This window comes from Lygodium microphyllum, chromosome 27 (assembly GCF_053477565.2).
Source record: "Lygodium microphyllum isolate KBCC chromosome 27, Lygodium_microphyllum_v1.1.10, whole genome shotgun sequence".
In the NCBI taxonomy this organism is placed as follows: domain Eukaryota; kingdom Viridiplantae; phylum Streptophyta; class Polypodiopsida; order Schizaeales; family Lygodiaceae; genus Lygodium; species Lygodium microphyllum.
Genome location: NC_141161.1, coordinates 70,226,172 through 70,370,350, shown reverse-complemented (window position 1 = coordinate 70,370,350; position 144,179 = coordinate 70,226,172). Strand labels below are relative to the sequence as shown.

General features: G+C 40.1%; 1 protein-coding gene and 1 pseudogene across 1 annotated transcript; both read right to left on the bottom strand.

Moving 5' to 3' along the window:
* Positions 1–47,019: 47,019 nt before the first annotated feature.
* On the bottom strand, positions 47,020–113,562 carry LOC148012441 (MOB kinase activator-like 1A). Its single transcript, XM_087669283.1, has 7 exons — positions 113,253–113,562; positions 85,002–85,050; positions 52,971–53,079; positions 48,090–48,183; positions 47,801–47,934; positions 47,453–47,616; positions 47,020–47,353 (listed from the first exon to the last, which is right to left on the bottom strand). The coding sequence occupies exons 1-7, from the start codon at positions 113,273–113,275 to the stop codon at positions 47,273–47,275; spliced, it is 654 nt and encodes a 217-aa protein (XP_087525409.1). The 5' UTR covers positions 113,276–113,562; the 3' UTR covers positions 47,020–47,272.
* LOC148012442 (uncharacterized) lies at positions 93,237–93,908 on the bottom strand (annotated as a pseudogene).
* Positions 113,563–144,179: the final 30,617 nt, after the last annotated feature.

Here is a 144,179-nt window from a genome sequence, read left to right as displayed (position 1 = left end):
AGTAGAAATATATTGTTGAAAATAAACTCCGTGCGCAATCATTCATGACATTGAGAAGAAATGCAAATATGAATCCGTGCGATGCAATCAAACAAGTGACGTTTCACAAAAAAAAAAGTATGCATTGGAAAATGGTGCCTAGCCTATCTACATGTGCCCATGCGTCATGCAACATGCAAACATAATTCCTTGATTAATTAAGATCCTTAACCTCACCTCTCATCACTTAGCAAGGAAATGTTGTACTCCACTTCTCCCACCCAAAAAAATCTCACAATTACTCTCAACAAAAATATAGTCAAGATGATTTCAACCAATAAAACAACCCATCTCACAATGGGAGGCATCCTTTACGACCCTCAATCTCACCCAACCACCTTTCCCACTCAACCAAAAATTCCTATTTTGAGTGATGAAAATGCCAACTCTCGTGCATGCATAATGAAAGGTGCTCTCTCAAATGTGAGTGCATCTAAAATTTACTGTATATAGTTGCAGTGGGCCTCATGCCCGTGCTAGTGCTCAACAATGGTGCAAATCGTGCATCAACCCAGCCCATGGCATGGAAGTAATTGAAAGAATCAGGAGAGACAGCCCTGAAGTGCGACAGTGTATCAAACGTGCAAGGTGATGTGCAAGAGTCTCACCAAGAAATCATACATGCTCCAAGATATTTGGCAACTATTAGCAAACTCTAGCTCCAACCTCTCCAGAAAACTCCAATCTCAACCAAGGCTATTAAGTTTCCACATTCAAAAATCCAAACATAATGGCAAAAACAATTCCTAAGCTAAACAAACATAAAAAGTTCAACTACAAAACAACAAATCAAACAACCACACATCTAGGCTACCAAAAAAACCTTCCTACCTAAACTTGTTCTAGGGTGTTTTTAGTTTGTGTGATAATGCTTGACACTAGTACCGGTAACTGCTTTCAAGACTGGTGGATTTTTCACGCAAGCACACTTTTTGGTTCCAACTACAACAAAACATTTGGCTTTGCAAAATTGATGCACAGGACGTCCTCTTCCAAAGGAATTTTAGAATGTCGTACGCATCATTCTAGCATCTTCTTTGCTTCCTCTCGTTTTGGTCTTCAGAGAAGAATGAGATGACAACAATGTGCAGTAACCAATTGAGCTAGAGATAGTATTAAGTTGTGCCTTGCTCCAGCTTGCACATTATGACTCCACCTTTCATATTTCTAACACTTTTGGAATTGGTGAGTCCACTGTAAGGAAATACTGCCATATTGTTGTGGGAATACTTGCTACTACAAAGCTTAGAACAAGCTTCATCTTCATTCTGACAAGGGAGCATCTTAGAAACATCATCACCGACTTCCAAGCTCACTTTACTTCCCAATGTGTGTGGTGCTATTTATTGTAGCCATATCAAGCTAGCAAGGAAACTAAATGTTGAGGACATACTAGCTTAATACTTGTGCATGCACCATTTTCACTCTATTCTTTTTCATGCAATATGTGATGCACATCAATGCATTTGGGACGTGTGCATGGTTGCACCTAGGGAGCAAATGACCCCAACCATTGGAAATAGTCTTCCATTTACCAAGTGTTAACCCTCAAATGAACAAAGTGGAAAATTCAAAAATTTGAAGTAGAAGACAAGGCCAAGGCAAAGGTGAAACGGAAGATGAAGGCATGCCAAAGAAGAATCTGGAAACACAAGAAGTGCAGAAAAATCTTAAATCAAGGGAAAATGTGCACATGAAAAAGTGCATGTCAATACTTTTGTAAAAGAGCACAAGGCGCACCATGATTTATTTTAAGAGCGTCGGGTGCAAATTGTAAAGGTAGATGAGCGGTAGGAAGGAAGCTAGGAAGATAGGAGGACAATGGGAAAAAGGGCCTAGGCTATGGCCGGCCATGTAAAAAAGGGGATAAGGGGATGACCGCCCAAAAGGGATTTAAGTTTTTGTATATAAAGTTAAAAAGTGAATGAGAAGCTCATTCTTGTGTATGGCCAAAAGTGGCTCTCCTCTTCTTATTCTTGCTTGCTTGAGCTTGTGCTTGAGAGAGGGAGTGTGAGGGTGTGAGGGAGTGAGTGTGTGAGGGTGAGGGACCATGGTGGAGAAGCTCTCCATCTTCTCCTCTCTTCTTCTCTTCTCTTCTCTTGCTTGTGTCAATGGAGCTTGGAGCTGGAGCTTTAGGATGAAGCTTGCACTTGGATTGTGGATCTACCGAAGTACTCCGGAGAGGAGGTAAGCTCACTACACCAGTAAGGATGGATGGCGCGTCGGCTATGTGAGAGGTAGCCATTAGTGCTCGGCTTGGAACACTTGAAGCAATAAGCAATCCGTCGGTCTTGGCGGTTGATCACCTCCGCATTTTGGTTCCGTTGCCGGGACAATGGATTCAAGCCTTGAGCCCTTGCACGCTTCAAATCGAGCGTCGAAGTAAGGGTTTCAACCTCGAACTGATGCTTAAGGTAGATAGGTAGGAAGTGAGGGAGTTTGAAGAGGTATTCAATCTCCTTAGCAAGTAGGTTTTTGGTTTTTTGGATTTGGAAAAGCATGTTGGAGTAGTATAGGTAATTGTTTTGAGATTTGGATGCATTAGGGTAGGAAAAAACAAAGAAAAAGAAGAAAAACAAGCATTGGAGTTTCTGCTATCATAACAAGACAAGAGGGTTTGATTTGTTTGCCAATTTGCATTTTGGAGTTTATTTGATATTCTAGGTATATACAACTCTTCCCCTCTATCTATAGCTTTGATTTGAAGGTGTGTGCGATAGGCCATTACCTAAATCATGTGATTCGAGCGGTTTATTGTTGCGTCGACCAAAATTGCACCGCGTTTGGCCCGCGTCCAAGTGACGACGATTTTGGGCCAAGTCCCAAAATCGGCCCTTGGCCCTCCTCTATTCGTCCATTTGGCCCACTTGACTCGGACACCCACTGCTCGACCCGTTTGAATCGGCCATTCGGACCAACTTGGCATTCGGCCCATCTTACTCGGACACTTGAAAATTCGACCCTCAGCCTTGCCGACTTAGCCCAACCCCATTCGGACAAGCTGGCTCGACCGAGTTCACCATTTGGAACAACTTCGCATTTGACCCACCTGCCTCAGCCCTCAGCCTGGGTGACTCGGCCTGCTATCGTTCGGCTATTCGGCCCTCGGACAACCACATTTGGACTGCCCGAATTTGACATTCGGACCAGTTACATTCGGCCCCTCGGCCATTCAGACGCAGGCTAAATCAGGCATTCGTCCCCTGCAATTTGGACTTGCAAGGCCGAATTTTGATTTTTTTTCAAAATTTTAACTTGCACACCTTGAAACTGACCTAGAGACCATATAGAGTCCAAAGCACATCATAGATCTATCATTGGGCTAAAATCTAGAGCAAGTAGTTTACAACTTGGCTACGAACAGTCCTTCAAATTGTGCATGGTGTTGAGTGTAACAGACCTGCGGGCCGAGGGGGACTACCCCCCCCCCCCCCCCTTCGAATCCTCGTAGAGGGGGCTCTGCCCCCACTGCACCTCCCCCAAGTAGGCTAGAGAGAAAATGTGCACTGTGATAGATTCTCCAAATTAGATCCGAGTGTAGTAGTGGCTCTACACAAGCATAGAGTCTCACTTGCAAAATAGCAACCAAAAGCCCATACCTAAACAAAGACAAACAGAGACCCTAGAACCTCAATGGGCCAATCTAGCTAACAATGTTAAGAAGGCCACACCACAAAAACAAGTATTGGATGCATTCGGACTGCATCTAGTCAAAACGAAAAGTAACAACATCAAGCTACAACTGCAAGGGTGACTAGATATGATAGTCCTGATGATAGATGCACCTTGAATGGCACTGCATAGACAACCAAATACATTAGTGGAGAATCCACATTTGGTCATGTAGTTGGGGACAAGGGCATTTGTCATAAGGCTTAAATTTATAAGCTAGGACCCGGAGGATGAAGACATAGTACCACCTGCTTATCTTAGGGTCAAACTCATTGCGAAAAGGGAGCACAGTGTCGATGCTCTCATTGATGAAGGAGTTGATTTTAACATCTTGACCTATGAAACATGGACCCTACTAGGCCAACCAGAGCTCACACCAACTGATGCAACTCTTGATTCTTATGGGGGACACCCACAAGCACTTATAGGGAAGTGCAAAATCCTTGTCACTATTGAAACTGAAAGCTTGCCTATCCTATTCCATGTTCCTTCAAATAGTACTAATTGTGGAAAAGAAACCCTCCTAGGACGATCCTTCAAAAGGGCGACAAAGTGTGAGGCCGATTCTGTAACACAAAGGATAACTTGACACTACCGGGTGTGAGGATAATTACAACGTTTATTAAGGGTGACCTCATCAAACCTTAAGGGAAGGACAATGAATATTCTGATATACCAGGCAAGCCTGGTAATAAGAGCAAAGACTTATTGAAAGAGTTGATACAAGTGCATGTTGAACAAAGAGAACCTATGAGTGAGGCCATGCTAGAAACAAAAAGGTCAAGAGACAATGCCAAGGACAAGCTTGGGACTCACAGATATCGTAGAAGACTACGAAAGAAGCCCAAGCCTTATAGACGAAGGTATCGATGGAAAGCCAGCACTACGCCGCCATGGATATCCAAGGCGTTGCTACGTGCTCAAGGGTATTATGCAGGTAACCAATGGATTTGGGTACCAAAATCCCCTGCTAAAGCGCCTCTATCAGTCGAAGGCCAGGACGTATCAAGAGCAAAGAAGCACATGAGGAAATCTAAATGAGAAACCAAGTCTCAAGTCAAAAACATTGGAGTGATCGAGCCCCTCACGATTGAAACCAAGAAACCAAACATGACTATTCGAAAGGTAGATCCTCAGCCTAGCATTCTTAACAAGCAGATCTCAAATGAATTGTTGAGGGTACACAAAAGCCACTAGCTGCTAAGGAGCCTTTGATTTCCCAAGAGAATAACGAGCATCATAGGCGCAACATTGCTCATGGTAAGGTTGATTGCTCAATAAAGCAAATGGCAGAATCAACTAACGGCCATGAGCAAATCTTCTGACTAGTATCAAAGCCACTTAGAATTCCCAAGTCTCCTACACCCCCTTTTCCTAAACAGACACAGGAAGCACAATAGTAGTCGTCAAGTGCAGCTGCTCGATCCCAATCTCTATCTCCATTTGAGCTTCCAAATGTCCAAGATGCACGACATGACATCACCCCTAATTCTCAACCTAGGGATATGCATGTGCATGGCTAGCTTAACTGATGCTCTATTTGCACAAGTGAATGCTCAAAGGGCAACAAAAGACACGACCACTTTTGATATGCCTAAGGACTTGACATCGCAATCTACCAATAGTAGCCAGTCCAATGAACTAGCCACTACTACTTCCAATCAGGAATCACATCAGTCACAACCTTTAGCCATGACAATGCCCCTTGTGGAATGTATCCTTACCAATTCACCTATGGAAGAGGTGTCGGAACCAACATCCTTGACACCTCCAGCACTTCCAAAGCACCTAAAGCCTAGGCTTGAGGAGAAATCTCTCAAATATGTGGCCAAAGAGATAGCGCATCTGACCAATGAACTAGAGATGAAGTGCCTGATGAAGCTTGGTCACAAGCTAACGGCCATCACACGTGCGTACGCCCATGTGGACATCGGAAGGCCAACACCAGAGCACACAAAACTCATAGCCGAACCCTTGACTTGGGACAGCAACAACATGTTTGCTCCTGCTATGTAGATGTTACTGAGGAAGTCATAAAGGACATCCCGAAGGCCACAGCTAGAGAATTGCGCTTAATACCCTCAATCTATAGTGCTTAATGTGAGACAAACAAGGAAAAGCTTGAAGCAATCAAACAAAAAGGGAAAGGACAATGTAACTTTGTGCAGAAATGGTACTCCAACCAAAGTTTGGCAGCCAAAATTGACCACCGACTAATGACACTTGCTGAGCAAAGGAAAGCCCTTTGGACATCAATACATGATCCCATGTACATTACCCCAACCTCATTACGAGTGTTGGCAGCAGTCCATGAAGTCCAGCTTTCTGCCACCACTGTCCAAAAACATCCCTTATATGATAAATTGCTTCTAGAAGAAGATCTACATGTGGCTACCAGGCTTGGAGTAGGGAGAATGGTTCTTGATGTCAGCACATACGTCTTCTGCTACCTCACTCAAGACCCCACAATCCTAGATCTCTATGCTTCCCATCAATACAACCCTAACTTCTTCAGCTAGTTTCATCCAAGCTTACATGACAGGAATCCTAAACTGTCTCCTGGTTCTACACTAGAGTCACTCAAACCTCTAGAGCAAGAGAAAAACAGCTCTAAACACAACAGCCGCCGTGATAAGAAGTAATGGAGGCATGTTCACAATGGGTAAGGACAATAGTCTAAAGCAAACACCTGACCAGGAGCAACTGCCAATGCAATTGGATGAGGGGCTAAACGTAGGAGAATTAGCTGAAAAGCTAGACTCTCCAAGAAAAGATGCAGTTGTACCCTCACAACCTCACGAGGCTGTTCAACAGGCCATGGCTATGTCCCATGAGGACATACCAGAGGAGGAGAAGGTTGAGGCCCAACCAAGCACATGATCGGTGTGGCTGTCCTAGTTTAGGGTCCTGATTCTTTAAAGGATACACCTCAATTGCCCAAGAAAAAGAGGAGAAAACAATGAAAAAAATGGTAGTTGCAAGTGGTGGTAGACGCCAAGAAGATTGAGACCAAGGGTACTAAAGAACTAAGGAATGAAGCATCGAGTCCACCTAGGAATGAACCCATTGTCATCTCTCCTAACAGCTGTGAAACCTCAGACACATCTGTGTGTTCAGATAAGTCGAAGAAACCATTACCATGAACGGTTGCTCGCAACACTCAATCCACTGACAACAATAGAACTTGCATTGACCAATCAAGAGTGGATGCAACACTGTCACAACAGGTTGACAAAACTATACGAGTCACATCTGAGGAGAACCATGACAAAATAGCAGCAAAGCCTCAGGAGAAACATGAAAACCCTGAGGACATAAGCAATCCTAGCATTGACCAATCTTGCTCATCTAAGCCTGAGCCCCCAGCTATGCTAAAGCCTAGGGAAACTCCCAGAACCTTGCATAAGATAGCTACCGAGCAAGCCTTCATAGAACATAGAAGTGTCATAGAATGATTGACTGAGTGGGAGGCTAAACTCAAATTATTCACACGTGTCTATGTCCTCACGGACATGGGCACATTCCCTAGGGAGCAGCTTGAGGAATACTTGCCATATCTGCTATCCTGGGAAGAGTAAGAATATCTTAACAAGCACTATGACAAGCTCCTATATGAATGCATGCAACTCATCTCTGACGAGGAAGCCGACGAGCTACGCTTAACTGTGACATTCAATGAAGTGCTTTGCCAACCAAATCTCTTAGAGATAGAGCAAATAAAACTACAATCAGAGTGTCAAAGTCAATTTGAAAAATGTTGGTTGGAAAACCACGTTACAATGGCCGAACTAGGAGCCTGGATTATGATGGTCTCAGAGGAGCAATTGGCCAAATGGCAGTCTCAAAGAGACCCAACCTATGTGGCGCCAACTTCCTTTCAAGTACTAACTGTCGTTTGGGGTATAGACTTAACTGGAACTAGCCAATAGAACTCTCTGATTGATAAAGTTCTCATTGAGGAGAAGCTATATGTTGCCAGTAGACTCAGACAAGGTACCATGCTACTCGATGTTGCAAAATATTTGTTGTTATTGAGTAGGCTCCCACGAGTTCTAGATACATGTGCCACACTTCAGTACAATCCTGAGTTCTACAATTGGTTTTTATCCTTGCGAAGTGACATGGATTTATAAACATGTGTATAAATGAACAATGTGTTTTGTGACTATGTATAGATAATACCAAAAAAACAAAGCTAGCACACACACAAGCAATGATAATCAAGTGCAGGCGGTATGCATCAAAGTCAACACCATGGGATTTAGATAAGTGATGTCTCTTTGAGCTGCACCTATTCATTATGGTTGAAGCATAGGACTTGCATGTACTCTCACGAGTTACCAAGTGAATGCAGGACGACATAGGTCTCTGTATGAAAGCATTCAATGTTAGATCACCAATCCCATATAAAGAACCATTATGGAGAAAGCGACAGAAATACCAAGAACAAAGAGCCATGATGGAATCCCCACAGAAAGAGAAAATCACCCTTGGAGAAAGCACACATTGCATTTGAGCATAGCCCAAAGCACAATCATCGGCTATTCTCTCTTTCTTGGCCAAACTCTACATCGAGGTAGGAGCCACGCTCTTAGCAATGACAAACATTTCTTCATCAACCAGGATTCAATTTGCCAGACGCTCTGTTCCTTGTCCATGCACAACTCACTCCAGTTTCTATCTCAATTGTACCAATGTCTCACATGTTACAAAGAGGTTTGCAAAATCTCAAGTGTATCTCTCCATCTCCACAATTGTTCCTCTATCATTAAGGCTAGTAACACAATCATCTTTGTAATATCCATTTTTCACAGCCTTGGGATCTCGACATTTCTCATTCCAAATGAAAGGCTGATAGCCTCAATATATTGCATTGGTTGTATTCATTTTATTTTTAAAAAAACAAAAAACAAAAAGAAAAGAAAATAAAGAAAGACAAAGAAAAAGCACTATCGATCACAACACATCACCTAGGGGTCCTCAAATTAGGTACGTCCAGTGACCTTGGTCGAGTGGATCCGTTCCCAGTCCCCTAGCCCTTTACACATCCCCCACACTTGTTTAGGGCACATCAGGGGGACAAGACATACCTAGGAAGCTTGTCTCACCTATGGTTATACCCATCACCCTGACCCGTTTGCATGATTCTTTTTCGCACTCCATCTCAGTACCATTGCAATCAATAGTGGTAAGCAAGGCACAAAGGACCACAGAAAGTACACCATACTCTTCAAACAATACATGTAGCCACCAACTACCAAAATCTCATGCGTCAATGAGCTCAATTATGCTACATCGTGTTGTCAAAATCTCAAATGAGGTCTTAAGAAGCCTTCGTGTGTACTTATCCTCAACATCGATAATTTTTTCCACCCCATTTAGCCATTGCTTCATCCACACATTGCTATGAGGAACATGACCAGTAGTCTTCCAACTACGTACTATCTAAGTATGCACGTGCACTCATATAATATTTGCACCACAATCTATACACAGTTTGGGTCCTCAAGTACAGGACAACACTCTCAACTTGTTTAGAGTTCGACCTGTCTCCCAAACCAATCAAACTATGTCTTGTGCACGATAAGAAGACTAGCACTACCCCCAGGGAGAGACTACATATAAGAGGTTTTCAATTGCAGGTATTGATGAAGACTCCATTGAAAGTGTCGTCAGCCCTTCATCAACACTCAACTCTAAATTCTTATCCTTTATCATCCTACAAACCGTCACACGTAGAATCCCTAGAACACCAACACCTGTGATAGCCATATGTGCAACTCTTAACAAAGAATAACCCTACCTCCAACTACAATAACCCTATCACCATCCAATCCTATCAACAAAGTACCGCCAACGACCTTCATCCGCACCACCACCACAACTCCTCCAAGGCAAACCACAACAGTCCCTTTCAACCACGTCTTCGGTGCATGCCAAAGCTTGCTACCTATGGCAGTGAGTGCCGTGGGACTGGCACTCGTCTAGGAGGGGGGTAATGTTAACCCTCAAACAAACAAGGTGGAAAATTTGGAAATCTGAAGTAGATAACGCTAAGGCAAAGGTGAAACGAAAGATGAAGGCATGCCAAAGAAGAATCTCGAAACACAAGAAGTGCAAAAAAGTCCTAAATCAAGGAAAAAGGTGCATAAGAGAAAGCGCATGTCAGCACTTTTGTAAAAGAGCACAAGGCACACCATGATTTATTTTAAGAGCGTCGGGTGCAAATTGTAAAGGTAGATGGGCGGTAGGAAGGAAGCTAGGAGGATAGGACAATGGGAAAAAGGGCCTAGCCTATGGCCGGCCATGTAAAGGGGATGACCGCTCAAAAGGGATTTAGGGTTTTGTATATAAAGTTGAAAAGTGAATGAAAAGCTCCTTGTGTGTGGCCAAAAGTGGCTCTCCTCTTCTTCTTCTTCTTCTTGTTCTTTCTTGCTTGAGCTTGTGCTTGAAAGAGGGAGTGTGAGAGTGTCAGGGAGTGAGTGTGTGAGGGTGAGGGACCGTGGTGGAGAAGCTCTCCATCTTCTCCTCTCTTCTTCTCTTCTCTTCTCTTCTCTTGTCTTGCTCGCGGAAATGGAGCCTGGAGTGTGGAGCTTGAGGATGGAGCTTGCTTGAAGCTGGCACTTGGATCATGGAGCTACCGGAGTGCTCGGGAGAGGAAACTCGATCGGGCATGGAGGTAAGCTCACTACACCTGTAGAGATGAATGGCACATCGGCTATGTGAGAGGTAGCCATCAGTGCTTGGCTTGGAACGCTTGAAGCAATAAGCGGTCTGTGGGTCTTGGCGGTTGATCACCTCTACACCGAGACCAGCTTCTACTTCAGGAGCTAGTTCTTCACATTTGAGGGGTGCTGATCACACCTTACTTACTCATTGATTCAAGCAATGGAGCCTACCCCAGCACCTTATCACCCCCTTCAAGGATTCTAATCCTCCAACAAGCAGTGACTAGTGGCAATTCAATCGCCATCTCTCAAGAGGTCGCATGCGCATTGAGAATGCTTTTGGAATGTTGAAGAACCATAGGCATATCCTTAGATACATAGATATCTGTCTGGATCACATGCCCATGTTCATTGTGGCTTGTTGCATTCTCCATAATTTTCTACTAGTTAATGCCCATGATGACTTCAAAGATGATGATTTAGATGCCTAGCCTAACAATAATGACATGGTTCAAAATGTAATAAGGACACACACACACACAGAGGATAGCATTTTTGGATGATGAGAGTAGAGAATTCACCAATTTGCTAATATGGGGAAAGAGATGAGATTGGTGGCGGTAGTGCCATTGGTAACTCATAGTGTCATCTAGTCTAAGGGCCAAGAACAGTAATGATCCATCCAAAAGGTCATTGATGGTTGGAACTTGGTAAAGTGCATTAATATGGTGAGCCAGAGAACACGTGTGTAATCGAGCCAAAGGCCATCGATGATTGGAACCTGCTAGAGTGAATTAACACAGTAGTTTCTATGCAAGGAACAATGGTGGTGGTGAGTAGAGAGCTCCCCCTTCTCTCTCTCTCTCTCTCTCTCTCTCTCTCTCTCTCTCTCTCTCTCTCTCTCTCTCTCTCTCTCTCTCTCATCAATGGGTATGAATATCTCATGAATATGCAATAGATTTTATGTGTGTGTGTGTGTGTGTGTGTGTGTGCGCGCGCGCGCACCCGTGCAATCACACGCATGTGTAGAGATGATGATTGAAGATGATTAACTTGGATAATGGTACTACTAATGTCAATAAAAATTAGGTTCTTAAGCCTACCAATGAAACAAAGTTTGCCATTGAGAAGTTGATGAATTCCACTACTCAAACGAAGGCTCAATTGACAAATTAGTAGAATCCAATGCTCAAACAATAGCTCAATTCTCCCAATGCATGAAAATGAAAATGGGAACCAAGGAAGCTAAGGAGAAACCTCATTCAAATAGTGATCCCTCAATCCCATTTCAGCCACCTAGTCAACATGGCCAAGGTTATGGTATCATTATACGAAGGGCCATTTCTAATAGTCAATATGAAAAGGGTGAGACTTCATAAAGGCATGATAACTATTTGGGTAGTATAAATGGTGTTAATTCCCAAGCTTATGGACTAAATCCCCAACCCCCTAAAGGTCGTCTAACATCGGGAAGGTTTCATACTAGTTCTTAGCCACCTATTGGAAGGAAACCATCTTATTTTGAAGGTTCAATGCCTATTGACCATGAGCAATCCATTCTGGGACAACAACTCTTTCATGAAAGGGAGTTGAAGGATAATATCATTTTGGCAAAGTACAATGGGCAATCATCCTCACCATTCGATCTAGAGAAATGGATTTCAAAATTAGAATCCTATTTTGATGTATTCTCTAGAACTGATGATATGAAGATTCATTTTGCATCTTTACATTTGGAAGGATTTTCCCATACTTGGTAGAAATACATCAAGAAAGACAACATACTTGTAGACAATTGGGATCCATTCAAGTCACTTTACGGCTGAAGTCTTTGTTTCTCCTCTTGAAAAAGAAAAATTGGCATGGAGATGGTATGGATTAGAGAAAAGAGGCCTAAGTGTATGGGATTATACAAACTAATTTTCAACCTTACCATGTATATAGAGAGCATTAGTGATGAAGCTAAATTCCACAAGTATCTATATGGTTTAGAATCTTCTTTATCAGTTGATGTTATGGTGCAAAACACTACCAATCTTTTCAAGTTATTGAGCTTGCAGAATGTTATGGAAGAAGGTATAGAAGGGAATCTTCATTTCAGCCTAATTATGGATATTCAAGGAGTGTTTTAAAATAGGGACAAGTCTCAGGGAAGTTACTATATGTATATCCTCTACATCATGTGCGTTCAAGGCATATTTATAAATGTCCTTATCTATGAAGTTTTCCTCAATAAAACATAACCCTTTTCTATTCAATCTGTAAATAACCCTTTTATATTACACCCTTCTATATGTAAAAAATATATAAAAATTATATTTTAAAAATACCTTATTTTGAACCCACGTAATGCACACATATATTCATGAATAACTTACCCGAGGGACAAGTTGGCAATGTTTATGGTAGCAATCATGCACCAAGTGGGAGCTTAAGAGTACCAACTTATCCATCGTTCAATGCTTATTCTTTCTTTTCCTATGGACCTCTACCAAGTGGCTGAATCCAAAGTCTATTCCTATGGACCTCTATAAAGAAAGAAAAGAAAAAGGCTTATGCTTTAAAATTGGAGAAAAGTATATAGTTAATCATGCAACAAAGTGTGTATATAAAAATGCGAAAGCTAAGGTTCATAGTATATTAGTCCTTGAAGATTTAGAGGATGACACTGATGAGGTCAATGCATTTGTAACTACTGCTAAAAATGAGGATATTGAGGAAGAAGTTGGGCAAGAATACTTTTATGATTCTACTAACACTTTTCCTTTTGATCCAAGTGGTAGTGTTCCTTTTGACTCAGGAGGAACTCATGATGAGCCACTTGCTACCACTAATTGTTGCATTTCCATGGATGCTTGGAGTGGTTCTAAGAGCCCTAATATACTTTGTATGAAGGGTAATATTCATGGGAAGAATGTGTTTATCTTGATAGATAGTGGCAGTACACACAGTTTTGTGAATAAGTCCATTGTGGAGAAATTGAACTGTCTTCCCACTAATTTACAATAGCCTATAAGAGTTTAAAAAGCCAATGATGGTGAAGAAGGAATCAACACTCAAATATGCCTAGAGGTTTCTTTACAACTTGCTAAAAATTATGAAGCAAAAGTAAATTAGATTACTTTGGAAATGGAGCCCATAGATGTTATACTTGGGTATGATTGATTGATGACATTGGAAAAAATTACTATGGATTTATTATAGTTGTATATGGAGTTTATCTTTGACGGACAGCTCATCCATTTACAAGGAATCTCTAGTAAATCAAATTTTCAGCTTATCACCATTCAACAACTCAAGAAGTACAAGTGACACTCATAGATTTTTGTTTTGCACCTGAATAAAGAGGTTGAAGATCAATTCAAAAATTCAGCAATCATCCAGCTTTGAAAGCTCTTCTTGAGGAGTACATGGATTTATTTGAAGTACCTACTTCATTGCCTCCTAAGAGATCAGTAGATCACTCTATTGATTTGGAGCAACTCAAAGCCAATTAATAAGCCACCCTACAGATTGTCTAAGTGTGAGTGTGAAGAAGTAGCCAAGCAAATCAAGAAGCTTCTTGAAGTTTGAAGAACTCAAGATCATGTATATAGCTGAGGCTTACTTTTATTTCTTCATCTTATCCATATGTCTTCAATCGTTCATTCTTTTCCCTGCTTTGCATAACTAAAAAACAAAGTAGTAGTCTGTTTCATTCATCCTTTCCAACTTTTGTAAGTTTGTTTTTGTGGGATAGAACCTTTGGGACAGGATGGAAGCTAGGAAGAAGAGATGTTTAGTGCAATAATAATAATAGTAATAATACATTGTCACACTGACATAGATATAAAAGGGAGAGACATGTAATTTTTCACATCTTTTGAAACATTAATACATTATTGACTCTTATCTTACCTCCTTGCTCACAACTTCTATGGCTTCTCTTCTTTTTTTGTCTTTCTCTCTCCTCGTCACTCTCTTTCTCTTTCTTCTACACTCCTTCTCTCTCTTCTACAGACTTGTCTCTCCTCTTTCTCTCTCTCTAGTCCTCTCCTTGACACAAGGAAAGGAAAAAAGTAAATTTCAAATATGCTTCTCAATGCAATGTGGTTAAAGGGTGGTAGGGCTATAAAGGCCTACTACTAAAAATTTCTTTTCCGAGGAACTTTCGTGGTTAGTATTGCTATTTTACTGCAATCATTGCTATTATTGTGATGCTTTTGTGGCGATGCTAATAGTGATGCTTTTAGCAAGAATAGAGTTTTTTTTTGTAGACTATGAATATCGCTAAATCTATTTTAAAATTTGTCTTAAACTCTTTTCCTAAATTTCTCAAATGAACTATCTTCCTAAATTTTCAAAGTGAACTCTCTTCCTAAATTGACATTTAAAATTTTGAGAAAATATAAATAGAAAATTCAAAGGGATTTGAACTTATTACCTCACAAATATAGTGTGAACTTTGAAACTATAGATTGCTCTAATGGACATGTTAATAAAAACACTTTTAGCTTGTTTTATGGTAGTTGTTTTTGGATAAGCAATTTTTTGGCAACATTTTTCAGTAAACCACTTTTCAACATACTGGTTTACATTGTTGGTTGGGTTTACTTTTTCAAAAAGTAATGGTCACAATTGATTGAGCATATTTTGTGTAAACATGATGATCAATGTGAGGGTTTTTTTCAACCCACATTTGCGTCAGTGCACATATATATATGTGTGTTTTGGTTTTGACGCTTGTGTTTGGTTATGAAATGGCTAATAACATGATGCCATAATGGATTGATACAACATATTTGTGATTACTAGTGGTTATTAAAATTCATATAATTCAGGTTTTAACATATAATTATTTTCATTTATTGCCTAGATCATAATGCCATAGAGAAGAATAAGCATTATGTAAATAGAAGTGCATAATAGGGAAGATAAGAAAAGGATTCTATGGATAGATTATTCTTCTCCATGTCATGTATTAAATATAATTCCTCTTGTTTGACATGGTCTAAATGGAAGATCATAGGATAATGCTTCAAGGATCCTATGGATAGATGGATAAGGATTGTGGGAGAAATTTCAGTAGCCCTTTAGAGCTTTTGCTTGGTGTGCAAAGTGTATAAGGTTTTTTGCAAAGGCTTATCATTAAGATATAAGGTCACCATGCCTTGAATCTTCCTAAACAAGCATTGAAAAAGTTTTTTCTAATTATAACATTATTACCTATTCATTATAAAAAGACACAATGTTTTTAGCAAGCATACTCAACTCTATAAAGCCAATCATTATGTCAATCAATCTATAAAGCCAAGCCTTATGTCAATGAATCTATATCTAATTTTATTTATACGCATTGCATAATATTTACAATTTATTCAAAATTCTTTCAACATGTACATGTGCTTTGTTTTCTGAGATGCAATGTGTATACATCGAAATGCCTACCAAGGGGGTAGTAGGAGGGGGAAAGGGGGACATGTCCCCTTCTCATAACCTAATCTGATGCATGTTACATACATACATACATACATACATACATACATACATCTTATGTATGTGTATGCATGTGCAATGTACATGTGCATTGTATATATCCAAATGTCTACCAAGGGGGTAGGGGGAGGGGGACATGTACCCTCCTCATAACCCAATCTAATGCATGTTACATGTATGTATTTTAATACATGACACTTTGGTTCATTTTAATAAATCTAAATTTGTTTAAGAAATATGTGATACATGTATAGGTAATATTGTGTGGTCATATACATATTATAACATGTGATATATTTACATGTGATAATGTGTTGATACATCTACATAACATAATATAATCCAAACTAATTAGATAAATATAATATAGCATGTACTTTTGATAATGTAATAAAAATCAATTAGACAAATATTCATATTTCTTTATGTGATAACATAATCCAAATCCATATTTATATCCAAATGCGATACTTGTACTTGTGATCATTCGTAATACATGTACATATGGCAATGTGTGGTGATGTTACTTGCTCTATGTATATAGGTCAATTGTGTATCATCAAAGATATTAAGTTAGTATCCTATTTCTACTATCTATAGGGACTTCATAGATTTAATTGTCCATCTCCATGGCATGGGAATATCTACAACTCTCAACCAAAATCTCTCAAGGTGGGTGAGTGGTAGGTTTTGCAAAAGCTCACAACAATAACCTTGATTGAATTTAACTATATGATCTTTAAAAAATAATTTTTTTCATCTTTCAAAAAAATATGTACTTTTCTTTGCTTTTCTTTACTTTCCTTTACAACTTTATATGAGAGATATGATGGAGAGGTTTCATAAAAGAAGAAAGATATGTATGAGGAAGTGATGAAGAAAGAGAATAAGACAAACAAGACTTCCCAATTTTGGTATTTGTTTTCTCTTTCTTTAGTATGGATTAGACTTGTATTTCTTTTACCATTCATTAATACAGATTATAGCCTCTTCATTTTACCTTCTTCTCTCATAGCTTTCATGCCTTCTCATGCGAAGGCTCATGCTTTTAACTTATTTCTTTGCCTTTAACTATGTTGTTACATAAAAACATTATTTTTCGTTGTGGCCCTAATACTACCACTCTCACAGTACAACTCATGCTGTGGGGATTGTGGAGGACTTGTGCCTAGGTAAGGCAAAGCTAATGTGACTAGAGTTACTAGAGGGACTGTGCAATTGTCTATGGTTGACAAGGCTAAGGGGTGGTTGTGTACTTATATAGCTCTTGGTTAGGTTGGGAGGGTACCCAAAGAAAGCCTCTCCCACAACCATCATTCTCTCTTTCTTATCCTTAGAGTTGGGGGTCCTGAGATGATGATTTGGAAGAAGAGCCAAAAGTGGCATCCTCATTAATGGTTATAGTGACCATGAAGGTGATACCATACTTATTTAGAGGAGGTAGCAGCATATACTAAAGGCAATTATTAAGACTAGTATGCCAAGGGAATTTCAGCATCACCAAAGCTTTGACTTATCCAGAGAATGTTCCTTCCTCTGCATTATGGTGGCTTAAGTAGACCGAACGACGCTAAATTTCAAGGCATTGAGGCCTCAATCAAGGAGGTCATTGGCATGCCTAAAGAGAAGCTCAGAGTGCCACGTAATCGTGTGAAGAGTGCAATAGTTTGCTATCATTCCAACATGTATGCAAAAGGATAGCAAATGGCGAAGAAAGGCTAACATGTATGCAAAAGGATGGGGGGAGGCGAATGAAGAACAACATGCTAAGGAGACTGAGGATGCAGCGAAGTTGAAGGAAGAGAGCCAAAGGTGATGCAGAGGCTAGTGAGCTCCGACACAATAGACACTTCCTAGAGCAAGTTCGTGTGCACCCCTAAGGCATGTGTGTTAAGATTTGGTAGAACATATACTTAAATTTCTAAGCCAATTTTTGGTAGCTTGCAGCCCTCGATATTGTATACAAGACAAACTTAGACTTTATGTAAAATCATATTCTAATCATAATACAAATAAGAATATTGTTTAGTTAATTGTCCTTTAACATTTTGTTCTAAGAGAAAGCTTTAGGATGAATAACTAATACCCTTGTTGTATGTGCCTCATCTCCCCTAAGGACACAATGCCTAGTTACTATAATTAGTTTAATCTCATTACTTATTTAAATTAATGTACTTGCCTTAACTAATTTAAATATTCAGACTATTTATTCAGATAAATTTGACTATTTAATGGTTTAAATAAATGTTAGATCATCTTTAACAAAAAAGACCAAAAATCTATTCTAATTTTTTTAAAATTCAATGAGCCTTGCAATGTGCTCGAACCAAGTGCTTGCAAAGTTTGTGAGAACAAAAGAACTTTAGGGTCTATAAAACTACACTTTCACTCGAAAGCCTTTTTCTTCAATCGAAAAGGTTTTTGATTGAAATGTAAGTAATATTTGAAGGTTTTCTCAAATGTTGATATGCCACCAAATAATATAGCCAATTTTTTTGGACCAACATAAAATTCAGCCACTATTTGCGTATAAAGCATTTTAAGATAACATAAAATGCAATCATGTACATCACCTCTTCCCCCTTCGGTGAAAAAGAGATGGACATCTTTTTTATCTTGTGGACTAGATATGACTAAGGACTCAATTGGTCTCTTCCAACAATGACTCATGCTGATGGAAGGACATGAGTTAAATGGCTAAGACAACTTGGACTATTCTCTTCCAACATGTCATGTTAAGGGAAGGACATCACATCATGGCATGACTCAAATGGCTATGAAAACTTGGATTAAAGTGAGATGAATGACAAATCATGTAGAATATGGATGGATGTGAAGAATTTTGTAATTATCTTTGAAATGCTAGCATCACTTCAATGCATCAACAACCTTTGAAAGTGACTTTTGACCAACAAAAACTATTGAGATTGAACCATTTGCAACTTCTATCTTCATATTCCTCTTTTGTAAATGCATATTGTCATACACATAACTTAGGAAAACCACATAATCATGTAATGCATTGAAGAAGGTTGAACTTAGACAAGCAAATAGTGCCAAGGCTACATAACCATGATAAAGCCATAAGGGCATGCATAAAGAGACATGTCATGGTTGATTAAACTCCAAATTGTGATTGTAATATTTAATCATTGCAGAAAGAGAAGACAAGAATCCATAATAGGTATTTTTAGCTTAATACTAAGACAATCCCATTCAAACGAGTAATAAATTGCTAATTCATATGTATAATGACTAGGATGTCTCTTACGTCTTTGATGTTTATCAATATTCATGCAAAAGTTTGTTTGATTTTCCATGACAATGTGTTCCACTAAGTGAGCTCTTGTTAACAACTTTATGACTAAGGCTTTAGTCATGGTAGTGTTGCCTTTGCACATGGTCACATTAAAACCCTCTTTTAATGTCCAGTCTCAAACCAAAGAACATGGTGGTATTAATGGTGTATCAAGCTTGAGAATTGTGCTCTAAATGGAATCACCCCACCAATTGTGGTTTTGTTGACAAAGCAACAAAATAATTATATCTCCTTCAATTTATGATTATGGACTAATGATACATGAGAAAGAGGACCAATCTACCCTAGGTTGAACAATAGTCCCATGGGATGAGTGAAGTAAGAAATAGGAAAAGAGAAAGATGAAGCAAAGAAGATCACTGCCCCATGTCTCATTAATGTGACGTGCATGAGATGAAAGGCAGGATGAACATTCCTTTGGATTACCATGTATTTAGCTCCAGGGGGATCACTATATATAAACCTTACTATCATGCCTTCAAGGCCTAATTTGTAAACCCCTTATTTGTAAGTCTATCATGAATAAAACATAACCCTTTGATACTCAACTTGTGAATAACCCCATTAAAAGATACCCTTATGTATGTAAAACATGTCATAAAAATGGATTTTTAAAATCCTTTAATTTGGATCCATGTCATAGACTTACATACTTTTGACTTATCCCCCCAAGGTATTTAGTAACTTTTATAGCAATTGGTTTTATTTTTTAGCCACCAATAGCACCCTTAGATAGGTACTTTTTATGCTAATGGCACCCCAATTTGGGTTCTAACTAAAACTTTTATGTATGTCTCTTTGTCCTATACTCCTTTGAGGTGTCTAAAAGGATGTTAAACACACACACACACCTGTGTGTGGTTTGGGTAAGCATTACTAATGTGGGCACAAAAGGTCAAGTGGCCTCCACCACCTAAGTAGATCCATGGGTATGAAGTGAGGTGAAGTGATGGTTAAGATGAGGATCAAGTTCAATGGACTAAGGAAGTGGAAGCAATACAAATTAAAAGAGCAAGGAGAGGTGTTGGCTTCTTACCTACCTGTGTGTGTGTGTGTGTGTGCGCGCGCGCACATGCAATGTGTGAATCAGGGTAAAAATTAGGATTGAATTTTGGCCCAAATGCTAATTTTTGAAGGTTTTCTTGGTCACCAAGCTAAAGTTTTGGTCTTGAAAACTTGAAAAATAGTCCATATATCCAAAAAGTTACATATTTTGGCTTGAAATTCAATAAAAAATAGCCCAGAAATCATGTGTTCTCATAAGATTTGCCCAATTTTCTAAAATTTTCACCTTTTATCAACCAAACATTCGCACACCTAAACTAAATATCATGGACGTCTCTTATGTTTAATCCCAGGTGTGAATAATTCACATCTTTGAAGACATGCACACATCTAAAGGATTTGTCTACCCATGTAGATTTGTATTTCTAGAACACTCTTTTAGTACATATGTATAAAAATAAACATATGCTTATGTGTTGAACTTACGTTACTAACAAAATTCAAAACATGAAAGATTAAATGCATTCTACTTTTATAATGCTGAGCAAAGTAGAATGAGTATTTACATGCTTATAAATTTTTACATATTAATCAAACAATTTTAAAAGACCATGGAGTTTATTTAGTAAAGTCAAAGTGTAATATCAATCCAAAGGAGTTCCAAAGTCCTTGAATACTCAAAAATGTCTTCTTTACATGTGGGAGCACAAAAGGGGAGGGAGGGATCAACAAGACAAGATAGAGATAGACACAAACACAACTATGTGTGCACATACACGAGAGAGAGAGAGAGAGAGAGAGAGAGAGAGAGAGAGAGAGAGAGAGAGAGAGAGAATCAATTCAAATACCATTTTCATTTACTTAGTATGCACATCCATACCTAAACCCACTCCCCTCCCCCCCACACACAGATAGAGTGTGTATTGATTCATAGACGATCGTCATTTACTATGTCCATCCATATTGCAATGTAGGGAGACTGCGGCCCCAAAACCTAAATACAATGCTTATGGATGAAAAGTGCATGCCTAAAATGTGCAAATTGCACCCTATTTTTGTAGAGTCATGAGTGTAGATGATGTTGATTTGAGTGCTTGTACAATGTGATTTAGTGAATAGGCCACAAAACCAAATACCATGCTTCTGATATTGCTCACTTTTACTATGTGAAGCATGGCTTAGGCCATAATGTTCCTTAACAATCTACAATGCTAATGTGAAGCACCATCCTAGGCATGCAGTGCCTATTCAATCATTTATCTAAAAGAAAGTAGCTACCCTAGGTGCATATTGCCTAGTAAATTTTTAATTTAAAAGAAAGAAACTCTCTCTATTTTGCATCAAAATAGAGAGAACTTGAAACATTAGACCAATGTTTCTTAATCAATTGTTTATTAATCCAAGAATGTTTAAGCCTTAGCTTAGACAATCGATTCGTAACAAGTTGTTTCTTTACCTTCTCATTCATGACAGAGGTGATATATATTTTTTTCAAAATCATTCGCAAGATAGTCATAAAGTGAGATATCTTAATGGCGATATTATATCTTATTGTTATGCAACTATTTTTATATATAATAGAGAACAAGGCAAAAATTATAGGTTTGTGAAAGTCTTGCCATATATTCCTTGGTTGGACACCCATAATCACATGGTATGCTCTTGTAAGTTGATTGGTTTGCCCATTTCAACTCTCATGTTATGCAATTATTTTCATATGTTATAAAGTAGAAGGGAAAATTTGCACATTTGCGAAAGTCTTGCTAGATATTTGTTGGTTGGACACCCATAATCACATGGTATGTTCTTGTAAGTTGAGGGTATTTCCCATTTCAACTCTAAAGTTTGACTTTCTTCTTTTGGATGAGGGTCCTAGTGTGATCAAGATGATTCACAATTATTCAATTTACAAGTTATCCTATCAATATATAAGAATATTGCCAATGTGGATATTGCTTGTGTTCTTGGCTAATATTTGGATGAGATATACCTCCTTTGTGAGATTTTTAGCACTTGACTATATGCGCTATAGGACCTTAATTGATGTGCTAAAACTCGAATTGCTCAATTTTACATGACAATCCTTTGGAATATATAACTTGAGCTTGATACTTAGGTTTTTGAGGAATTGTGATGTAAGATTATTCATCTAATATCTTTTTGATTAGATAATCACTTAATCGATTTTGGTTTTAAAAAATATTATACAATAAAGATCTTGGCTTATATCTAGATGATATATACCTCCTTGTGAGCTTTTTAGCACTTTACTACATGCGCTATAGAACCTTAATTGATGTGCTAAAACTCAATATATACGAATATTGCCAATGTGGATCTTGCTTGTTTTCTTGGCTAATATTTGGATGAGGCATACCTCCTTTGTGAGCTATTGCTTTACTACATGCACTATAGGATCTTAATTGATGTGCTAAAACTCGAATTGCTTGATTTTACATGACAATCCTTTGGAATATACAAGTGGGCCTTGATACTTAGGTTTTTGAGGAATCTTGATGTAAGGTAATCATCCAATCACTTTTCCGTTTTAGAAAATGTTATATGATAAAGAGCTCATACGCTTCATCATATTGTAAACATTATCTTTTGGGAATCAACTAAATGAATCAATCAAGCATCATATGTTGCTTATCCAATGAATAATGTTATTATGAGATTATCATCACCTTAATTTTTCCTTTGTCTGGTTTGACATAACTTGCATAGCCAGAGTTCCTCTAGATGTAGGTTGATTGACCTATGCAAGGGACATGTTATACTTGATGCAAAACTATTCATTCACAAATTGATAGAGACTAAGGAGCCCACCAAAATTTCTACATTGAGAGAAATAAAGAGGAGTGTGATATAGTCATACATGTAGATACATACATGGGCACATCCACACACACACACACACACACACACATCCTTGAATGTATGCATGCATGTCGTGTGCACTTGTATGCATGTGAACACACGTGCATGTGGATGCGTGCACGCGCACACACGTGCACACACGTGTGCGCGCGCGCACACACACACACACACATAGCCAATTGATATCCACATAGGCAACACTTTGCCCAATGCAAAGTACCCTAAGAATAGTCCTTTCAAAAGCATACTCTGTCAGATGATCAATTCCATTTTGGTCTTATTACAAGAATTTTTCTTAATGCGTAGAAAACAAGTTATAGTAGAAGTGAAAGCTGTAATTATAGCTCTATATCAAGATATAAGCTACCCTTGAGGGTAAAGTCCACAAAACTAGGTTAGCCTGTTTAATTAGCATATATGTAGCATTGAAGCATTACTTCCTCCATAGAAGGGTTCTAAGATATACCAAGGAAAAATTCCAAAAATTATTACATCACGTATGCCCCATAGGCATTGAGAAAAATAGCTCTTAGTAGTTCCCATATTTTCTTTGAATCATCATTTAAGTTACACTTTACTCTTAGTATGGCCTTCCCTTTGAAATTCAACTTGCTACAAAAACCAACTCTATTCATCCTTGCAAAAAACGTTTCTCTAAAGAGGCATAACCTCATTGCAAGTACTAGAACACATCTTGAAGTTCTATTCTTTGCATTAGATGAAAGGACTCCACCAATGAAACTGCTTTGACTTTTTGACCTTGTCCTTAGTAGAGAACTTCTCAAAGTAGTTTGTCCTCTTAAAACTATTGAAGTCAATAGTGTCATCCCAAACACCATAAATAATGCAAGTCATACCAAATTGCATGGGAAATGCCTCATGCCAACTCTATCTTGTATTTTCCTTTACATGCACACATAATGTCACTTCCTTTTGTTCATGAGGCTCTTCGATTTCACCATTCTTATATATAATAGTTCTTACATATCTTGTAATAGATAATGTCTACATTGTATGTGTCTATACAACTTGGTACAAGGTTTATCAAATGTTTTTATTACATCTTCTCGCGCGCGCGCGTGTGTGTGTGTGCATGCGTGCGTGTGTGTGCGTGCGTGCACATGTGCATGTGCGTGCACACGTGCGTGTGTGAGTGTGTGTGCGTGCATGTGTGCACGTGCATGTGCATGTGCATCTGCACACACATGTGTGTGTATATGAGCGTGCGTCCATGAGAGAGAGAGAGAGAGAGAGAGAGAGAGAGAGAGAGAGAGAGAGAGAGAGAGAGAGAGAGAGAGAGAGAGAGAGGAGATTATCACCTACAAGAGGTCAAATGGCCCAATGAAATAAACATAGATGCATATGAGACTCAAGAGCTATTATTTTCCAAGTAGATTAACAAAACATAATTGAAAAGAAACATCTAGCTATGGAAAAACAAATAGCTATGAGATATAGGAGTTATGGACTCAATACAATTTCCCATGTGGCAAACCTAAATAAGTATGGAATTGAAATGACAAGATATAGAGGTAATAAGAGGATCAAATTCACCCCATGATGTCTCTCATGGTTGTATCCAACATGGAGAGACCAATGTATCAAAGCTTAATAATGGATGGTGTACTCATATCATATTTATCATATAGGGATACCTCAAGCAAGGACATGGATCATCAAAGAGCTATGGGTGGCATGATTCTCATCTCTCTTTTGCTCTTTCCATGCTCGATCAAGTTGCCTCCTCCCTCAAGCACTTTGGTAGCTCCATGATCCAAGGTGAAAGCCCAAACAAGCTTGATCCTCAAGCTCCAAGCTCCATTGCCACATGTGAGAAAAGAGAAGAGAAGAGAAGAAGAAGAAGAAAAGAGGAGAAGATGGAGAGATTTTATACCATGACCCCTCACCCTAACACACTCACTCCCTCACTCTCCCTCTCTCAAGCACAAGAACAAGCAAGAACAAGAACAAGAAGAGAAGAAGAGAGCTAGTTTTGGCCACACATAAGAATGAGCTTCTTTATTCACTTTTTTTCTTTTATACAAGCCCTAATCCCCTTTGGACACCCATCCTTTTTTTACATAGCTGGCCATTTAAGCCTAGGTCCTCTTTTCCTATTCCATTCCTATTTACATTGTGCCTTCACCCATGCCCGTCTATATTTGCATTTTACATAGAAGGGAGTCTGGCACTCTCTTAGGAAAATTTAGGGTACACCTTTGCATTTAAAATGTAACTTTCATCTTTTACACTCGCCTTGAACTTTTAAGGTTGTCCTTGCACTTTTGGCCTTTTTTTCTCCTATTTCTTCAGTTGGGCCTCCTTTTTTGCTTTGTCCTATGTCTTTTTAATTTTCTTTTTGCTTTGTTTGTAGTGGTTTCTTTCTTTGCAAGCAGTGGTGTTGACATGACCCCCTCCTTGCCGAGTGCCAGTCCCATGGCACTTGCTGGCACTTGTGTTGATGAGGGTTTGAGTGGTTGAAGGGTTTCCATGTGGGTCGATGATGGGGCTTTGTAGAGATTGGACATGGAGAAGGAGCATCACAAAATAGATATGAGGTTGTGGAGGCCAGGAGTATATTGAGTGGGATGATGGAGACCTCCAAAGTCGATGGTCGATCACAGATTGTGGAATGTACTTGGAAAAGAAAAGGAAGTGCACTACTTGGGGAATATGCCTACCTCACCATGCAGTGCATGGTGTCTGTGCCACTGAATCTGGGAGTTCGGTCGAACCTTAGGGAAGCCTGGGGTATTTTTCCACACTTGAGGACCTAGTTTGTGTACAAGGGGAGGAGCTAAGGGTGTGAATTAGGGAGACAGGTCTAACCATGAGCACAAACTCCCTAGGTGTGTCGTACCTTTGATGTGCCCTAAGTGTGAAGTGGGGGGACAAGGAGGGCTAGGGGGTTAGGCAAAGAGCTTATCGATCACGGCTACCAAACACAACCAACTTAAGAACCCCTAGGTGCAATGTTTGTGGCACTCCGATATTACATGGAAAATATCTTTGTTCCATTCCCTTTGCTTCCTGTAGGTCTTTTCTTTATTTTCTCGTTTGTTTTTTCTAAAGAGATATTGGGAAGGAGCACATTGGATGTCATCCTAATGCTCTTCACAGTAGTTACATTTCGAGGGGGCCTTAGAGATTTTCCAAGAAATGCATGGTTTTGCATGTAGCCCTTTTAGTTAATTCTTACATTGAGAGGGGTAGTAGATAGGAAAGAGTGATTACACTTTGAGAACTTGATGTTCCTCATGTCTTTCAAAAGGCTCATGCAAAAAGTTGGCAAGAGAGCGGCTCTTAACATAAGGTAGAATAGGTTATTGCACAACTATCTATCCTTGCATTGATATCAAAATAGAGGGATGGCAAGCACTCTTCTTGGGCTGTATATATTTTTTATAGTAAGATTCACAAGAGGCAAAGGTAATTACGAGTGGTAAGGAAAGTGGGGTCGGGGCATGCTGTGAACTCGTCCAAGAAGTGGGTGATGGAGGGTCAAAGGTCTTGTGCCCCAAAGGCCAATCATTCTTTAAGAGTAGTAGCATTAATGTCGTAGATCAAAGTAAAGTTGTATCTACCAAGCTTTTTTGAGTCAAAATTCACACCGTGGCACCTCGAGGGTAACCTGTGTAGGTGGGGGCCATCCCTTTCATATGGTAGCATGCTGCAAAAAGCCATCCATGCCTCCAAATTATTATCCTAGATCTTTCAGTGCCATTTAGGTTGGGATTCATAGCCTTTGACTTTTCTTGGCTCTTCCATGACCTTATCCTCCTAGTATTTTGTGGGCTCTTTTCTCCATAACATGGGATTTTTAACCCTCTCATCTAGCCATTGCTTCCCTAGACTCTTTGAGAGCTGGATGGCTCCTTCAAAACCATTTGTGGAGGTAGCACTTGATTCATGGTAGAAGGGTAGAAGAATTCAAATTCAAATGGCCTACACCCATTCTCCCACTACTCCCAATGGTTCAATTCCCATTCCCAATTGATAGGCAGTTATTCCTCAATTTGTAGCATTTGGATATCGGACACTTCTTGTGGTCTGGCATTAAACTTTCTCCTTGTAAGTTTAGTCAACTCTTGACATTTCCTTTTGGCCTTGATCATTCTTTCTACAGTGGCAAGATCTTCCTCTTCTTGGCCTTCTACTTTAAATGATGGAGGGGGATGGGGGCTCCGTTCACTTGGCTTTGTCGTGGTGCCATCAAGTTGTTACTCAAAATTGGGCTCTTATTCCCTTTTAGTGGTTCTACTTGGGCCACTGTGGTTAGCTGCTCTCGATGCTCTTACTATCCAATTCCAAGCTGCTCTAACTCTTCCGTCGAGAGCCCTGCTTGCATCAGAAGTCACATTTGTTGTGTCAATCTTAGGTTGTTGGTTCTAGGTATGTTCTCCTGGAGCCCATATCTTATGGCTCTCCTTGAGATCTCCAACTTCTGCTTTAGCCCTTCCATGGAGTCCTCATCTCTAGTGTGAGTTACATGAAGGATTGTGTTCAGGAATGCGTATCACTAGACTTCTAGCCTTGCTTCCACTACTTTGGCCCTTGCTTTCACTATGATTCTCTTGCTCTCTAGTAGGGCAAGGTGTTTTGCTAGGTCTGTGACTCTTCCAATATTCCTTTCTTCCCAAGCATCGACCTTCTCCTCCATCTTTCGTTGACTCTAGCTCAACTCTTGTGATAGCATTGTCATCACTTTCTCTTGTTCTCTCCATATTGCCAACTCTTCTCCTTTTCTTATTTGTGACGACTCAATTCTTCTTTCAGTCGTTTTTGCTCTTGGATGGTCCAAGGAGTTCAGTTTTCTACTTCTAGCAGCTTTTTAGTTGACTCCTCGTCTTTTTGTGCCCTAGCCTCTTGCAGTTCCTTCAATAGTCGTTCCTTTTGGCATCTCTCCTTAACTCTACATGGACATGTGTCTTTTCCCTTTTCAACTCCTCGATGAGCTCCTCTCTGAGGTTCTTTAGTCGTTAAAATTGCTCTTCCATGTCCTTTTGCCCCATTTCTCCCTCTACCTTCTCCACTTGGAGCTACTTTGAATTCTCTTCTTCCTTCTCCACCTCCATTTTCTTCCTTGCTTCTAGTTCCTTCTTTAGGTCATTCACCTACCTCTGATAAATGGTTATATGCTTCATCTTCTCTTGCTGGTAGGTAGCAAACACATCCTTCTCAATCTCTAACTCTACCATAGTAGCCTTCCTGTCTTTCTTCATCTTTTCGAGTTGGCCTAGGAGATCTTACACATATTAATCGTAGTTACTTGTTACTAGTGGTATGGCTAAAGGCACGGACGTTGTCAATGCTTCAACCTTGAACTTCTTTGGGTTTTTTCTAGATTTTGCATCCACAACAACAGGTCTCTTTGCCCCTTTCACTAAGGCTTTGCCACTTGGTGTTGGGGCAAGTTGCTTCATCGAGTTTAGCAGGTATTACACCTGTGCCACCACATTGCTTTGGTCCACTCCCACTTCTAAGGCCTCCTAGATGGTAGCAGGCATGGCAATCAGGGTTGGTGGTGGTGGGCACATGGGGTCCTTTCCTTTGCCTATCAGAATGGGCCCTTGAGCTCTTTCCTCTACTATAGGGCTCTAGTCTGGGTCATCATATGGGCTTCTCCTTGTCAACTCTTCGATGTGGAAGGCTTGCTCTACCAACAACTGCAAGGCAAGGGCCACTTTCTCGTTCATCACCTAGGCTTCTCCTTATCAACTCTTCAAGGAAAAAGGCTTGCTCTACTGAAAAATGCAAGGCTAGGGCCACTTGCTCATCATCTTCTCTTTTCAGCCTTTCGTCATCCTCTATTTGCTTCATTTTTCATTCCTCTTCCACCCTTCTAGACTTCTCTTCCACCTTTCTTAGTCACTCCTCTTCCTCTTCCTACTTCTTTTTTGGTTCATCTTCTAGTTTTTCTGACTCCTTTTGTGCGACTTCTAATTCCTTGTCTTCTTCTACTATAGTTTTCTTCTTCTTTGCTGTTGGGATGTTCAACATGATTTTCTTTTTTCACCTTGGCTCGATGGGGCTGAACCCTCCTTCCCTTCCCAACTAATAGTTCTCTTGCTCGAAGCCTCTTATTAATGTTGGACTTGGAGTAGAGCTTCCTTCTTTTTGGGTGACTACATAAACAATTTATGGGCCATTGAGTGCTCAGGGGTTTCTTCCACCACTTCTTGTCTTTCTAAGTCTCCAACGGCCTCCTAGATGATGGCAGTGAGCACACCTCCAAAACCTATGTTGGAGGCCTTGGCTATTGGCTTTTTCCTTACCGTCTTTGTTGTGGAAGTCGGAGACTCCCCACCTATGTTGCTCTAGCTCCTATGGCTAATGCTTTTGTTGAACATTCAATAGACTTATGCACATAGTTATTCCAATTTGATTTCATCCAAAGACTTAGTCGCGAGGCTCTCAAGTAGTGGCACTCCAGTCCTCCCCATCAAGACATTGTACTATTAACTGGAGAATAGAGTATGGACTATCTTTACCTGCAGCCTATGTCAGGGTTAGGGATGTCAGCTAAGCTAGCTCCATCATTCGCGTATACTTGGGCCTTGTCCATCCCTAGTATACTATAAACATATATTTTGGGATACCTCTTGGGATTGTTGACTAGCCCTAGAGCACTTTCCACCATTTCAGGGCTCAACAACACTCCTATGTTGTGAGTCTCTCCTTCTTACCTCACTGTCACGATGTCACGGTTCCTGTTAGCATCAAAAGTTCGTAGGAACTCTGCACACTTGCTCTAATCAATGGCTTGTGGCCAACTTTCTCCATATATTTACCAAGTTTACATTGGGAGACCTATTTTACCACTTGCTCTTTTATCGCCATGTTTTCTTCTAGATGCTTCTAATGATTAAAGGCCCTTGTTTTGATCGTTAGGCTGTATTTGGCCTCCTCCTCTTCTATGAATGGAAGCTTGTTGCCTTTGTCATGCCCTACCATCTTGGGTTCTTGTCATGATGCAATTGCTCACTATTAGTTCACTTGAAACACTTTTTGCAAAAAGATAAGGGGATTATAAATATATGCTATGGAAAGATGAAGTGCTCAAGTATAGATTTTTTTTTTTTTGCTTCAAGCAATCCACATAGTCCAATCAGGAATTTCATGAAAATTTTCTTAAGTGCAAATTGACTTTTATCCATCCTTTCACATTTTTAAAAAATAAAATTCATTTAACGTTCTAGTCTTCTTTTCCACCTTATCCCCTCCCTGCTGGGAGTGATGAAAATCCTTCCTAAGATTGAAGGATGAAGGGTTAAGGGCATTAAGCGCATGCTTGTTATACTTTACTTCATCATGAGCCAATCATGGAAGTTTGGGTTATACTCCAAGTGGGCATGACGATCCATGTTATGAGGTCTAATGCCTATGTGTGTAATGTAGGTCAAGGCATTAGTTAGGAAGTCACCAAAGTTCATCCTGCTAGCAATGTGCGATTCTTCCTCGGTTAGGATTCGATCAAAATAGGAGTGGACCATAACATTTTCCTCTAACGTTCGATTGTGATCGATGGCCAATACTCTAAGTGAACAAGGTAGGAGCCACATAGGTCGGATCGTACTCACAGGTTTTCATTGCCTATCTTTACTCGGCATTAGTTATAATTTGGCAGCCTTCTTATTCCTATTGGAGATGAAGAGCATATTATATACACAAAAAAGAAGAGGCTAGCTAGCTTTGTCAGTTCCTGGCTTGTCGCAAAGACTTTTCTCCTACTATAGGATGTGATCAGCCCTTGTTTGCAAGCTTGCTCTTGAGAGATCTTGTTGGCAATCAATTCCTAGGCTACCATGGAAATCTTAACAAACATGAATTCGGATTCTTCCTAGGTGCATGGCAAGGAGCATATTTCTGTTGCTAATGTCTCATTGAGGAGGCCTAAATCCAACCATTCATTGCTTTTAGAAAATGTGGTGAAGATAGCATCCCGACCAGGTCAGCCCCCATGTTCACAACTAGGTCTGAGGCCAAAGTAAGGATGGATCTCCGCTTATAGGAGGGTCTGAGACCTAGGGAGGTTGGGGTTTGGTTGAGCTAGATAAATCCACTACTGATGTATGCCTTCTAGGCTATTTAATGTGGTGTTTGTCGGCCACTTGTGCAATAGATTGGTCTTGGGGCTTAGGTGATGTGCTACTTTCTGCTTATGGAGCAGTTGGGACACTAGGAGTGTCAAGTTGAGTTGGACCAAGGATAGCTTGTTGTGGTTTTGGTCGATAGAATCATTGAGGTTCTATGGGTTTGGTGCTTTTTGAGTCAATTGGTTTCTTATTCCTGGCTAGCTTACCATTTTATGGAGATGGGATCGAGGGCCTGGATTGAGGGACACACGTACTACTCACAGTCTTGGGCAACCAAATCTAGTTGTTGCCATTGTAGTGCCTTGAGCACAAAATAGGTCTTTGGACACCCATCATGACTTCTTCTATAGCACCAACTTTGTCTCCTAGGCTTAGGGTTTGAGATTCTGTGATTACAGGTTTGTGCGATTTGGTTTCTTGGTGGTTGTGGTTGTTGTTTGGGCACCCATTTGAGCTGCTGCTCAGTGGTCTTAGGTGTGTTTCCTTGGGATTGCAGCTGGTTTGTCTTGGTAGGGTGGGATAAGTCATGACCCTCCTCCTTAGACCTTGCACTAGGTTCGTCCTAGGTTTGTCCTATATGCGTGGTACTGTGTAGGTTTTGATGGAGCTGCGATACCCTTGTTGAAAGCCACCACTATACAAACATTGCCAATGGTTAAGCGAATGCGATGCGAGTCATAGTCGACATTGCAGTGTGCTTGTTTCTTGAATGCGCATCCTAGAAGCGATTCCTTACTGGCGGCCTTAGTGTTAGGCAACAAATAGAAGATCATAGGTAGGCCTTCAATCTCGATAGAGACTGCTATTTTGTACTTTCCCAATAGTGAGTAAGTTTGTCACCCAAATAGGCTGAGTTTAGCGTTAGTAAGTTGCAGTAGGGGGGTTGACTAATGAGGGTCCAATGATCTTGTATAGGATATTAAAGTCAGCTTTCTCGTCAATAAGTGCATCAAAGGCACATGTCGTGTGACCAATGACCGATATGCATAGGTATGCAAGTGCTATTGCTTCCTTGCCCTCGTCCTCGTCCTCTATCTTCGTGATGGTGGCTACTCTTATGTTTACAGGAAGGTTCAGATTTGGAGGCTCGTGTGGTGGGTGCACTGGTGTTGGTCGATTACTAGAGCTCCTAGTCATCATGTAGAGTGGCACTGATGGTTCGATCCTACTCTTCGGCAGTTGAGATAGTGTTACTTTATAGGACTCATCAACTACCATGGTAGCTTGTTTATAATCCTCATCTTCATCTAATAATGGCCAATCGATGGTGGTTAGCACATGCATCCAATATCGCTCGTCCTTGGGGCAAGGGATATACTTTGTTAATGGCCCATAGGCATTCCTGACTTGTGAGACTCCCTGTAACATTGCAAAGATGGCATCTAGGTCGACCGGAGTGGTCTTCCAAGTATCCATTCTCGACTCTCATGGCTTCTGATCTGTTGTCTAAGAATATTAGATCATTGCCCCAATCTTCTGTCACTCATGTAGTTCACATCCAGGGTCAACCTAGCAAGATGTTGTGGTCCACTTTCTTCATGACTATGAAGTTCACTAAGAACTAGACTCCTGCTATCTTCAAGGGCCAGTCTTTTAGTACCCCAAATGGCCTAAATTTTATTCTATTGGCCAGCGTGACATTAAACCTTGTGGTCTTTATAGGTGGGTTACCACAAGAAAGTTAGGACTGCATGGTTGAGTACATTGACTCCATCTCCCATATCTACAATTCCCTTCCTTGTAGCATCTCCTAATGCATTGACAAGTAAGACTACGTGCATCTTTATGCCTTCCCAAAGGCATTTATGTGCAAAGACTTAGGCACTGAGTTTAAGGTTAAGCTTGGCATGTGTGTTACTGCCTCGTGGTTAGGCAAGCTGGTCATATTCTACCCACTACTTCAACCCTTGCCATAGCATCAGGTTTGCCTAATCAACTCTACCAAAGGTAGAGTCACAAGGGCTGATATCAATGTCATGAGCAAGTTGCCAACCACCTACTTTTTGTTAGTCTCTACACTCTTGCCAATGAACTTGGGCAATCTGCCTATCTAAGGTATCTAGGCTCTAGCTATGCAGCAGTGTCACATGGGGTGCAGATGCGTCTCTCAATCTTAGCCGAGAGCTCATCAACCTCATCTTCCATGATGGGTTTGCCATCCTTAAGGTGCTATTGAGCTTCTCTCATCCAGTCCTTGACCTTATCAACGACTTCTAATTGGTGCCTCGAATCGAGATATTCTCCAATCTTGGCACTTTCCTTTTATATTGTCTTAGGAGCAGATGACTTTGCTTTTGGATCTATGACTTGCTTTCCCTTTGGTAACATAGTGGCACTATCTGTCTTTAAGCGTAATATTTGTCTCAACTCTCTTTTTTCTTCTTCTATGACTTTTATTCCTATTGCAGCTGCGTCGAGGTTGCTAGGTCCGAGTAATGAAATATCGGCTTGTTTTGCCTATCCCAGGTCATGACATTCAATGAAATCGGTTTTCCTTCCACATCAAGTGTCTCAACTCCAAATAGCCCCAATGGGATAGATGGCATGATAGCCAAACTAGTGGAAGGTTTTCACCTAGGGCACTCGACACACGAGTGTATGATCCCATACTCAGGGCATCTTAGGTCGACCTTGTCTCAATTGGCTTGCTCCCTTTTGGGGCATCAAGATGAGATGTGCCCTGGGTGACCGCAAGTCCAGGTTCTTGGTTCTATCCTCCTAGACCTCTACCTCTTCCCTTGCCCAACACCATCACCAACACTAGTTTGAAATCCACCAAGAAGGGATTACCCTCTTCATCGTAAGAGATGTAAGGGTTCATGTATGCTTCATTCTCGATTGGTTCCTCTATGTAATGTATTGGAGTGTCGCTTGCCAGTGGATGGGTGGTCTAGGTATCCCGGTGGGGTCAATATCCATCCTAGGGACAGCTCGCTTTGAATCATTGGGTGATGGGAGAGCTAGTGGAGCTCCCCTTTTGAAATGTAGCAATCTATTCCCTAGGTAGTAAGGTTGAGTGTGTGGTTGTGAGTTTGGAAATCACCTTGCATTACATCATGGTAATTGGCATAGGGTCTGGATCTAAGATCCATGCACTCAGCCTAGAGGTGGTTTCCTCCATAATGCACACATTGCATGTGAGGTCATATGGACCTTCTCATCATCTCTTGAAGCCTAGCCAACTCTAGCTTCACATCCACCAATTCCTAGCTCTAGTCAACACTCTTTCCCTTATCTTGGGTGCTCTAGCTAGATCTTTCACTAATGGTTGCAAATCTTTTTGAGGTTCTAGAGGCAATGTTGTCTCGGTTTGTGGGCCTTGAGTAGATCATCCACTTGTATGGCATCTTTGAAGACCCTAGCTAGCATGTTCCTTTACAGGTTTGAGTTTCTCACCAAAGACTTGTAAAGCTCCCCACTTTAGATTCTGGTTATGAACACAATGTGGAGACCGTTCATTCACTAGGTTTCTCTACGACTGGGACTCTCTTAAAGAGACTCCGCACATAGGTGACGTAGTCTCGGATATCCTCCTTGTCCTTTTGACTGAAATTCATCAACCTGATAATGAGGTTATTAGAGCACCCTGCTTCAGAGAATCTCTTCATGAAGAGACTCTTGAGATTATTGAAGTTATTGCATTCAACATTTTCTTGACTAGTGTACCATGTCCGTCCTTTGTCTCCTAGGCAAAGTCCAAAAGCTTGTGCACATTGAGCAAGGTCCGTGAGGTCGTTCACCTCGCATACTTTCTCAAACAACTCCATAAAGCTATATGTGTCATTATCAGGTTGATACTTCTCGAGTTTCTTGGTAAACACACGTATCTTGGTCTGGCTCTTAGAATTTGTGGTAATTCCTAGTCCTACTAGCAAACGAAGTTGCCAGGGCTGCTTTGCTTTGCTCTATAGCCATGTTGTCCAAGAGTTGCTTCGTGATAAGTAACTCACTCGGCCTCTAGTGCTCTCTCCCTTTGAGCGTTTGGTCCTATCCTATTTCGATTGGCAAGAGCTAAGATGCGTTGGACTTCGAGTATTTCTATGTCTTGCCTCAACTTTTGATCTCACTGCTCTTGGATGTAGGTAGCTATACCTTGCAATGCTTTCCTTGTTAACTTTTTCTCTTCCTCAAGATTGGCTATGATGTCCTCGGCTGGTCTACTATGATGCTTCATTTTGTTTTACAGGTCATATCAGGTTATCATCTGCTCGATGTCGACTAGGTATTCTCCCAAGTCAAGCTCATTATTTTCAAGGTTGGTGTTGATTCCTGATATGTTGCCAGTTTCTTGAGCAACTAAAGTGTCGATCAGATTGATCAAGCAAAATAAAGCTATGTCCCCAATCATGCTTGTTGCCACTATTGCTCCCTAAGTGGCTCGATGAGTCAAGTCTCTCAATATTCGATGACTAGTGTCCTTGGCCACTAGTCAATGTCTAGGGATCTCCTCCTACTAGTGGGTTTGTTCAACTTATCTTATCTTGCATGAATTCCTTGTTATCCAAGACAATCCTTAGTGTTACAGACACTCAGATGCTAGTGGGATGCTCCTCAAAGTGCATTGTGCAAAATTAGGCTTTTAGCTTTTCTTATGCACATCAAATGTTTAATTGATACAGTGTGGGAATTCAACAAAAACAATACAGTGCAGCACACACTTTTTATGATTCTTTCTTACAGATGACGGTCACTCTAGCTAGTTCGTTTTAGTCTCTATGACATTCTAGATGTGTGATCTAAGGGATAGTAGGTTTAGTCATTAGTCCAGGTCTCTATGGAGACATGTGGTTGAGGGTCAATAAGTGACCACATTCATTTTTTAGCCCATTAGGTCACAATTCGTGAATCTGGTGGCCCTATGAGCCGCTCTACAAATCTCAAGGCCTATGAGGGTGTCTTCTAGCTTGGACTTAGGCTCAACCTGCTCTAGGGTGGGTCCAATTTTCCAGAATCTTGATTCTGCACAGTTTATTTGAGTGATAGTGTTAGAGCATTTGACTTGGACCATCCAAGTTGAGCAATCCGAGTGAATGGGCATTCAGTCATCCAAGGCCGATTCATCCAAGGCTGAATGTTTATGCATCATCCAAGTAAACTATTTAAGGAGTCTGAATTTGGTCGTCCGAGGCCGAATGTTTTGTCCGAGTCTGAGTCTATAGACCGCTTATTGCTTCAAGTGGAATCAAAATGTGGAAGCTTATGCTCAACCACCAAGATCCATAGACCGCTTATTGCTTCAAGTGTTTCAAGCTAAGTGCAATGGCTATCTCTCACATAGTCATGTGCACTCTCACACCCACAAGTGTAGCGAGCTTATCTCTATGCTCGATAGAGTTGCCTCCTTCCTCAAGCACTCCGATAGCTCCATGATCCAATGTGGAAGCCCAAGCAAGCTTGATACTTAAGCTCCAAGCTCCATTGCGGCACATGAGGCAAGAGAAGAAAAAGAAGAAGAAGAAGAAGAGAGGGGAAGATGGAGAGCTTCTCCACTATGGTCCTTCACCCTCACGCACTCACTCCCTCACTCTCCCTCTCTCAAGCAAAGCTCAAGTACCAAGAACAATAAGAAAAAGAAGAGAAGAAGAGAGCTAGTTTTGGCCACACACAAGAATGAGTTTCTTCATTCACTTTTTTCCTTTTATACAAGCCCTAATCCCCTTTGGACACCCATCCCTTTTTTTTACAGGACCGGCCATTTTAGCCTAGGTCCTCTTTTCCTATTCCCTTCCTATTTACATTGTGCCTTTACCCATGCTCATCTACATTTACAAATTGCACAAGAGGGAGCCTGGCGCTCTCTTACAAAAATTTAGGGTGCTCCTTTGCATTTAAAATGTGTATTTCCTCTTTTGCACTTGCCTTGAACTTTTAAGTTTTTCCTTGCACTTTTGGCATTTTTTCTCCTATTTCTTCAATCGAGCCTCCTTTTTCCACTGTCTTGCATTTTTTTAAACTTTCTTTTTGCTTTCTTTGCACTAGGTGCTTTCTTTACACTGGGGTTAATATACCACTTGTCAAGGAGAGGGTTGGAGAGAGAGAAAGATGAGAGAGAAGCTTGTAGATGAGAGAGGAGTGCAAAAGAAAGAGAAAGAGAGTGACGAGGAGAGAGAAATACAAAAACAAGAGAAGCCATAGAAGTTGTGAACAAGGAGGTGAGGTAAGAGTCAGTAATGTATTAATGTTCCAAAAGATGTGAAATATTACATGTCTCTCCTTTTTATACCTATGTCAATGTGACAAGAATGTATTAATGTTCCAAAAGATGTGAAATATTACATGTCTCTCCTTTTTATACCTATGTCAATGTGACAAGGTATTATTATTATTTCTATACTTAACATCTCTTCTTCCTAGCTTCTTACACCTTGCATGAAATTGCACATTGTTTATATAAACATAATCCACATAGAATTAAAAAATATATAATAACATTTCTTTCTAAAAAATTATGTAGTTTTTTTAAAAATGCATATGAAGATGTAAAATTATACTTTATCATATTCATAAAATACATAACCACAATGCACTTCATAGAAATGCCAAATCATGGAATAATAATTGACTTCTAGAAAGCATAACAATATTCAAAATATATGAAGAAAGCACTTCATGATTATGAGAAGTTTGGGATGATAATGTTTAAAACATACTCTTCCTTTCTTCTCTCTTACCCATGCTCTCTCTCTCTCTCTCTCTCTCTCTCTCTCTCTCTCTCTCTCTCTCTCTCTCTCTCTCAACAACAATGTAGAAATGAAAGACGGAGGGAATGAGAAAAGGCTTACTTCAAGGCTCAAAGATGCACAAGTGAAAGGGTTAAGGCACGCAATTTTGCTACTATGCACCATCTTCACATGTTGCATGAGAAGCTAGCAAGAGCTAAAGTACATTCATTGATAGCACACTCATTGATATATATTTGAAATGCTATTCTTTCATAGAAGCGCACCATGTGTTTGATAGGTTGGAGCTTTGAGAGTCTTATAGAATGTCTTAGTTGCAGTTCACAATGATTAAGGATTTGGTGAAGAAGTGTTGAAATTCTTACTACTCACACAACTAAGTTATATGATATGATCATAGCACGATTTTGGTTAGGAAAGGGTCTAGCAAACTTTATACTCGAGGGAAAACTCGAGTAAGTTAAATTATGTTTCCCTTAAAGAAATCAAGGTGTCCTCATCTTGACAAGAATTATGATATGGTTTTTGAGTCCTAATTTGATCCATTTAAGTCACATTATAAGTTCCTTGATTGAGAGTATTAATGATATCAACCAATTTACCATTAGGTTTCACTTTGAGACTATGTGATGTACCTAGATCTAGCTAAGATTGCTAGGCCAAAGGAGATAGTGCAATTGTGACAAGGAAGATGCAGATTACACGAGCCGGCACCTTAAAATGGGATAGAAAGGAATTTAATTAGCTAAGGTTTATAAAACATTACATTATTGGACCTACTATACAAACCTGCTTCTAGTAGTACTAATCTACTAATACTAATCAACTACCTAATTAAGCTAACTAACCCATTTTTATCTATATTAATAACCTATCAACTACCCAATCTATTTGGACTAATGTCACTACATATATAAAATAGCTTAATATTTTATGACTTTAAATAGGGAAAACTCTTACTAACTAAATTTGTAATCCTTGACATAAACACTACACTATTAACTAGCCAAGTAATCTTTCCATTATTTTAATCACCTAAGTAGTTGACTAAAGTTACTAATTGTTGATCTTTACATCTTGGTTCTTGGGTTTCTTTGTATTATTGTGTGTGTCTATACAATCATGATGAGATTCCGAGTTAGAAAGGATATTGCAAACTTGATACTCAAAGGAAAACCATTGTACATTATATCAACAATGTAAGTAACACTGGAATCAAGAAGCAAAATACAATAAGGAGACTTATATTAAAGTTGAGAATAAAATCTAAAAGCAAAAACTTACATCATTTAAAAATTTTGGGCTAGTACAACAATTTTATAGTTGGCATGTCCCCATGTACATGGGGTATTGTTATCGAAGAAAGATAATGTGAAACAATATTCATTGTATTAGATTAAATGTATGCACACCATTTGAAGATTTCTTGTACATTGAAAATCCTTGGGGATTATAGTAACACACTTTGCATGTAATACATAATGTTGACCATTACTCGTTTGAGTCAACCAAAAAATTATCTACAACCTCTAGAGAGCATAAAGACATTCTTTTGTGAAGTAAGTTGGTCTATCTTGTCCCTATAGTAGAGCCATCTCTTACTTTCTATTTGATAGAGGCCATACACAACCTTGCATATAGTTCTTGAGAAGCTAGCCTTTGGAATGATGAGATAAAAAGAGCATCAGTACTTCCTGATTCTCCTCAGGGCCATTATACCTAGCCTCACCTACATTTTTTAATAGGGATATTTAGGAGGACCCTTTGGAGGCTAGCTTGCACATGATAAGCTAGGTTGAGAAGGTGTTGGTTTATTGGTAGGCTAAGAAGTAGCAATGTCAAATACTACATGTGAGATAGTAATTGCTTCACTATGGTAAACACAATATGAGGCTTTGAGTGGAAGCCTATTTGCAACTACCTTAGACCTAGCCATATTTCCTGTACAAAAAGACATCTAGAAATTTAGTGAACAAGATCAAGAGTGAAATCTTGAAATATAGTGCTTACATTTTTCCCCACACACACACACAATTCGATATGCTTCAATACTGTTCATCTCCACCTCTCTAAAACTTGAGGATTAGAATGAGCATGTTATGTTCTCTTGAAAAAATGAGCATACTCACTTATAGCTTAATGTGCTACTCCTTTCTTATTGTTCATATTTTTTATTAACCATAAGCTTAAATTGGGGATAGAGTTACACAACTTAGCTGAATGAATTTTAGTTTTTTGAAATGAATAGAGAGAAGAGTACAAGAGAGGTCAAAGAAAATGGGCTACTTCACTATGAAAAGGTAGATTAGATAGGCATAGAGATGAGAATATAGTAGAGGTCTAAGGGAAGTGAAATGGAGTAGCAGAGCTCAAAGGAAAGAGAGTCCAAAGGTTTTTGGATTTTAGAAGAGAAGTGGAATGGAGCAGAAGAGCTTAGAGGAAAGGGGTGTCCGAGGGTTTTTCTGCTTTTAACAATTCAAATTTACCTTCAAATATGTTTTTAAAAAAAAGTGAAGTTTGACCAATGGTTTTGTTTCTTGGCCTTAAGCTAGCATAATAAAAATCCCCAAAAGATATTGAATTTCACTTCTCATTTTTTACTCGAAAATAATTACACCACATCTACTAATCATTTGGCATTGAAAAAAAAACACCACACTCTCATAATCAACTCTATTTGAATATCAAATTTTGTTTAAAAACGAATATTGAATGAGGAGAGAGAAGGAATCTAAGTAATTCTTTATGGATAATACAAAATGAGATTAAAACTATGTAGAGAGAAGGCGATTTTTTTCCCACTTTTCCTTGTTCTAAGGAGGAGAAAGGAGGGACATTTCATTTTTTTTCCTAATGCTAAAGATATTCATTAACACCTAGCTCAATTAATACATGTGGTATGACAAAGTCACCGGAATTCCCCCTACCCTATGAAGACTTTTCCATCCAACTTCACATCCTTAATATCAACACATATTAACACATGCACAATAGCTTCAAACTTTCAAAAAATATATAAAATAATAGACATATACACCATTGAAATGTGATACTCCTCATTGGCAACAACTTGGAATATAATTATTATCACATACATGGCCATTATGATGCTGCAAAATGTTCATTCTTATTGCCTCATACAAAGGATAAGGAATCATGGACCTATTTGAAACATAATGCTCATCAAGGAACAACCATCCACCTAGAACTCACTTGCCTAATCAAATAATGAAATAGCCATGCATGCCTATTGTTTTAGTGCCATTTTTTCTCATGTCTAGAGGGCTCACCTTAAACAATTATTGTACCTCAAGTTCCATTGGCCACATTTAAATACAAATTTGGCCACTAAATTGTACCAAAAGAAGGCAATCCCAACTCCAAATGTAAAATAAGTGTCTCTTTTTCAATGCAAGAGTAAAGCGGATCATCAATCATAATCAAAGCACAAGGAATCACAATGAAACTTATTGTTGAGAAGTAAGCATGTGAACTCTCCTTATACTGGAGAGGATAAGGGTAGCTAGGTGTAAATGAACTAGAGGACAGGGGAGCAAGGGGAAACGCTAACCCTAACTTCTCCAAAGGCTATAGAAACTGCCTAAAGGTCACTCTCACAGTTGAGGAGAGTGTACTAGTTGTACCTTTGAACAACTTACTAAGCAAGATCTTATTCTTGTACTTGAGCTCTCTCTCTCTCCCTCTTGTGCACAGTCTCTCATGCTTCCACTCTAATTTTCCACATAGTATCATAGCCATCTCTGATCCCTTTAGGTTCCCTAAACCTTAGCTCAACCTAGGTGCACAAGAAAAGCTTCATTTTCTCATTTTGGTCTTTCAACCTCCATAGCTAGCCAATACCTATCTCCATTGAAGGAGCTCGTGTAAGCAAAATAGGGCATATCAGCCTCCCATTTCTTCAGGAGAAACCTTCCTTAGCATCAGGCACTCCTTCCTAGCACCACAAACCCCAACATTGGCCATGCAACGGGATGCCATTGTCAAAAAACGCAAGCATGTGCAATCTAGGGCAGCATGGAAATTTGTACAATTGCATGCTCAATTGAGGGTGAATCAATGGTGGCTACCTTAGGGCTTTGATAGCCCCCCTAGTGGGCTATCCTCCCACAAGAGGGCTCCTCAAATCTTTGTCCATAGGAAGAGATCTCTATCAAACCCTAACTGTGGGTTTCCTAGCAACCATAGCCAAGAAGCTTCAAGCTCACTCATTCTCATTTCTTTCAATCTGGGCATTATCAACAGTGATTTTAATCACTGAAAAACCGTTGTAAAGATTTGTTACTGCCATGCGGAGCTTAAATGCAGAGTTTCTTCTCATTCCATGGGCAATATTAAGCCTGTAAAAATCAACCTACATTATGAGTACAAGAATGGGAGTTGGTAAGAGTGCTTCTTAGCACTACTGATGCATTCTCTTTACAGCTTTAAAGTTGGTTATCATTTGTAGGGCTATCAACTCTATTATTTGGTTCGTACTTGGCCACCTGTAAAGGACTAGACATTGCCATTGCCTAAGGCAATAGGTAAGACCTTGCTATAATGGCCATGGCCTATGCAAATGTAAGGCCTCAAATGCGCAAGTTCACTGGAAAAGATTTCCATCCCTAGCAAGTCCTGATAAAATATAAAATGATGGAACGAGGCTACTGGCCCTTCATAAAAGGGACCAAAGTTATTGATCCATCCAATCCCCTTGATGTAGAAGATGATGAAAGAGCTCACGCCATCATCATGCTTCATTTGGATGAATCTTTAATTCATCATATTGACCAACTCTCCACTGCCAAGGAGAAGTGGGATGAACTTCAAGCTAATAAACTCCAAGATTTTTCTAAAGATTGAGTTTTTTAGCTTGAACTATAAATAGGGAGAAGATCTAAGCAAGTTTATTTCGCATATGAAGGGGCTCATGGCACAGCTGGCCTCTGTTCAAGCACCAATTCATGACGAAGATGCCATTGCCATCCTTCTGAAGTCTATAAAGAAGGTCTTTCTAACCCTTGTTACTACCCTAACTAATATCCCAAACCCAACCTTGGCAAGTACCATCCAGTCATGCCTGGATGAAGAGAAGAGAAACCATATGAAAAGACTTCAACATTTACTTCCCGTGAGAAAGTGTTAGTCCATACAGCTTCTGCAAAGTGCTCCTTCTGTCATAAAAAAGGGCATATTGTAAGCAATTGTTGGAAGAAATATCTTGACAAAATAACGCACAATAAATGCAAAAAGACTAGACATATCACTAGTAAGTGTCCTAGTCTTCCTGAAGTACCTAAGGATTTGGAGGCCAACTTTGCCTCCCAATCTACAGATGATCGACTCTTTTGAGTGTTGTAACACTCTCTACCTATAACCATCTTTTGTAGCCTACTTTATAAAGGCATCTCATTGTGGATTAAGGGGGGGCATCCTATCATGCTTTATCCAATGCCACTTGGCATTGAGGGGGAGTGTTGAGAAGTAAGCATGTGAACTCTCCTTATACTGGAGAGGATAAGGGTAGCTAGGTGTAAATGAATTGGAGGATAGGGGAGAAAGGGAAAACCCTAACCTTAACTTCTCCAAAGGCTATATAAAATGCCTAAAGGTCACTCTCACAGTTGAGGAGAGTGGACTAGTTGTACCTTTGAACAACTTACTAAACAAGATCTTATTCTTGTACTTGAGCTCTCTCTCTCCCTCTTGTGCACACTCTCTCATGTTTCCAACTCTGATTTTCCACACTTGTCAACTCTAATGGCACATCCATATTAGATGCTTGAAACAAATGATCAAAAATAGCATGTAGACCACTAAAATTGCTTCTATGATTCAATGTGTGTGTGTGTGTGTGTGTGTGTGTGTGTGTGTGTGTGTGTGTGTGTGTGTGTGTGTGTGTGTGAACACTAGTTTGAACCATCAGTTTGGTGCCATGCTTTGTGTAGCCTATGCATGGAGCACCTGATCAAAAGAGACACCTAGCAACAACATGGAGCCCTAAACAATCATCATGTGGCAAAGACCCCTTAAAAAGTGATTTGTTAATTGTAATAGTAGATTAAGAAAGGATTTTCAAAAGCTAAGGCGTGACTATTCTCGTATTAATAAATGATTGGTTAACAAATGCTTGTCTAACATTTCACTCTTTGTTTTGATACGAGATAAAGAGAACTAGCTTCTCTTAAAAATAATTGTCATGTTTTGAAGAAAAAAACCCATTTAATCCTTGATGTGATGGAGCAACTTTTTGTTTGTTTTGGGTTGATAACAATGTTTTGTATTGCAAGTAAATCCAACTATGTTGGTGAAGAATGGCCTAATGTTGGGCTATCTTAGATGAAAAAATGCATTTATAACCAAATTATCCCTTATCAAATTACTCCTCTCAACCTAGCCTAATGACTAGAAATTGGAGAATTTTATTAGAATCATTTATACAAAATCCATTACGTAATCTTCTTGAGAGTGTAGTCATAATACATAAACACATACATATACAAGATGCTAAGTAACATAACTAGATTTTATGGGTGCATTGGTAATATTCATTTTAAGCATGAAGTCACTTTGTTTATTTACCATATTGTTGGTGCCCTCCTTGAGAGGGCAATTGTAGTGTATATAATGACAATGCAATCATATTCTTTGCCTCGAAGCGATGCTTCAAACACATCACTTGATATTGTGAATATGCCTTTATAATACTTGTAGGATTGAAATGAGGAGAAATGCATGGCTTGTAGTGAGGATTTTTCCATTCTTTCATTCCAAAGTATTTTGAAGAAAATATTTAAGGTTACCAATATTCAAAGGCCACCATGGAGTCTTCCACCTTTGCTCGATAATGACTAAAGAGGGACTTCAATGGCCACCATTGTGTCGCTCATGGAGAGGAAAGGGCTTCCAACCACTTTTTAGAACATGCCCCTAAAAATAATAGGATCCAACATCTAACCCCCATGAAGACAATTCCCTTTTTTGTGGCTAATAGGGTGACTTAATATGTCAAAGTGACAAAGACAGTGTCATTCTAGCTAAAGACAAAAAATGATGCCATTATGGTCTTCAAAAAGTAGTTTAAAATACTACATATGAATGGCATGCACAAGAGCTATTAACCTGCAAAATGTCTCAGAGATCAATTTATGTAGTTTTCACCTTAAGGATAAACCATTTAGTGATGAACCTAGGCATGGCTATGGTCCCAAGCTCAACATTAGAAAGCACATGTTTGGCTTCAAGGCCAAGCTCAGTAGCAAGGAAGAATAACATGGCCTAAGGGCCGAGGAAAATGTCCAAGGATACGTATAGACCTTGTGCCTAACTCATTAACAATGGAATGCATGAGGACATGCTGGCAAAGCATTGAATGAAACAAGGGTGCAAACAATTGCTAGTACGAATGATATTGCATGACAATGTCAAGTTCACATTGAGCTTGAACTCCCTAAAATATTAAGTTGCTTGCTAGTAAAGAAGGTTCTAAGTGGATATCATTCATACTAAGAATTGGTGAGAATAGTGTGTGAAGAACATCATCCCAAACTTAATGCAATATTGCCATGTAGAATCAACAAATGAGATTAAGCTTGAAAGACCCGCTTAATCAAGCCTAAGAGTAAGTATAATTTACAACAAAATCATAATCTACTAGGGGATCGCCCCCTTTTTAGAAAGGGACCTGATTGAGTAAATGGTAATTTGAGGCCATGTCCACACACACACACACACATAGTAGCCAAATCATGCCCAAGCAAGGACAAAGATTTGAGAGATTAAAGGTAAAACAAAAGTTAGAGAAAGGAGAGTGAAGATTGATTTTGTTTAATCAAAAGAGATTAAACATGGACAATTTAGAAGGATGTTGTTGTGGAGCCTCTCTCTCTCTCTCTCTCTCTCTCTCTCTCTCTCTCTCTCTCTCTCTCTGCGTGGAATTGAGAATCATAGGATTGCATATGAATCACAGATTCATCCAAGTTCTAAATTGTTACTCTCCCTAGATATTAATAACAAAGAGTATAGATTAAAAGTTAACTAACTTCTAAAATTAGGCCACTTGAGTTAACTAGAGGTTAACTTTTCAAGAGGCACCACCTTGCTAGTGCACCATTGTAATAGCAGCTGCCTTAGCAACAATGCTAACAACTAATGAAGACAATAATCTCAATTCATGTGAGTTTATTAAATGAAGAAATCATCTACACGTAAGGCCTATAAAGAAACGTTGCAACCACCGTATTTCAATAGTAAAAATTTTTAGAAGTGAAACCTTTAAAAGTGCCAAGATTGACAAAAACTCTTTAGAATCTCATTGAGGGCCATACTTTTTTAGCATAGATAAGGTGCACCACATCCATCAGTGACATTGTGTGCGTTTATGTGCAGCTTTCCATTCCCTGATACAAATCCTTGTAGTGGAAGGATCCAATAGGATATAGAAGGAAAGGAGAAATGGTTTTATGAATATTCATACATAGGAGATGAACTAAGATTTTATCTATATAAAGGAAAAGCTCACATTGCAAACTCTGTAGACTTCATGCAATAAACATTGTTTGTGATGAAATGACGACAGTTTTAAAGGCCCGAGTTAGTAAGATGCGTTTTTAAAAGAGAGAGAGAGGTTGAAACCCGGATGGGGGCGACATATGCAAATCCATCATCCCTGTGCCGTTGCCTCAAACTGTGATCTTTAAATGATGTTACATGGAGCATGCATGCTACTAACTAGATTCTGACCTAGTTTTGTGATGACAAACCGAATAGCTGCCCACCAAAAGATGCTCCTGCTATGTAGCCTCAGACCGCCAAAGGGCCAATTGCATCTCCCGAGTGTCAGACTCCATGGACATTACAGTGTGGCTTAGCCACCAACCACCTCGAAAAGAGAAACTCATGGAGTGAGGATTTTCTTGGAACATCTGAGTTGCCGCCACATTTGAAAGCCAATATATGCTAAAAGCAAGTAATTTGCTAGTCTAGAAGGGGATATTGAGCACTACAAAGCTCGAATGATCCATCTACTATGTACTAACCTTAATCTACCTGTATGTACTGTAGTAACCATTAAGTCAATACGCCATTAAAAAGAGCTAGTTATTCATCTCCTTGGAGCATAGTGCTTGTGCAGGGATGGCTTTGGACAATAAACACGACCAAAAACCATGCCAACCACCTATATCAGTACAAAGGCAATTGAATTATCTTTCTGACGCTAATGAATCTGTTGCATATACAGTTTTGAGTTAGAAAATCTTTTCTAAATACATGCTGAATGCTTCTGATACATTGCTTTTCCACGAAGCCTTAGCTACACCAAAAGACGGAGGGCAAACTTAGGAGTTTCTCCTTTTGCTTGTAGAGTTAGCTTGAGCGAGTAAGTGCATAGATTTTGATAAGTGCATATGAGCATGGTTATTTGTTGTTCTGTTTTGATTATAGTTGATATGCCACCATAATAGAGTCAATCAGCTCCTGCAGTGGTGCAAGCTCTTTCTTATCAATCAACCCAAATTCCTGCAGAGAAACAACATAACCATCTAAGTGAACATGTAACGTTCTCCTACAGTGATATATAGGAAACTCAGTTCCAAATTACAATGCATAAACACTTACATAAGTGAAAAAGATAAAATGCTTAAAGCATGTGTTGAGATGTGCTTCTTCTTTGAGGCTCACTATCTTCTGGAAATGTGAATGATAGATGTGAGCATAAACACGAAATAATCGCTTGAAGATAGTCTTAACAACATCTCTAAAATTTTGAGGGAATGGTGCCCCTGCAAATTTCAAGAAGCAATGCCATGTTCAGAAAAGGCTCCACAAAGGCAATTTTTTCTAAAATGCAAATGAAACTGCTTCTACTGGTTGATTTTCTGATGCCTACCTAGTTGACCCCCAAAACAGCAAACTAGTTCTACAAATGAAGTTGAGAAAAGCTAAATACTTGGCACAATACAATACCAAGGCGCTGAGGGAACATAGATTCATCATCAAGCTGAGACTCTATCCAGCCCATTAAGTACTCCACATACTTTGGTGCAGAAACTTCTATTGGCTTTTTTATTTGCACACCATCAGCCCATCTATACTCATATCTGCACCAAGCCATAAAAATGTAAGCACTGGATCAGATTTTTAAACACAGTGCCACTGCATTTCATGTGACACTGAACTTTCATCAGTCTCAAGATCTGATGGAGTGAACTCTCATGAGTCTCAAAATGTAAGCTCTTCAAAAAGAAGCACATACTTTGGCCCTGCAGACATCGTGGGGCAATTTTCTGCTGTACAAAACTCTGCAAGTGTTCCATAGAGCAAGTTGACTTGATTGAAGAAATCAACAGCTGTAATGGTGAAAGGCCATGCATGTTGTTAATCAGTAAAAGTGCAAATTCTTTAGAAAAGTACTTGATTGAAGAAATTGACAGCTGTAATAGTGAAAGGCCATGAATGCTGTCAATCAGTAAAAGTGCAGATTCTTTAGAAAAGTGTGGTAGACAAAATGGCTATACTCTTCAAGTCTAATAACCACTTCAAAGAAGCACCCACATGAGCGCTAACTTGAAAATCCACAATGGTATCATGCAATGTTATCGTGAAGATGCAATAAATGGAAAACCAGGTGAATATGTCTATCAGATATGTAAAGGCCTTCCTAATGTCAGCATGATCCACTATCAAAACTCATGATGGGCAGGTTGGACATCAGTATTACTACAGGTCCAAGTTTTCTAATTCAGGAGACCATCTTCGAGCAGGTTATGTTGTCTAAGGGACAGTGGCTGCTGCATGAGCAAGCTCCTGGGAAGACATGCAGAGTGAAGGATGCTAGTAGCCTCAACTCTTTAAGGAGTTCCACTCTTTGCTAAGCATAGAGAGACCAAGGAACCATGCATATGGTGGATCTGTAACACTGGGTGACATGAACACTTAAGACCAAGAACCACAACACCAGCAGACCCATGTCACTGCTTTATGCAAAGGAAAATCATAGGAAGACCAAATCAAGCCACTCATGCCTTCCAAGCTGTAAAGCACATTGCATTAGATGCCATGTAAGGCATCCTCCATCATTGACTCTCACAAGGAATCTGGGCCCATCATGGTCTATCAACCCAAAGACCCCACCATGAACCCCTCACGTCCTCCTAAGGTACCTATTTACCTAGAATCTGTGTGCCTAGACGACCACCCAACGCTTCAAGTGAACTCTCACCCTACACCTCCGAAAGCAGAGTAGTCCTTTGCATTGGACCATAGTTTTATTATAAGGATTATCTGCATGTAATGTGATGTATACATTGGTTCATATGACTCACATGATACCTTGTGTGCTGATGGCTCTTTGTGTGATAATGGTAGACATATCAGACATATCATTGCTAAGATAGCTCCTTGCAGTCAAACATAATAGACTCCAATGCAAGTATCCACATTGTCCTTATTTTCAGCAGTTTAATTATTCAAATTTTATTTCTTTGTGTCAACAACAAGGCACTTTTAAGCAATAAAAATATTTGGCTCCTTCCTCTATCAGTCAACACAGGTGGTTTTGTCAAATTTAGTCAGAATTACAAGTGCTTCAGCCAAACTTTGAAGGAAAGGCGAGGTTTGAAGGAATCTATGACTGCTGTCATGCCAAGACATATTTATCAATTTGGCCATCATAAAAAATGTGCTTGTTCTATCACTCTTAACTAAAATCATGTTGTTAACGAATGATGGATTTGTCTGCATAAAATCCCCTCTTTCCAAACAAGTACATTGCAGAATTGATTGACATAGCCCAATATACATAAAATATTGAATCACTAAATAATGATAGCTTTCTCTGCATTAAATCCCCTCTTTCCAAATCAGAAACAAAGTCCATTACAGAATTGATTGGCAGCACAATATACATAAAAAATGGCTGCTCTGTGACTATGAAAATTGTCAAGTATTTGGCTACATTCAGCAAAGACCAATTATTGATGGGACTTAATGACTTCTGCTGAAGCCAGAGTATATTTACAATTCAAACTGTAACCAGTGCCAGTTGAACAAAGCAGTTTCTGCTTATACACAGCATGTAATGTGATTGGACAAGCTAGCAAGTGTCTATGAGAGAGAGAGAGAGAGGTCCATGAAGTGTGTGTATGTGGATGCACGTGTACATATCTATTTATGACTTAAGGATAGAAACAATAATATAAACATAGTTATAGTGATGTGCGTGTAAACATAGTTATAGTGATGTGTGTGTATGTGTTTGCATGTGTGTTATGGACATACTTCCAAGTACAATAGAGACGCAGATGAGTGGACAGTATAAAAGGAAAGATGAACACAATGAAGGCAAAACAAGGAACTCAGGCTGCAGTGTTTCCAGGGCAAGGACCCTATAACAGGCTGGAGAAAACTAGCCAACCAGCCAACTGGTCAAACCAGAAATCAGGTTGGATCTGTACAAGGAAAAAGGGACAAAAAAATTTGAGGAACGAGGTGCAAAATTAGAAGAGGAGCTATGAACATACATACAATGGAATGAGGAGTAGAACTGACACCCCAATCTCAAATGAAGAAAGGGAAAATTCATGGTGGTTGAACTCCAACACTGTAGAGTAGGTCTCCAAGGTTGCTGATCACCGGATATATCTAGACCTATGAATAATTACCAAATGAGTTGAAAGAGATACAATGACCCTTTCAATGATGTGCTACTCTGCAAATTCCTTCTTCCCTATGCTCGAACTGGGAAAAAAAACTATAAACACCACCATACCGCATACATCTAGTTGCAACTTCATCTTAATAACTTCAAGAATCTGCTCATCAAGAATAGAATACCTAATAGGATGATTAGACAATTCATAACCATTTCAAGCAAATATAACAAATTCTTGTCTTTAAGATCCATCACAGTCCAAAGAAGACAACCTAAATCAATCATGAGGAAGGTACTGTTGTACCATAAGCAGGCACATCTCACACAACAAAAATACCCTCTAGCTCCTTTACCCCTACATTGTCTAAAACTTTCCAGGATTTTCCCCTCAAAGCTGTAAGGTCTGGTCACCTTCTTCCAGAAGACTGCACTGTTATTTCATTTTCTCGAAAAGACTTTGAATCTCCATCATGAATTGTTTTTGGGCTCTAGAAAGTGTAAGTTCCCCAAAAATTTCTAAGTGCAAGTTCCCCAAAATTTCTTCCAAGTACAATACAAGAGGGTCCGTCCAAAAAAGAAACCTAATCTATATGTCCTCGCAACTCTCAAATGTGTGTGGAAATCCATTACAAATCGATCCTTAACATTCAAAACTCTTTCAGACAGCAATCACACATGATAATCATTTGAGAAGATCACATCTCGCTTTACACAATCTGTTGAATTTAAAAATCTAGATTTGGCTAATGATGAGACCATAAATGTTGTCATCATTTAGAGACTTCATGGCATTCTCAACGCTAGTATCTCATAAGAAGACTCTTTCAAACATATCCATGGTATTCCTTGTACCTGCGATAAAAAGATCCTTTATTAAACATACTCCCTTAAGAAACATACCCACGGTATTCTTTATTATCTGTCATAAAAAGATCCTTTCAAGGATATTGATTTTCTTCTTTGGACCGGCATTAGTAGAAGTTGCCTCCCATTGAAACACTTAACAAAGTCTGCTTCCTTTCAACCTAGATGGAACCAAGTTCTTGTTTAAAAAGTCTACTCTTGCTAGTACTAGCATGAAATGGCAATTCTGAGCCCTGAAATGAAAAAAAAACATTTTAAAACAATCTGCCACCCCCCCCCCCCCAAACCCCAGGGAAAATGTTTCTAGAGCCATCCTTTTTATACTGTCTTAGGTTTCATTTGGTTTCTTTTTTGTATGCCTGCAATGGGTGGGACCTGGGTTCTGGATGAATGGTTCCATTTGGCCCGTGTGCTTCGTGAATTCATCACCTTGGCTTCAACTTCTAATTTCATCACTTGCATTTTCAGCTGTCAACCCACTTCTTCCACACTTAAAGCTTGCTTGTCTCCCCTCCACAAGACTATGGTAACAACGAAAAAATCATGCCGGCTACACTTGGAACATGAGTTCATTGCCTTGGTGCTTCCGTTTTGCTGTTTCCCAAACTCCATGCAACAATGGTACTAATTGGTACAACTATGATTAGTACCAAACTGTGCTAACCCAACTTATTCTTTCCACACAACCTTGCTTAACTGGTTTCTTTAACTGTCCTTGCATATTGTGTTCACATTCAATTGGTCCAACTAAAGCCCAGCATTCTGCCATACTTCAAAAGAGATCCATTATACTCTCAAGTTCTTTGAATGAATTCGAATCGTGAGCTCTGAGAGTAATCCAGAACAGGTCCAGCGCTGTAAACACAAAACTGTCCATTTTCTAAACAGGCTGGTGGAAAGCACTGTCTATTTGATCCTAACTACAGATGACCAAGCCCAAGCCTGCAAGGCACCTGCTTTTATGATATCACTATGCAAGCTAACTCGTACTAGCTCACCCACAAACTTGAAACAAAAATCTGACTGACATTCAAAGGTATTAAGGCTCATTTATTTTTATAAGACCTTGAAACTTACAAGCATAACATGTCACTTGGATGCCTAAGAGAAAAGTAAAACATAACTTCATCACCATAATCAAATTTTATGTCTTCCTAGTTTCAGACATCACATTGTTCCATTTTGTACTTTTAGATGCTACAATTTCCCACACACCATCTCTTATACGATGACAAAACAGTAGAATATTTAGTCATGGCTAAAAAAACGTGTGGATTATCACATACACTTTGAAAACAAGAGCAATCCTAGTGATAGAAGATAAACTGTCATTGGCATAAATTCAAGTACAACATAAACCACGACTGTACCAATGTCTCCAGTAGGAGCTTTCTTAAAGGACTTGCTTTCTAATATCGCAAAAAGTCTTAAGAATTATCATTGTTGACGCAAAACAAGAGGCATCAAGAACCATCTAAAGTTCCTCTTTTAATGTAAAGCTCAAACTTCAAAACTTGCTAGTAGACTGAAAGAATAAAGATGATATGATCATCACAAGAACCCAACAAAACGTTTTGAATAGTGGCAGCATTGATTACATTGACTGACGTAGAAACTTACTGTTAACTGCAAGCCATTCATACAGATCTTCACCAGGGGGAAGACGCACAGCTTCCCTAAGGTTACCACTCCCTAGAGTTGCATCAATGTGTTTCCTTAGTTGTGCACCCTGCATTACAGAAAAGATAATAATATGAAATTCAAAGAGCTCAGCAAGCTGACTCTAGAACCTTTCATCGTTATAAAGAGCATTATGTGTCACTGAGCGCTTTAACACTCAACCCAAAAAAAAGCAGTATTTAAATTTTATCCTGATCCAGAAAAGAGTGAATAGAAACATGGTCGATTACCATCACATTGTTGTTAATGTCCATCTACAAGATCAAGTATGCAACATTTAGTATTTGGAATAATATACTCTCACTTTAACTATACTCCGTTATATGCTTTGCAGCCTTGCAATAATAATGCTTTGAAGCCAGCAAAGATGCTATGATCCAGTTGATCAAAGATCTATTGCAACATTCCCCTAGGATCCAACCTCAAAAATGGACATCAGCCTCACCTCCCAACCATAGAGCCAAATGGACTCACCCCCAAGCCTAGGAGCTAGCAACATATTGGGTCACAACACATCCCAAGAGTTGGCGTCCCATACCACCAGCCCACACCATCCCAATGTGTGGATGCGTGGGCCTACAAGCCAAGAGTCCAAGAGTGGTGATCACCCAATGATGTGCACAATAGGGATCCCAAGTCCTATCCTAACCCTAAAGTGCCCCTAGTGCACTTGCACTGGGTCACTTTATGACCACTGTGACCAAGGCTACTAGTGCCCATTTGGATGTCCAAAGATGTAACTCTCCCCTTGTTTAGCTAAAAAATCATTCCATATTTAGCTCTTTAAAACAGTCCCAAAACATGCAAATTACCAAAAGTATCATTAAATGAGAAGCACAATCCTAGAAAGTTAGTGTCCCATATGCAAAACCCTAACTTGGGAGGATCCTTTTGCATCTATAAATAGACAAGCTACCCACCATTCAGCCCCATGCTTGTGTGCAGGTTTCTCACTCCCACGTGTAGATTTCAGCCACCAACCACCTTCCCTCTGCTGTCCAGCCACTGCCAAGCGCAACACATTCCTCTCCAAAACTTAGCATCTTCATCCCTATTGTCACCTTGCTACTTGGGGACCTCACATTGCTACATTTTCAGTTGCCACTTGTCACCTACAATTTCCTCATCATCGATACCCAGATCAGCTTGCATTTACAGCTCCTGACTTGGCGACAAGCTGATCTCCACTTGGTGACTATATCAACTTGCATTTTTGCAGCTGGAGTGGCCATCTCCATCATCCTTCACTTCCTTTACTATCGCCTACGTCTCCTACAATCTACTGCCTTGGTGATCAGCCTTTTTACAATCTGTCACACTCCAATGTCTCTAATTGGTGGTTACAGCACTCAGAATCCGTCTCGGATGGACATCACACTTCAAGACTCTTTAGCTTTGCTCTTGAGCATTCTGTACTCTCTTACATTCATTTGCGACATTCATTCACTTTAGAGTTCTCTCCTCTCTTTGTTTATGTTTGTTTCTGTGTTTGAGTTTTGAGTTTTGCATGTCACTATCTGAGTCTTCGTGTTTCAATCATGGTCGTACTTTCTATGTTTCCTCAATGCAAACCCTTGCATATCTTCACATAGTATCAAAGTCAATGCTCTTGTAAAGAGCATCCTACAAATATTGTGGAGGCTTGGTTTGTGCAAGGTACACGAACAACGCGTAACTTATCCATAATGTTGCAGACACCTTCTTGGGATTCTACTATGTCTTATCAAGCTTCTCCACCACTGGAGGCCCTGAGGAGGCATTATGGACTCCATGAGGAAGACAATGCTTCACCTTCACCTTCACTTTCTTCTCCTTTTCCTAAATTCATGATGAGTGAGGAGTTTGAAGAATTCATGTGCAACAAGTATGGTCCAACTTATCTCCCTCCTACCAACTTTTCTTCTACATCCGGAACAGCTGGTGAGGTTGGTCATATCTCTGATCAAGGAGGACATACAGCATTTGGGACATCTAGCAAACCATATTCCTCATCTTAGCCAAGCCAAGCCCAGTGTCAAGTCCATATAACCCTTTTGCGTCTTATGAATCAAAATCTTCTTTTGTTTCTCCTATTGGTGTGCAAGATCCGGATAATTTTCAGTAAGTCAATTTTAATGGAGGAGCCCATAGACGCTGATATATATCTACAACTATAACTACAACTATATCTTCTTTCTATTCTAGGCATGGAGCTGGCACTTCTCTTTCAAACTTCACTCCTGTCCCACTCACATCTCCCCAATCTCTTTCCTTTGCATTCAGTAATCTAGGATTGCACTTCAAAACTACATCCAACACACTATGATTTGGATCTTCCATGTCTACTCCTACTTCCTTCTCTTTCTCTGCACCCCATGTCACCTATCCTCGTGTGAATGCCACTTTGCACCCTAGTACATCGTTAGGGGGAAATACCACCCTTTAACACTATGCCTTGCATACACCTGCAAGTGAGCATATTTATTTACCCTTGGACTGCAATGATCAATATCCCCCTCACTTCCCCTGGACACTCACTTCCTCATATCTCCGTCTCTTAGACACATGGATTTCAATCCTCTCCTTATGATGCACTATCAAACACTCCATGGGTCACTCCTATGCAAGGATTTCCATCCTCTGCCTCACATGTCCCTATCCCTCCTCCATGGACTACTGAACACATTGTTCGTTTTGATGGGTCGAATTTCACCACTCGGTCGAAATTCACAACAAATGCTTGAATCTCAAGGTCTTCGGAACCTAGTCATTGGACTAGAGCCTGTGCCGAACCCTCTTGCCTAGCTCACCCTGATCACATCTGGCAAAAAGAGCCCACAATACCACAACCAATATTGAGTTAATGCAAGGGTTGCTTCCTAAGTTCTACTCTCAGTTACAACATTTTTGCCTCACATTTGAGCATTGAAGTCATCTCATTGGCTGCTATGTGGTGGGAGATCACACTCGACGAATCAATCTCGACTTTGATCTTCAAGAATTTTTGCATTAAGGGGATGATCTGAAAGTCAAGTTGGCCGGATACCGACAGTTACTCGCTCAGTTTGCCACTACTGGCTCACTAAAGTCAGGTCAAATGACCATCAACTCACATTCTTTTTGAACAAGCATCCTAAAGAGTATTTCCACTTCATCCGACACATTATCTCGTTGCCCCAATTGCCAACTTTCAATGAGTTTGAATGTTAGTTTTTGCATTACCCGAGATTGCATGACCTAGTCCATAAGAAGTCCTCCCCACATTCTTATTTAGAGAGGGGTCTAGTTGCCTCTTTTTCGCAATTACTATTAGCTTTCATTAAACAGCTCCAAAAACTCAAGTTAATTAATGAGTTTTAACCATTTTTTTAAATCGGGAGTGGTTCAAGAGAGTTTCAATGTCCCACATGTAAACCCTAATTTGGGAGGCCCAAAACTTTCTATAAATAGACAACCTGCCTTCCCACTCTTCCCAATCTCGTTTTTGTAGGTTTCAAGTGCTAGTGCTATGCTGCCCACACCCCATTCGCAAAGGACATCTCAGACAAAGCTGCCCAACATTGTCTACACCCATTTGGCGTTTGTTTCTAGCCTCTACCTCGTAGTCCATGGCACCTACTATTGTTTCCTATTGTCGTCAACCCTTCAATGGAAGCATTTGTGTGAAGAAAACCGCTAGGGTTTGCACTAAGGGAAACACAGAGTGTACAACCACGACAGAAACACAAAGAGACAGACACAGACGCAGAAAGCAAAACTCAAACCCTAAACACAAAACTCAAAACTCAAACACAAACAGAAGAAGGGAGAGAAGAACACAACTCTGAAGTGAATGAATACTACAAATGAATGTAAGAGTGTACAAATACTCAAGGGCAGAGCAGTGTGTCGGAGAGTGGCATCCACCGAAACACATCCCAAGTGTTGTGACCACCAGTCAAAGTGACGAAGTGAGAGAAACACCAAACGCTGATCACCAGAGTGTGAGGAGACTAAGGTGACTGCAGAGGACAATGCCTAATGATGTGGGCGAAGCAGCAAAATGTAGCAGTAGAATGCCACAATAAAATGCCATAGTAGAACGTCACAATAAAACGCAGTAGTAAAATGTTGCAATAAAACGCAGTAGTAAAACGTTGCAATAAAACGCAGCAGTAGAACGCCACAGTAGAACACGGCAATAGAACGCTGCAGTAAAACACGGCAATAGAACGCTGCAGTACAACGCCACAGTAGAATGAGGTGATGGCAGCAGTCGCAAAGGCTAGACCGCCACGTGGTGGGAGATTGATGGCTGAGATCTGCACACAAGGGTGAGAAACCTACACAGGAGAGATTAGGCTGAATGGGGACAGCCTGTCTATTTATAGATGTTGAAGGGTGCCCCAAAGAATTAGGATTTTTGGGGGACCACTAAAACTCTCTCAGACGACTTCCCGCGGCTGTTTAAGAATGCTAATCAGCTAAAAAGTGTGTTTTAGCTCAACACCCCCTCTCAGGACCAAAATTGAGCCGAAAGGTTAGGCCAACCACTTTGATTTTTACTTAATCCAAGGCATCCCACCCCAAAGCAGCCAAGGGTACACATCAGCTGCCTAGTGGCCTACCAAGTGATGAAGCCTAACAGAGCTGAGTGAACGCGATGGATAACACACTCAAAGAGTAGAGAGCAGTAGAAAGGAGAGTGAGTGCGACACCTTTGATATTCAATATAAAGACAAGTGTACCTCTTTAGATTTTAGATAGATATATATGAAAGTACAAATGTGCTAAGGGTGTGTTCACACCCGCGAGCATATGAAAGGCACGATGGCCCTTTATTTCCCAACAACCTCCCACCTAAAGGCAATGTGCCTTAAGAGGAGAAAAGAATCAGCTAAGTCTAGGTATGTACAAAGTTGAAATACATCTATCTATCCAACTCCCATCATCTGTCGGCAATGAGCAAACTGCTCTGCTGGAAGACCCTTTGTGAGAAGATCTGCAGAATTATCATCTCTATACACTTTGACGGGCTCAATGCTCTTGGTGTCAAGTAATCTCTAATAATGAAGTGATACTTCACCTGTATGTGCTTCGTCTTTGCATGAAAGATGGGATTCCGTGCTAGCATGATAGCACTCTGACTATCACAATGGAGAACATGTAACTCTGTAATGCCAAGCTCTCCCACCAGACGTGAAAGCCATAAAGCCTCCTTGCATGCTGCAGTGGCAGCCACATATTCTGTCTCTATAGCAAACAATGCAACACACTTTTGTAGCCTGGAGATCCAAGAGACTGCTTTTCCTGTGAATGTAAACACATACCCAAAAGTCAACTTTTTGCAATCCGCATGACTAGCATAGTCTGCATCCGTAAAGCCAACGACACATATCTTCTGCTTTCCAAAGCAGATGCACAAATCCTTATGTGCCTTTGAGGTATCTCATAATATCTTTCACTACTTCTCAATGCTTTTTACCAAGGTTTGCCATGTATCTGCTAACCACTCCCACTACAAAGGCAATGCCAGGACACGTAACAACCATAGCATACATCAAACTGCCAACAGCTGAAGCATATGGTATCTTGGCCATTTCATCCTTCTCATCATCAGATGTAGGGCTATCCTCTGCACTGAGTTTCACATATGGAGGCAATGGAACCCCAATTGTTTTCCCCCCCTCCATATTGAAACGCTGCAAAACCTTGGAGATATACTCTTGCTGAGATAGATAGAGTAATCCTTTTGACCTATCTCTGAGTATTCGCATACCAAGAATGTGATTTGCATCACCAAGATCCTTCATGTCAAAGCTGCCATGAAGACTTTGCTTCAGTGAGTTCAAGGCATGAGTATCCCTACCAGCAATCAACATGTCATCAACATACAAAACCAAGATGATCAGGCTGCCATCTACTGCTTTCTTGGTGTACAAGCCTCAGTCTTCTCGGGCTGTTTATGCATGCGATCTTTCCCGAAGATAACATCATTGCTGCGTACTATTTTCCTTTTCTCGGGATCCCATAATCTATACCCCATTTCAACCTCGTCACCATATCCTAGCAAAATTCATTTATAAGACTTTGGCTCAAGTTTGCTACGTTCTTCTTTACGAATGTGCACAAAAGACTCGCAGCTAAACACTTTCATGTGAGCATATAAAGGTGGCTTGCCCGACCACGCTTCCTGAGGGATTTCCCTCCCCCAAAGAACTATTCAGTGACCGATTAATCAAGTAAACAGCTGTCATAACAGCTTTTGCCCAAAAGCCAAGGGATAATGCAGTATGAGACAGCATCGTACGGACCTTATCCTATATGGTCCGATTTATACGCTCTGCAACTCCATTCTAGGGTGGATTATGAGGGGCAGTGAGCTCCCTCTTTATCCCTTTGCTGTCACAAAATGCCTGAAAGGCCTTGGACACATATTCCCCACCATTATCAGAGCGAAGACACTTAAGTGTCTTATCAATCTGAATTTCAACCAATGCCAAGAATTTTTGAAACTTGTCAAGCACTTCGTCCTTGCTACAAATAGGGTAAACCCATACCTTCCGTGTAGCATCATTGACAAAGGTAACAAAATATTTCTTTCCCTCTAAAGATTAACCTGGCATCTAATATACATCGGAATGTACTACCTCTAGAGGAGAACATTTCAAAAGAGACTTCTTATAAGACATCTGTGTATGTTTACCATATACACAATGATCACAATACTCAAAATCAACATAACGAAGACAAGGCAAGTAACCCAAACAAGAAAGCACTTTCATTCCAGTTTGACTCATGTGTCCCAATCAGCCATGCCACAAAGAAACACTTGACTGCTCCATAACTGCAACAACATGGTGACGCACACTAAATACATGGAGAGGATACAAGGTATTACTTTTACAACCTCTGGCAATCACTCTAGATCCCTTACAGATCTTCCATTTCCCATCACCAAAGGTGGTATGAAATCCATCGTCATCTAGCTACCCTGTGCTAATCAAGCTCTTCTTGAGCTGAGGTACATGTTGTACATGCTGAAGTGTGAAGACACAACCATGTTGAAACTGCAACTGCATGCTGCCAATAGCTACTGCATGAGCACTGGAAGCCTTGCTATCAGATTTGCCTTTCTGCTGTGATCTGCCCCTAGTATGCAGAGCACTGGAAGCCTTACTGCATGCATTGTTCTGTCGCTTCATTTCTTCCATGAGTAGAGCACTCTCTATATCAACATACAAAAGCATCGCATTAGAATTGCTTATAGCAGTCCTGAATGTATCCCAACTCTCTGGCAGAATGCAAAGCAAGAACATAGCCTTAAATTCTTCATCAATCTTGAACTCCAAGGCAACCACCTGGCTGAAAATGAAATTAAACTCACTCAAGTGAGTAGACATTGTTGTACTCTCTTTTATACACAAATCCATAAGTTTTTTCAACCAGTAAACTTTCCTTGCGGCACTCTTCTAGTCATACAATTCTTCCAGTCGAATCCAAATAGCATAGGCAGAATCCAAACCTTCAATGTTAAACAGCAAGGCATAAGAAATCGATAGCTCAATGGTTGAGCGTGCAAGCTCATTTAACTCATCCCAATCTTCCTATTCCATATCTACGGGCTTTGCCCCTTTGGTCTTAATCGGCCTTGCCTGCTTCTTCTGGAACAAGATATTATAACACTATTTTTACCAGACTGCAAAGTTATATGCTCCTTCAAGCTTCTTAATGTGCATGAGATGACTGCTGTCACTGCTACCAGCCATGAAATTCAGCCCAAATGTGACCAAAAAATTCAGCAAATGCAGGCCCAAACTGTCACACAAGTGACCAAGGTACAAACAAGTACCAACCAGCAATAGATAACCACGCAAAAGCAGAAATTTCAGATCTGCAAATAAATTTTCAGAGGCACTAAACCTTGTGCTACAACACTCCACAACTGATTGCAACTGTTCCAAGGACAAATACATCACATTACAGGAGAAGTCCTAAATTTTAGCTGCAATTTCTATTGTACATGCACCCACAGGCACAAAATTTGACACGCACGGTCAAAAGCCCCAAAATTTTTGTGCTCAAAGCATAAACCATACCTCTGCATTGTCTCTGACATGCATAGAATAGGCCCATTTTGCCAAAATAGAGCAATTTCAGCAACACCCCCAAATTTTTCCAAGAGTTAGATGTCCAGATTGCATGGAATTGAACCTGCATGTACATAAAATGACCAAATGGCGCACAAATTTTGCCCAAACTGTAAAAACCCCAAATTGCACGGGGTCCAATGTGCATCAATGTCGAGAAGTTGGGTAAATTTCAGCCCAATTTTGCATGTGTATGAAGAGCCCCAAATGTCAAAGACAAAATGTCACAAATTCCTACAATTTCTGAGACATCACCTCACACAGCGCGACCTCGTCACCTATGTCACCCAGCTCGTCTATTCATCTATTCGACATGTGCCGCCTACTCCTTAGCAGTCCACAAGACTATTACACGAGACTGTTATGTCTATTGGTCTACCCCTCAACAACTTGCGTGAGCCATTGGCTCTGATACTAGTTTGTAGTGACCGGGAGGCACGAAGATCGAGACAGTCAGTGTTCATTAGCAGTAGCGAGACACACACAGAGAGAGAGAGAGAGAGAGAGAGAGAGAGAGAGCAAAGTAGAGAGTGTGCACAATTTGTGGGTACAATGACGAGTGTACCACTTTAGGTTTTTAGATAGATATATATGTGTAAGTCAAGTGCTAAGGGTGTGTTCACACCCAAGCACATTAAAAGGCACGAGGGCCTTTATTCCCAATAGTTATTCTCCAACAGCACTCTAGATCCTTGAGCCTTATGCCGCGTCCAAGATCTAAGACTGGGTGTTCAAGATTAGTCATCCCTTGGATCAGCATTCTCAAGATATAGTTGGTGCAATCAGTTCTCTTGAAGGGATTTACAGACTTCCTATCAATTATTTGGGCATCATTTTCAGCAGGTGCCGATTTCTAAGCAATTTCAGCAGGCAGACCAGTGCCACATGGGCGGGCTGATCAAATCACATTTATTGCAGCATTTCAAGCAGCCAGATTAATGGTACTTTTGCCAGATTTGACAAGTCAGCCAAATCTCACAGTAACCAGCCAAATTTGACTGGCCAACCTGCCTATCTTTGTGCTTCTTTTTTTTTGCTATATATAGCACTTGTGCAGCCTGCTCTCCTCACCTTTGTTTTTCATCCGGCTCGATGATACACCAACACCCCTTGTGCATCTGCCCTCTTCATTTCAGCATTCATTGACTGCAGACTTCTACGTTCTTTTGTCACTTTTCTCTCTCCCTCTTCTCCGTCTTGTCCGTATGCTTCCGCATTGCTGCATTGAGGCTCATGTAGCCTATTTGTGCAAGCAGCTTGAGAAGGAGCACATGATAGAGAGTGATTCTATGGATGCATACATTACACGTGTCAAGCACATCACGGAGCAGGTTGCTAATATTGATGAAATATTTTTAAATGCCTCTCTTGTATCTACAGTCTTGGCTACTCTACACTTCGTTTACTTGCAAAAGGAGATGATAATGTAAAGATATGTTATGGTTTGCACTGAGGAAACAAGGCATGCACAACCAAGACTAAAGCACAAAGACTCAAACAAAGACAAGCAAAACTCAAACCCTAAATGCAAAACGCAAAACGCAAAAACTCAAAACTCAAACACAAAGACAAACACAGAGAGAAAAAACTCTGAAGTGAATGAATGCTGTAAATGAATGTAAGAGTGTACAAAATGCCCAAGGGCAAAAGTAATGCAGTATCGGAGAGTGACGTCCACTAAAGACGGATCCCAAGTACTGTGACCACCAATCGGAGTGTCGAAGTGCGAGAAACACCAAACGCTGATCACCAAAGTGTCAGGGAACTAGGGCAACAACAAGAGAAATACTTGCTCATGTAGAAGGCTTGTTGGATAGCAAAAATGCAGGTATTGCAACAGTCGCCTAGTAGGAGAGATGGCAACGGCCTGTGTTGGGAATAAAGGGCCATCGTGCCTTTTATATGTGCATGGGTGTGAACACACCCTTAGCACATTTGTACTTTCATATATATCTATCTAAAAACCTAAAGAGGTACACTCGTCATTGTACCGAACATCAAGTGTCGTGCTCACACTCTCCTTGCTACTCGCTGCTCTCTCTACTCTATGTGTGCATGCTATCCATTACGTTCACTGTCGACTCCTCATCTGGCTCCATCAAACTGGTATCAAAGCTCACAGGTCGTGCACGCTTTCCAGAGTCAGTAACAGTCATCAGGCTGAGTGACAAACGAGCAGGAGCCTCAAGCACCAGTCGTCGGTATTTGGCAAGTGCAGGAGAGACAGTCGGACAGGTGAGCGAGAGTTGCAGGTGTCGCAGGCATGAAGCAACGTCGTGGCATAGGGCAACAAGGCAGGGGAGGCATGACAGCTACAAACTAGTGAGACTGCAAACGACACGCTCGAGGCAACACGGCAGTTTGGATCTGACAGGTTGCGACAAGATGAGACGGCACGCGACGCGTTGGTGACAGGCAAGCGACCAAGTGACGACACGTAGGCACCGACAGGCGCGTGGCGACCTGCACGGCGGGTAAACGGACCCCTCCCTCCCCCCGGCACATTCTTTTTCTTAGAAAAAATCAAATTTTTTTTCTAAATCCCTTTTGCCTCCTTTCCTTTGCGGGTGTTCGTGCATGTAAGCACACTTCACGATTTTGGGTAGATTTGTGCTAGAAATTTGGGGATTTGTCCAAATTTGATGCGAGCAAGACACAACAGTGATATTTGTCTTAGAAATTGTAGGAATTTGTGACATTTTGCCTCCGACATTTGGGGCTTTTCATGTACATGCAAGAATTGGGGTGAAATTTACCCAATTTCTCGACATTGATGCACATTGGACCTCGTGCAATTTGGGGCTTTTACTGTTTGGGCGAAATTTGTGCACCATTTGGTCATTTTATGTACATGCGGCTTTAATTCCATGCAATTTGGACACCTAGCACTTGGAAAATTTTGGGGGTTTTGCTGAAATTGCTCTATTTTGGCAAAATTGGCCTATTCTATGCATGTCAAAGATAGTGCACATGTATGGTTGATGCTTTGAGCACAAAAATTTTGAAGCTTTTGACTGTGTGTGTCAAATTCTGTGCCCGCGGGTGCATGTACAACAGAAATTGCAGCAAAATTTTGGGACTTCTCTTGTAATGTGATATATTTGTCCTTGGAACAGCTGTAATCAGTTGTGGAGTGTTGTAGCACAAGGTTTAGTGCTTCTGAAAATTTATTTGCAGATCTGAATTTTTTGCTTTTACGTGGTTATTTATTGCTGGTTGGTACTTATTTGTACCTTGGTCACTTGTGTGACAGTTCGAGCCTGCATTTCCTAAATTTTTGGGTCACATTTGAGCTGATAATCATGGCTGGCAGCAGTGACAGCAGTCATCTCATGCACATTAAAAAGCTTGAAGGAGCACATAACTTTGCAGTCTGGCAAAAACAATGCTATAATATTCTGTTGTAGAAGAAGCAGGCAAAGCCGATTAAGACCAAAGGAGCAAAGCCCGCAAATATGGAACAAGAAGACTGGGATGAGTTAAATGAGCTTGCATGCTCAACCATCGAGCTATCAATTTCTGATGCCTTGTTGTTTAACATTGAAGGTCTGGATTCTGCCTATGCTATTTGGACTTCACTAAAAGAACTGTATGCACAGAAGAGTACTGCAAGCAAAGTTTATTGGCTGAAAAAGCTTATGGATTTGCGTATGAAAGAGGGTACAGCAATATCTACTCACTTGAGTGAGATTAACTCCATTTTCAGCCAGCTAGTTGCCTTGAAGTTCATGATTGATGAAGAATTTAAGGCTACGTTCTTGCTTTGCACTCTGCCAAAGAGTTGGGATACATTCAAGACTGTTATGAGCAATTCTAATGCGATCCTTTTGTATGCTGATGTAGAGAGTGCTCTACTCATGGAAGAAATGAATCAGTAGAACAATGCATCCAGTAAGTCTTCCAATGATTTGCATACTAGGGGCAGATCACAGCAGAAAGGAAAATCTGATAGCAAGGGACACAGTAAATCACATGGTAAGGATGTTGAATGCCATCATTGTGGCGAGAAGGGTCACTTTAAACGTCACTGCTACAAATGGAAGAAAGAGAAAGGAAAGGGCAAGAAGACAGATGATAGCAAGGAAGAGAAGAAAGAGAGTCAACCTAAGAAGAGCAGTGTCAAAATTAAAGAAGTGAATGTAGTCACTCATGACAGTGACACTGGGAATGACGTACTCTTTGTCTCTTCACACTTTAGTACACATGCTTTACTTGCAGATAGGAATGATGACATACATATTTGGATTCTAGATTCAGGTGCTTCCTTTCATGTCACCCCTCATCGTGAGTGGTTCTCTAGCTATACAGTCAATCGACATGGTGTTGTCCATCTTAGGGACAACTATGCATGTGACATTGCAGGTATTGGTAGTATGCAGTTGCAGTTTCAGTATGGTTCTATCTTCACACTTCAGCATGTACGGCATGTACCTTAGCTCAAGAAGAGTTTGATTAGCACAAGGCAGCTAGATGACGATGAATTTCATACCACCTTTGGTGATGGGAAATGGAAGATTTGTAAGGGATCTAGAGTGATTGCCACAGGTTGTAAAAGTAATACCTTGTATCCTCTCCATGTATCTAGTGTGAGTACTTATGATGTTGCCGTGACCGAGCAGCCAAATGTTTCTTTGTGGCATGGCCGGTTAGGACACATGAGTCAAACTGGAACGAAAGTGCTTTCTCGTTTGGGTTACTTGCCTTGCCTTCATTATGCTGATTTTGAGCATTGTGATCATTGTGTTTATGGTACACATGCACAGACGTCCCATAAGAAGTCTCTTTAGCTGAAATCTTCTCCTCTAGAGTTAGTACATTCCAATGTATGTCAGATGCCAAAGTTATCTTTAGGGGGAAAGAAATATTTTGTCACCTTTGTCAATGATACTACACGGAAGGTATGGGTTTACCCTATTCGTAGCAAGGATGAAGTGCTTGACAAGTTTAAAAAATTCTTCACATTGGTTGAGAATCAAATTGATAAGACACTTAAGTGACTTCGCTCTGACAATGGTGGAAAATATGTGTCCAAGGCCTTTCAAACATTTTGTGACAGCAAAGGGATAAAGAGGGAGCTCACTGCCCCTCATAATCCACCCCAAAATGAAGTTGCAGAGCGTCTAAATCGGATTTGGGGAGAGGGGAGTTTCCAAGAAACGTGGCCAGACAAGCCACCTTTGTATGCACACTTGAAAGTGTTTGGTTGTGAAGCATTTGTGCACATACGTAAGAAAAACACAACAAACTTGAGCCAAAGTCCTGTAAATGTATTTTCCTAGGATATAGTGATGAAGGTCAAATGGGGTATAGATTATGGGATCCCGAGAAAAGGAAAGTAGTACGCAGCAATGATGTTATCTTCCGGGAAGATCGCATGCATAAACAGCCCGAAAAGACTAAGGAGGTCCGTAGGGTTATATTACGGGAAGAAATACCTTTTGGACAGCAAAATGTGTCTGTTGTACAGCAACAAATACCTACTATAAATAAACCAAAAAATGCAAAAAATAATACTGGAAATGATAAGCGAGCTATTGCCCATAATGATGAGCCACTCGATGTGCAAGAACAGCCAGGACAGCAAGCTGTTAATGTTGATTTGCAGGCTGAAATGCCAGGACAGCAAGCTGAAAATGAAAATTTGCAAGATCAGCCAGCAAACAATGATCATTGGGTTAGGAGATCATCTAGGGCTACTAGACAACCTGATAGATTTGTTCCTGGTGCAAACAATGTGGCAGATTATGTCATGTTGACAGACTGTGGTGAACCGTCTTGCTTCAAGGAAGTAATGGACAGACAGGACAGCAAGAAATGGTATAAAGCCATGTTGTCAGAGATGGAATCTCTTGAGAAAAATGGCACTTGGGATTTGGTGCAGTTGCCTAAAGGGCAAAAACCCTTCCATGCAAATGGGTTTACAAGATGAAGGTCACTTCTCGTTCCTCGCCAAAGTACAAAGCAAGATTGGTTGCGAAGAAGTACAAGCAGGAACATGGAGTTGACTTTGATGAGATCTTCTCTCCTGTAGTCAAGATGACTACATTGAGAACCATTTTGGGCTTGGTTGCAGCTGAAGATATGGACCTCATACAGATGGATGTAAAGACTGCATTCTTACATGGAGATCTGCATGAAGACATATATATGCAACAGCCTGAAGGGTTTGTGGCACAAGGGAAAGAGGAGATGGTATGTAAACTCAAAAGGAGTTTGTATGGGCTGAAACAAGCACCAAGAGAATGGTATCATAAGTTTGATACATTTACGCAGCCTCAAGGTTTTCATAGAAGTCAAGTGAATCACTGCTTGTACACCAAGAAGGCAACAGATAGCAGTCTGATTATCTTGGTTCTGTATGTTGATGACATGCTGATTGCTGGCAGGGATACTCATGCCTTGGACTCACTGAAGCAAAGTCTTCATGGCAATTTTGACATGAAGGATCTTGGTGATGCAAATCACATTCTTCATATGTGAATAGTCAAAGATAGGTCAAAAGGATTACTCTATCTATCTCAGTAAGAGTATATCTCCAAGGTTTTGCAACGTTTCAATATGGAGAGGGAGAAAGCAATTGGAGTTCCATCGCCTCCATATGTGAAACTCTGTGCAGAGGACAACCTTACATCTGATGATGAGAAGGCTGAAATGGCCAAGATACCATATGCTTCAGTTGTTGGCAGTTTGATATATGTTATGGTTGCTACACGTCCTGACATTGCCTTTGCAATGGGAGTGGTTAGCAGATACATGGCACACCTTGGTAAAAAGCATTAGGAAGCAGTGAAAGATATTATGAGATACCTCAAAGGCACAAAGGATTTGTGCATCTACTTTGGAAAGCAGAAGGCATCTGTCGTTGGCTTTACGGATGTAGACTATGCTGGACATAAGGATTGCAGAAAGTCCACTTCTGGGTATGTGTTTATCTTCACACGAGGAGCAGTCTCTTGGATCTCCAGGCTACAAAAGTGTGTTGCATTGTCTACTACAAAGGCAGAGTATGTGGCTGCCACTAAGGCATGCAAGGAGACTTTATGGCTTTCACGTCTGGTGGGAGAGCTTGGCATTACAGAGTTACCTATTCTCCATTGTGATAGACAGAGTACTATCATGCTAGCACGGAATCCCATCTTTCATGCAAAGACGAAGCACATACAAGTTAAGTATCACTTCATTAGAGATGTACTTGACACCAAGAGCATTGAGCTTGTCAAAGTGCATACAGATGATAATCCTGTAGATCTTCTCACAAAGGGTCTTCCAGCAAAGCAGTTGGATAGATATATATATTTCAACTTTGTATATACCTAGACTTAGCTGATTCTTTTCTCCTCTTAAGACACATTGCCTTCAGGTGGGAGGTTGTTGGGAATATAGGGCCATCGTGCCTTTTATATGTGCACGGGCGTAAACACACCCTTAGCAGATTTGTACTCATTATAGATTGATGCTAACATTGTGGATGACACTAAGTTATGGCATGCTCCGTTTCGTCATCTTAATTATGACAGCATACTTCACCTAAAAAGCAAAAATATGGTGCTTGATCTACTTCTCTAATCAGAAAATGCACCAACTCCTCTCCCCCTCTCTCTCCCAAGCTATAAACTAATTGAATAGCTGAGACCTAGTCCCCCAAAAACGTTTTCTCAGTTTACATGGGCATTTTTGCCAAGTGGCAGCCTTCTAAATCCATATTTCAGCATTATTCAACCATTCAATTAATTTTCAATAATCCTGAAATTTAATTTCAGCCCTTCTAACCCTACCCAAAATTAAATGTGCCCATTCATAATTAAATTCGCTACACCATTCGCAACCTGGAGTAATCCCCAACCTCTGTTGACCCTTAGACTAGCATTAATTAATTAATCTGTGCTAGTTTCCAATATTATCACTGACACTTATTGACCAAACAACTATCCTAGGGTCAAAACTGACACCAACTGACCCCCAAAGCCCTACTGGCATAACTTATCACAACTTTTGCCTTTGACATCCATTATACCCTCGGGATCCTTGGCATATTACCATGAAATAATTGCCATGTGCAGTACATGTGCTAAACAATCTTGCACATTTGATTAATAACTTAATCAAATGTTATTGGCAAGATTAAAGCATCTCAAAATTTCAAGTCCCCATGGCAAGCCCTCCAAAATAAAACCCAGTGGAAGGATTTTCGAATATTATGGTCAACTAGTACTAGCCATGGTTATCACGTATAAAAGGTACAATACAATACATTATAATAAAATATGATACTAAATGGTACCTTAAGACTTTCTAATGTACGATATTTATATTAGTACCAAAAAAATTTGCTTTTTTTTTAAATATGAAGGATAGAACACATGTTTAAGTGAAAATAGCAATGCCAATACATTATTAAATGTATACATGAGGTTAAAAGCCAAAATTGCCATATGCTAGGCCCTCCCGATTACATGCGCAACATGAGCTACAACATAATACATAATACTTGGGGCTATCGAATGCATTTTCATTGGTTATAGTGTAGAAAGCAAAGGGTACTACTTGTACCAACCCTCTACAAACAAGATTTTCATTAGCAGAGGTGTGATATTCACTGAACGTGCTGGTCAGCCCTTCATGGACTGCAAAAATCAGCCCAATGTGGGCCCTATGGATATGTTTGACAGTTTGTTGCCATTGTTTCAGCAAAGCGCACCCGATTTTGGTCGATTTCAACAACCTATTGAGAGTTCTCAGTTTACAGCAGCAAACACACATTGAACAGTAGCTGATTTTCAGCCCATTGATTAAAGCATTGTTGATGATGAAGTGGCTAATGAGAGGGCTGCTATTCGGGAAGCTAAAGCAATCCCTAGATGGTTGTTGGATACACCATGGGACAACAAACAATCTCTTTCACTTCTCACTAGAAGTAGAGCAACCACTCGCCATACATAGAGTAACTTGGTTGCATAGGCACTTGTAGCTACTGCATGCATTGAGGAACTTGTTTCTTTACAAAATGCTTTAGAGGATGAGCATTGGATGATAACTATATACTCAAAGTTGGACTCTATCCATAAAAATGGCACATAGGAGTTATGTGACTTGCCTATTGGCAAGCGTGCTATAGGCACAAAGTGGGCTCACAAATTAAAACACAAATTCAATGGTAGCATTGATCACTACAAGGCGTGTCTTATTACCAAAGGATATGCCCAACAGTATTGGATTGACTATGGTGAGATGTTTACATCCACTTGACATATGAATACAGTCTGTAGTGTTATTGATTTGGCTGCCCATATTGGAATGTGCATCACTTGGATGTGAAGATTGCTTTTCTAAATGGAGATCTTCATGAGGAGGTTTATGTGACATAATCTCTTAGCTTTGATCAAAAAGGCTTAGAGAGCAAAGTGTGTTGGTTGCATAAGGCCCTCTATGGTTTAAAACAGGCACCTACGGCATGGTATGAAAAGATATATTCATATTTGATTGCTCTTAGCTTCAGTAATTCACATACTAAAAGCACGCTTTATGTCCACAAAGATGGGGATAATCTCTTGATTCTCATTCTTTATGTAGATGATATACTTTTGACTGAACCTCATGAGACACATATTACAGCCTTAAAGGGTGAATTACAGCACGCTATTTAGATCACAGATCTTGTGTCACAACTCTATAGAAACAGAATTTGTATCCTTTTTCATTAATTTGTCTATATAATGATTTATTAAATTTATTTCCTTTGCACTAATTAGATATAAAGAAAAGTGCATTGGAGCTGGCCACTGATGAGTGGTCACAGGTTATGGTAGACCCACGCGGTGGGTTAGAGAAAAGATAGTTCACACTTCCACCTATATGGCCCGATTGGGCGCCTGTGACTAGAATTCACGCATATCAAGGTTAGACTCGCACACAGAAAGGATTGATGCCTTGAAGTGTGGGCTAGATCCACTAGAACAGACAGTTACAATCAACAAGATGGCATGATCATGAAATGCTTGTATAATGTGTATCTGTGGACTGAAAGCTTGAAAAGCACATTTCTTTGCATAGGAAAGTCACATGAAGATTCTGATACCGTTTTTGCGATGTACACAGAAAAAGCTTTCATATGACACCCATATTTGGCGGGTCCCTAAATTTTAGGAAATCCCTAAATTTTAGGAGGTCCCTAAATTTTAGGAGCCTCGAATTAGCCTAAAAATGCTAGTCCTAAAAAATAGGGATGTCATTCTAAAAATAGTAAGTTCTGTACTCTGATTGTGCTTACTAAATTTGGTTGTTTCTATTCTTGACAGTATTCAGCCAAAAAGGAAGGCCATAGAGAAGAGACAAGTGTCAAGACACTTGTCACACAAGTTTCCAAGTGTCCCACCACTTGTCACATCTCATGACATGTGGCTGGACACTTGTCTTGTGCTACTCCACTTTCCCCTTTTGTACTAGCTCTTCCCTCTCCTATAAATAAGAGCTCGTTTTTCTTCATTCAACATCATTTTTCTTTGCTGTAAACTCATGTACAGCACCCACAGATAGCCAGAAACTGGCCCCATCCATCCCCATCATCATCCCCCACTTCTCTATTATCAAATTCCTCCATATTCCCTCTTCTATCACTGTTGTTTTACAGAACAGCAAGCTTGTAAATTCATTACAGCACCTCCTTCTCAAGCTCTTTCTTCCATTTTAGCAACAAGAAGCAAGCCCTATCCATGTACTACTATTCAACAATGGAGAAAGGCTGATTTTCCCCTCTTTCTTCTCTCATACTGTAAAGAAATCAGTTCTTATCATTGCATGATAGATAATGCATGTGTGTTTGTACATCTTTGCATGATCTTGAGAGAGTGAGAATTACTTCTCCTCACTCTCAGGTTGATTGTAACTGAGCTCTTCCCTAAGGGACTTGGGTTGAGCAGAAATACATTCCCTCGGGGAGGGGGGGGGGGGTTGTTGCCCATCTTCAACCCTCAATCTTGTCTCCATTACTTTTACATTTTCATGGCTGTAATTTTGTGAGTAATTTTCATTTTCAGCTTTAAGTGTTCATTCTCTTTTATATTAAATCTCGAAAACAAGCGAATATCATAATTGTTAAGCATACTACGTTGTTCGGGGCGTTTACATCTTGGCCACTTGCACTACTATCTTGGCATACAATTCACTACAATTGAGGGAGGCATTGTTTTGCGATAGTCTAAGTATATTGGACAGCTCCTTGAGCATTAATAAAAAATTGCAAGTCTATCTCTATTCCAATTGAGACATGCTACACCTTTACACTTGAGGATGTAAGAGATCCATTTGATAAATCATGATCTTTATTGCAACCTATTGGATGTCTATTGTATTTGTGTAATACACAACCAAATATCAGTTTGGGGTCTCTCAATTGGAACACTTTATACACAGCCTTGGTACTAAGCACTCATACCATATCGGAGAGAGAGTAGGGTCTGCATGGAGAAACATAGTGTGTCAAGCAAATACGGAGGGAAGAAGAACTCCAGAGAAAACACAAAAGAAGAAGAAGAAGAAGAATGATGAATCGCTAAATCATGCTAAGTGAACCAAGCTAATACAATGGAGCTGAAGCACTAAAGATGACTACATTGTACTTACTACTATTTGATCAAGCGACGGCACCTATAGGAATTCTGCACAATAGAGGAAACAAAACACAGTTCTTCAGCCAATAGAGTATCAAAGTAAATGCTGAAGATGAAAGACAGTTGTCAAGGGAGTGAACCGCAGTCCTTTGAGGCCATTGAAGTCCAAGAAGAAAATCACCAGCTATGGATGCCAACTTCAGATGACGAAGAAGGACAAGACGACTTGCCAAATGAAGAAATCCAACCTCAAATTTGATCAAGCGACGGCACCTATAGGAATTCTGCACAATAGAGGAAACAAAACACAGTTCTTCAGCCAATAGAGTATCAAAGTAAATGCTGAAGATGAAAGACAGTTGTCAAGGGAGTGAACCACAGTCCTTTGAGGCCATTGGAGTCCAAGAAGAAAATCACCAGCTATGGATGCCAACTTCAGATGACGAAGAAGGACAAGACGACTTGCCAAATGAAGAAATCCAACCTCAAATGGAGGAGGAGCTACAAGAGCAACCTCTTGGGATAGCAAGTGCCTACCAGAGCTGTCAACGATGCCACGAAAGATGTTAGACTGCTAAACATAGCCAAACAGCTAATGCTCGATGGAGAGGAAGGTTGCGAGATGGAGAAGCTACAAGACTGCAAAACATAACACTAATGATACCAAGTAGGGAGTGACTAACACCAAATGGAGAGAAGTCCTCTCAGACTACAAACGCATCCTTGTAGATGATGCTAGGAGAAGGGACTTACGTTTGATGAAGAAGACCCTCTTGGACTACAAAACATAGCCCTAAAGATTATGCCAGATGATGGTGATGGATGCAAAAGCTATGAACCGTAATATCCTCATCGTGGGGTGTGAATGGAAATAAGGAGGATGGAGAAAGGGGAGAAGAATGTGGAAGCGAGTGACAGAGTGTCAGAAGGAATGAATGTGTGGGATGAAGAATGAGAGAAGTCAATGCCATATTTATAGGCACAGATTGTCTGGAGTAGTACTCCAACTCTCTTGAGTGGCAACCATTGAAGTCTCTCGAGTAGCGCTACGACTTGCTGGGAGGCGGCCAAACATTGACTACTGATACATTGGGACTGTAAATGGAAACCAAAATAGAAATAAAGAAGAAGAGACGTACTGAATGGCTTGGTTTCTCAACATGTGTTAGCAAGCAATGAAACATGTCTTTCTCTGTCTTAAAGGCATGCAAACATTGGGCCTTTTCTATCCTAAAGGCACTTCTCTTTGCTCGCATGCATTCACAGATAGTGGTTGGGCTAGATGTTTTGATATGCAGGTGTCCAGTAGTAGTAATTGTTTCATGCTCGGTGATTCATGTATCCCTTGGCTAAGAAAGAAGTAATTTACAATGGTTACATCTAGTTGTGAAGCTGAATACAAGATAGCATTTACAACTACATTGGGATGTGTATGGCTCAAATGCCTTAGTTTATCTTAGTATGAGACAACAATCACCCACTCCTATCAATATTGATAGTCAAAGTGCCATGGCAGTTGCAAGGAATCCAATATTTCACGCTTGCACTAAGCACATTGAGGTGCATTATCATTATGTCAGAGAGAGGCTCCATGTAGGAGAGATTGACTTGGTTTATATCCCTATGTAGAACAACCTGGCAAATACCATTTAGGGATTGATCTACCAATTCTCTCTATATGTTCACATCATTCACTCGAGGGGGTTTGTTATACTTATCATGTTTCTCCGTAGTTCTAGTATAAATGCTCCTTATCCACAAGCATTTTTTACCTTCTAGTTGGAGAAGAGTTTTTTTCCCATGTGAGCACCTATTAGTGGGTGTGGTACTTAGGTATCTTAGAGATTGTAATTTCATTATCATTCTCACATAGTGATGTGATCTTCTCGCACTCTCCTCTCTGGCTGTTCACTGTGAGTACATGTGAGTGCACGTACTGCTAAATCCTAACCTAACAATTGGAGGAACATGCAAATAATTTTCTTATCATCTTACGTCTCTTAAGGCAAGAGCACTTATTTGCAAAACTATCAAAGTGCGAAGTTTTTCATGTGCAGCTTTTGTATCTCGAACATGTCATCTTGGTTGATAGCATTTAAGAAGGTAATAGTAATGCTCGATTGGTCTATTTTGAGGACTATTAGGCAAGTAAAGTCTTGCTTGGGTTTTACTGGTTTCGTTTGGAAGTTCATCAAGGACTCTGCTAAATTATTCAACCCTTGACACGTTTACTTAAAGCTATCCAAAGCAAGAAGATGCATATTAATCTATCTGTTGTTTGAACTAGTGAGCTGGATCAATGTTTTCAAACATTGAAAAAACTTATTATTGTTGTACCAATGTTGCATATTATCAATCCGAATAAACCCTATGAGGTTCACATGGGTATAAATGATTATGCTATAACTATTTTCTTTTTGTCAAGATGATAAACTTATCACATTTAAGAGCCGTAAGACCCAAACACATTACACTACTCAAGAGAAGGAATTATTGGTGGTTATTTATAGGCTGAAATTTTGATGTTATTATTTGTCTGATGCTTGGTTTATTATTTGGACTAACCACCATTTGCCGAAATACCTTTGTAATCAATCTGATCTTCCAGGTCAAAAGGCAAGATGGACAAAGCTTATGTAGGACTTGATGACTTTGAGAGTTAGTACCGAAAGGGTACAACTAATATGGCCAATACCCTTAGTTGAATCTTTGAAGTCAATGCTTTGCCTTTCTCTAAGATTTCAATGGACTTCTTTCTTTCTCTCAAGGAATGTTGCCTAAATAATCCTCACTCTGGTAGAATTTGACAATTCATCTATGGCCGAAGAAGCTTTGCCGCTCTAGATCTCGAAAGATGACTATTGAGAGAGATTATGAAAATGTATTCCATTAAATATGGATTATTGTCTAAAGAAGGCAAAGTGTGTGTAATCAATGATGAGAATATCTGCAAAGAGTTTGTACGAGTATCATGATGCGCCAAGCACGGAACACCTTAGTATACACTAAACTTTGTTTTTGGTCACTTGATATTTCTACTAGTCGTAGATGAAGACTTTGGTTGAGTCTTACATACACAAGTATCTGCAATGTGAGCTTAAAAAATTTGAGCAGCATTAACAAGCAAAGATGTTATATCCTTTACAAATTTTGGACCAAAAGTGGAGTAGAATCTCCATGGACTGTGTAGTAAGATTATCCTGCATAAATTGAGCTCATGATGCAATGTAAGCGGGGGAAAAATGTGAGAATGACAATACTTTAAACTTAAACAGCTTGATCAATTATCACCATGAAAATCAAAAGATAGAGGGGGAGGGATAGAGAGAAAAGAGAGTCAACACCACATTGAGAGGAGAACTGGCCCCTCCCCCTTTACGAGAATTTATTGAGACAAACCATGATCACCAAGTGCATGAACCATATACGAAGAGCTGATTTGCTGCGATTCTGAAAATTAGGGTTTTGAAACCCTAGTTTCTGTATGCTCCGGGTAGCAAGCTGATTTTCTTTTTTAGTGCTTGGACTAGATTAAGCTAAGTAGAAAGTGCTTCTTGGATGAGTGATAGATAGGAAAGTATAAAGCATGTGGCTGAAATTTCAACATGAGAGCCTATTTGAAATGAAGAGAGAAACCTCGAATATATAGAAATAGAGCTTGGGTACTCAAAAGTGGCAAGTAAAGACTACAGATAACAAGTGAAAAGTGATATGTCCTATTCTAGATGCCACATGTCACTTTGGAGAAAGAAGCTTCTAAACCCTCTACTCTAAAAATCTCTCAAACAGTTAAGAATTTGAGATAGCGGCTGAAGACAAAATTATTCCTTGTAAAATTCTGGATCCTTTGACATGAACAGAATTTCCATTTGAGTAAGTTTCAAAAATAGTAACCTCCTAAATTTAGGAGTTGCCAAATTTAGATCCTAGAGAGCTTAATTATATAGGTTCACCTACTCATGTTTTGTTTCCTTGATCATGAGCATCCCACTTCACTTTCTGAAACTACTCATTATATGGGCTTCTAACCAATGTGACTACCCAACTGAAAAAGCCTTAGTCATCTAGGCTTTCTGGTCAATCTAACCACCCAACTAAACTTGTAATTTCTCTTGGGTATCTCATCAATGATGACCCAAGTATAACTCTAGGGCATTCTCACTGTTGGCTACCCACAATCAAATAATATAAATTGCATTTCAAAGCAAATAAGCATCAAATTAATTTGAATCATTGAACCAATATATATTGGTAACAATTGATATACAAAATGTTAGTTACATGTAATCAAGGTCGTTTTCCACTAATTGATGAAAATTGCTTGATTTATAGTGACCAAGCTAACCATTAAAAGCCACAAATTGGCTGGTCTTTTTCTCAAGCATTTATAGAAACTTTAAGATTTGCCTAAAGGAATAGTCAATGACTATGATCATAAGCTGCCATGGCCATTTCTAACAAATGATCTTCCAAAAGTTGGAGACTTGTTTAATGACACTTTTGGTAATTTACATGTTTTTGGAAGAAAAGCTCAAGCCCATTTTTATTCAAGGGCGTCCCATCCCAAAGCAACCAAGGCATCCAACAAATGGTACATGTCAGCTGCCCAATGGCCTACCAAGACTACAGAGGGAATGGTTATCTTATCAAGGGAGCCCAAGTGATCACCCCAAAGAGATCAAGGCATACAAAAGGTGCTCCGTGACTGCCTGGTCGCCTACCAAGACTTGCAACGGATGGAATCACATTGATCCTTTTTTTGGGGAGAGAAGATATGGTTTGCAACCTTTCAAGTAACTGTGCCCTGTGGGGAGAATGAAAAGGAATGGTTAGATCCAACACATCACAAAACAAACAAGCTAACCCAACCATTCGAGAGTGTCAATGACAAGAAAAAGAGGTGAATAACTATAGTGATGTGGTGATAAGGTGGTGAAGAAGCGCCAGTGGAGACAGCTCTAAGATCCACCCAAGTGTGCTCTACACAATGAGATGCATAGAGTAGTCAGCTACATGATGAGAATGCACATGCAGCAAGTGCCACTTGGACAATGTCCTTCTTAGGGAATTTGTTCACTTGCCCAAGCACTCCTGTATAAAGAATCAAGATTATGATACAATGTAAAGGGAAGGTACAATGGGGAAGTAAGGCCGATGTCAAAGACAAGTGCCGAATCCTGTAGAATATCACGAAAGGGTAGAAACCCCCTCTTAACCCTATATGTTGAGGCCGAAGAAGCAAGAGGAGTTTGATGTCAATCTTCATGTGGTGCCGAGAACCATGGTAATAGATGAAGAGGAGGATGAAGCACCTACATTAGAAAAGCAATATAGAAGACACTGCCATGATAGCATCAAGAGATATATTGCACAATCCACCTCGGGAGGGGAAGCCTGTCAAAAGTAGTACAGCAATGGAAACATAAACAACATGCTGAAATAAACTGCATAAACACAAATACAGATGAGAACTCAGATGTATGCCCAGGAAACGGAATCCATATCGAACACGAGACAGCAGCATACAACAGTGATTCACTGGTTGTGTGGACACCCTAGCACTGGCTCCTCTCTCCTCAGAAGAATCCACAAATGATGGCTGAAGTACACAAGAGGAGAAGGATCCCTAGAAATATATAGGCATAAAATGGGGGAAGCATTAAATGCAGTCGGTCAGCATTTAATACTAGTCGACCAGCATTTAATGCTAGTCAGCCAGCATTAAATACTCCCTTGACCTAAAAAGGGCACCAAAAAATACCAGAAAAAAATACTGCCATAACCCCTGCAGCACAAACTCGCCCTGAGCTAACTAATCTGCTAACACCCTCTCTCAGATCAAGGGTGAGCTGATACAAGACAATAGTACAATGATGGGTAATCAGAAACTATACAACATAGAACCACCAGAAGAACCATGGATATCCAAGCAGTGAGTAGCCAACCCACCACCAAGATGCCTCGGAGAATATCTGACGTCGATGTTGATCATAACGGCACCACCTGAAAATAGAGAAGAATCATAGCAGCTCTCTGTGTTATGTCACCTATGTCACGCCGAACATACAAAACCAATCTGCCAAAAATGTCTCTGAACATGTGACCATGGAGTCCCCGCCTTCGGCCAAAACCACCAAAGTGTCCCCTCATGTGAGCTCCAAACGAAAGCCTCCCACTCTCTATCAAGTAACCAGCCCATCGTGAACCTGGATGGCAATCCTAGCTCCAGGATTTATACCTACCAGACTTCGCGCGATGCGTCAGGGATGTCCCGCTCTAGATCCAGTGTATCGGTATAGACATATAGATGAGGCACAGCTGCCCCATCTCACCACCCTCTCACACTCCCTCTCTGGCATTGGAGAGTCGTGAGGGATGTCCGCATCACCACCACAAGAAAGCAGCTGAGAAAGGAGCCATTAAGCCCTTCCCTCGATCCGAAGAAGAGGATCCTTTCCACGCCTTGGACTTCGCCTTGGCTGGAGAATTGGAATCAGAATCTGAGGCAGATGATGACTCATCGAAGGAGTCCGCATCCTGCTTTGACTTTTGCTCCTTTTTCTTCCTGGAAGCCGCTAACTCTTTGTAGTCCTTCCTTAAATGACCTTTCTTGCCACAGTGGTAACACTAGGCCTTCGACTTCTTCATCTTTGAACCCCTCTCTGAAGTTGCAAGAGCCTCACCTGAACCTCCATAATGTGACGGAAGCCTCCTTGTAGTCGCAAAGTAGCCTCATGCTCAAGTAGCATGGAGGACATGTGACGAAAACTAACAGGAGTCGTAGATGTCTACGCCCGTAAAGCATTCGCCACGCCATCAAACTCCCGAGGAAGCTTGTAGAGTATCATACCAACAAGATGTGCCTCTGATAGGGCAGACTACATAGTACGAAGCTAGTCTTGAAGTTGGATACCACGAAGTAGGAAGGATTGAATCGTATCTTTGGATTCAAACTTCAATTGCTGGAGCTAACCATATAGAGTAACGGCCCTCATGGTGGAGGGAACCTCGTACATCAACTATAACTTCGACCATACATCTGAAGCTGTCATACAGGAGGTGACCGCTGGTAGGACTTCTTTAGAAATACATCGAAGTAATGCTGAATAAGCACGGGTATCATCCAAATCCCATATAAGCACAACCTCCTCGTAGTTGTCTTCATCAAAATCAGATGGAACTGGAGAAGGTTGTTGAGGACGTGTCACAGCTCCGTTAACCACGTACCATAACCGCTTCTGAATAAACCAAGCCTTCATCACCGCACTCCACGTGTAATAATCAGGTCCATGGTGCTTGTCATCAGTGGATGTGCATGGAGGAGCCATCTGGAGAGGATTCAAAAAAGAAGTAGAGAAAAGAAGGGATTGGGAGAGGAAACACAGCCAAACCACGAGCACAGACTGCAAAAAGCAAGAGTTCACATGCAGTATAACCCAAAATCTGATCAAAATAAGCCAAAATGTGCTGCACAAAGTCAAAAAATCAGTCAAAAACAACAAAAACGGCCTGATGATGGAAGCGCCCAACCACGAGGAGATGCAAAAATACCAAAAAGCTGGCTGAAATGAAGGCGCAGGCTGTACGGATGCTAACTACAGCAAAAAACGCAGGCAAAACTGGCCGCCTGATTGGAGTAGCAGCTGCCTGATCAGCAAGAGGGAAAATAGTCCTGAAATCAGCAATAAACCACAGCAAAAACACAAAACCTGAAAACTGATACCATGTCAGAAGTGGTGCAGCAATGGAAGCATAAACAACATGCTGAAATAAACTGCATAAACACAAATACATATGAGAACTCAGATGTATGCCCGGGAAACGGAATCCATATCGAACACAAGACAGCAGCATACAACAGTGATTCACTGGCTGTGTGGGCACCCTGGCACCAGCTCCTCTCTCCTCAGAAGAATCCACAAATGATAGCTAACGTACACAAGAGGAGAAGGAGCCCTAGAAATATATAGGCATAAAATGGGGGGAGCATTAGATGCAGTCAGCCAGCATTAAATGCTCCCTAGCCCTAAAAAGGGCACTAGAAAATGCCAGAAAAAAATACTGCCATAGCCCCTGCAGCACAGACTCACCCTGAGCTTACTAATCTGCTAACAAAGCCTCCATGCTAGTAGAAGAGCAAATCGTTGAGGAAGATGAAACCATGAAAGGAATGGTACACACCCCATGTCTCTAGCCTAGGAACAACCATTGCAAATTTGCATATTAGCTCTACATTGAAATACACAAACCCTACAAGAGAGATCAAGATCTATAAATCAAAGGTTAGTAGTCAAATGCTTTAAAGCAAAACAAAATAGAAAAGCAAAGCTAAATGAAAGATATGCAATGATTGTATATGTATTAGCGAATGCAGTGGAAGACTAAAGAAGGAAAACCTAAGAATGTGGCTACTATCACATTTTTCCATCAGCAGGTCTCTACCAATCAAGCACATGCACGAGAAGACTCCGGAATGGATGCAAATAGTGCAACGGGTGAGAAGCCAACAAACCAATCAGCTAATCCTTAAGGGGTAGTGAAAGATATGGACTACTGAAATTATCCATGTGCCGCATGTCCAACGGTAATTGTGTCAGAAGGAGTAGCAATGGGAAGCGTAGCCCCACTGGACTGCCTCGTAGGGGTGGAGACAGCCGCAACTGTGAAGAAATACTCTAAATGCAAAAACACAAAATACAATCATACAACAAAGCATAGACTGATAATAGAACACAGTTAGGGTTAGGATAACTAAGGGACCATGAATACAATGAATAATCTGAATGATACAATTCTCATGCAACAAACACGCTATACAATGAATGCATATTATACCTTGAACTCTCGTATTTGGAGGATCGAGACAGAGGTAATGAACTGGAGAGTATGTCATACTCTAACAGGTCCCGAAATGTAGCAAGGCAACCTCCAAAGACATCTAGCAACAGTAAATGCAGCAGTATGGATGCTAGAACAGTGTCAAACAAGTAAAGGAGAGAGAAGATCAGTAAACGCAGTCTCCAAAAGCTAGGTGACAGGCAAGAGAGCACCAAGATGAGGTAAATGTAGAGAAAGATGATGACGTCAGCTAAGGAGATCAAAACACATCCTCTTGGATGCAAATGCAACCTTGGAATAACGATGCCATCACAGATGGTGATGATGTTATTATAGTGAACGTAGCTTGAAAGCTGCCACTAGCTGCAAACATGACCTCTAGATGGCTGGTTATAGCAAGAAACAATTATAGGTGGCACAGACTACGAGGTAGTGGTTGGAAAGCCAGATGGGTATAGACAATGTTTGACAACTTCAACTGAGATGTCCTTCAAGAATAGGGCATGGGCAGCAAAGCTCTAGCACTTGAAACCTGCAAAAACGAGATCGGGAAGAGTGAAAGGGGAGATTGTCTATATACACAAAGTTTGGAGCCTCCCAAATTAGGGTTTACTTGTGGTGCATTGCAACTCTCTTGAACCACTCCTAGTTTAAATAATGATAAAAAATCATAAATTAACTCGAGTTTTGGGTTGTTTAATGAAAGCTCACGGTAACTTAGCTCAACATCCCTACTCAAGCCCAAAGCAAAAACCAATAAGGAACTAAAAATAAGCACAAGCCCTTTTTCTTTTCTTTTTCCCCAAGGTGTTCCACCCCAAAGTACCAAAGTAGCCAAGGCATCAGGCAAAGAGTGCACATTGACTACCCAATGACCTACCATGACTACAAAGGTGATGAATATCTTACCAAGGGAGCCCAACTGTTCACTCCAAAGAGGACAAAGCATCAGATAAAGGGTGCTCATCCGACTACCTAGTGGCCTACTAAGTCTTGCAAAGGCAGATGGAAACTGTGTGTGTATGTGTGTGTGTGTGGAGAGCTTGTTGTTGTGTTTGTCAAAAGATTTAGCATTAAGCCAACGTTTTTGGTCAACTGATCATCAATGCTCCAAGGGAAGATAGAGATGGTCAATCCCAGGATCTCTAGGTGTTGGAGGAAGAAAACAGACTAAGTATGGAAAGCATCAATGCTCCAAGGGAAGATAGAGATGGTCAACCCCAAGACCTCTAGGTGTTGGAGGAAGAAAATAGACTAAGTGTGGAAAGCATCTATGGTAGATATATAGAGGGGCAAAAAAGAGAGCAAAAAGTAAGTTAGACAAGCTAAGAAAGCGAGGAAAACTACCATATGCAATGCCGTGAATATGGTGGATCCAAAGTCGATCAATCCAAAGACTGAAGATGAATAAATGCGTATAGATGTGTGTTTACAAGAACAGTATGCCAATGCATTGGAATGATATAAAAGGCAATGCAAATATGATCATGCTCATGCAAAATGCAATACAACATTTCCACAAGCGCCTTTTATAATCATGGTCTTCTTGATGATACAGATGAAGACACAAAGTACAATATACATAATATCTGAAGCAAAAGTGTACACAATACCTTGTCACTATCAAGAGAAGAAAGTTGACCCCTCTCAAATTGGAAGGAAAAGCTAGAGGGAAGCACCCTCTCCCCATCAATCTAAAAAAGCACAAGAGGATGAATCCAAGCTAATTATGGGAATAAATATTGAAGCATCAGTCGATCGACCACCTTGGTCAATATGTTTGCAAAGTTGTCAAATGAAGGCACAAACTCTAGGCGAGTGGTGCCTAGCTTAACATGCTCTCTGGTGAAATGAGCATATACTCCAATATGCCATGTTTGAGGTGTGATGATTGGGTTACCAACTATTGAAATCGCACTCTGGTTATCATAGTAGAGAACAATTGCTGCAACACATGGAAACTGAAGCATCATCAATAAGCTCCTCAAGTAGATGGTCTCAATGGTACTATCAAAGAGAGCCCTATAATCATCCTCGACCATGGAAGCCACCTACGTCTCTTGCTTATGGCTCCCAAGAGATAGGAGCTATGCCTAAGGTAAAGATGTAGCCACCATGGGAACGTCGAGTAGAATCCCCAAAATTTGTGCTTAACAAGGGCACTGCGTGGTGTGAACAAGAGTTATTTTACATTGGTAAATGTTGATTAAGGCTAGATAACATTAATATTTTAATGTTTTTCTTGAAGACAACTAAAAAAGCACATGTGAGGCTATCGATGCAAATGCAAGTTGTCGGGCCTGTCGAGAGCTGATGTCACAATCACATGTGTTGCATGAAACGAGCGTCGATGGACAATTGACTAGGCCATGAGCATGCAAGCTGCCAGCGTAAGAATACAATAGGTGTTGGGCAGGACTATGACATAGTAGGGAACTGGGCTGCAAGATCAATGCAAAAAGGCTGTCAAGGGTAATTTGACCTATCACAACAACTGATACAGACTACTAGGTGCAAGATGTGACTATTGGAGAGCAACAAATGCGCAAAGGGATGTCGAAGACTGACAGACAGCATAACAAAAAGCGGGCAGCAAGAGAGTGGACTAAGCTGTCTATGCAAAAATGAAGGCTGCTCAAACAAATGACGTGCAGCACATGCAGAAGACAGTGAGCAAGCTGCACGTGTAGCAACTGCAGGTAGCAACCAGCTAATGGACAGTTAGTGAAGAGAAGAGAGGCCAAGCTCGAGGCTCTAACGGTGGCAAAGGCAGTGTTGGCGGCCGCTACAAGGTAAGCTCTAATACTACTATTAGGTTATGGATCAAGCAACACGTGCGCAATTGCACACATTCACAATGAACCAAGTGAACAGTGAGAGAAGAGAGTGAGTTCCTATACTTATAGTGAAGGGTTTCTCTTGATAACATTTATTTTTCCCAAGGCGAGAATTGGCTCAGTTCATTTTCTAAGACACTAACTACATAGACTATGCCTCATTTACTTTGGCATTGCCTAGCCAACCAAGTATAAAAGTTGTTCTATTGCTTGGTTTCAAGATTATCAAACTAGTCCAAGTTCTTCAATTGCATAGGACAGGGAGTATATTAGACCATACGCAAGAAAGGAATCCTACTTTCCTTGGAGCCCAGTCTATCAACATGTAAGTCTCTCATATTGATGTAATTTATCGCTTTTTCTCTTTTTTAATCAGTTCTTACTTGCCTATCCTCTTTCACATTAGAGAATCACTAAATAATGTTTTCATCCAGAGAACAAAGGTGTGCACTGCTACTTTAAAGAATAATCAAACATTGAAACACAATCATGCATACATACACCATAATAGTACAAAAATGAATAACAGCTTAGTGATTTAGCATAAAAATGAAGAACAGGTTAGCTAATTTAGCAAGTTACCTTGCTACCTGATGGAGTACTTTTCTTGGGGCGGAATGTTCGCTGATTCCTGTGTCACCAAACAGAATTGGGATTTCAGAATTTGCTCAAATGTGCGAGAATTTAGTCAATGTAACTAAACAATTTTATGGTATCCAAGCTGAATTCGTTGGAGGCATAGACCTTGAATAACTATATTACATTACTAAGAGCTGTTAGAACTTGTAGAAAACCATCCGTACATTCTCTACAACCGAGGCATCGGATCAAAATTTTTCTATAAGCATGGGGCAGAGGTGAGAAATCATTGGAAGGTGGAAGGATTTTCCTCCTCCCTTGGTTCCCTTTTTCTTGGAGTATGCTTTGAGCCTTTGGAGTTCTTAGAGGTTATTGGAAAACCTGATTATGATTATTTAGCACTATGGACAGACCTAAGTAGGCCACCACCTATGTAGTTATAGATCTTGCCCTGCATGCTGGGCATTTACTTGTATCTGTGAGCATAAGTTCAATTAAAAATTCAGCTATGTGGGTACATTCCTCTTACATTTTCAGTCTCAATCTGATATGCATCATGCACCTACTCAATCTACTCAGCATGATTGTAACCCCTGCCACATAGGCAATAGGTTATAACAAATATTTAGAACACTTTTAGTAGAATCAAATCTGGTGTACAGCTTATGGCACAGCATTTGAGCCTGCCCGCAAAATAGCATGTGCAAATTTTGTAGGCCATCTCATAGCCTCCACATTGATGCCCTTTGTTCAATGTTTTTTGCACCTAGTGGTCTAAACTGTCACTAGGACAGTTATTGCACCTAGAATCCTAGTGTCCCTAGGATTGGGGTTTTTGGTGACGGTTAGGTCATTTAGGGTTAGGGTTTTCTATAAAAGAACACTTTCTACAACCCTAGCACATTAACTATGGCATTATTAACTTTGGTCTTTCGAGCATAGTACTTTTGTTCTATCATTAGTACATTGGCTTTCATTGTGATTATCATTGTCTTCCCCCCCCCCCCCCCCTTCTCTCTCTCTCTAACCAGCCTTCTCAGATAGCATACTATGGGGAGTTTCGAAAATGGGGGAAACAGAAACAGAAAAAACCAAAGTTTTAGAGTTCAAGTTAATTTTGGAAACAGGGAGAGAAGGTTCAGATTTTAGCATTAAATCTATACATAGGTACTTCAATATATCACTGCACAAAACACCACCTAAATTTTACACAAAACTCCAAGCCTTCATGTCACATGAATTTGTCTTCATCTTCTCTCCATCTCGTTTATATCTCAATTCTCCATCTCTTACATCAAACAAACTGTGACGAGTATTTCAAGCCTTCATGTCTCCATTTAATAACTACAAGTTGCTAGCAAGAGTTGAGTGTCATGAGGACATGAAATTTTGAGATGCTATAATCTTGCCGATATTATTTGATTAAGATATTAATCAAATGGGCAAGGTTGTTTAGCACATGTGATGCACATGGTAGGTATTTCATGGTACCAAGCCAAGGACCTCGAGGATATAGTGCATATCAAAGGCAAAAATTGTAATAAGTTATGCCTGACAAGTACTAGGTGGTACTCAGTGTCAAATTTGGGCCTAGACAAATTTATTCACCACTAATGTCAACGGTTGGTCACATTAGAGACTAGGCATTAATTAATTAATTAATACCGGTCTAAGGGTCAATAACTACTCAGGGATACTTGGAAGACAAATTGGCCTAGCCAATTTAATTATTGGCTAGTGAAATTAATTTTTCGAGCACTAGAATAATTATTAAATTACTTTTCAAAAGTAATATTCTAAAAATTAATTAAATAAGCTAGATAATGCTGGAAAATGGGATTAGAAGGTTGCCCCTTGAAAAAATTTGCCCATGCAAGTGGGAAAAACGTTTTTAGGGCTTAGTGGAAATCTATTCTAACCATTGTGAGAGAAAAGAAGGCTATTAGAGAGCAAGGAGAGGATGCTAATGTGATTTACAACCACCAACGATCGGTCCTACGGCATGTGACAGTAATTTGGAGCCCTCCGGGAGTAGATGACATTAGCCTAAGGTCCTTGTGGTGCAAATGACATCATACAAGAGGGGGCAACAGTCTTTTTGGTGGTCCTAAGCTATAGGTGACAAGTTCAATGGCTGTTTGAGCAGGGCAGCAGCAGCTTTTCAATGTTTCTCGCTATGAAACTGTGAAATTTCTCTCTCTACAACATTTTCTCTCATTCTCCAGTCATTTCTCAAGTTATCTCAGCATTTTCCAACAGTTCGAGCCATCAATGGAAGAGATTTCAATCAATCTCTGTTGTAAACCCTAATTTACAACAAAAATTAAGGTTTGACAATTGCCTTGGGATGCATGCTCGAAATTGAGGGCCTAGATTTTGAATTCCAACAGCTAAAATTGAGGAATGTCAAGGAGATTCAACCGGCCAACTAGCCAATATGAGATTTGGGGCTGAATTTGTCTTTTTAAGGAGTAGAATGAAGGTCAATCCCTGAGCAAACCAAGAGGCAGATCGGTTTGAAGACTTGCTGGACAGTTTTGATAGCAAGAGGCACTTGGATTAGCAAAGGATATCAAAGGATCTCAGTTGTACTCCATCCATTTGTAATATAAGTTTTAAAAATACCTAAAGGAGCGTCAATTTTGGGGCCAACATAGTGTCCAATGTCCAAGATTAAATTGGTAAATTGTGCATTTTTAGTTTTATGAATTTATTAATTGCTGTAATTAGTGCTAAATCAAGTTATTTACCACCCTATCCAAGAAGACTGGTTTCATTGAGAATCGGTAATACCTTCTTAGTTATGCAAATCTTTGTGTGACCACTTCCATCCTCTCACTATAGATGGCTTTACTAAAGAGAAATATCCATACAAACACATGCAATAAAAGTGCAATTTGAAGTCTGAAATTAAAATCTGAGAACTAAAACACATTGTTTGTTGGACAAAAACTGAAACACGGGTGGATAAAGTTTAAGGCCTCTCCCCCCTAAACGAATCCCCCCCCCCCCCTAGGCCTTTTTTTTAAAATTAAAATTAAAAGTTCTTGAAATGTGTCGAGTTACGAAAATGTTCTTGAAATAGCATTTCTAAAACAAAGGGCTGAAAAGCCATTTTGGGGTACTATGTTGTGGTTCATGATGTGATTTAAAAACAATTACAGTAAGTATTCAATGCAAAATCTGAAATTAACACTTTACGACTTTGATCTTAAATAGATGACACCTACTTGGCCCTAAAGCTAGCACCTCCTAGTGTAGAAGACATCATACTTGGGAGATGGCAACTGAGTGACGAGAATCATCACTATATCCTCTAATGAAATTGTCCTACCAATGGATGCAAGCTCATCTCGCATGTCCTCCATCTCGTTGATTTGATCCTACATGGAAGGGGAATCATCAACAAAAAGAATCTATGTTAGAGTTGGACATTCCCCAGACAGACAGCAGGTACAACAGTTATCTCAGGCAGCAATTTGTGCAAGAGTGCCACATGGTAGCTGCCATGTGTCAGGCAGATTGCAGATTGCAAATTGCAGGTCGGACGGCAGGTTTGCTGACCAATCAGCTGCATTTAATGCAGCCAACCTGCTATTTTTGGGTCTTTTTGGCTGGCCTATTTATTAGCCTCAGTTTTTGCAGTCTTTTTCAGTTGTGCTCCCAGTTTTCAGGCTATAGACTGTGGACACTACCCTCGGGGCTAACGAAGATTGAAATCTTCGAGGTGGAGACATACACAAACATTTTCTTTGTACCCGTGTATATTTTTGCATCCTTATATAGCATTCTTCACTACAAATTTTATGTGTTTCATTCTCTCTCTCTCTCTCTCTCTCTCTCTCTCTCTCTCTCTCTCTCTCTCTCTCCGTTCACTCTGTCTTGGTCATTTGCTTCCACATTGCTTCACTCTGTCATGGTATCAAAGCATTGAAGGACGGGACCTACCTAAAGAGGAGATTTCAGTGCGACACAAGGTTGCGTTTTCAGCGTTCAAGGGTAAGCAAGAGGGTTGCACATCAGAATAAGGCTGAAGTGAGCGTGGGTGTGTAAGAAAGGAGAAGATTTGCTGAAGCTGCTGGTTTTTGTTGTTAGAGAAGGAAGAAGGCTACGTTTTGGGCCTTCAAGCGCAAATTTTAAATTTTCATCACCTCGGACGGGTGAAGGAGGAGCGGAACGAGCAGTGAAAAGCCCTAATAGGCTGTATTCTCGCAGTCAAAGGGGGCTGCTTTTTGTGTTTTGTGCAGGCATTGTAGGTGAAGATGTCTTCTGAGGCTGAGACAAAGTGTCACAGTGAAGCAATGCGGAAGCGAATGACCGTGACAAAGAGTGAACAGAGAGAGGAGAGAAAGTGAGTGAGTGAAATGCAGAAAATCTACAGTGAAGAATGTTATATAAGGATGCATAATTATACACAGGTGCAGAGAGAGTATCTGTATATGTCTCCACCTTGAGGATCTCGATCTCCGTCAACCTCGAGAGCAATCTCCGCAGTCTACAAGCTGAAATCTATGAGACACAATTGCCAAGACTGCTGAAAACACAGCCTATTTATAGGCTGAAAATAATGCCTAAAAAATGATCAAGTCGACTGTATTTAATGCATCCGAATGATGCAATCCGACTACTGCCATGTGGCAGCCTGCCAGTCCAAGGAATGACTCTAACACCCCCTCTCAAATCCTGGACAAGGCAACAAACAGAGGGATTTGGAATGTCGATGAAGTAAAGCCTGGGGAAGTGCCTTCGTAAACAAATCTGCAAGATTGTCTTCGGTCTTACAATATTCCACATTGACGGTCTCATCCAAAAGCTTCTCCCTGATGAAGTCGTACTGGATCTCTATGTGCTTCGTCGAGCATGGAATACGGGATTCCGTGCCAAGGCAATGCAACTCTCATTGTCACACCGCAAAATAGTAGGATGATTCTAGAGGCAGCCAAAGCTCCTCCAACAAACACCAAAGCCACACAGTCTCACATGTGGTAGAAGACATGGCCTGATGCTCTACCTCAGTCGAAGATAGGGCTACCGTGTGTTGCTTCTTGCTACTCCAAGAGATAGCACCAACACCCAAGATAAAACAATAACCTGTGGTAGACCGCCTTTGGTCCACATTTGCCAGCCTAATCTGAATCACTCCAACCTGCAAGAACAAGATCAAAAGCACGTGTACTTGCTGGATAGGAAATCTCGAGGTCGGAGGTCCCCCCAAAAACTGAAGTATCCTCTAAGCAGCCTGCCAATGCACCTGCTGAGGTGCACTCATGAACCCAACCAAGAGACCTACAGCAAAACATAGATCAACCCATGTGTTGAGGAGCCAAATCAATGATCCAATCAGCTAACGGTAGCAGGTAGCATCCGCCAAAGGAGAATCTGCGAGTGAAGTGGCCTTTCAATTCGGATCCATAGGAGTAGATCCTCCATCTCAAAAGTCACAGAGAGCTCCTATACATATCTCTGCTAAGAGAGAGAAATCCCCCTTTGAGTCTAATAAATCTCGTGGCCCAAAAAGAAATGAAGAAGTCCTAAATCCGTCATCTCAAACTTCTGATATAGGGCTGCCTTCGTCTCTTCGACCTTCTGGGCATGATCACCTATAACAATCAAGTCATCAACATACAAAACAAACAACACACGACCACCCTCAAAAGTGTGCACATAAAGCTACGAATCGGCCCTAGAGCGCCAATATCCCAACTTGGCCTAGAGAAAGGAGTCAATCTTCTTGTTCCAAGCACGCGCAGTCTGCTTCAAGCCATACAAGGCCTTCTTCAACCTGTAAACCTTCTCATCCAAGAAACCAAAGCTAGGAGGATGCTCTACATAGATCTCCTCCTTCAAATCACCGTTCAAGAAGGCCAACCATCTCCAATGACCAGCCAAGGCAAGAATAGCACGGATAGTCGCCATACAAGCAGTAGGAGCAAAGGTATCATGGAAATCAACACCTAGGCGCTGACCAAAACCTTTAGCAACAAGGCGAGCCTTGTGCTTGTCCAAAGAGCCATCACTATGGTACTTGGTCTTGAAGACCCATTTGACACTAATCACCTTCTTATGAGAGGGACGAGGCACAAGGGACCAAGTGCCATTCCGCTCAATAGCCTCCAACTCAACTTCCATCGCTTTCCGCCAATGATCAGACTGTAAAGACTCCTTCACTGATATAGACTCTCTATCCTGCATAACACGCGACATCAAACAGTAATTAGAGCAAACAAGCTTCATAGTATGTGCCTGGTGCCGCTGTGACCTCCGCAGTCCATCTTGTGGTTGTTACTCCTCGGGGACCCTCTTGATCCCTGAATCTCAGAGCATGTCACGAGCCCAACAAGGAGGAGGCCGGATCTCGCCTCAGCACTCTCCATCTGCTGAAGTTTCTAGAAGGTCCACCGTCAATGGAAAACCAATCGGTGAATCCGATGGCTCGAAAGTAGACTCCTCATCCGAAGAGGAGTCCTCAAGAGAGGCAGGCTCGAGAGCAATAGTTGCTAGGGCCCAGCTATCACTGGGATCTCCAAGTACAAGGTGGTCCTCACCCCCCTCTAGGGCTGGAACCTCCACAAACCGAACATCACGGCTCGTATAGATATCCCACTTAACAGGATCATACAATCGGTAGCCTTGAGATTGCGAGCTATAGCCCACAAACACCTGTCTTCTAGAAGCCGCTTCAAATTTGCCACACTATGTCTTCGGGATGTGAACATAAGCATCACACCCAAAAACCCTGAAATAAGAAACATTGGGCTTTGATCCAAAGTACGCCTCAAAAGGAGACATACCAACAACAACAGAAGTAGGGGAACAATTAAGGATGTGAACTACAGTAGCCACAGCCTCAACCCATAGACACTAAGGTGTCTGACAATGCTCCATCATGGTACGGGCCATCTCGATCACACAGCGATTCTTCCGCTCCAAGATGCCATTCTTCTGCGGGGTGTTTGTATTGGCAAACTCCTAGTGAATACCACGATTTGCACAAAACCAAGTAAACTCAATAGAAACAAATTCTCTGCTCTTATCCACTCATAAGGTCTTCAGCTTCCGCCCCAATCAGTTATCCTCAAAGAGCAACCAATCCTTGAGTTGGAGAAAGCCTTCGGCTTCAACTTCAAGAAATAGTCCCATGTCATCCTACTGTAATCATCTACAATCAACATGAAATACAAGCTCCCTCGAAGGGATTCCGTCCTCATCGGTCCACAAAGATCGGTAGAAACAAGCTCCAAGGGTGCTGAAGACCGCCTCAAAGCCTTCGTGGGAACAACATCACGAGTCTGCTTCCTACGGATGCAGGATACACAAGGCTGCTAACTCACCACAATATCCAGCAAACCTCGAACAAACTGATCCTTAGATGCCTTCCGAAGGCAATCATAATTGAGATGGCCAAACCGAGCATGCCAAAGCTCGAACTAAGTTTGTGAGGTAAGAAAAAGAGAAGTCAAGGCAGAAGAAGACCGCAACTTATAGACTCCATTCTCCTCATAACCTGAAGAAAGAACCTATCTCGATCCTCGATTAAGAATCTGAAAAGAATCCACATCAAATTCGACCAAGAGGCTGAGGGCACAAATCTTGTGCACCGAAAGAAGATGATACCCCAAAGCCGGCACATAAAGAACCTCAAATATATGGGCACCACCACGCCCATCTGGAATAAGATGCATGTTGCCCCGTCCTTAAATAGGAATAGACGAACTATCACCAATAAGAATCTGTTCATGAGAAGGCCGCAAATGAGTAACACCTACGGAAGAAGAAGTCATGTGCCTAGAGGCACCACTGTCAACAATCCAATATGCATTACTTGCTGATTAGCCTCTTAAACAGCCCCAAAACACACTAAAAATGCTCTTTTAGAGTAAAACCCTAAAACAGGGAGCAGTTCAAGAGAGTTCAATGGAAACCCTAAAACAAGGAGCAGTTCGAGAGAGTTTAGTGGAAACCCTAATTTTTGAGGCGCCATTCCACATCTATAAATAGACAGGCTGCCCCCATTCAGCCATCATCCTTGTTTGCAGGTTACACCAGCCCACACACCCTCTGCTGCTGTTGGCGCCCAGTTTCCAGCCCGCAGCCCACCTCCATTTGCTGTCCAACCATCATCAACTGCAGCCACATTATCTTCAGCCTATCCATTGCTGTAGGCGACAGCTCTCAGCTGTTGGCAACTGCTCCAGACTGTCCCAGACTGCTGTACAGCCTGCTATCCATCATCTCCAGGGTCAACCAGCCTGCGTTTTCAACATTGCAGGCCCTGACACTCTCAGACATTATTTCACTGTGCACAGTTTCTGGCCTCCAATCGCACGGAAAGCAATGTGATCATGAAAGAAGAAACGAGCCACGGCCATGTCCGTCTCTTCTTTCAAGTGAGGACGAGAAGATGGGGTGGTCGATGCGGATGGGCCACATGCAAAAGGTGTCAATGGGAAGGTATGTGATGGCACACCTCTACCCAAGTTACCGCTAGCCTCCATAGGACGTCCTCATGACCCCACCATGAGATTGGGATCAATGGCCACTTGTGGAGATCGCCTTGCCGCTTCGGCCATCTCATAGATTGCGAGCTTATCAAGAAGCTCGTCTTTTCTCCGAGGTCACCTTTGTGCAATATCTCACCTCGTTCCCGGGTTCGCTCAAGAGATGAGCTCGCACCTTGTTGGCACCACCACTACGTTTGTATTCACTAAGTTTGCATGTCCATGCTCTAGCACTACCTCCCGAACCATACATAGGGCAATCGACCTCATCCCACCATGACCATCGATGTATCGCAGGTCTTCTCCTTCCAGTGGGGCCAATGGTTCCTTCATGATTATCATTTTGTAAAGAGGTGGATGCCGCGGTAGATGTGGGTTGGTTTGTAGATGGGGAAGCCGATGAAGATGCCATAGATGATAGAAACTTTGAAAGTTTGATGAGAAAGAAAGGCCGGTTACACATTGTGACTGTTGGAGTTCCCACATTTGGAGTCTCTCTCTTTCTTGCTCTTGCCCCATCCGCCATAGCTCTCACCTCCATGCTCTCTTGCTCGATTCTTTTCATCTTTCGACTGGTATCAAAGCTTGGCTCTTCGAGGTCTTGAACGTGGCCGGACACTCCTTCAGCATTCATTCGAATACCTACACTCTTGACAGCCATAGCCACACCTTTCGAGCTTCCAGTCGGTCTCATCCTCCTCGGACAAGCATTGGACCTTCTTGGGCAACCTCAAGGCATTCATCTATAGGTATTGGAGCTCTCATTCCACTCTTTATTTCAATCCACAAGGTTTGAAGAACAAGGCAGCCATGGCTCAACCCGTGAAGGTTTGGAACTGAGCTCTCTCTCTTCTTTACCTATTGAGGCCTCTTGGGAAGCTTCTTTGGGAGCCATAGAAGCTCCCTAACCATCAAGTAGTGCCCAGCTCCCTCAGCAACATCAAAAACGTGATTTCAGCAGGTTGCGCCATTTTCTCAACCTGTCAAAAACGTAGCCTTCATCTCCAACACCTCTTCAGGCAATTGGCACTACACAATCTCATTTGAGGCATATGAGCATGCTTCCACCATGGCATTTGAAGGCTTGCGCTTGGCATTGACATTTGGGTCTACATATGATATGCCATTGATTTGGTGCTGATTTTGGAGCTATTTATACTCAGTTTGACAATGAATTTACTGCTGTAATAGAGCAGGGCTGAAGCTATTTAACTCAGGTTATGTTATGCCTATTGGTCTCGGGTGCTTCCCAGATGGTTGTTATGACTATTTGGATGCAAGTGGAGGTTGCCAAATGTCTTGGATGGTTCCAGAATGTATTTTGAGCCTTGTTTGAGCTCTGTATTGGTTGGCACTTACTTGACATTGGTCTACATTGGCATGCTTTGTGATAGAGGCTATACCTATAGTCTATGCATGACCCGTTGGTACATGCTTTGAAGCATATGTCAGTGATGCATGCTACCTGCATTGTTTGAGCTTCTTTGCCACTTAGAGCTTCAGTTGGGCTTGGACTTGGATACTTTGGAACCTCTTTTGGATGTTCCTTGGCTTGTCAAAGATTGACTTCGGTTCATACATGATGTACTTGGATGCTATTAGATGCTTGACCGCTTACATGCTCTTGGTGCTCTCATGATGTACTGTCTTGGCTATGAAATGTCTTATGCATTTGCATGCTCTCTCTGAGCTTGGTTGCTCATTTGCCATCGACTTTTGTGCCAGTGGGAGCTTTATGCTTATGGCCGTAGATTTATCCAAAGCTTGCGGGTTATGCATTTGAGCTATTACTTGAGATTTGAGACTGGGATCTCTTACACGTCCTTGACTATGATATTTGCTTGGTAGACGCTTCCATGTCTGCTCTTGGATGCTTATGAGCTGATTTGATCCATCTTCATTGAGCATACACCGACCTTTGTCTCGTGGGAAATCACGCAGCCAAACCCGTGGCAAGAATGCAAATGTTACATTCCATCATTGTGGGAAAAAAGACCACAATGTCATGAACTACACAATAAAAGGCGCAAGGAAAAGGAGAAAGAGAAAATGCAAGAGAAGTCCTCTGATCGCAATAATATACCTGCAAAGTCCAATGTTAAGATTGAGGAAATTAATGTTATGTTGCCTGAGGACTCTAATGGAGATTATATTCTTGCAGCTTCTTCATGTGATGCCTCACAGATGACTGACACTCACTCTATGTATGCCCAATGTTGGCTTTTGGATTCGGGTGTGTCCTTTCATGTGACACCCTGCAAAGACTGGTTTCATACATACCGCACTATTTTTGGTTCTGTGTGTCTTGATGATGACAAGTCTCTTGATATTGTGGGCATAGGTGATGTTATGCTGCAATTTCCCTCTAGCAGCACTTTTCTTATACATGATGTACGCCATGTACCTGCATTGACCTGCAATCTTATGTCAACTGGACAGCTTGATGATGTAGGATATCCTGTATCTTTTGGGGACTCTGCATGGAAAATTACTTGTGGCAGGCTTGTACTTGTAAGAGGTGCCAAGTCTGATAGTCTCTACCCCTTGGTTGTATCTAGTTCTACTCTTGATCATGTTTTGGCAATGGGTTCTATCTCACATATATCTCTTTGGCATGCTCGTTTGGGGCATATGTCTCATAAAGGAATGAAAATGCTTTGTGCTTTGCAATATATCCCGCCTTTGGACTCTTCTGACTTTGCATCATGTGATCATTGTTTATATGGCAGGCAGACTAGGAACTCGCATAAAAAGTCTGGTATGTCACACATGGGTGAGCCGTTGGCCCTTCTGCATTTTGATATTTGTGGACCCATGCCTTGTCAGTCACAAGGGGGTGCGAAGTACTTCGTTATATTGATTGATGACTTTTCACGTAAGGTTTGGGCTTATCCCATAAAGCAGAAGTCTGATATCTTGGTAGTATTTCAGCGTTGGCTTGCTATAGTCGAGAACCAGTCTGAGCATAGGCTGAAATGCCTAAGGACAGATAATGGGGGTGAGTATGTCTCACGTACCTTTGAGTAGTTTTGTGATGAGCAGGGTATTAAGCGTCAGTTGACCGCCCCTTATATCCCTCCCCAGAATGGTATGGCTGAGTGCATGTATAGGACTATCCAGGAGAGGGTACACAATATGCTTAGTCATGCAAGCTTATACCCCTCCCTAGAATGGTATGGCTGAGTGCATGAATAGGATTATCCAGGAGAGGGTACACAATATGCTTAGTCATGCAAGCTTATCACAACATTTTTGGGCTGAGGCAGTTACGACGGCAGTGCATATCATTAATAGATTGCCTTGCAGTGGCATTCACTTCCAGGTTGCAGAGAAGGTATGGACATGAAAGCCTACCTCTTATATTCATTTGCGTATCTTTGGATGTGAGGCATTTTGCCATGTGCCCAAGGACAAGCGCAATAAGCTGGATCCTAAAAGTGTGAAATGCATATTCCTTGGCTATGGAGATGTAGGTGAGATGGGATATCGTCTCTGGGATCCGCAAGCACGGAAAGTCATCCGTAGCCATAATTTTGTGTTCCATGAGGACAAAATGCATAGGCAGCCTTAGAAGGTAGTGGAGATACGCAGGGTTATCTTTCAAGAGGAGTTGTCTACTCCCGTACAGCCAACTGGACAACCTACAACAACAATTGGTACTCATGGCCAAGATGTTAGACATGATGTTGGACACGCAGCACAACCTGCAGTGAGGCGTTCTACTAGAGATAGATGCCCTCCTGACCGCTTTGAGCCCTCTTTGCACTATATCTTGGTTACAAATGCAGGATAGCCTCTCACCTATGATGAGACTATGCGCAGGGGTAACAGCCACTCCAAGGAGAGAGCTATGCAGTTTGAGATAGACTCATTACATAAGAATCATACTTGGGATTTAGCTTCCTTACCTAGTGGCAAGAAGGCTCTACCATGCAAGTGGGTGTACAAGTTTAAAAGTACCCTTGGACACCCCAAGTCAGCATACAAGGCCAGATTGGTAGCAAAGGGTTTTAAGTAAGAACATGGTGTTGACTTTGATGAGGTCCTCTCATGTGGTTGAGATGACTACCCTACGCTTGGTTTTGGCTTTGGTTGCACAGCTTGACTTCAGATGGATGTCAAGACGACATTCTTATATGGGGACTAGCATGATGAGATTTACATGGAGCAGCCTAAGGGCTTTGCAGAGCCTAGCAGGGAACACCTTGTGTGCAGATTGAGGAAAAGTCTTTATGGCTTGAAGTAGGCATCTAGGGGATGGTATCATAAGTTCGATGCATTTATGCAGTCGCAGGGCTACAGCAGTAGTGCTATGGTTCCGTGCTTGTACACGAAGAAAGCCCATGATGGATCTTTATTCATTTTGGTACTCTATGTGGATAACATGCTTTTGGCAAGGAAAGCTTATGATGAGCTAGATGCTCTTAAGGCTCAGCTCAAGAAGAGCTTTGAGATGAAAAATCTGGGACGAGCCTCTTATATTCTTGGTATGTGCATTATCTGTGATAGGCATCAAGGACTACTCTATCTATCACAGAGAGAGTACATTCATGAAGTCCTTGAGTGCTTCCATATGCAGGATGTAAAGCCTATTGGCTGTCCATTGCCTTCTCATGTGAAGGTATCACAGGCCGATTGTCCACAAACATATGAGCAGAGGGCTGAGATGGCCAAGATTCCCTATGCATCCGTAGTGGGTAGGCTTATGTATGTCATGATAACCACCTGTCCAGATATTGCTTTTGCAGTTGATGTTGTGGCATGTTATATAGCTACACCTGGCAAGAGGCATTGGGATGTCGTGAAGGGTATCATGAGGTACCTGAAGGGCACACTGATATATGCATATGTTATGGCAACCACGATACAAGAGTCGTGGGATACACTGACTCTAACTATGCAGAACATGCAGATAGTAGAAAGTCCACCTCTGGCTATGTGTTCACTTTTGCTGGAGGTGTTGTTTTATGGATGTCCAAGGTGCAGAAATGCACGGCCCTTTCCACTATAAAGGCCGAGTATGTTGCAGCCACTGAGGCTTGCAAGAAGGCCATTTGGTTGGGTCATTTGATTGTTGTTGACCTTGGTATTGCAAATGCTATCCTTACACTACATTCCGATTCTATAAGTACTATCCAACTAGCCAAGAATCTAGTCTTCCATACGAAGACAAAACACATTGAGGTGAGGTATCACTTCATTCGTGAGGTTGTTGAGGACAAGTCTGTTGACCTTGTCAAGATCTCAACAAACCAAAATCTTGCAGACTTGCTCATGAAAAGCCTCTCTACAAAGCGCTTTGCCTTCCTTAGGAAGTTGATAGGCGTTGGATGAGATGACGTATTTCCTCATCCTCTTGTATCTATGTACATGTTGTACTGTCTTTTTTTTTTTTTCTTATCACTCCTCACTGAGGTAGATTCGCCTTTAAGTGGGAGGTTGTTGGGAATAAAGGCGCCTCCGCCTAGCCGCCCGTGTATTACTACAGTAACAATACCCACACCTGCACACTACAGGCGGTGGGCACCCATCACTGTCACTTCATTATTTATTATTTCAGTGATATTTGAATTAAAAAAAGGTCAGTCACACATTGTGACTATTGGAGTTCCCACATTTGGAGTCTCACTCTTTCTTGCTCTTGCTCCATCCACCATAGCTCTCACCTCTCTTGCTCAATCCTTCTCACCTTTCAGGCATCACTAAGCTTGCCAAGATGAATATTGAGATGAGTGCTTCTTAGTACCGAAATGCATTTAGTTGCTCTTACTTTATAATAAACAAGAATATGGATGTAATTAAAATCTTCTCGGACTCTTCTCCAAGTATTGAAATTCTCGATCAACCTTGTTCAACCAAATACTCGTCCACTAGACCACAAGATTGGGAGGAATCAAAAAGTTCAATCAAAGTTCACTTCATTAAAACCTAGGAAGACAATCAAACCTAAACCAAGGGTTATCCAAAGGAAAGGACCGCCAAAATCTTATTTTGAAGTACTCCACATGTATAACTTTCAACCTTTCTCATTCTTATACTTTTAAGTCTACACAATTGTAAGGCCATGTAGCATCTATGAACACATAGATCATTTCCTTCAATTGGTTTGTACTTATTGGCCATTGTGTAAAGGACTAGACACTGCCCTTGCCTAGGGCAATCGGTAAGGCCTTCCTATCATGGCCATGGCTTATGCCGATATTCAACCTCAAATCCGTAAGTTTAATGGAAAAGACTTTCATCCATAGCAGGTACCGGTGAAGTATAAAATGATGGAACGAGGCTACTTGCCCTTCATCAAAGGAACCAAGGTTATCGATCCATCAAACCCACTTAATGTAGAAGATGATGAAAGAGCTCAAGCCATCATCATGCTTCATCTAGATGAATCCCCAATTCATCGTATTGGCCAACTCTCCACTACCAAGGAGAAATGGGATGAGCTTGAAAAGCTTTATGGTGCTACAGGGAAAAACTCTAAAATTTTCCTAAAGATCGAATTTTTTAGCTTGGAGTATAAACAAGGAGAAAACCTAGGTAAGTTCATTTCTCACATGAAGGGGCTCATGGAACAGCTAGCCTCAGTCCAAGCTCCAATCCATGATGAAGATGCCATTGCAATTCTCTTGAAGATTGTAAAGAAGGTATTTCCAACCCTTGTAACTACTCTTGCCAATATCCCTAATCCAACTTTGGAAAGCACCATCCAATCTTGTTTAGATGAGGAGAAAAGAAGTCAAGGATCTACTTCAACAACCCATTAGCAACTCTTGGTTCATACTGTCTCCACAAAATGCTCCCTTGCAATAAGAAGGGACATCTTGTCAGTAACTGTTGGAAAAAATATCCTCACAAAATGAATTGCAACAAATATAAGAAGACATGGCATATTACCAATAAATGTCCTACCACCCCTGAAGTACCAAAAGAATTGGAAACCAACTTTGTCTCCAAAACATCTGATGATCGACTTTTCTAAAAACTGTAAATCCTCTACTTGTAAGCACTCTTGTAGCCTGATATATAAAGGCATCCCATTTTGTTTGAGGAGGAGTATGGACATAAATATGTCTTGCCGTCCAATGCCACTCTGGCTTTGAGGGGGGGCGTTGAGCGATAGGTATATGTGAATCCTATGTATGCAAGGGTGGATAAGGATAGTTGGGTGTGAATGAACTGGAGGGCAGGGGGAAACCCTAACCCTAGCCATCCAGAGGCTATACAAACAACCTAAAGGTCACTCTCAATGCAAAGGAGAGTGTACTAGTTATACTTGTGAACAACTCACTAAGCAAGATCTTCTTGTACTTGAGCTCTCTCTCTCCCTCTTGTGCATACTCTCATACTCTCACTCTGATATTTCAATAGGACCCATTTCATTGCTCTCAATATAGGAACATACAAAATTCATAAGCAGCTCTCACCACAAGATCAAAGCAATGGCACACCATAATAGAAGATGGCAAATTAACTCAGACCCAACTACTTGCTTGATGGCGGGATAGAGACACTTGGCCTACCAAAGGAAGCCCCTACAAAGATTATATTGAGATCCATGTGAGTGGGTTTGAGGAGACACATTCCTTGACAAAACTTGCAATGTAGCTTTCTTTGGCCACATTACGAAGTTGGGGAGAAGGATACACATATGCAAAATCATAGCAAAGCCAACAACCACTTACCACTGGCACAAACAAGGCATCTCAATGTTGAGCTAAAACATTCTTTACATCTTGATTGGCTCTTTAAAACAGCCCAAAACAGCAAATCACCAAAAGTTTTATTAAACGGGGAGCGGTTCTAGAGAGGTTCTTTGTCCCACATGCAAAACCCTAAATTGGGAGGATCCTTCCACGTCTATAAATAGACAAGCTGCCCAACATTCAGCCCCATCCTTGTCTCACAGTTTCATCCATCAAACATCTTCTAGTAGCTATCCAACCTTCAACTGCTGTTGCTACATGGTCTATGTTGTCACCTAGCCTCCCATTGTTGCCAATGATCAGCTGCCATCATCTTCATCAAGTCATTTTGTTGTTTTCAGCACTTTTCTTCATCAGCCTCTCCTCCGACTAGTAGTTACTGCATTTGGAATCCATCTCCAATGGAGGATACATATCGACACCTCCCTCAACCCACTCTCACAAGAGCCACCAGCTGTTGGACAGCTCTACCCTTGAGCATCTTGTGCATTATTTCCTTCATTTATGTATTCATTCATTCACTTCATAGTTTTCTCTCTTCTCTATTTGTGTTTGTGTATTTTTCGTTTTGCATTTCAGGTTTGAGTTTTGCACGTCATTCTCAGAGTCTTTGTGTTTCAATCATAGTCATACTTTTCGTGTTTCCTTAGAACAAACCCTAGCATATCTTCATATGGCATCAAAGTCAATGCCCTTGTAAAGCCGCTGCTCTTGTAAAGAGTATCATGCGGACATTATGGAGACTTGGTTTTGAATAAGATACACCAACGACACGTATCTGATTCATGATGGCTCAAACAACTCCATCTTCGGATAATCTCATGCTTTCTCCAACTACTCCTTTAATGGAAGCCTTGAGGAGGCATTATGGTCTTGATTTGGAGGACAAGGCTCCTACTAACCTGTCTTCTAGGGATCACTCACCAAGGCCCAACTCTTCTTCATCTCATACTCCTTCACAAGGTGCATCTCAACTCGAGCACTTTGTTGATGAGACTAATCACCTCTCAATTGAGAAAAGACTATCCACTCAGGACATTGCCGAAAGTTCAAACCCTTCACAATCAAGCCTAGTGGCAGGTTTGTACAATCCAATTTTGTGTGAGTCTGATTTTGCCTATGCTGCTCCTTCAGTTATACAAGAACCAACTGTAAGTCACCACAAAGACCCAAATTGGTACCGGTACGATTTTGAAGAAAACTCTATGTCCAGAGATGTTCCACAATATAATCATTCATTCTCTATTTCATTTGAGTACGAGTTTGGTGCTTCCCATTCACCTTTATATTTTCCGCCCATAGTTGCCAAGGGTTTTTGAAACGGGAGGTCTAAAACAAGAAGTCTGAAACGGGTTTCATAGGTTTCATTCAAGTTTCGTAGAATGTTAGACACATTTCATTCGAGATGAAAAAAAGTATCAAAGTTTTATGTACATATACTCTATGACGCATGTGACATAGAAAACATAGATTGACATTATTCATTATTCTATACAATGCAAATGAACATTCAACATAGAATCAATATTTGCATGCATCATGGTTCACTATCCATGCCCAACATCAACTTTAGCTGTAAAAGGAGTCATCAATACATGCAATCATCATGGATAAAAACTCAAAACAAAACTCCAACAATCAATGTCAATATCCATGTCAATGTGTTATATGAATCCACGATAAACAATGACCACAAAAGTCCCAAGACATTTAGGGTATGGCATTTATGAAAGTTTAAAATGTGTGTTTCATACATTTATGAAGCACTTGGGTATGAAACGAGTTTCCTAACCTTATGAAACAGGTTCCTTGGCAACTATGTTTCCGCCCTTCCCTCCCACATTCACTATACATTTAGATTCCTCTTTCTTTCAATCTAGATCCTTCCTTTAGACCTACAATAGGTTATCTACTCTTAGCGCACATTGTCTAATGCACATCCACATTTTAGGCCATCACTAGACACTCAGAAGTATACCACTTTGCACCCTGGTACAGCATTATAGCAGAAATGCCACCTTTCACACAGTGCCTTACACACACCCACAAGTGTTTGCTCTCTGTCCTCTGGTCCTATCGTGTGGGGAATACCCCTCCTATACGCTGTACCACCCTCCTTGGTTGCTCAAATGCATGAATCCCCATCTTACGTTGATGAGTCACCTCCTTCTTTAAAGGAAACAAGGAGTAAAAAGGAATCATCTCCACATTTAGAACCAATTCCACCTTCCTAATTCACCCTAAACACGGACCAAGTTTTGATACTGATGGTCAGTCTCCTTCTTAGAAAGAAAAAGGGAGTGGTACACTCACACCCTCGCAAAGACCCACTTGGCACTTCTTGCCTAAAAAGAATAGGTTTTTCTGCCGTAAATCAAGCCATATAGATGACCATCGTCGCTCAAAGGCCAAGGGCCTTAGACCCACACCCAAAATCACCTCATCCCCAACTAAGGGTCTTCTACCCATATTAAAGCTAAATCCAATTCCTAGTCCTAAATCAGCCTCAACCCCTTTTGGGAATGGTAGTGTCACTCCAAGGAGGTTGAGAGGGGATCTTCCCCAAGGAGGTAGCGCAATTTCTCTACCCCCCAGTATCCGTGTTTATCAATGGCTGGCCACCCAGGGGTCAATCTTGGATCTCCCCCTCAATCAGTGCCTCATAGCATCTCTTACTAGTTTGGTCATTACCTTCCCCTAGGGTAGTCTCTTAGGAGTCCTAGGTCATCCTTAGGAACCTTAGGCTAGTTTCCTTTAGGCTTAGCCATATTTTTTCCATCTTCCATTGCATTCACTCATACATACAAACCCATTGCATTGTTTTTTTTCATTTAGATTTACTTTTCTATTTTGTTTTGCTTTGGAGCATCTCACTACCGATCTCCATTTAGCAAATTCTGATCTCTTTTGTAGGATTTTGTATTTCAATCTAGGGCTAACATGCAAGTTTGCACCAATCCTTCCTGGATGGTTGGAAACATGAAATGCACACCATTCCTTTTGTGGTTTCATCTTCCTAGGAGATTTGCTCTTCTAACAGCATGGAGGCTTCCCCTCCCAAGACAAATCGTGCAACATCTCTCTTGATGCTATCATAGCAGTGACTTCTACCTTGCTCTTCCAGTTAGGATGCTTCATCCTTCTCTTTATCATCATGGTTCTCAAGATCACGTGAAGACCAACATCAAGCTCCTCTTCCTCCTTTGGCATCAGCATCCATGGTTGAGAGGGGGTTTCTACCCTTTTGTGGTATTCTACAAGCTTCAACACTTGTCTTCGACATCGACCCCCCTTCCCTATTGTACCTCTCCTTTGCATTGCATGATTTCATCATTTTTGTAAAGGACACTTGGGCAAGTAAACAGTTTTCCCACAAGGGACACTATCTAAGTGGCACTTGTTGCATGCACATTCTCATCATGTAGCATTCTCCTTTGTATCTCATTGTGCAAAGCACCCTTGAGCAAATCCTAAGCTGTCTCCACCAATGGTTCTTCACCACCTCACCATTCCATATCACCCTTTCCCTTGTCATTGACACCCTCGAGTGGTTAGGTTAGCTTGTTTGTTTTGTGATGTGTTGGAACTAACTATCCCTTTCATTCTCCCCAGGGGGCACAGTTACTTGAAAGGCCACAAACCATATCTGTTCTCACCCACCCAAAAAAAAAATTTCAATGTGGTTCCATCCCCCTTTGCACAACTTGGTAGGCCATTGGGCAACTGACAAGCACCCTTTGCCCAATGCCCTATTCTCTCTAGGCTGACTACTTGGACTTCCTTGGTAAAATAACCATCACCTCTGTAGTCTTGGTAGGCCACTCGACAACCGATATGCACCCTTTGTCTAATGCCCTGGCTAATTTGGGGTTAATGCCTTGGGTTTCCCCTTTTTTTTTTAAGGGCTTGAGTTTTTCTTCTAGTCCCTTCTTGGTTCCGATTTTGGGCCTAAGAGGGGGTGTTTAGCTAAAACATTCATTACATCGTAATTAGATTTTTCAAGCAGTTTGAATATGACTTAGATAAGCTATGATTTCTAAGCGGCCAACTCGAATTTCATTAAAGTTGACAATACAACAAGGGTCACATTAAATGTTTAAGCATGGTCCAAATTGGGAATGGGTAGTGTCAATTTTGATATGATAAACAAATCAAACTTAGGAAAATGATTAAGGCATTTTTGCTCCTTTTTTCTTTATCAAGATGAGATCAAGCTTTGACAATTGAACACGAGCAAGAAATTATTGAGTTGCATGGTGGAAAACCCTGAAGTTGTGTTAGGTGAATTTCACGCAGCAATTGAGGCAACCTACAAGAGATGGAAAACTAAGATAAAGTAGAAACAAGAGTGGTAACGATTTGATATTGATAGTTGGCATAATTTGGGATTCATAATGGTGGGACTAAATTCTAATAACCAACAAGCAACAAACTAGGAAATATAATAAGATTAAGCATAAGCATACCTAATCTGTCTTTAAGGTTTGATTATAAATCAAATATACATAGGTTCATCCATAGGAGAGAGACCTCCTTTATAGGTGGGTACGGTGCGTGTGTTGCCACAAAAGATGGTGACACATATGCTTAAAGATATCACGCATGAGGGCATCTACTTTATCCCACAAAGGATGTTCCATCTTACAAAGGAAGTTATAGTTGTGGTTGTTCACACACATGAACTACTTTATTTAGAACCAATCAATATGCTACATAGTTTAAACTGCCAAAAACACTGCCCACACTAATATAAAACTCCTTTACATTGATATTCTCGTCAAAAGGTTCCCAAATGATGAGACTTTTTTCAATATGATGGATAGGTCATGTGACATTAAAAGTGATATTTAATGTAACGTTAAGGTCACAAATATTGAATGTGACATTAAAGTGACATTTAATGTGACATTAAGGTAAATCTAGGGGAACACGCACGAGGATGACCATCCGGGCTCTTGGGTGCCCGAACGGGGTTAAGGGGAGCCTAGAGAATAAGAGAGTCCAAGAATAGTAGGACTCACAAAAAGTGGACGGCTGGCAGAGGAAACGGGGGAGAGAGGTGCCAACACTTATCTAGGCAAGGTTGGGAGGAGAAACGAATCACTCGTGCTCACAGATGAGAACGGTTTTCTTCTGGCTTGTAAGTCTTCTTCTGAGTCATCAGACATTGGTATCAGAGCTTACAGGTTTAGCCGTGTGGATTCGTGGAGTTCTTCTACGAAAAGGCAGTGACGGATTTTCAGGTCCCGCTATCCATTCAGTCGACAGTCGACGGTTGATGGGTCTTACAGGTCCCACTATTCATCTCAGTTGACGAGTTACAGTCGACGGGTCTCGCCGTGAAGTCGCTGGTTAAGTCAGTCGACGGACCCGTAAAGCCGCTGGTCAAACGTTAGGTGACACGTCACGTAAAACTTGACGTGACGTGTATCTATGTCACGTAACTTATCGAGGGGGCAGCTACTTTTTCACGGAATGTCGTAGGCTGAATCGTGGGCCACCGAATCCTGGTCACGCCTGTCTGTGAACGCCCCTTCGTGAACACACCAACGAAGCACACATTCTTCTCCTTTTCACAGGCTGAAGCTGAAGTTATTTTCTGATGCGTGTTTGATCAGTCGACTGCATGTTCGGAATTCTTCTTTTCAGCCTCGACTGCATTTACATCACAAGTACAAGCTCAACAGAGAGCAAATTCAGGAAAGGGGCATTGATGGCCTGCGTGATTATTAAAGAAGGGGGCTGAATACTAGTCGTTTCTGCAAAGAAGCTCCATTTCTTGCGTAACCAACTTTGTTCGGGCAATAAAATTTGTTCCTTACTCTTCGGGTTTATTTTCAAACCAGCAACAACTGCCTGCCATTAAAATTAGGGAAGTACTTTACTTTGTATGCAAATTTCTTATCTTTGCTTTCCAATTCCAATGTATTAATGGCAGAAAAAGGGAAAGAGAGAGTAATATAAGGTTCTAGTTCTAGGGACCACCCTATGGTAGATCCCCAAGAACCAGAAATGCAAGAACAGTGGGAAGAATTTTTTGCTACACGAGAGCAATTCGATGATCTTACTGCTCGTGTGCAAGCTCAGGGGGTTCAAATGGAATTTTTAACCCAAACACTCGCTGAAATAAAATCTCAATTAACTTTATTGTTAGAAAGAGATAAAAATAAAATACAAAACTCGGATGTCCCATCTTCATCGAAAGATTTAGATGTGACTATGCGAGATCCTAAGGAAACCCACCATAAATTGAGGGATAATCCAGTTCTAAAGGATATGAAACCACCTCAATTTCACGGGGAGGAAAAAGACAGAAATAAAGATACAATCTTTAATTTCCTCCAAAAATGAAAAGATTTACATAAACTTAAAAATACCCCACCACATCTCCAAGCACTGGAGGCTAGTTTAACTTTGGGGCCCAAAGCATATAAGTGGTGGCGAACTTTAAAGGAGGCAAATAAAATACCTGAAACTTGGGCTCAATTTGAATCCGTCTTTTTGAAAGAATTCCTTCCTGAAAATGAAATGGAAAGAAATTGGGAAGATTGAGATTATGTTAGACAAAAGGGACGACCCCTGCTGACATATCTGGAGGAATATCGTGAAATAATCCTCAAATTGGAAGGAATAGATGAATTTCAAAAAACAAGAGGATTCATTAGGAGACTAGATAAAGCCTGTAAAAAGGAAGTAAAAAGGAGTTCACCTAAGACGCTGGAAGAGGCAATTAAATTTGCATTAATTCATGAAGATAGTATGCGTCCAGGTACACTCATTAGTCTCACTGATACGGAGCCCAAGTCTAAGGAATTGGAAACCTCAAAATTTGTGGACAAATTTAAAAGGAAAATGCCATTCTTTAAGGGTAAAAAACAACCTTTTGAAAAGAAACCATATGTGAGGCCAAAGTTAAGTCCTGATGACTTTGATAAGGCCAAAAAAGAAAAGTTGTGTTTCAATTGCCTATCCCCTAACCATGCTGCTTGGAATTGCCCTCAAAAGAAAAAGGGGAAAGATAAAGGAAAGGATAAGAACAAGGGCAAGGGAAAAGAAAAACAAATCCATGTAGTGCAGACCTTAGAATTAAAGGGGCATGAAAAGTACAAATCTTTAGAGGTCTTGCACATGGATGTACAACATAAGTGTTGTATGTCAACTTCTATGTGACAGCCTACTTTTGGGCCACATGATTTACTTAGAGTACATGGATTGATAGCTGGAAAGAGGGTTAGAGTCATGATTGATGACTCTGCCACACATAATTTTATAAATTATGCACTTGTCAAAAAATTGAAACTTCCCCAACAAAAGAGTGGGCATCAATATGTTGTTCGTATGATGCAAGGCCAAGACAATAAAATATGGGATACAATGGTATCCAATTTGGAAATTGAGATTCAAGGATATAAAGATAAACTTGATTTCCAAATTATGAACATGGAAAGAGCTGATATTGCTCTAGGGAGGGAGTGGCAATGGGGATTGGAACCATCCTTAAAACGTAGTTATCACCATAATACATTGGAATTTGAAAGGGATGGTAAGACTTTTGTCATTCAAGGTGAACATGAAGTATTTGATAATCCTTTGCTGTGTTCTACTCAAGTTCAGAAGCTGATAAAGAAGGAAGTTTGTGAGGTATATATGTTATGGTCTCTTCCTGTATAGAACACTTTTACTTTCTGTAATATAAAGTAACAATTTTCTTATGTTTGTGAGTTGAATGTTAATAATGAATTAAGTAGTTTGCTAGATGATTTTAAAGATGTGTTTCCTTTTGATTTACCAAGTGGCCTTCCACCAGATAGGGGTGATATAAATCACCCAATTAATATAAATAAGGATACACACCCTATTTCTAAACCACCGTATAGGTTAAGTGAAACACAGCATCAAAAAGTTGAAAGACAAATTAAGGATTACCTGGATAAAGGGTTTATTCAACCTAGTAATTCACCTTGGACTTCACCAATTTTATTGGTAAAGAAAAAAGATGGTTCTATGCGACTTTGTGTTGACTATAGAGCACTTAATAAAATAACGGTGAAGAATAAATTTCCTATGCCCAGAATGGAAGATCTTTTTGATCAATTACAAGGGGCAAAATTCTTCACAAAGATAGATTTAAGATCAGGTTATCACCAAGTAAGAATTAAGGCACAAGATGTTCCTAAGACAGCATTTCGTACTAGATACGGGTATTATGATTTTTTGGTGATGCCTTTTGGCCTCACTAATGCACCAGCTACCTTTATGAAGCTTATGAATAGTGTTTTACGGCCCTATCTAGGACATTTTGTAGTAGTCTTTTTGGATGATATCTTGATCTTTAGTAAATCAAGAGAAGAACATTTGGAACACTTACAATTAGTATTCCAACTGTTAAGAACACATTCCCTTTATGCGAAGAAAACTAAATGTGAATTCTTTGCACAAGAGGTCAAATATCTGGGGCATATTATCTCGAAAAAGGGAATCAACATGGGTCCAGAAAAAGTAAGGGCAATTATTGAATGGCCACCTCCAAGGAATCTGGAAGAGCTGCAGATCTTCCTAGGTTTATCTGGATTTTATCGTAGATTCATTCGAGATTATGCCAAAATAGTTGTTCCAATGACAGACCAACTTAAAGGGAAAGGGAAAAGTTTTAATTGGGGAACAGACCAAAATGAAAGTTTTCAAAAACTTAAGGTAGCTATCGCTACAGCTCCAGTATTATTAATAGTGGATCCCAATAAACCGTTTGTGGTTGAAGCTGATGCCAGTGATAAGGCGATAGGCGCGGTCTTATTACAAGAAGGTCGACCAGTTGCTTTTGAAAGCAAGAAATTAGACCGTGCAAAACAGAATTATTCTGTTTATGAGAGGGAGCTGTATGCAATAGTACATGCAATGAAAAAATGGAGGCACTATCTGTACGGTGCCAAACTGTTAATTTTATCGGATCATGAAAGCATTAAGTGGCTTAATGATCAACCGGATTTACACGGGCGTAAAGCCAGATGGGCCGAACTCCTCCAAGAGTTCGACTATGAGATAAGATATAGAAAAGGAAAGTATAATATAGTAGCTGATGCACTCAGCAGAATGCCCATCATTAATGAATTGAGTTTTACTCAGTTCACTTTCAACTTGCTTGAATCTTTAAAAGGGAAATGCCAGGTTGATCCGGCGTATTCCAACATATGGGAAGCAATAAAAAATGGGGATCCAAATGAAAGTGTTTCTACTGAGGAAGGAATATCTGAGGATGTTCAACAAGGAAATGGAGCATCAGGGGTTGCTCAAACTCGATTCAAGTGGAAGAATTTTACCATTGATAATGATTATTTACTCTACAACGGTAGGGTATGTGTCCTGAAAGATATAGAAATAAGGCGCCAGATACTCTTTGAGTGTCATGATACCCCTAGTGCGAGACATCCAAGAGTTAATAAGACTTATAGTCTTATTAAAAGGCAGTTCTATTGGCCTGGAATAAATAAGGACGTCCTTGACTATGTGGTCAAATGTAATAAATGCCAGGTTAATAAAGCTGAAAGATTAAAAATGGGAGGACTTCTCCATCCACTAGAAATTCCTTCGGGAAAATGGGAGAATATCTCCATGGACTTTATTGTTGCTTTACCTAGAACACAGAGGGGGCACGACTCTGTGTGGGTGATTGTGGATAGGTTAACGAAAATGGCTAGGTTTATTCCAACTTCAACTGATGTTAAAACACCAGAATTGGATAGATTGTTCGTAGAGAACATATACCGATTGTATGGCCTTCCGGCAAATATAGTTTCTGATCGGGATAGAAAATTTGATAGCCATTTTTTGCGTGCGGTATTTAGAAAATTGGATACTAAACTTAGCATGAGTACGGCGGATCATCCGCAAACAGATGGGCAAACTGAAAGGGTTAACCAAATTCTTGAAGATATGCTTAGGGCATATGTAAGTAAAAGGCAAACTAATTGGGAAGAGTATTTACCGATAGCAGAGTTTGCATATAACAGTGCCAAACACTCTTCCACTGGATATAGTCCATTTATGTTAATGTATGGGTTTCAGCCCAGAGCTCCTTTTGCAGTAGGACTACATAAGGAAAAGGTTCAGGCAACTAAAGACTTTTTGGAGGATATAAATAGTATGTTAAAATTTGCTCAAGAAAATGTTAAAAAAGCTCAAAATCGAGCTAGAGCATATGCGGATCCTCACCGAAGAGACATCTCCTTTGAAGAAGGAGAATTAATCTATCTTAAGGTGCCTGGACAAACTAAAACTATGAAAAAGGGACAATGTCCAAAGCTTTCACCAAGGTATTGTGGTCCTTTCATAATACTTAAAAAGGTGGGAGAATTGGCTTACAAGCTCCAACTACCTGCTGATAGTAAAATACATTCAGTTTTTCATGTAAGTAAATTAAGGAAGAAGCTGGGTGATTTGGATAATCTAATCTTAAATGATGATATTGAGGAGCTATTCAATGACCAATCTAATCCACATGAACCAGAAAGAATATTAAATGTTCGTAATAGACGAACAAGAAATACTATTTATCAAGAATGTTTGGTTAAGTGGAAAGATTGTTCAGAAGAAAGCTCAACATGGGAGCGAGTAAGTACTTTAAAGAAAAGGTTTCCCGATTTACAGTTAGACCTTCCAAGTATCGCTCCCCGATTCTTAAGGGGAAGGAAATGTGACATTAATGTGACATTAAAAGTGATATTTAATGTAACGTTAAGGTCACAAATATTGAATGTGACATTAAAGTGACATTTAATGTGACATTAAGGTAAATCTAGGGGAACACGCACGAGGATGACCGTCCGGGCTCTTGGGCGCCCGAACGGGGTTAAGGGGAGCCTAGAGAATAAGAGAGTCCAAGAATAGTAGGACTCACAAAAAGTGGACGGCTGGCAGAGGAAACGGGGGAGAGAAGTGCCGGCACTTATCTAGGCGAGGTTGGGAGGTGAAACGAATCACTCGTGCTCACAGATGAGAACGGTTTTCTTCTGGCTTGTAAGTCTTCTTCTGAGTCATCAGACAGGTCATCAAGTAGATGAGGCTGATTCCATGCAAGATGGATGTGGATAGACAAAAACTCCAAGCCTCTTTATTAATGGGATATTTTAAGAATCAATTGCCCAAAAGTATCATGTTCCAGATTTTGAAAGGCCCTGTTCTATGGCCTTGGCACACAACTAACATTTTCTACAATCTATGTCAGACTCATCACGCAACATTGGAAGGAGTACCTGCATTAATCCAGATGTGATCAGTGATACAGTTCATGCTGCAGAGAGCAAGCGACACTGTTTGAGATGGTATTAGGGCAACCAGTCACCAACACCTTCAGTGGAGACTTCTACAAGGAACTAGAGTATCCACACAGGACAGCAGCGGCCAAACAAAACAAAAAGAAAACGGTACATTGATATTCATAGAGAGTTAATGTGCTATCTCAAGATGATCCAAAAGCAGCCTCCCCTCTCTTCCTGCCCCTTCTGTAGCTCTTCAGCAACAAAATGACGTAAATGCAGTATATTGAGTTGGCCTGATACTAACTGACCGGCCTTAAATTTTATTGCTCGTATGCTTTTTAGACCATGTCAAAATAAGGATGGCATGTAAAGCCTTTAAGTGACGAAAGAGTGGAGCTTCGCATAGTGCGTAGTCCATCGATTTAACTACTGCCACCAGCTCTTTAACAGCTTATTCTAAGGATCTATGCGACTAATGAACGCATTCATTCATACACTGATATGAACTGACAGAATATAGTCAAAATGTGTAGCTTGAGAGCGCTCAAAGAGTTCTGCAGTAAAAGCAGCGTGTTCGGAGGATAGTATTTCTATGCAGATGTCCAAAAGAAGTTATTTGGCTTGACTCAACGGCGTCCAGATTGTAGCAACCTAAATGCACTCTGTCGATTCTGTCTGTGAAGACGGATCTTTGTCTTTGTCCCTTTCGATTACTTCTGCGCTGTTCTTATGACGCGAAATAACACGATACAAACTATCGATCTGATCAGAATAGGAAGTGTGAAAGAGATATGCTACCTGCCCAGGCCGAAGAGGCTCATGGCGCGCAGCGCAGCCGTGCCGGCGAAGGGAAACGGCCCGTGCTATCGGCACTGCAAAAGGGACAGCAGAGACGCGAAAACTGAAAGCCGATCGATCAGGGAACGTGCAGGTGTATGCGAAAGACCTGTCGATGGATGGCGTTCCTTCCCGAGCGTCCACGGCAAAACGTGACGGGAAAGCTTGTTCGAGGAAGATGACGACGGCGACGATGAAGAAGGAGCGGCAGCAGCAAGCAGCATGTGTTTTGGAGCAGTCGTTGATGTACTTTTTCAGAGATCCTGTAAAGAGATTGATGTAATTGTCGTTTTTCCGCAATTGTACATCCTGGTATTAAGAGCCCGGACACACGCAAGTCATGCAGTAGTCCCTGAATCAGCGGTGGTGGTGTTCTTGGAGAGTCGAACACACATCTTTGCTGCCAAAAAGATAGCACAAAGTGACAACAATACCCAACAACATTCAAAGCAGCCGTTAAGACATCTGTGTAATTTGGCTTCACAGCTCAATGGCGAACCCCAATTTGTCGTTGCCCTACTCTCTCTCGCTGATGACGAGTCCTTAAGTATAATCAACACTGTTAATTGTCAGGCCAGCATTTAGAGCAGTCGTTAAGACATATGTGTGAGTTGTATGTGAAGCTAGGTTTGATTCCCAAGGACAATCTTGTAGATTTCAAGTTCTAACATATGGGCCCTATGGTGCCGCGAGGGTATTAAAAAACTATCGAAAATGGAATTGCATTGAATGGGGAAGAAAAAGATAGTGATGGCAAAGCAAGCACAAAGAGATAGAAGATTGGGATGACAAGGAACCTCGAACAAATCCATGCCACATGGTGTGAACTTGGAAGAGTTCATTGAGGACCCCCATTTAAGGGTTACTCTAATGATTTGCAAAAGTATCATCGAGCCTAGAGTTCTACTCAATAATAGCAGTCATCTCCACACAAGCTAACAAGCACTCCCATGACTCATATATGTTAATTTGACTTAGAAATGGATCTAAAATTTGCAATCTACTTGTGGCATTTAAAAGAATCAACATTGCAATAGAAATAGCATGTTTAGTTTTAGAAAAGTTAGATGTATAATAATGCAACGTTTTGTCATATTCAGTATCGATGCCCAATTTGACATTTCATTTTAAAGCTAAATACTATCCTATGTGCTTGTAAGCTATCAAGAAGCTTGTGAAAGAGGAAATATGCCTATCCAAGAATTTGCCAAATAGAGAAACAAGCCATTAGAAGATTAGTTAATGCTCTTTTGTGAGAACGAATCATGTTTACATTATCCTGATTTTTAATTATATAAAATCATGTGTGAGGGTAAGTAGATGTCACATGCAATCCTAAATCCACAATAGAGGTGGTTCATACCAATCATGGTAATCTATGATATAGTCATGGTGGTGTCCAAGGCAGTCATGATGGCACTTTGTAGCACTCAAGGTGATGCTATTCACTTTTGAATAGAAGTGTAATCAATATGGAGCACTCTTTGTGATATGTGGAGGTGATTAGATTGAAATATCTAAGAATAGACAATTAATGTGAACACAAGAGGAAATGGAGTAACTCAAGGTATTGCTTTCATGGTTTGCATGTCTAACAATCAAGGTGGCTGTTGCATGTGCTAATGGTGGTGATGGACACAATCATGGTGGGTAATCAAATTCAATGAATGTGATATTTTATCCCAATTTGGGTGGCATTTTATGTCACTATGGGTTTGCCATGTACTTTATAGGTGGCTCTAACTATTGAAGATCAAGCTAGTCGTAAATTGGATCATTTTGTAAAGGCAACACTTAGGGTGAAACACATCTTGATGGGTGGTTCTAGTAAGAAGTCCAAGAAGTCTCCCAAATCCCGTAACAAATACCAAAAACCTTAGGGTAGTGGTTTAGATTAGGTATAGACCTAGAGGATGATAGTAGCAATGATAAGGAGGATTTGGATGAGGATGATGGGAAGCCCTCAAAGTCCAAAAGAAAGGAAAAGGGCAAGAAATCTTAAGACATTACTTGCAAATTTGCTAGAAAACCCTCTAGTGCTTTAAGTTTAATAATTTGGGCCAGTTGGCATCAAATCGTGGCCTCAATCAGTGTGATGTGGTATCTATAAAACTACTACTCATAATATATACATGTGTCGATACAATGTGTGCAGTTTGATGGCTCATATTGGGGGTTGGCAAGGCACGAGAATGAATACACCTACCAATTGGAATTCACTAGGGCCATCTATAGTGTTTGCAACGATAATCTCTTATGCTCAATTGGATTTTCTTGCCCTCGACATGGGCTAGGGTGGTGAGGTAGTTGGGGAGCCCCTCAATTGTCAAGGAAATAATGGTTCTTTTGTATGCAAGAAGGATATTGGCAGACAAAATCTCTAGAGGTGCAAGCATATGATGCTAAGAAGTAGAAAGAGTAAGAAAATGTACCCATTCCTTTAGTTAGCATGATGGCATTGGAAGTACTTCTTGACCCTATTGTGAATGTGATTGTTTGGTCAAGGATAAGAGTGAATCAGCCTTGGATGAATCAATAAGATTTTCCTAAGGATTAGGAAGTGGTTTGAGCATTAGGTGATGGAGTTCTTGACCCTATTGTGAATGTGACTATTTGGTCTAGGATAAGAGTGAAATCAACCTTGGATAAAATCAATAAGATTTTCCTAAGGATTAGGAAGTGGTCTGAGCATTAGGTGATGGAGTTCCTAACCCTATTGTGAATGTGATTATTTGCTCTAGGATAAGAGTGAAATCAGTCTTGGATAAATCAATAAGATTTTCCTAGGGATTAGGAAGTGGTTCGAGCATTTTGTGATGGAGTTCCTTACCCTATTGTGAATGTGATTATTTTGTCTAGGATGAGAGTGAAATCAACCTTGGATAAATCAATAAGATCTTCCTAGGGGAGTGGTTCGAGTGTTAGGTGATGGAGTGGTCCATAGCAACTCCAATGGCTATGTTTGACTCGCAAGATATCCCTCTTCCAATGGAAGATAGGCCACGTTAGTCTTGGGGATTGTGGCATGGGGTGGAAGCCCAAGTCCCACTAATAAAATCAACTATGCCACAGGCTTATTCTATCAGCATTCCCTTAGATCAACTCTTGGATTCGGTTTTAGCTTTTTGAGATCAGATTTTCAAGTTTTTGTAGTTGAATCGCCTTGTCAAATTCCCTACTCTTCTACTGCCTCAAGTGGCAAATATGACAATAGCAGTTCTATTTGAAGAAGTAAAGAAAACTTAGGGTGAGCTTGTGCCATCTAGACCTCTATCTAATCCTACTAGTTCAGTGACTTTAGTGCAATGCCAAGGTAGAGTGATTGATGATATATTATTGGACGACAATTTTGTGGTCGATATTATAATAATAGCTACTGCTAAAAAATTTGGGCTAATGGAATGGGAACTAGCCCCATTTCTTGTTTGGATGGAAAATTAGCAATGGTTTCAAACATTGGTAACGCTTCATTCCGTGTTGATTGAAGTGGCAATTATCCCTTTTCTAGTGTCCTTGGTGCTTTTAAATATGGAGCAAGTAGGCAAAGGTTATTGTCTCCTACTGGGGTGCCCTTGGCTTTAGCAAGGATGAGCCAGTCACAATTGGGATTGGGATCGCTTAACTTTGAGGCGGGGCTATCATAAACTGTGGTTTCCCCTCATCTGTGTGTTGGTTGATGATTGCAAAGACAATGAACATGGTCAAGGGACTAGATGATGATGAAGAAGCTAGATTTCTAGTGACTATTGCTGATTTGGTATCTTTTTGGTTAATTGATGTCTTTTAGATTAGCCAATAGTACTTGGGCAAGGATGTGGATCCTAGTCCTCCTTCTACACCAGGGAAGCCGAATATTAAAATTGGGGAATATTTGAAGGAAGATGGGAATGCCGAATTTAATATTTGGAGAATATTTGAGGGAAGCTGAATGTTCTCTGATAGGACAAAGAGTTCAAGGCTCCATTATAGAAAGTGACAAGAGACATAAAAAATGAACTTGTTAAAGTACATATTGGATTCAGTGAAACCAAGCCTATCAAAATTAGTGCTCAAGATAGGATTTCATGACAAATTGATCACTCCCTTGACAAAGTTTAAAGGTGTATTGGTTGGGATTATGGGGGCACAAAGGGCCTCGACCCTAGATTTTGCCAATGCCACATTCTCCAAAGTTTACTAGTGCCATGTTTCCCTTAGGCTTGATGATGTTGTACTTAGGATGCAATGATATTTTGCAATGAATTTGCACATGGAAAAATTGGTCAAAGAGGAATTAGAACATCTACATCTACTTAGATTCACTACCCTTGTGCATCAGGTGAGTGGATTTCTCTAAATAGTCATTGTCCCTAAAAAGAATAAAAGCATTTCAATCTATGTAGACTCATGCAAGTTGAATAAAGTATCATTCCAAGTCCATTTTCCATTTTGTAAATGGATAGCATCTTGGACAAGCTAGTCAAGTATAAGATGTATTCCCTCTTGGATGGTTTTAGTGCTTATGATTAAGTCCAATTGGCTTTAAAAGACCAACCAAAAACTGCCTTTATCACAGGTTGGATTTATTTATAGGAGGGTAACATGGTTTGGATTAAAGAATACCCCGAATTCGTTTCAATGGGATATGTAGGAAATTTTTGGGCTTTAATCAACAAAATTTATGAGGGTTTTCTTGGATGACTTTGGCATCTTTGATGTAATGATTCTTCTTCTTCATCGTCTCCAATTATGCCTCACTAGATGCTAGGAAGTTGTGTCATTTCTCAAGATGGGATTGCGATGGATTTGTATAAGGTAACTACAATGATGCAGGCTAAAATTCCAACTTCTCCATCAATAGTTATGTGGTTTTTGGGGTAGGTCCAGTGACGTGACTCACCACCTCCATATGTTAGCTCATGTAGCCATTCCCTTGAATAAATTAGCTCATGTTCCAAAATCTTATTTCTAGTGGGATGGGGAAGTAGATTTGACATTTTGGTACCTTTAATTGATGTTGTCCAAAGCTCCCACAGTAATTCCTCTTGAATGGGCCAAGGAGCTCCATGTCTTCGTGGATGCATTGGACAGCACTGGGAGTGTCCTGACGTAGGAGGATTCTAAGGGTTGGTTTTAACCAATCTATTGGTGTCTCTGGCTTAGAAGAATTATTTTGTTACTAAATGCAAGTGTTTAGGCATGGTTCACTCTATGGAGAAATTTTGGCACTATCTTTGGGCCACCCTTTTTGTTGCATGTTGATCATTTGGCCTTGGTGTACTTGGTGAAGTAGAAAAATGTGGTAGGCTACTTAAGTCAATGGATCTTACTATTGTAGGAGTTGAAGTTTCTAGTGATACATAGGCAAGGAGTCCAAAAAGTGGTGGTTGATTTTCTCTCCTATTTGGATACAATGAAGTTTTAGGTGGGGTGGATGATGAGTTCTCAAATGGACAGTTGTTTGTAGCAGTTGTCTCCTTGACTACTAACTCCTCTTTGCCTACTCCATCCTAGACTTGGTAGGAAGAAATACTCATTTTTCTTACTACCACAAAGGCTCTCAATCATTTACCCATGGACTAGTGGAAGCAATTAACCCTTTGGAGTCATTGTTTCGAAGTCATTTTGGGGCAACTTTATTGTCAACCCATGTCCAAAATTCTACAAAGTGGGTGGCGCTGCCCTACCTATGGAGCACGAAGTTGTATAGCTAAAGATCATTAGGGACTCTCAAGATGAATTTTTTTTGGGGAAGTTACTATCCGCAAAATCCAAGTGTAGATTTGTGGTAGCTGACTATGTATGGTGATGTCTAGAAATGGGTTTGGTAAATTGGCAATGTGCTTCCTATGGCAAGATGGATCTCAAGACTTGACTAGCTCTCCTCAAAATCTCTAGATAAGGTTTCAAGAGATCACAAGATGGATCTCCATCCCAATCAAAACTACCCCCACATGTACCTCTTTGAGTGTTCTACTGCCATGATCCTTGCTTACCTAACTCCTTCCTCTGGTCCATACATTACTTTTCTGGAAGCATTCAATATCAAAGCTAATTAGCAATATTTGATGTATTTGGTGGAAGGCCTTGGCCTCCAAGCAACTTTGTAGTAGGAGTTGCACACTATGCGACAATAGTTTGTGACAATTGTTAAATGGAAGAGTGCTGATCTCTAGGAACAAGCATGACACCAACAAGGCAACCTTCAGGAGAAATAATAGCCTCTCATAGCTTATCAATCTATGTAGCTAGATTTTGTGGATCAAATTTGGGAAAACCCATTGCAGGTTGCACAAGTTGGCGCTGCCCTATTGCATATGCAAACTGCCAACTAGTAGGACAATGACTATGCCATTGATATCCAACATGAGCAAGTAGAGGAGCTGAAGCAACTCATGTTACACGAGTTGTAGGAAGAGTGGATGGATGTTGTGTAATGATTTCATGCTAGTTTGCATGATCCATTAGCCAATTGTCTCCTTGCCTTGTGGAGGATGATGACGTGGATATGTAGACCGGTAGCCCCAATATCAAGCTCTTATGTTGATAGGTCCGATAGTTCCTCTACTTTCGACTTCACTCCTATGGCTAGTTTTGATTCTATTCTTACTAAGTTTGACTTTGTGGATTTTATTGTAATGACTCATGTCAAATCTTTTCTAGAGTGCCTAGGAATACATGTTTCATTATCAGTTCTAGAATCCCATCTTTGTATGCTTTAAATATAGCCCTAACCCTCTACATTGTCTTCACCCATAAATAACTTCTTGTGGATGCCAAGGCCAAAAGTAAAGATTTGGTGCTGGAGCATTTGCACCCCTGGTGATGAGGAGAATTAGCCTACTATAATTGTGTGCCCTGATATCTTGATTGTGACTTTAGGTAGTAGCTTGACTAACCGCAAGATGGAGTTGCTTTTGGAGCATTTCCAAGTCTTAGAGAATCAAAATGCTAATCTATATGAGTGAGTTAAAGTGCCCAAAGAGGATGCTCTCTGCCACCATGTTGATTTTGGAGTGGTGGCTACGCATTTACTTAACACATCCTGAAGTTAGTGCAAGATTCATTTGCTTCTCATATGCAAAAGAGTCCATTAACTATTCTCCCTTTTGTTTCTTATTACCTAGTCCTAGATTCCAGGGTTTTGAAATAGCATTCCTCTTGGCACAACAAACCATCTAATAAGGAGTCAGGCATAGGGACTAAGCATGCTACACATCGAGATGATCTACCTTCGATTCTTGTGATAAGAAGTTGAGTATTAAGGAGCAACCTAAGCATGCTTAGCCATACACTAGTTAAGGCATTCGCTTCCAAGCATCTTCTGTGCATATATACTATGGAGGAACAAGAGAAACTACTATAGCAGATGACACATACAAAACACTTGATGACCTTGATTCAATTTGATATGGATTGCCTTTAGTATTAGGTGTTGGATGCAGTGTGCTATGTGGAAGCCTTGGCTACCGAGCTTGGCTTTGAAAATGTTTATTGTCCTCTTCTATGGACTTAGATTGATCTCTAGATTTAGTGCAATGTTGTTTTATCTCATTCTATTTTCTTTTTTAATTAATTCAGTTATTTATGTTTTGGCAGTCATTATATTTGTGTCAAGTATGGATGTGGTATTCCATAGTCTTTTGTGATTATATATATACATGATTACATAGATATACTATTAGGAGTGTATGCTAGGTCACCATGAATCCACAAAAAGAGGTTCTTTATGCTTCTTTCACCACCATGAATGACTAGACATTACCCTTTGGGACTTGTTGGCTACAACTATCACTTTTGATATCACGTTCTACAATGTCTTTTTGATGTGTAAGCCCCCCCTAGACCATCACAACTAGAAAGAGCTCCACTGTTAGTGTATGTAATACCACCTCTACCATGAGTGATAGTGGTGCTATACCCTGTGTATACTATATCCACCTCAACCATGAGTGATGTTGGTGCTTTACCTTGTGTATACTATCTCCACCTCGACTATCACCAATGCTTTATCATGAGTGCCTCATCATCTTGAGATTTTGTAACTCCATGAGGACTACACCAAAGCTTCACATTGACTAGCTTGTAGCACAAAAGGCATAACATTTTAGCTAAAGTAAATCTAAATCTTAGCTTTTATTAAAAAAAACCTAATTTTCCTCTATAAATCCACAATATGACATATTCTTCTTCTCTCTTTGACCAAGCAAACCAACCACAACTTTGGAGAGCTGACACCATCACAACATGAGCTTACCAATAAGAAGGCAACCATCCCACATCCACAAAATCAAAGACCACCACATTATCTTCACATATACTTCTCTTGATTTTGGATTTCTATTCTACATATTGGGCCTGATGAAGGCATTGGATAAATCATAGCTTTTATCAAAAAAACCTATTTTTCCTCTATAAATTCACAATATGACATATTCTTTCTCGCTTTGACCAAGCAAACCAACCACAACTTTTAGAGAGGTGACACCATCATAATATGAGCTTACCAATAAGAAGCCAACCATCCCACATCCACAAAATCAAAGGCCACCATATTATCTTCATAGATACTTCTCTTGATTTTGGATTTCTATTCTACATAATGGGTTTATGAAGGAATTGGATTAATCATACTACAACATATTGCATGCATGTTAGGATTAAGGTTGGACATGATGATTGTGCTTTTCTTCCAATGTATGAGTGCCACAACTACATGAAGAGGAAAATTGGACCACCATGACTAGTCTAAAAATCATCATGACTACTAATTTTGATAGCATACAAGGTATAACTCCCATTGGTACCACAATGACTATACGTGTATAGTCTAACATGCGCCATTTGTGCACTCATAGTATGGAAAGCAAGTACCGCTTAGTAGGAAACTCTTGGTCCTAGAATGGAAACTAGAGCTACTAAGAACTATACAATAGCTTTTAGAGTGCCATGAAAGGACCTTCATCAAAAGGGAAAAGGAGACCAAGAGCATGCAATCGTAAGTATTGGTAGAATGTGAGTGCAAAGCTACAATGGGTCTTCAAAGCATTGCTACATCCTCAAGGGTACTATGCAATAACTTGACAGATATGGTTCCCCAAACCACATAGAAGACCATCTCCATTGACCAATGCTAAGGCTACATCATACTCACAAAGAAACATAATTAGACCTAGATGAAAGCCTTGGTCAAAAGCCAAGTTGACACCAGAATCAAGACCACCCACATCAAATAATAGAAAACAATTTCTCATTTATCAAAAAGAAAATCTGAAACCCACAATACCTCAAGTACAACTAGCTCAAGAAATTTCCAACTCACAAGAGAAACCAAAGGTATTTGATAAACCATCTTTGCCAAAGGAATAGACAAAGCTAGTAAGTCCTATTGATATTGCATAGTCCAAACAACAAGGCACTAACAATGCGATATTAGAAACCTCAAATATGGCCTTACAACATCCTAAGGTAGTTCCTAGTACATTTAAGTATCTAAAAGCTTCCAAAAGTCAAACCACCTTAACATCCTAAACAAAATTGAGAAATACAACAACAATAGCCTTGCACCACTACTCAAAGCCACCAAAATGGGTCTTAAAGGGAAACAACCACAAGACATGCAATTGAAGGAAGCCAAAAATGTCAAGAAAAGGAACATCTAAAACTAGAGAGTTCAAGAGTATTCCCAAACTACCCAAGGATCCAATTAAGCAATTGTTCTCAGGTGCTACCACAACCAAATCCAATGACCCATAGCTACTACTTCCAAGTCTAAACTAAAGCCCAACTTGTCATGGTCATAGCCTCCAACTATGACCAAATCTGTCACCTCAACCAAGGAACAAATTCTTAGTACTTCAAGGGATGCAAAGTTGTAAAACAACAAGCATAAGCAATTTAGTAACTCATAAAGAGTGCTCTTCTTGATGAGAACCTCCATTAAACTTAAAGCCCAGCTAAACACCACTTAGGCACCTCCCACAAGTCGTGGCTTCTTAGTACGAGCAATCTTAGTCACTTAGGGATTTGATTTGCCAATCATCATCTTTATATCATAGAGCATAACACTTTATTTCCACTCAAACTTACTTTTATTCCACTATAACCATGAATCTAGTACGGCGGCTTGGTATCTCCTCACCCACTTGGTCATCATGGATACATTGGCTATGCAATGGTGTATGCAAGGAAATGCTTTAAATGTATATAGTCAATGACTTGTGTGCAATCTGGATTTAAGGAGAAGAATGTATAAGTGTAGCAATTATCCCTTCCACTTTTATATGTGTGCAAACTACGCAATGCAATAGTGTTACACACCCCTAAGGTATTGAGTCCCCCATCCTTGTGCTACCTTAGGGAAAACATATAACATAAATCCACCCTAACCATGACAATACATAAGAAAATATACGATTTTAGCATATGAGGATTGATTTTAAGTGTTTTTTGTTAACTTAAAGGTGATGAACGACACCAGGATTATTCTTATGCTATTGAAATGTTGTTTTTATGTAGTAAAATAATATTTTTCATGGTGTAATGTGTGATGTAAATTGATGTTTTTTTACGTTTAACAATGTGTCCTTAACTTACTCCTAATTATTTGTGTTTTTAAATATTTTAGTACTTTTATATATTTTATTTTTTTTCCTATTTATTGAATTTTAAAAAAAACAAACCAAGTGACATGGTCAAACCCAAGTATTCAATTGCATTTAACTCGGCTAAAACAACTCATCATTTTGTGTTCAAATAATGCGTCAATTTTGAGTATTTTCACATAAAACCAAAACAACACATCACTTTATAGCATTCAAAAAACTTCATTTCCAACAAAATGATGGCACCATTTTTTTAGACTCTCCTCCTCCTCTCTCAATGATTCACACTTTGGCTTTGGCTTGTCTCCCTAAAAATTGGTCCATCTTTTCAAATCTTGGCCTAAAATTGACCTTCTTAGTGTTGGGGGTAAAGGCGCATGTGCCTACGCCGCCCACATTTACTATGCATACAGTGGCCACAAACCTGTGCACTACAAGTGGGGGCCCACCGATCATTGCCACTTATTATTTATTCTTTTAGTGACTCTGAATAAGGAAGGCTAGCCACACATTGTGAGAGTTGAAGTTTCCACATATTGTGCCTCTCTCTCTTACTCTCAAGCTTTGACCTCCATAGCTCATATCTTGCTCTTGCTTCCACTTGCATGTTTCCACTCCCACTCTCCTTTCAACTCATATTAGAGCATTGGTTCAAGGAGCTTCATTCGACCATTTTTCTTTAGTCCATAGATATCCATAGTTAAAGATTCATTGTAGGTATATCCAAGGTAACCATTGAACCTACAACTTGTTTAGGGATTGAAGAGCTCTATTGAGCATCATTGAGTGCCCCATAGTCTCCATATTTAACAATACGTTCGTAGCACCTATGTGGATTGTGCTTGCTAGTCTAGTCTATTTTAGATCAAATTTGGCATTCTTTACTTCACTTTAAGCTCCTAATACACTTGGATAATCATTGCACTACTTCCAGGACTTGTTTGAGCCTTACTTAAGGCATTATAGTGGCCATAACTAGTAGCTATAGTAGTAAATCACCTCTAGTGAGTCAGCATAATCAACACAGGCTACACATGTTTTCTTGTAGAGCTTCCTTGGCACTTCAGCAATCACCTACAACTCTCTGGCACTTGTATTCTTCTTGAAACACTTGGGTAAACGCTTGGCAACTCATTTGAGACTTCCCCAGGCATCATTGGGCTACTTTGCACTCCTTTAAGGTGCAATATCTTTGTTATTTGCTCTATATAACAACATACTTGTTATAAATTTGTGATAGCCATATCACACTGCTTTTGAGCTTTTACTTGCCTTTACTGATGCCTCTATGAATATATATTCATGCTATATCATTTGGGGATGTATTGACATGCTTCTTGGATTGATAGGAGCTTGCATTAGCTCAATTTCAATAGTCATTTCCTTGCTCTAATATAGTGGATGACAATGATTTTTTCATTGCCAGGTTATGCCTATTGTGCCTTCATGGTCTTTTGGTATGCTATATGTCTATTGTGATGTCAATCATTGATGTATGCACCTGGATGTGCCTATGATGACATTTAGTACTTGGATTTAAGTGACAATTGATGTCTTTGAGCTTTAGTCAATTGCATTGAGCTTTTGTCATTACTCACTTATAGGGTGAAGGTTTATTAGATGCATTGCTCTTGGATGTACTCTTGATGTATTTAGGCTTCTCAAATGTTATCATCTTGATGTATTGATCCATGTTATGCTCTTGGGTATTCTAGATTTGAGTTAGTGGCTTGTGCTTTGGATACTTTATGCATTTGAGCTTAGGTCTTTGAGACAATGGGCCTCTTGAATTTATGTCTATGCTCTCATGTATGCTATTGGATTTAGTTACTTTGCATATGGGCTGATTTGACAATTCACTACTAGTTGTACTTTGCATATCTTGGTTGTTATCCTGATATTTTGGTAGTGGGAGTTTTCTCTATTGTTAGTTTTCCTATAGTTGGATTCTAGCATTCTTATTAGAGAGTAGACACTTGATTTTTGTAGTCTTTTAGTTGCAATTGGTGGACAGTTCTATACTCCTATATTACCCCCTATTTTATAATGATTCTTGGTTGATTTTGCAAGCTATTTTGTTGTCATTTTATAGCAACTCACACTCTTGGATTTTACAATGGTTACTGTTATTATGGCTAGTTCTTTGAATGATAGTGCTATATTCAATATTGACAAACTTGATGGCACAAATTTGCCAATTGAAAGACATAGATATAGAAGGTATTGGTGCAAAAGCATCATGTAAAGATGCTAAAGACAAACAGTGTAAAGCCATAGGACATGAGTTAGGATGATTGGGAGGATTTATCATTGTCTAGACATGTCTATTTCAATATTCTTGTGCCTAAGGATAATGCTTGGCAATTATGGGAGAAAATATGCCAACTCTATGACAAACAAGTCCTACATCATAGATGTATTGGCTGAAGTAGCTCATGGACCTTTGCATGAAGGAAGGGACAAGTGTGTCTACATACTTGAATGATTTTCATTCTATTTTCAGCTAGCTAACTTTGTAGGCCATTGAGTTCAATGAGAGTCTTTCTCCTCTGTTCTTGCATGTGGCACTTTTGGAGTCATGGTACACTTTCTGTATAGCCATGTGTGCTAATATGCCTAAGAATGGCTTGAAATTTTGCTCTTCTCATGCATTGAATTTTAGAAGCCGGCATGATAGTAAGAGTGGTATTGACCACCATGGTCGAGACTCACAAAGATCTTAATCTTAGTCATGTGGGCAATCTTGCAATAAGTCCCATGGCTGTAAGCCCTCGTTGACAGGTCACTATTGTGGGAAGTCAAGTTATATCAGGTTGTAGTGCCATAAAATGCACAATGATAAGCACAAGGAGAAGGGCAAAGGAAAAGCATATGATAAGTTTGATGATTGTAACATTGTCCCTAGCAAGTCCAATGTGAAAGGTTTTATGAGATCGAGAGAGGACATAGGGCTTTGGATATCATTGGTGTTGGTGATGTTATGCTATAGTTTGCTACATGTAGCTCTTTTGTTTTGGATAATATATGTTATGTATTAGCTTTGATGAAAAACCTTTAGTTGTGCTTGACAAATAGATGTTGCAAGGTATTATGTATCATTTGGAGATTTTGCATGGAAAATTATCCATGGTAATATGGTTTTTGCGTGAGGTGCCAGGGCTGGCAGCCTCTTCCTTTTCTTGTTTTTGGGCTTGTTGACTATGTATTGGTTGTATTTGACATTCCTCATGTATCATTATAGCATTGTTGCCTTGGACACATGTCACTTAAGGAAATGAAAGTTCTTAGTTGTTTGTAGTATCTTCTACCTCTTGAGTATTCATGTATTTATTCTTTATGGTAGGCATATATCAGTTCTAACAAGAAGTTTGGCATTACACACATGGGTGAATCTCTAGCTATGGTGTATTTTAATGCATGTGGTCCCATACCTTGTCAATCCACTAGGTGGCATGAAGTAATTTGTGACTTTATTATTGATAATTTGCATAAGTTCTAGGCTTAGGAAATCAAACAAAAGTTGCCATGTCTTAGCTATGTTTTAGCATTGGGTTTCTCTTATTGAGAACCAGTCTAGGTTTAGGATAAAATACCTAAGGTCTAACAATGGGGGTGAGTATTCTCGAAAGCATACATAATGGTGTTACAGAGTTCATGAACAAGACTATATAAGAAAGAGTTCAAAGTATGCTTAGTTAGGTAGATTTACCCCACAACACTTTTGGCTTGAGGTAGTCTTTACTACTGTACACTTGATTAATAGATCCCTATGCACTACCATTGGTTGTCAAGTAAGAGTTATTCCCATGCTTCATTCCTCCATCATTTGCCCCTTTATTATGTCTCCTTCCCTCTAGGCTCATCACCCCCTAATCTCATTCTCCTCTACCAATCCCATTCCCCTCCTTTTATCTCATCTCATATGGCAATGGACATCACATATGACTGATAAGTTTTTTCTTTTTGAAAAAAAAAATAAAATAACATTTCTTTAATACACTAAACATTGAAAAAAATCCATTAAAGATAAGAAAAATGAAGATCAAGCCTTACTTAACTAAAGAAACATATCCTCAAAATCCACTTTAGAAACAAAAAACTTAAATATATACCTTAATATTTTATAAACTTTGACATTACATTACTAACATAAAAGCAACCTTTGTCAAGGTTGGTATAACGATAGAAAGAGATACATTATATTGTATTTAAATTTCAATCTCTCTTTCCCCTCAAGTGTCCTTTGAGCTCTACATGATGAAGGGAATCATCATTCTTTACTCTATTGGAATGGAGAAGTTATTCTTGTGATCCCTTATTGAAGATAGAACCCTATCTTTTGGAGACTATACAAGTTTTTTAGTGTGGGAGTACTCAAGGCACGAGTTCCCTTACTCTGGTGGTCATGGATTTGGAGTCCCTATACCCTACCATGGCTAGGCCTCATCCTTGTGATTGAAGTTGTTTTACTAACAATTTTGAAAGTGTTGTGTTAGACAATGGTTCTTTTTTGATAAGGTTCACGAGGACGCTTCACGTTTTAGTGTGTGCGGAAATGATGACACCAAGCACAAAAATAGTCCATAATAATATCCATACATATATCACAATTTTATCTTTTGTAAAGGGAATAATATTCATTTTGTTGCAAAAGCACTAAAATACACCTTACATGGAGGGGGGGCACATCCACCATCATTTTAATAAATGGTATACACAAAAATGTACGTGCATGCATTTGTAAAAGATTAGAAAGAATTGAAATAAGAATGCTAAAGCCTTACAAATACAAATGTATCAAAAATTTAAAGAAATAATAAAAATATGAAGGACTGTGTGTCTTTTGGGGAAAAGGTGGGGTGAAGTGCACGGCTAATTATGTGCCTCTGTCTCTCCTTTCTTCCAAGACACACATTCTCCCTTTATGGTGTCAATATTTCTCTCTCCTCTCTCCTCTCTCCTCTGTCTTTTGTGCATAAATTCCTATTTTCCCTTTTGCTCTTTTTGTTGTGCATAATGGTTGAAGCTATGGATGAAGATGATGAAGATGACAACTTTGTTTATTATTAAGAGAGAGATTTATGGTTTCTTTTCAATTTTGAGATTAATGACAGATGTCAAGGAGAGGATAAGGGAGAGAGGAGGAGAGAGAAGAGTATAGAAGAGAGAGAAGAAGAAGTGCAAAAGAGAGAAAGAGAGTGACAAGGAGAGATAAATACTAGAAATGGAGAGAGAGACATGAAGAGAGAGAAGACAGCTATGAAAGCTGGAGAGAGGAAGAAGATGAAGGAGACTTGTATTATTATCTGATGATAAAAAATCCCTTACACCTTTTATACTGGCTAGTGTAACATTCTATCTCCACCCAAAGGTTTTTGCCCTCAAAAACAAGTTGGGCACTTATTACAAAAAGAACAGGGTAGGAGCAGACTAGAGTACTACTTTGCTGCATACATTACAAGGGTTATCTGATGGAATGATGGGTAATCATTGATCAAGTATGATATATAGGTATGATTGGGGAATGATAAAATTTAAATCTTGACCCATATTCTCTAAGAAGATGAAGCTTGTAGGGAGTGGACAACGTGTTGTCTACTACAGGACCTTGTTGTAGTAAATCTGAGATAACTTTCTATAGAGAATTCTGATCAAGGCATGCTACACATCAAAATGGAGCTCTTGGTAAGTGCTTTCAACCCCTATAGGTTGGGTATGGCTGTTCAAAGTTCAGAGTAAAATCTAGTGTAAAATAGTGAGCTGTTTGCAATCTTCCTTGCACTAAAATATGGCCATAGATAACCAACAATCTTCAGCCAAAAGAGTCTACAAAAAAAATTTGCCCGCAAGATGGATGCCGATCCAAATGAGATCCCAAGCAATCCATTAACCTCCTGGATCAAAAGGTATTCCATCATAATGATTGTCCAAGAGAAGAGAATGGCCATCAACCACATACTCCAATCCACCCGGGTCAAATGGATACAAGGAAGTATCCCCATAATCAAGTCCATAATCATATACATAGTCTGCCAGATCATAGGGAAGCACAATGCCATCTTCATCTTCATGTATGCCCAAATCATGTATTACATCATCATCAGACATATACCAGTTATTGTAACCATGATCAAGGTACTTATTATCAAATGCGTTCAATGGTTGTTGTAAACCTTTATTATGTGTAAACTGATGCTCAAGAAGGTTACCATGAGGTTTCTCCAAGAGTCTAAAACCTTCAGCATAACCATCTACTTCTGTGAGTGCCTTATGTGATTCTTCAGCTAATATGTCATGAGCTTGTACATCTTGCTCTTCACAGTTCCCTTCTTGTACATCTTGCTCTTCATTGTTCCCTTCCTCTAGTAGCAGCTGGTTCATCTCTGTCGTACCAAGCTCAATCTTTAGCAATCAAAGATCTTGCTTAGAAGCTATTGTAGCATGGTCAAAGCTCTGGGGTTGCACAATTAGTCAACAATTCACCTTCCTTGGAATCATTGAAGCCATTAGCATGTCCTTTCTCTAACATGATAATCTTATCAATTAGAGATCTAAAATGCAGGCAGTAGTGTTTGAGCAACATGAGATCTTAGTCTCTAATGCAACTCAGATAGATATGAAAATATAGTTATCTCTGGAGGGGGGTGGTGTAATTTTAGAAGGTATTTGTTGACATCAACACAAAGGTTGCCGAGCCTGTTCTTTTAGATGAAAATTCCCTTTGGCAGCTTTGATGCCTCATTGCATCTCTGCCTCTAGAGTGTTACAAGCAACCACCCAGCTCTGTGAGAAAGCACACCAGATCTTTCTTTCAACTTGCCTGCAATGCCATGTGATTTCAGTGCTGCTGTTGCTCGAGCACATATGCCATCAAGTATGCATGTGTTTGATACAATGGACTTCGTAGTAGCTTGCAACTCCTTCAATTTTTTGGGCCCAGCATCTGATTGCATGCATAGGATACCTCTATTGACAATGTCGTCATCATCAGACTACCTTGTTTGCAATGCCCTCGGTGTGACCATCAAAGTACCTATCTGCAATGTCAGCATCAGAGTATATGTCCACAATGCCATCATCAGACTACATGTTTGTAATGTCATGCAATCGCACTCAATATCTCCTGGACTTTTGATTCATGCAAACTCCACGGTTTGTCTTTAGCTAAAGCCTTAATAGTACTGATCCACTTTACATCTGGCATGTCCTTTCTCCAAGCATGATGAGAGCTACTAAACTCTGTTGAATCTCTTCCAATGAGATCGGTCCATTCTTGTCTGTATCAATTGCATTGAATTGGTCTTGCAAATTCACAGTTTAACCTGCTATGTTCAGATGCTCACTAATGCCCTCAATACAATATTTCTTAGGCTGCTATTTCACAATAGGCCCATCCATCAAGCGAGAGTCTAATACTTGCGGAGAATTGAAAGAAATATCATTAGCTATAGAATGCTGTAAAGGCCTGAATCTCTCAACTGAAGAGCATCTACTGTAGAATATGAGGCCATCTCATCAATGCTGGAAGCATCAAGATTAACAACATTCCTTTCATTACAAATTTCAACTTCTCTGACAGTTGTATCCTCCTCAACACAGTTATGTTCTTCTCCAACTTGCATATACACTCAAGAAGATGCTGCCAATGTAATGTCCCTCTTTGTAAAGATTGGTGTCTCTTACTATCTTCTTTCCTGAGTTCAATTACACTTGTTCTTCCTCCTAGTGCCTTACCTATTCTGCATCAGTTTCCTAGAGAGTTACAAGGAATGGCAAGCTCTGTACTGGCTGGGTCCACCTCAGATTGCACAATCTGACTTGAATTAGTTTTTCAGTTCAATAGATCTAGCCGTACAAAATCCATCAAAGACTTCACTTTCAAGATATGCAACAATGGCAATCAACATTATGAAATAGTGTGGAAGGGTTGCTTGATGTAGGCCCAGACTAGGAAACTCTCTAGCAGCAGCTGTACTTGTGGCTAGCAATGTCATGTGCAATCTCTGCAGGTGTCTGATACTTATCTTGAGCAAGATAGTTGTTGATTAAGAAATCTGACATTACGTTAAACTTAGAAACGATTGCCGTGTCTAATACTTATCTTAAGCAAGATGGATTGTTGAGCTTAGAAATGATTGCCATGATTATTGGCAATGATCTCCACTCGATCGTTGAGGCTCCATCATTGCATGTTGCAGAGATCAGCAGCGGCCGGTGTGCTGATGTTAATGGCATAGTGGTGTTTGTGCCTATTTTTACTTTGGCACGTCCTGTGGATCCTGTACCAGATCTTCCCACAGTAGGCCGTGATGAGGAGGAAGTGGAATGAGAACCCCGGGACACTACAGCAGGTAAACTGCCTGACTTGGGAAAGCCGACCTTTGTTTTGATAGCAATTCTGTTGAATCTTTGCGCTACTTGCTTTAACCTCCTTATAGACAAAGATCGAGAAGTTGGTGAAGGTTGAGTTTGGTAGATCCTTTAGGCAAGCTAGACGTGCTGACAATTCAAGCCATACTGCATAGTCTTTGGGATCAGGGTTGCTGGAGATGAATTGGTACCTGCTTCCTTGGCTTTCTACTTCAAGGATTCAATCGTCTCCATCGTTGTCATCTGAAAGTGCTCCACCTGCTCCATGCCCGAAAGATTTAGACGGTTTGGAGATTGCATTCACAGATACGATCGAAAAATTGGCACGATCAAACCATTTCCTGAGATGATTTCAGTAGAGTGGGATAGCATCTATTTTCCCATTTCCTATTCCCATTCTGACGACACACAGAGTGACACCACCATATCCATCCCCTCGCACCTGCAATGGTTCCTCCTCCTTCTAGCCTTCCTCGACTTGTCCACTGTAGAATCATCTTTAAAAAGCATTTTGAGGATGTCTGGGAGAGTCACTGGGTGAAATCAGATTACAAGAAGAGTGAAAGATTAGCAGGAAATTGGCTCCATACTGTCGGAAAGTGGTATGCTGACCCTGATGACAAAGGCATTCAAACCTATCCCGATTCTTTTCCAGAGTTCAGCAACAAAGGAAGAACTCCAGTCATACAAACAATACTCTTGAATGCCTGTTGCATGATGACATTGGCAGGCTTGTGGGAGCGACCCCTAGCAGAGATGGATCGAATGGGAGAGAAAAAAAAACTGATGTGCCTTTTTGTTGTCTTTCTTCCTCTTTGTGTTCTCCTGTGTTGTGATACTTGAGGCAAATGAACATGCAACACATCAACGGCTTTGCCGACCCACGAAGCCTCTTAGATCCTCTTGCTCTATGGGATGGTAAGTGATTCTCTCCCAGCTGCCACCCCTTCCAAGCCTTCCGATGGCTTCCTTGCCACGGGTATTTCTGAGTGTTCTCCTCCGAAGGGGGAGACTGGAAAAGCTTTTCGCGACATGTACCAGGGTTGCATTGCTTCCTCCATTTTGCCTCGAGATTCTAAAAAGTCTTCAATATTGCCTGTCTTCTTCTTGGAAATGTCCACTAGTCACTCGAGTGCTCCCTGCCATGTTTATACCTTTGTACCTGATGTTATTGGATTTGTGTGACTAAAAAGGAAGACCTTAAATGAAATGTGGCCAACTAGATCAAGAGCTTGAGTGGCTCTCATACCAATTGTCAAGGAGAGGACAAGGAGAGAAAGAGGAGAGAGAAGACTGTATAAGAGAGAGAAAAAGAAATGCAAAAGAGAGTGATGAGGAGAGAGAAAAACTAGAAATGGAGAGAGAAATATAGGAAGAGAGAGAAGACAGCCACCATGAAAGCTGGAGAGAGGGAGAAGATGAATGAGACTTGTATTATTATCTGATGATAAAAAATCCAGTCCCTTATACCTTTTATACTGGCTAGTGTAGCTGGTATTTTATCCTCATTATTTTATTTCCTTTCTTTTACAACAGAGCCATACATATAGATTTTGTGTGTTGTTTCCTTGATTTTGAGTTCATTTCTGTTAGTGGGAGGGTTGCTTTCAGTAGTGAAGATGAAGAAAAAAAGAGGATAGGAGAGGTGAAGAGAAGTAGGAAGGAAGATATAGATGAAGAAAAGAGGAGAATAGAGAGGAAGAGAGTGAAAGAAGGAGAGAGAGAGAGTGAGTGAGTGAGAAGAAGAAGAGCAAGAGAAGGTCACCATCAACCATTGCAAAAGAGAGCACCACTCCAGCTTGCAAAAGACTCGTCCACCCTTCCTACCTATAGTACCCGTGGAGGAATAGGCCCCTTCTCCTCTCAACGAAGTCTCTATCTTGTAAGGAACCCACCTAATTGTTTAGAGTTCTAATCAAGACTAAGTTCGAAGCTAGAATATGTGGACTCACTACTAGCGATAGCTTCAAAGAGACGATATTCTAGAGTGAGAAGCATGGGGATTACGAATATGATCGTGAATATAGACAACACGCCATTGCACGTAATACAAAACTAGGTTCTTCTGTAGATTAATGATCATAAATAAAAGAGTTTCAATATTCAATGAAGAAGTTATGGTTCAATAAAAATGGAAATTCAATAGAAAGAAATTTTAGAATAAGTAGGGGTTATTAATTTTGAGTTTTAAATTCTAAAAAGTGAGATAAATTACATGGTATCACAGTGCATTAAATGCATTCTCTCTAGCTGCATATAGACAAAGAGCATTAAAAAAATCATTGTTAATTTTTTTTAAAATTTAAATAGGATCATTAGAAAATTCCACAATAAATTTAGTAAGAATTAGAAAGCAATAAATTACATCAAGAATATTTCTTTTAGATGTAGAAAAAAGTGAAAATTAGATTAAGAATGTTTCTTTAGTATTCTTAATCCATAAATATAGAGAATTATTTTCGTAGTATTTATAAATCATATAAACATAGAAAAATAGTTTTTCTTGGTATTTATAAACTATATAAAGGGAATTAATATAATTAAAGTAGGAGATTAAAATTATAGATTGAAAGTATCCTTATTAGAGAAAAATTCACAATTATTAATCAAGTTGAAATTATTGAATTTCATACATAGTTCATTAGAAATTATTGAATTGACTATATAGCTATTAGAATTTTGGGTATTCAAACTAATTCACTTTGCCAATATGACAAAGTGAAATACGAGCCCTAAGTCCATGAAGTAACCAAAAGGACGATATAATTCTCCTTTAAGAAAAATAAAAGTCAAAATTCTTAGAAAAAATACTTGCCTTGTTAACTTAGGTAGCTTTCAAGGTAAAAATCATGATTCCAAGGTTTCAATTTGGTTTTCACAAATTAGGATAAATTTTAATTATTTTTTAATTTATAGAAGTCTAGAAAGATACTCAAGACTTATAATAAGGTGAAGTGATCAACTTTTAGCAAGGGTTACGAGGAAGATTATGAACAAATAATAATAATAACCAAGGAAAGATCTAATGAAGGAAGATTAATTAGAATTTAGATCTCAAAAAGAGAACTTAGAAAAGAGAAATCCGAAGGAATCCAAGAAGCTAGTAATAGGACCAAGTCAGAAAGAATTGCCACTAAGTTAAGATCTTGCCCTGATTGCCTCCCTATTTGTGTAGAAATATTGCTTTAGAAAGAATTTCTAATGCATGTAAAGGTTCATACAAAGTTAACTTGATGCACTTAGAAAGTTGATTGAATTGAATCAAAATCCTAATATACTAGATTTGTAATAGGATAAAAAGGAAAGCACCTAGATTTTCTCCAATGCTAGCTATAGTAATTTAATGTCACTGTAATCATATAATCCTCAAACACTGAAGATCCAATGGTGGCAAGTTGATCCGCTATGTTCTTGATCTCTGTAATGTAGGCCTGAATACTTCTGCCATTCCTAGACATGTTATTGAATTGTTGCTTTAGCTTAATCTTTCTTGCATGTGTTACATTTCTATAATTCTTCATGAGTATGTCCCATGCATCCTTTGGGGAATTGCATCGAGTAATCTGTATAACCATAGCATCTGATATACATAAGGAAAACCAATGTAACACCTTGCATGCTCTCTCAATCCATAACTTATGAGCCCTTTTCTGATCATTTGCCAGATTCCTTTCATGCATTTTAGGTTCAGCCTCATCACCTGTACATAAGTCCCATTGACCTCTGCCAACCGAAAAAATCTTGCTATGAAACTTCCATAAAGCAAAATTTTTGTTGTCCAACTTTTTTCCCACAATTTGAGTGATATTGTTAGTGCCTTGAGCATTTGCCATAGTTGTAGCTTATGTATTCAGTGATGCATACAACATGTAAGTATCTGACTCATTTTCCTACAATTCAGGACCAGTTTCTTACTATTCAGGACAGTTTTCCTAACAACCTGCTTGCTGTAAACTGTATTTCAACATGAAAAAACACAGTCAATTGAGCATAAACCAAGCTCAAATCAGTTCAAAACATTCTATGGTAGTGGCAAAACATCCTAGCAACAAACTATGTCCATACAAGTATCAATGTTTGTACTGTATGCAAGTATCAGTACCAAATACAGCCAATCCACTGCTATAACTAGTAGTATTTTCTCTATCAAAAAAAGAGTATTTAGACCTCAAAATAGCCCCAAAACATCTTATTCAATTGCCACTCTATGTAGGAGTTGATACATGTCCAACTGGTCAGAATATATTGCATATATGTCAAGTGAAAATGATAGGTATTTCCTGCAGACAATAACCAGTCAATACCCTAGTATAATCAGCAACAAATCAATCTAAACTTTGAACTTTCAACACTCACAATATCCCAAAAAGCAATGATTTCACCTATTTAGTCCCATCATACTCATTAGTCATGTGCAACTAACTCACTTGGTCATTACTCTTTTGGCAACAACAAGAATGTACAACAATCCTTTAACAACAACCATGGAAATCCAATATTGGATAATTTCTCTCCAAGGTAGCAATCAAGTGGTTCACCCAAGAATAAGGTCATCATTACCACTATGATAGAGAGTACAAAGAGAAAATTAGCACACCATAGTTCAAAGGGGACAATCCCTCACCAACAAAGCTTGAAGAATGGAATTATAAATTGGACATGTATCTCACCCTCTATCCATGCCATGATGAGGCAAATATTTGTTATGTAGCTTTATACTTAAGAGGGATACACACTTACATGGTGGAGATGCATTATGAACATTGGATAAGTTTTTCATACATGGGAGGACTTTAAACCAGCCACGATGACACATGTTTTTGTATCTCCAATAGAAAAAGAAAGGTTGGAGAGGAAGTGGTATGATCTTAGACAACGAGGCTCTATAGTTAGGGAGTATTCTAGCCAGTTTCTTAAACCTTTCCATGTATGTTTAGGGCATTTCTAATTCAACCAAGTTGAATAAGTATATTTTTGGATTAGATCTAAATCTTCAATGGAGGTGAGGGTAGCAAAGCCCACAATTGTACTTGCAACCATATAGTATGCTAAACACTATAGTTAGCAATATAGAAGACAAGTGAGTTCTTTTAAGCCCAAGATAGGATCCACTTATCACTCAAATTAGTCAACAAGGATTAGATAGTAGTTAGCCAACAAAGAGAGGCTTATAGACATAAGAATCCTTCAATTATATCCCACATCATGTACTTTTAAGTAAAGGAACAACTTCAGGTATAATATTGATCCAAAAGGGGATTTCAAGAGAGCTAAAAATAGAGCGAAAGAGTCACCCAATACCATTAGCAGTAAGCCCTTCTCTAATGACAAGCTAGAAGGACTATGTTTCAAATGTGGAGAAAAATGGTCACTTGATCATAAATAAAAGTGCAAAGCTAATAGTGCAAAATTTAATATGGTGATCATAGAAGACTCAGATGAAGATGAAGCCCATGAGAAAGGTCAAATACAAGAAGAGATAGCTCTTACTTGTGATGAGGTACATGATCATGATGATCAGTTTGTATAAGAAGATTTAGAGCTAAAATCAATAGATTTCCATTTGATCCAAGTGGTCCATTTAATCCAGGTGCATTACCATTTTTGGAGACTAAAATTGGGCCCCCGACACTAGCTCTGAGGCTTTAGGTGGGCCTCTATGCTCAGACAAAATACCCCATAGTCTCGCAACCAGGAGCGTATGGAGGCTACACACATTGGCGTACCTTAAACACACATTTGTATTGTTTATAGTCCAATGGATCCCTTCCTAACTCCTGACAGGGATTACCCAAACATAGTGATGCCAAGCACCTCATACTACATACACACAGAGCATGCCTTGAGGCTAACTGCCATGGCCCCACTACGGCTCTCCTACACCTGAGGGATTGACTCCAAGATGTGCCATTCAAATATATAACACATAGAATACATAATCCTCTCTTTATAAAAATCATTTCAAAAGATGAGATATAATTCTCATTGAATTAATCCTCAAAGAAATGAACATACTAAACCTATACCTTGGGACTTTTCACACTCTCAACATGGGTCAATATTTGTGAAATCGACTACTATGCAATCCAAGAGTTGATACTCGTTTGATACCATGCATATGGAATGCAATGCAAAGGTGAATGCCAACGAGTGCACAAACAATTTATTTAATCAAATCAGCAATATGGATATGCACAACCAATTCTTTTTATGATTTTCATAGTACTAGCATATTTGCTTTTGTTGCATAAGAAGGGACGACACTAAGCATACTCACGCTACTAAACCCTTTAACTTTTAAAAATAATTGCGTCCTATATATAAAGTGGATTATAAAAATCAGATTTTAGCTTCAGCACTCATGGCCCCTCCTCTCCCTAACCGTTTAATGTTATGCTTGTGGTGGTAGGTGTAGAGAATGTTTTCGTGTCATTTTCTTATCTAAAAAGCAATAAATCATGCACTATATCATGAAAATGGGGCTAAGTAAACCTCATGCCTTGGGTCCACCATACATCCACACATAGATTTATAATTTTTTGTAAATTTTTGGGGCATAAAATCTATTTTTCTTATATAAAATCCATTTTATTTTATATATATATATATATAGACATAAGATGATTAGAAATACTGAGATTTCTCATGACTCACTATTTCATACCATAGGAACACACTATAACTTAATAAAACCTTTAAAACTCACGATTTTCCATAAAATTGCACTTTGTGGATTATGCATTTATAGCATAAAATTATTAAAAGATTAATAATTAATATTATTTTTTATATTTCTATTAAAAAAATCATTATCAATCAATAAAAATCATTTCCAATCATATGAAACCAAAATGTATCGTAAAACAATGAAGAATCCCACTTACACATTAAACCGTATAAAAACCCATGTGCATCTTGCGTTGGGGAAGCCACTGACACTCATCCATGGCCATTGATACTTCCTTGATCTATCTCTTGCATTCCATTGCAAACTGGCATCCATTGCCCCTCATTCTCTTAGCCCATATAAAACATGTTTATGACGAGAGAGAAAGAGGAGAGAGAAATATTGATTTTGGATCTTCTTGAATACTACATCATTCTTCACAAGAATTGGAGCGATGGAGGGTGAAAATTTGATGGAACTCAGGCCCAAGAGCAGGGAGAGAATGGTGATAGACCCAAAAATGCCATTTTTGGGGGGTTTGAGGAGGCGTAAAAAAAATGGCGCCCCTCCCCCCATCACGTTTTTTTTCCATGTTTTTTGAAGATCATCAAGTCAAACTCAAGCAACAAACATCAAATTTCAAACTAGTATCTTTTGATACTACACTGCCATTGCTTGTGTCTTTTGACACATACAAAGATAAACTCATTGTTGATTGGCTCTGCTGATAAAAAATGGCAGAGCTCGAACAAATAGCAAAGTTCAATGGAGAAGGCTTCCATGCCTCGAAGGAAAAGGCCATGTACCACCTCATGAGGAAAGACCTCTGGGATCTCTTTGAAGATGATGAAGGTGATCTAGATGATAGGAAATAAGATTCAAAAAGTGGGATTCTTGCAGTATCTCCACCAAAAACCAAAGAATGGAAGAAGATGAATAGCAAGGCACTAGGAATCGTTGCCTTAGGACTAAGTGATGATGTGCTACATCATATCTCTGGCATTAGAGATGCTAGAACTGTTTGGGAGGAACTTGATAAGATGTTTGTACCCAAGCAGAGAATTCAAAGGTAAAATTACCGATGCAGTTTTATAAACTCGATATAAAAGACAATGCTTTCATGACCATACACATTAACAAGTTCAAGAGCCTAAAAACCCAGCTTGCAACTCTTAAGAAGAATATTGATGAAGATGAAGCAATAGTTGTACTACTTGCAAGTGTAAATAAGGATCCATATGAGAATCTTGTGTCCACCCTAAGTAATGTTCCAAGTCTCTCACTTAAAGATATTGAGCACTCTCTTTTTTATGAAGAGAACAAACAAAAGAACAAGAATGCAAAAGATGGTATCCCATCATCTAGGAAAAATCTATTATACACCAAAGGAGCTGCTAGACCCAAGGGAAAAGATCTAGGATTCAACACCGACAACAAAAATCGAATGACATGTCATTATTGTGGTAAGATTGGCTATATAGCCAGTGAATGTTTCCACAAGAAAAGAGCACAACAGATGCAGAATGATGACCACCAGAACCAATTCATGAATGAAGAAGAAGAAGAAGAAGAAAATGCTTCCACTACCATCAATAACTATGATAGACTATTTTAAAAGAATTTTCATTGTATCTTTCATTTGTTTTTCCCTTAGTGGATTTTCTTTAACCCTTGCCAAAGATGTAAAGTTTCAAGCTTTAACTTGACTAGGCTACCTATTGTTGAGATATCGAGCTCCACTCGTGATATGCAAGGTGACCGTTGTGCATTTATGTCACCGACTTGTCAGTTGGTAGATGCGGTTGGTACACCGCCCATGAATAATAGCTAGATGACAGCTATCCTTATCTACTCTAGTTCATGGCTCAGTTAGTATGCCACCTTAGTTAGTTGAGTTTGGTTTGAGACCCATATATAGGGTTCTTCTATTTCTTTTGTACTAGAGTTCTTTTTGGCTTACACAACTAAGAAGAGGAAAACTGTTTTCAGCCTCCACTTGTGTGAGTATTCCCCCATTGTGCAAGCAAGAAAGCTACAAGTGAGACTCCTTCCTTCTCTCCCACAATCTTGACATGGTATTAGAGCCTTGTTCGTGGTAAGGAGCTCAAGAAAGCAAACCAAGTTCATGGTGTTCTGGTAAGAGGACCATTGTTGCTTTCATTTTTTCTGTTTTGGGAGCAAGTCTCTGCAGTAGCACAGACGGAAAGTGCAAGAGTGCATTGTCTCATGTTGAGACGCCCTTTGCGGTGAATCAAGAGGGTAGTATATGATGCGTGCAAGGGATTTAGCCCTCGGTTGCTCTGTTTTTTTGATTTGAGGCATTTCGGGGCCTGTTTTGGAGGCAAAAGTTTTCTGCACGCACTTACGAAAAGGCCCAGTTTTATGCTGTGAGACAACTGTTCTACAAGTCGGTGAAAAGTTACTGTAGAAATTGCATCGTATGCCTGTGCGCAGAGACATTGGGAGTTACAGAATCATCCTTGTTGCCTGTTGATGCAAAATCGTCACTAGGAAGTGACTGTGTGGTCAAATACCACTTTCGTCAGTTTTGCAGATTTGCCCTTCTGAGGGCTGAAGCTGTGTTCTTTGCAGTGACAGAATTTTTTGCAGTGTTCTGTAATGGCGTCTGATTCTCTTTCACAGATTGTCACTGAAAAGCTTGACAAGAACAACTTCCAAGCATGGAAGTTTAGAATGACGAATTTCCTTATGGGAAAAGGATATTGGGAATTCGTTGCAGGAAATGAAGAAGAACCAGTTCTTCCTGATGTTCCCAATCAATAGCAAATGCAGGCATTTAAAGCATGGCATGAGAGAGCCAAGAAAGTTATGTACTGGCTGTCTATCAGCATTTCAGACTCTATGATTGTGCATATTCAAGATGCAAGTACGCCAAAGGAGGCATGGAATACTTTGTCAAAAATGTATAGCACAAATACGCAAGCCAGGAAAATGCAACTCAAGCAAGAGTTACACAATGTGCAAAGAGAAAATATGAGCATCAATGACTATCACATGAAGGTGAAGAAGACTACAGATGCACTTGCTTCCATTGGGTCATCAGTGGAAGATGATGATTTAGTTTCTGTGACCTTGAATGGTCTAGGAAAGAATTATGCACAGTTTCAAACATCTATTTCCGTCCGTGAAAGATTTCCTGATTTTGAGGAGTTGATTTCTCTTCTAATTTTTGAGGAGCAGAGAAATGGTGGTGCATCTTCTTCAGGAGGAACTTCAAAAGAAGCTGTCTTCTACTCAAATGCTGGAAGAGGTAGAGGCAGAGGTAGAGGAGGCAGTGGTAGAAATCAGAATATGCAGCAAACTCAAGAAAACCAGTCCTATGGAGACGGACGTGGTAACTCTAGAGGCAGGGGGAGCCAAAGAGGTCGTGGTGGATGGCAAAGAGACCAAAATGCAAACAGCAATGTTGAATGCTACTACTGTGGTAAAATGGGTCATATGGCTAAAGACTGCTATAAAAAGCAGAATGACATCATGAATGGAAAATTGCAACAAGGGAATTATGCATCTTCTAGTAGACAAGGTGATGACAGAAATGAGCATTTGTTTATGGTGCAGTACATGAACAATTCTGTGACAAGTGCAGAAGAAAGCAACGATGTATGGTATGTTGACTCAGGTGCATCCAACCACATGACAGGTCATGTAGAATGGATGGAGGATGCAAGGAAAATGGAAAAACCAGGATTTGTGGAGACTCGTGATGATACTGCACATCCTATTGTGCAGATTGAAAAAATTCCTTTGTCTATGCAGGATGGGAAAAAGAAATACCTGTCCGATGTATTTCATGTCCCAAATATCACCAAGAATCTGGTTTCTGTTGGTCAAATGGTTGAGCAGGGCTTGCAGGTCAGATTTAATCCTCATGGATGCTTTGTTGAGGATATGAAAAATAAAGGTCGCTTGATAGCAAAAGGAAAGAAGAAGGGCAAAATGTTTACGTTGGATGCAGACATGCCTGAATTGAGTGCAGCAATGTTTGCACATGGGACCGATATAGTTGCAGATATTGATATCTGGCATAAATGCATTGGTCATATTAATGTACAATGACTTAAATCAATGCAAGCCCAAAATATTGTTGCAGGATTTCCTAAATTCAAGGTTGCAGAAATGCATAAGGTATGTGAAGCCTGTTAGTTTGGAAAACAGGCAAGGAAACCATTTCCTAGATATGTTCAAGAGAGTAAGAAGCCATTGAAATTAATCCACTCTGATGTGCGGACTACTAAAGCTCATGTCTTGGAGCTATCATTATTTTGTCACTTTTATTGATGACTATAGCAGAAAAGTTTGGGTGTATTTTATGAAAAAGAAAAGTGAAGTTTTTGGGCATTTCAAAACTCTTAAAGCTATGGTTGAAAAAGAAACATGTCTGCAAATAAAATGCCTAAGGTCAAATGGAGGAGGAGAGTACCTCTCAAATGAGTTTGCAAGGTTCTTGCAGGAGCATGGCATAAAACAGCAATATTCATGCAGTCATACCCCACAGCAAAATGGAATTGCAGAAAGAAAAAACAGGCATATTGGAGAGGTATCTCGTGCCATGCTCAATGAAAAAGACCTGAGGTAGTTGCTACAGCAATTTACATAATGAACAGGACTCCCACTGCAGCAATACATGGCATGACTCCAGAGGAGAGGTATACTGGTAGGAAACTAGATATTTCTCATTTGAAAATTTTTGGTTGCATTGCCTATGTTCATGTGCCAGATGAGTTGAGATCCAAGTTGGATCCAAAAGCTGAAAAGTGCATCTTTATTGGTTATTCTCTGCAGCAAAAAGGGTATAGATGCTATAACCCTTCTACTCGTAAGTTTATAGTGAGCAGAGATGTTGTTTTTGATGAGATGAGTAGCTGGTATAAACCAGTAAATGTGATTGATAATGTAGATGCACAAAATGGTAATGCTGCACAGAATTCACAACAGCAGTCACACAAGATATTAGTGGACTTGGAGCGTCCTCTAGCAATGGTTCACATTCTTCGCCATGGACAGGTAGATTGAGATCAGGAGAATCTTCTCAAAGCAATGTAGATAGTGGTATGCAGGTATCACGAAAAGGAAAAGAGAAGGTAGATCAGCCCATGTTTGATGTGAATGCAGGTCATTCTTATGTGGATGGTGAATCCAGTGGCTCAGAACAGAGCATTGATTATGAGTTGGGTATTCCTTCTATTGTTACACCTTGAGTAAGGAAGACCAGGGATGTTTTGAGAGCACCTGGGAGTGAACCTACTT

Bases quoted from the DNA above. Each gene is read 5' to 3' on its own strand.
- LOC148012441 (XM_087669283.1), bottom strand. From the start codon at position 113,275: ATGAGCCTCTTCGGCCTGGGCAG. The intron at 85,051-113,252 runs GTAGCATATCTC...TTGGTGACACAG, and splicing joins AGCCTCTTCGGCCTGGGCAG to GAATCAGCGAACATTCCGCC. The intron at 48,184-52,970 runs GTAAGTTTCTAC...TCACCATTACAG, and splicing joins TGAATGGCTTGCAGTTAACA to CTGTTGATTTCTTCAATCAA.